Genomic DNA, 115,481 nt, shown 5'->3' with positions numbered 1-115,481 from the left:
AGAGAGTCAATTTGATTTTTTTATATATTTTATATTTTAAAAAATAAAATATTTAATATATATTTAAAAAATAAAAAATGCATTAGACATGTTGTAATGTGGATGCTCTCCTGCTCGGACCTCTTCAAAATTTTTAGCAGCACAGCTGAGAGGACCATGATTGATTTTCATAAATCAAGCTAATAAAATGAACTAAACGGATTATGCATCATGAACATTCATCAGCCATTATTGAAAATGCCACTTCATGTGTGTTGAGCATACTGTCAACATTTATTTTGAGGCATGATTGAACTCTGAGATTTTTAGTTGCATTAATTGTGACCTTTTCATTTGTAGACAAAGTTGATTTGGAATTGTGTTTATTTTAAAGCATAATTCAGATCCATAGACTTCAAGGTTGCGATCATGAAAACATTAAACCTTATGATATAAAATTAATTTATAGTGGTAGTTATCCAATTTTATAATAAACCTTATGATATAAACACTAATCCAATTTTAGAATAAACCTTATAATATAAAAATAATATCTATTTCGATCTATTTTTATATAGAAAATTCATGTGCTTTGGAGTCTTTAATGATTAAATAAATCAAGATTAGTTTTCCTCATTCCTTTTATCGCGCAATAGTAGCAGGCATCGGACTTTAATGAGTGCAATTGAGATTTTCATGTGGATTTTCAAAACCCTGCTGTGTACAAATGAGATTTTTATTTTTTAAGAAATCATTATGTTAAACAATGAACAAAAATAGATTTTCCAACTCTTCAATTTAAATTAAATAAAAATAAAGCAGAATTATAACTAATTTTTTGACATGCTTGTATCAATTCAATTTAGTCATCCAGTTAGAAAAATATTATATATTCTATCACTTAAAATTAATTTTTTTAATATTATTTTATGTACAATAATTTTTATATGTTTATTATGGATTTTCACTGTTTGAAATAGTTTAATCTCCTAAATTATATTAGCGAAAGAGATACAACTTTATACTATACTTACTTCAATATCGATGAAAGATTTCTAAAAAATTTCAAGAATTTTTGATATACGCTCAGTTTAAACTCCCAACTCTTTCTCTATGATTAAAAAAGAATGCTATCAAAATTAAAATAATTTATTAATGGCTAAAATTAAATTTTGATTAGCTAAAGTTATCAATAAATTTATAATTCGAGTCATTTTTACTAAATTTAAAATGATTGACTAAAATTATAGAAAATATATGGGTTTATTTTCTTTTTCTTTCGAGTGCGAGGCATTTCAACATATAATGTTTCGACAGGGAAATGAAATTAGCAGAGTTTACAGAAATTATTTTATAATTTTACATAATTATTAAATAAATATTAGAAAAAAAAACTGAACAGCATGGCTAATTTATCCCGGTTTAGAAAAAAACATTTGCATCCTATTTTGAACTTAGATTGATGATTAGCTCAAGGATGGAATTTAGCTGAGAGTTGAAATCCTCATGTTTGTTAATACCTACTTATGAAAGAAAACGAATTTATTTATTTATTATTTATTTTGAGAAGATGAATTTTTAATAAACTTATAGCATCTGACTATTGAAAGAAATTATCCATCACCACTTAATAATGAGTTTAGAAATCAATAGTTGACATTAATTTATAAGGATACTATTAAAGAGGTCCACAAATGTCAAGTGGAGTTAGACCAAAACAAAAGTGATACAAAGTCCCACTCCCATTAAGAGAAACTACGTAAAAGCAACAATGGCATGTGGGATTAGGTCAACACGTATTTCTTCACTTTTTCTTTTTTATTTAAATCACAGTTTCGTAATTATATACTCACTCCATCCCACTTTGTTAATTCATTTTCACTTTACACACAAATTGGAAAAATTAGTTTCTTTTTTTTTCTAATTAGTGTCATTAAATTTTGATATTTTTTCTTGTAATAATTTTGTTAATACAATAGACAATAATTTTAAATAATAGACTTATCAACTCAACATTATCTCATTTTATTATATTATAAAATTTAAATATTTTTCCATCCAATTCATCTTTTAATTATAGGTGATGATGCTACACATGTTAGTTAATGAAAAATAAATTTAAAAATTACTCAAACTAAAAATTAAAAATATATATTATATTTTAGGACTGATGACATGTGAAATGAAAAAAAAAATAAATTAAACAAGTCATTTTGAGATAAATTTTAAAATATATCCATGTATTTGATATTAATATTTAAAAAATATATTTTAACAGTACTGTAGATTACAAAAATCTAATTATGAGTAATAGATTAAAAACCAAACCAGCTATGTTGTGTGTTCTAACTCACGAGTGATTTATTAACAACATCTCATATGTTTATTTATGAAAGAGTTTGATGATTAATCAATAATATTGAGAAAATAAATAAAAAATTATTTTAAAAGATTCATAACATCGGTGGCCACCCGCTCTAATACCAATAGGATGAATTTATAAAAAAAAAAACTAAATTATGCACGAACATAAAAAAAAAAAAAGAAACAAAGAAGAAACAAAGCAGAATATAACAATTTATAGATTAGAATAAGTTTCAGACGAACGAAACCATGCAGGATTATAGAATATACTATTAATTATTGTAAAAAAATAAATAAAAAGAAAACAGTAGCTTTATTGATCAATAAAGTCATTACGCACACCACTAAACCATCAATTATATGTTATGATTTGATTAATTGATTAATACTTTGTTGACATTAAACTTTTCTTTTTTCTTTAAAAAGAATATTGTAAGAGGTCGCGTGCCAATTGCACGATCCTAACCTGTCTCATTCAATTAAAATTTTTATTACAAAAAGAAAAAATGCTGGTACACCAGTGCACACCTTTGGCACGTGTCAAGAAACCTTGCCAGTGCTAGAGCTTTCTCTTCTTTATTACAAAGTTTTTTTTTTTTATATTATAGAGCAAAGAAAGCAATTACCTATAAAATGACAAAGGCTGCCATGCCAATTCCACTAAGGTCCAATTAATGGAGATCTCCTCCTCCTTCTTCTTCTTCTTCTTCTTCTTCTTTTATTTTTATAAAGGCAATGATGTGTATATAATTCACCTAACTTGCAAAGGCCTCCTTTTTCTTTTGGGTTTAAAAACGTTTCGATTTTGAGGTGCCAAATATGAAGGGCGTCCAAATTTTATTGGTCCAAAGGAAAACCCCCTCCGATGTTGGTGGAGTCGTACGGCTGGACGGCTCCAATTTTTATAAATCAAATGGCCTTAAAAATGTCGAGGACAGAGGCCAATTGCCGTAGGATCATTGTAATGGATCAAAAAGTCACATTGATTTTTCAATTGGATATCATAATATTATTTTTCTTTGACTGCCTATATGCTCGGTTACTGTTGGCTTAGAGACGACAGTTATATGGATAATTTTAGATGTTTGATTCGATCAAATTTGAATATAATAAATAAATTTATATTGTATATCTTTAAAATTGTTATAATATGTAAGTGGATCAATTTTTGTTAATAATTTATCATGAGTAAAAGAAAAAAGTAATGATGTTGAGGAGAAAAATAATAGCGAAGAAGAAGGCAAAACTCATTTGAAATTGATCTCCTAAATGGAAGATTAGAAAGAATTAAAAAGTATAAATGAGGTCAACTTCAATCATTCCTTTTCATTACCTGTAAAATACAAAGAGTAGCATTAAAACAATAAGGAGGAGACTATAAGTTGAACTGTGCGTTGAAATACGTAAATCGATTGGTGCCCACAATCTCTTATGTTTCATAATTAAAATACTCTGAAGATAAAGATTTGGATTAGTTGTGTTTGACAGACCAACAAGGAACCACAATAAATAAATAAATAAATAATAAAACAACAGATGTTGATTACTTTCAATACACTGGTTGATTTTGTAGGTTGAAATGGCAACTATTTGGGCTTAGATCTAAATATGGAATAAAATATATATAAAAATTTCGATGAGAGGGTCTCATCTACTTGCAATAACTTAAGTTTAAAGTTTTATCTTATTATTATTATTAATTATTATTATTAACTTCCCTCTAGACACGATTGAAGAAGAAAAAGTAAATTTCTTTGTCTAATACTAGTGAATAAGAATAAAGGAGCCCAATCTAACTAAACTTAGTTACTAGCATGCAATAAGTTATTTTGAATGAGTATAATAAACAAATTAGATGAAAGAAAAGTGAGCATTTGATATTTCACTTCAAAGGATAAAAATTAAAACTAATTAAACTAAATTATTCTTAATAAATCAATAACAAAATTTTTGTAGTTTTCACATTCTTTTATGATATATATATATAATGGATCAATAAACCATCCCAAATTTTTATATATATATAAAGAATTTCTCAATTTGAATATATCTATAAAAATTTGGGATGGTTTATTGATCCATTATGATATTTAAATATTTATCTACCAATCTAAGCAATTATATATATAAATTTTTGAGACCTAATTTTTTTTGACACGTGTGTTTAATTTTGACACGTAAAATTTTTATTTTGATATATGTACTATTTTTTATACATAGGAATTAAGTTTATGTGTAATATTGTAGTTTCTTCTATTAGTTCATTGATTAATAAGTTACATTCCTAATTAAATACTCGTTCTAATCCTAAAAAAATAATATATTAGTAATAATTTAATTTTTTAATTAGATAATAATTAGTCTAAAAGATAGCATATTAATTATATTTTAATATTATATTACTTAATAAATTAATTTCTATAAAAAATAATATTTTAAATATTATATTCACTAATAAATTAATTTTTAATTATACAACAACTTCTAATTTAAATATCAATTATATTTGATAGTATTAATTTATATAATATTTAGAGTTAATAAATAAATATTCACCTATAATAATTTATTGATAGTATCAATTTAAAAATAAAATCAATAATGTAATAATATGAATAAAATTTTAAATTTTTTTAGTTTTTTATTATTTTTAAAATTGTTATAAATTAATATTAAATATTAAATAATTAATTAAATTATATTTATTTAATTAATTTTATAATTAAAATAATAATAATAATAATAATAGTTATGCAACGCATAAATAAACAACTAGTAGAGTAGCATTATGTTAATTGTTAATGCCAAATATTGGTTGTCAAACCAAGCATAGGTTACCTAATTACTAGTATTATTTTTCAAACCTGACAAATATAGCTAGAAATCATCCATCCGTCCATCTTTTTGCTTGAAAACCTAACAAACCGACAATTCTAATACTTAAAAATGTGCACTTTTCGTTATCATGATTATTTAAAAAAAGCATAGACTTAAAAAAGGGGATTTATCAGGATTAAGATGCAGCCGCCTACCCTATCAAATAGAGTTGGCCCCTTTTCAATTAAAACCCACCATTTCCACGCCAAACCCTTGTTAGTTAAGCATATAATACTTAATTAATTAAGTTTGGTTACATTAATTAACATAAATCATATGGTTTAGAACAATTACATGTTAATAATTCTGTCTGATAAGGAAGATAATCAACAGGGTAGGTGCAGCCAATAGCAATATGAGTAGTGGAGATGGAAAAGAGGTGAAGTATAAAGAATTCCAAAGTGGGATTTTGATGTAGAGAGTCACCCTTTATAACATAACACCCACCAACTAGACCATTTTCCATCAAGTTATTTGCATAGGCCAACCAACAAATTGCATTCAGTATAAGAGGATTTATTCTTAATTAATCTTTTAATTACTGAAACATAACATATAAAGGTAGATATATATGGATACATCATATATATACTCTCTTAGGGAATTATAGATGACCATATGCATTTGAGACCATTTCGATTCCAATGGGACCATTAATCAGGGATTTGTGGCCACATGGTATGCGTGAGTCGTTTTTATCATATGATTAAGAAAATAATATAATTGTGGTTAAGAGGTGGCTTAATTAGTAGGTACAGACTTCTTATCAAATCTAACTGAAAGGAAGTAAGAATAAAAGTAAAGATAGTATCTTATACTTTATACAAATGTTTGGTTGTCATAATGTTTTATTTATTTATTATATTGTTCTTTTTTTTTTCCTGATATAATACTGCATTAGTATATATTAGATAAAACTTTTATGGTGATAAAATATTATTTTAAAATTTTTACCGCGAATGCATATTCAAAATTGGAATTCAAAATCTTAATTAATCTATAAAAAAAAGTTTTATTCTATTATTTTTCTTTAATTAAAAGGCTTACTGTAACAAATGGTATTAAAATTGGCTAACAGATAGTCCAAGGTTTAAAAAAGAAGAAGAAAAAGAAACAAACACATATATGATGTTCAATGAGAAAGAAAACTCAGAAAAATTGTAAAAATAGTTCTTAGACTATACAGAAGCAGCAATGGATAAAGTAATCTGATATTCTAGTTCTTGTTTAGAAACGTTGTCCAGAAAAAAGAAAAGAAAAGGAGTTTAGAAACCAAAGTTGCGGCTTGTTTTTTGTTGTTGAGAAAATACAAGTTTGTCTTCTTGCCTGGCTATATTCTTGACAACAATGAAACACTTAGATCCCCCAGACAAATAAAATTGTACGCACTGCTTGCTTGACTATATGAATTTTTGTCTTCTAATTCCTACAGAATTGACAATGAGATTGGGACGATCATGAGACACTCTGGATCTCTCCTGGTCAAACTGGCTGCCTACACCTCCTCAATTGTTAATTGCTTGTTTGTTTACAGGTTACGTATTGTACGTAAACTAATTAAGTCAACTGGTTTTCTTTGTACCGTTTAACGCTATAATATTAAATATGTATTATTCATTTATATATTCATATATATGAAGAAATGGTAGATTTATCAAATGTGTGAGTTTCTGATGCTAAATAATACGTTCAGATTTTGAGATAATAGAAGATCGAATTTAATCTAGCGACTTCAAAAAGAATTGTGATATACATTTTTATAATTTTACAGTATAAAAAAATGGTGTATACCAATAAATTACACAAGTGAACAAGCGACTTAACATTATTAAGGTACAAAAATTAGAGGAGAGAAGAAACATGAACACATAAAAAGAGACGTGCACGCATATGTAGAGGCAGACAGGGACGCACAGCAACAGATTTGTTCCCTAAGTACATCTCTACATCAATATTTAGTATTCTGCAAAACAAAAAACAAAAGGACCATATCTTCGCTTATTATAGCAAAATGAAAAAAAGGTGTGCAAGGGTGCAACCACTGGTCTCTCTCTTCGATTAGTGCCTTGTGACCAGCCAGAATATTGCAATACAGTTTTCTTCTTTTTTTTTTTCTTTTCATAATTTCTGTATTATATTTCTCTGATTCTGTGTACAGGCGTGACTTGAAATGGCAATGCACTAACGTATACATGGTGCTCTTAGATCGCTCGACAAAGCCTAACGATATTACTCGAATACGTTTCCATGTAATGAATATGTATCATGGCTGGTGCTGTTTCAGGGTGCCCTTGTTGTGCTAGGAAAAATCCCAACTAACACAACTTGCTCTTGCTAGCATCAATCTATAATTAGCAGCTTAAACACACTACTGACACTGATCGATTTTCCTGATTCCTATTACATTTATAGCTTCTTAAAGCAGATTTTTCACTTGGACTTCAAAAACTTTAAACCAAACCCTTCAAAGAAAACCAAATGAGTATCTAAATTACTTATGATTATTACTCACATACGGGTCATTTTCAATAACTGCAGCTGTTTTTCTTTTTTTCCTGATTGACAAGAAAAGAAAGTATCTCATTATAATTTGTTCCTGCAGGTTAGTCACAAATTTATTTTGCTTCTACTAATTTCCTTTTTGTTGCTCTATATATCAATTTAAACCTACCAAGACTGAACTGCAGTTCCACCTTCATCCTCTTTTCTATTCTACATTTTCTGTATTTTAACTCTAAAATTACCATTAAGGTTAATTTTTGTGAATGGTACTTGAAGTTTGGGATATGTTTCAAACTAGACAATATACTTTAATTCTTTTTGCCATTATACTTCTACTTTTGTATGAAAAATTAATCAATCTTTCTAATTATGCTGAAGTGACAACCGATGGAAGAATATTTCAATTATATTTTTTACATTAAAAATCATTCCAAACAGCCCCATCATTTTATAAATAAAACCTTAATGGTACCCAAGTTTTAGGATTTATTTCAAATATGGGCTAATTTTTAATTTTTTAACAAACCGCTTCATTCAAATTGTACCTAAATAGTCAGATCATCTTAATTTTAATGGTACTCAAATAATCACATTATTATCGAACCGTTTCTCTAGACTAAATTGTCACATGTCTATTAATTTTGGCATATGTTCATTCTTGCCTCACACATATACTAAAAATAGATTCTATTCCAGTACTATTTATAATGATCTAATTCTAGATTACATTAGTGATTGTTTGTTAGGTCGTTATAGATCCTGTGGTTTTGTCTCCTTAGTAGACTTAAGAAGTAATATCTTTTAGAATTTTTCTTGATCTAACACATTTTGTTTTGAAATTCTTAACTTCACGATTAGATTACCAAAATATCTTATGTGATTAATTTTAACTCATTAATTACATATGTTTTATCAGCCATTTCTGTTTTCGATGCGGATTCGACCTATTTATGTGTCTCTATATTTTAACATGTTGTATTGTAGAAACCTACCAAAAGTCACTCTTTCTTGCCCTTATTTCAGTGTTCACTCTCAATTATCATCAAACAGCTCTCAATTATCATCAAACAGCTCTCAATTATCATCAAACAGCTTCTCTGGGCTAGACTATTACAACTAACTCTAAGCCTAATATGATTTTTATATTTGTAAATTGTGATTAAAGTTTTTTAAACCATCATTTTGTGAATTATCTTCGCAAATGATTCATTGACTTTGATACCTCTTATGAAATAGACTTAGAATTTATGTATCATCAGTACTTTATTTATCAAAATGATATGATTGCTAAAGGAGTGTCTAATGTGGAGAATATATAATTGGAATGTTCTTTTTCCACTCATTGCTTCAGTAAAAATAGGGAGAATGACATCCATGCGATACACAGGTAGAAATTTGGTAAAAGAAATGGTTTCTATTTTGGATCAGAGCCCAGAACTTAGGTAGAACCATGCAATTTAATGCGTATATATTCGGTTAATTCATCAACGAACTTTCTCCCCATTGCCACCAGAAGAAGATCTACCATAGTAGAAATTGATTCAAGTACTAACAGCATAATTAATGATAGGAAACTACTCTACTTAATCATTTTAAAACTAAGAATTAATCATGAGTCTGCATTTTGCTTCAATATAATATCAAAAAAAAGTTTGACAAGTAGTCACAAAAATCAAGTACTTGCTTTGGTTACGAACCAGTAACATCCACATATCCATGCCCAAAGAAACAAAAATGTGGCATAGTATAAACTTCACGCGAAGAGAGAGAAAAAGGATCCAATAACACAATATACAGTAAAACCAAGCTCATCAGTAATCACAACCCAACACTTAAACCTTCTTTTCTTTTCTTTTTTTGTTATTGGTTTAGGTTTAAATAGAGGGAGGCAATACTCAAACTTGCAATATCATTGAAATTTGAGAGATGCACGGACAGTCATATTAAGTGTACAATTATAATCAATATTGAACTTCCCCACAAGCAGTTAAATTCCTTACTGGCCTCTCTATATAATAATTGCCCACGATATCGAAACCTTAGTGGAAAAACTCAGGTTGCATATTTTATTGTCTCCCATATAATTGATGTATATAACATGTAAACGTACGTCACCACCAATGAATACATGGGTTTATCCCTCTTTCTCCTTAAATTCCCACCTCCACCAACACAAAGAAAGAAAGAAAAAGAAAGGTACTTGCTACTACCCCCATTAGCATTAAGCATTTTCTCTTGATCCACTAGCAGAAATGGCTCAAGAATGTAGTGGGAGCTCTGTGGCTATCTCTTCCTCTACGCCTCCTGCTGTAGGCTGTTGGTGGGATCTTCATCATCATCATGCAAGCTCTCTTTCTCCATGGCACCAACCAAACCCTAGTTCTAATTCTTCTTGTGAAGAGGATGTCTCCATGTCTACATCTTTTACTAATGCTTCCAATCACTCGGGGCTAACTGTTGAGTCGTCTCGCCGACTTGTTGAGCCTGCTGCTTCTTCTCCTAATGAGTTGATAGGAGAACATGCTTCTGATAGTCAACTGTGGAGTCATATTCTATTGTAAGTTTATTCCATGTACGATCTTTGAAAAGATGCTATAAGGATTTCCCTTTTTCGTAGATGCATGAATAAACACATACAAGTTAATATATACACATACAATAACTTATATATAAATACATTAAAAAACATCTATAATCTTTATACCTATCTCCGTATATTATTTGAATAAGACGAGTGGAAAGAAGAATCTTTCACCTCAGGAAATTTAAGAAGAAAAATTTGCTGTTACATGTAGGTTTTTGGTTTTGTATCTCTTAAACTCTCTAATAGTCTTTATTACCTCTTTTATGTTCTGGGTTGTAAATTTTGCTGAAGGTGCAAAGCTAACCTTCGATTAATATACCATGCAGAGGAGTTGGAAGCAATGGAGAGCTGCAAAACAATCAAGATGTTGGAGAAAACTTGCTCGATGCACTATCATCAAGAAGCATTAATTCATCTGGGATATTCGAACCGGCATGTGATTACTTGAAGAAAATAGATCACAATTGGGAATTTACATCATCCTTTAACAACTTTGAAAAGCATATAAATGGTTTTAGTACTGATCATCATCATCAAAGCTTGATTGAAAGTGATCAAAGGGTGACCAAGTTGTCCAACTTGGTAAACAACTGGTCTATTGCTCCTCCTGATCCTGGAGTGGTAAGCAATAATCGCGATTTCGATCCAATGACATGCAGTATATCATTAAGTAGTGTAAATCACTACTCGCCTCAGCCTCAAACATTCAGTGATTCTGCGTCGTGCGGGACAGCAGGAATGGGAAGAAATTCTGGTTTGATTTTATCATGTTACGGATCACATGATCATGTAAAGGTAGAAAATGATCACGAACATCAAAATCATCATCGCCATGTAGAAGCACCAGCAGCAGGTTATGTTCTGAGAAGGTCAACGTTTAATAATAATGGAGCTGGAGTTGGATATCATATTGGTCTGAACAACGGCTCGGTTATGGCAGATAACAGCAAATACTATTATGGAACAACTGAAAATACAAGTGCAAGAACCTTCAATGATGGTTTAACTTTTAATGGTCGACTTAACAAGCCATTGATTGATATTCAAGGCCATAAACCTTGCTTTAAATCCTTGAATTTATCTGATTGTAGAAAGCAAGGACTTCAAACTTCCTCACAGGTAAGCTGATTTCTTAATTACCTTTGCTCTTTACGTTTTTTTTTTTTTATTATCTTTTTATAAGAAAAAATGAATAAAACTTTTAACTTTTGTGTCAAATTTATACCCTTGCTTTTGGATCACCGGATGAAATGAACTTACCTATCATATGATTAAGATGTACAGCTAATATTTTATGAAGACAATGATCTTGGTTTTTCTTTTTGCCATGCATTAAGAGACCTAGCTTCCATCTAATGGCTGATCCAAATTTCAAAACAAAAGCAAGGAAAATTAGTGTTTTTGATATTATAATCTTACCCTTTTGCTCTAAATTAATTATCATATGATTAAATGCTAGTACTAATTAATTTGTCACTTACATGACACGACACTATTGAATCTATCAAATAATTTCTTATTTTTTATAGCGTACATAACTGTCTCGAATTGTCAACTTTGCGGACACATGACCTTTCCACCGATCGGGAATGCCCATCAGAAAGTGATTACAAGCTCATGCATGTTGGTTGCAAAATTGCCAAATTATCTTGTCGTTCTTTCCTCCACTGAATCATATCTAATAATAATAATTCTCTTGGAGCATACTTACAGGTTATAAATTTATCAGAAAACGTTTAGCTAAAACTTAAAATATTTTATGTATATTTATAACTTTGTATGCAGACGGTCAGAGGACAGGGGAATTCAAGTGAAGGAAAGAAGAAAAGATATGAGGACACTTCAGAGACAATCCCGAAAAAGCCTAAGCATGAGAGCTCTACAGCTTCATCTGTAAAGGTATAAATAATATTATATATCTACCAATTGACGAAATGAAAAAAGAAACAAAAGCAAAAATGTATGCCTATCTCCATTGATGGAAACTTCATTTAGTTGATTTATATATATTAAATAGACGCAGGCACCAAAAGTCAAGCTTGGGGACAGAATCACAGCCCTTCAACAAATTGTGTCGCCATTTGGAAAGGTAAAACACTAAACAAAGTGGCCACTGGAGCTATGGCCTTTTCTTCCCAGAAAGAGAAATTAATATTATCATAATCTTTTTGCTTTATTTCTTCATTTTGCAACAAGCTTTTGTTGTGTTGTGTATAATACCTTATCTTTTCTTATTTTGATGGTTTTTGGGTTTTCAGACTGATACAGCCTCTGTGCTATTAGAAGCAATTCAGTATATAAAGTTCTTGCAAGAGCAAGTGCAGGTAATATTCTAATATATATGTAATGGTTGAAATGAAGAAACTAAAAAAGATTTCAATAGTGTAAACAGAGAAGATGATAATGATTATTGTGAAATTGACAATAAGATTAATAGTGGGCTCTCCATCTTTTGATGCTCTTGTTTAAATAATGGAAGCAAAGAGGAGTGGTAGTTGTTAAAACTGCGTTGCAAAAGAACTAGAGAACATGATTTTTTTAAACAAATAAATAAAGCAGCAGGAATAAATAATTGGCATGTATGTATATATGCTTAATAATTGCACAGTAAAGCAAGTCATGGGGTCTAAAGCCCTAAAAGAATTCCATGGAATAGTATAGGTTAAGGATTTAATGTCAATCATTCCGGTCTCTTATAAAATATTTCTCAATTTTAAAGGAAACTAGTTACTAAAATAATACAATAATAATATTTGTTTTTCGATTGAGATTATATACTTTTCCTAGTGTGCTAATTCCCGTTCACTTTAATTGCTTGTAGCTATTGAGTAACCCTTACATGAAGAGCAATTCACACAAGGTAATTAAGCAAGACCTATAATACAATAAGCTGCTGCTAGTGGCAGTAATTGATTAAAGAAAAAGAAAAGCTAATGTAAATAGCAATATTTTATAGAGATGTTTATTTCTTTCTTCCTTGGTGAAATTGATTTCAGGATCCTTGGGGAGGGCTGGATAAGAAAGCACAGGGAGATGCAAAAGTTGATCTGAGGAGCAGGGGTCTTTGTTTGGTTCCAATTTCATGTACTCCTCAGATTTATCATGAGAATACAGGATCAGATTACTGGACACCAACATACAGAGGATGCCTGTATAGATGATGAAATCTAATCAAGTACATATACAATTGTGTTTTTCTTTTTTCTAGTAATGCAACGTGACTTCAATATATGGAAGTGATGATATCAAAGTTTTCTCAAAAATCTTCATGAGGAGTTAAGACTCAGTTGCTCAAGCAATTTGTTGTTGATATGGATGGATGAGTTTAATCACGACCCATATAACACTGCTCTTGCATGTATTATTATTATTATGTTTGACCACTGGTAGCCATTGGCTACGCAAATAGTTATGAATGTGTCTCGCATGCTGCACAAAGTTATAAATCTGACAATATCTTCTTATTTTGTTTACGGATCAAATACCACAAAATGATACCGCATAAAGTTGATATTATAATTTGAAAGAAGAAGAACTGAATTAAGCTGATCCACTAACTTTACCGTCTAATATTGAAGCTAATGGCCACTTTTAGCATCCATTTGAGAGAAAAATAATTGATACTACGAGCTATTACATAAATAAATAGTGTTGTAAACGACTAATTAAATATATAAAAAGTAGAAAAAGAAGTGATTAATGTAACTTAATTATTTATATAATGAATTATTTATGTTTATCATTATCCTCTATTTTATTATCAACGTATTATACTGTATATCAAAATAATGAATTTTCTGAGGTTATAGTGCAAATGCAACTGGGGGAACCAAGGAGTTGTCGTTTAGTCACGAAAGTTGGTGGGGGACTGAACTATCCTGGCCTCTGACTTAATAAATGAACCATCTGTTCTTTATTTATTTTCTTTAAAACATGCAATTCCTTTTTACTGAGAGTGAATAAATGAGATAAAATTTTAAATTTAAGTTTTAAGTATATAATTGTGTTAAAATTCTTAGAAATCATGCATAAATATGTAATGGGTGGGTAAAAGATCAAAGATTTATTAGGCTCATATTTTCAGTAAAAGTTTAGTGCGTCTGATAACAATGGCTATTGTATTTGTATAAGAGGGGGAGTGGACAAGTCAAGAGTTGTGTGAAAATTTTATTTTTAATTCTTCTTTTTTTCTCAGGAGAATCAATAAAATGATGAGCAAATTGTTGAATGGAATGAAATTAATTTGTGGAGGAGCTTCAAAACGCCTTTTGAAGGTGGCCACTCACCCTGCTGCTTTGTCTCAGTGCACGAACCAGCTCTTTGGAGTTCTCTAATTCCATAAGGATAACATTTTCTAGAAGCAATGAGTTGATCATGGGTAGGCAGGACTAAATGGGTACGAGTATGAACAAATTTTAGTCAAAGGAGATAGAGAGAGAAATATATATAAAAAATTGAGGTAGTAGAGCAATAGCCAGAAATGGTGCACTTTTGTAGAAATTGTTTGTGCTCTTTCTAATGAGAGCTGAGGAGACTATCAGCTATGTGAACCTTAGATGACCATATTGCAAGTGGGTGAGAGTATAATAAACCAGTCTCAAACACATATGAAAAAGGTGACTTTTGCAAAAGAGAAAAAAGTAAAAATATTGAAGTTGTATCTTGGGACTAAAAAGAACATCTATGTTCCAGAGGAATTTCCTTACAGTTTTAGAGGTACAATATTTATGCAATTATTTTCACTATAAACCAAAATAAACTCTAAATAATATTTCTTAAGTCTAGTATTAAAAGAAATTTGCATTTATGTAACAATTTGATATTAGTGATTCATTCTTTAGAGTTACTAGCATAGGTATCCTCTTTTTTAAGTCAAAATATTTTTAAGGTTATATTTATCTCGTTTCTCAATGTAATATGTTTATTTATAAATTTATATCAATTTTTTTTTCTTACTATTAAATAATTATATTATATATTTTACCTTTATACCAGTGAGAATGATCGATTAAGTCAAAATAATAATTTGTACAACTACATCTCCATTAAATCATAATTCTTATAGTAATAAACTAAAATCAAAATTATAAAAGAATAAATTTACTATATTATTATTTTATTTTCATAAATTAGACGACTCTATTTTTTTGGGACAATCAACAGTAATTCTTGGGTATTTACCCATCAAGTAGCTTCATGTTTTAGGTTTAAATTAATTATTAATTAGGTGGTATTGATTTATACACAGCTTTCAAGATGCAATGCAATGGATGCGAAGCTATACGATGTATGTGGTTGGTTGGCTTGGCTGACTAAGGTCGGTTCCATATTGAAGTTTTTTTTCTTTTCTTTAAAAATTAATTTCCTTTTTTTTAATTTTAATTACTTAAAATAAATAAACAAATGTGTGTTAGTTTTAAAAGGTAAATAGAAGAAAAGCAATTTATAATTTATTTAAAAAATTGATATTGTGAAGTTAAAAAAATTCTAAATCTATTTTTTAAAACACTAAACAATTTTTTCTAACTGCACCCTAAACGAAGCTGGTAGCGAAACTTCAGGCCCAATTGGACTTATTTTCTGTTATTTTTAGTTTCTATTTTTCAAATTTAAATGTTGAATTAAAAAAAATGAGAAAAATCCTTCTTTATGATTTTTTAAATGTGAGATATTATATTTTATATTTCTTAAAAATAATAGTAATAAAAAAAGATATTTTATCAAATAAATGTATTTTTTAATTTGAAACTGAATAAAGAAAAAGAAAAAGAAAAAGGAAAAGAAACCAGGCAGATAAAATTGATATGTATATAGTTCTATTTTGTTGCTAAAGTTTGCTCGATTCGGTATCCAGTCCGCCGTCTGGACATAACAGAAAAAGGAAAGGGCCCAATTAGCTTTGGGCCCTGGAAAATGAATCATATGCCCAATACAACACAACGAGCTATCGAGTCAAATTCTACCCCGGGTTACTTTTCTTCGGTTTTGACTTTCCTTTTTCTCAAAAGGTACAAATGGCGCTTCTTCTTTAATTCTTCGATTCTGTTGGTGTCTTCACTCCTTAACCCTTCTCTGTCTCTCTGCTCGATAATCCCTAGTACCACTACAGAACCTCAATTCCATCCCGTTTTAGTTTTATTTTTATATGAGTAATAATGGAAGAATGAAGCGCGTATTCGACGAAATCTCTGACGACGAGTGGGACAGCCACTCATTTCAGCCTTCGCGCGTTCTTAAAACAACGTCGCTTCAGAAACACGAGCAGAAGAAATCTGCTCCTCCTTCTATAGAATCCTTCGCATTCAATAAAAGATGCGGAGACACTCTGAACTGCAGTTCCAGCAGCGAAGACGATAGCATCGAGATTACTCCGCCTTTCACTTCAGGAGACAAAATCGAGAATTTAGAGGATGATGACGTGGAACTTGATGATGACGATGCTGCTGCTTTTGAAGAGGGGGTCCCGAGGCAGAGTAATCGTGGCCGTCGATTTGTCGTTGATGATGACGAGGAGGAGGAGGAGGAGCAAGTGGAGAGTGATAGGGATTTTGCTGAGGTGTATGATTTAAATACGACCGACGAGGAAGAGGAGAAGTTGGAGTTAGAAGAAGATGACGTAGTTGGAAAAGCTTTACAAAAGTGCGCCAAAATATCGGCTGACTTGAAAAAGGAATTGTACGGCTCTGCTGCCACCTCCTGCGAACGGTATGCTGAGGTCGACGCTTCTTCAGTAAGGATCGTCACTCAGGTACTTCCTTTTCTTCAGGTTTTTCTCTTTTGTTTCTTTGTTTCGATTATTTTACTCCCTGTTCTCTGTTTTTGAGTGAAATAAGGATAACAAGAAAATGTAATGCGGAATTTTATGTGTTCAAACTCACTTTAGAAAAAGCTTAGCGTTTGATCTTTCTTGCACCACTTTCTCATTATTCTCTGTGAAGTTGTAGAATATCCTTAATTATTTTTTGATAGTTTATAGTAAAAAGTTTTTCTATCTTTTTTTTTTCTTTTTCAATAAAAAGTTCTTCAATCTTGGCGTTTGGGAAGTATAAAAATGCAAGAAATCAACTCAATTGAATTCTATGTGGTGAGGTCAGTTCTCTTGTTTGGGAAGCTTCTAGTTGCTGGAATCCAATTCTTTCAGCTTCTTAAAAAAAGGCATTTAAAAAAAAAAAGGAATCATACAACAAATATTTTGATTTTGCAAGAATACAGATGATCATTCTCAAGGAAAGGAATTTCTGATTCCTTTCATCTATTTAATTATTAACTCTTGTTTGTTCTTATATATCATCTATTTAAATGAATTCGGAATTGACACTTTTTTTACTTTTTTGGATGGTTTAAGCTTTGAGAATGACAAGCTTGAAACATTTTGCAATAGTATTAACCGGATAGTTTCTGATGTATTTTGGTGAAGCTGTATTGGAACTTGTCCTTTGGTCGATAAGTTGACTGCAAATTTCAGACAGAAGTGATAATGAAGGTTTTCTGTATTTTGTTTTCTATTGTTCTTGTTAAGATCGATGAACTCAATTTATCTACATACCTGCATGACTAGTGCACAAATTAATAACTGAATGGTGACCCGTCTTAGATGCTCTATGTTGATTAGGTAGTGAAGATTTAAGTTGACTGACTGAACTAGCCTGAGTTGACTGAAGCGTGTTTGTTGCATGTGTGGTTATATTGCCCACACATGCATGGCTGTATCAGTGGGAAAACAAATGCATGCACATGCAGATGCGTGGCTATGCATTGCCTGTGATCCCATATGGTAAAAGAGCGTGCAATTTTACAACTATGACTTGCTATTTGCTAATTGTCTCTACAGCCAACTTTACGTAAACTTACCTTTCTAATAGTCTAATCTAGAATGGAACTTGTACTTTTTTCTTGCAGAGTGATATTGCTGCAGCATGTACAGTGGTGGATTCAGATTTCCAGCCTGTTCTCAAGCCATACCAGTTAGTTGGTGTGAACTTTCTTCTTCTGCTCAACCGGAAGGGCATTGCAGGAGGTAGTTCTACATTTCATTCTCGTTTTCTCGTATTCATAATATTCTTTCTGAACCCTCCTTTAAATAGTGTTTTTATTGTGTTTCGACCTTGCCTATGAAATAAGATTTTGTTGCTGATCAATTAATGGTATGAGAAAAGGCATGTTGCCAATGCTTCATGTCTGTTCTTTTTATATAAGCTACATTGCTCTTGACATATTTATATAGGTTTTTCTTTCCAGATAATTTGGAAGCCGTGCCAGTGGAAACATATTTGCTTTATGTTTTTGGGTGGATAAAGAAAAGTGACTCTATATTACCTGCATAAGGTGGTTCATGTTTGGGTAATGGATGAAATTTGGGCAAAAAAGAAAAAGGCGGGGGCTGGCTGCTATGAGAATATTAGTTATTTATGAGAATATTAGTTATTCTTTTGATAAAGATTGTAATGTTAGATGTGAGTGAATTTGCAATGCAAGTGAAAACCAAACTACTTATTTTAGGGTGTGTATACTATAGTTTGTTCCCTCACCATGAAGCAAACAGTTAATATTGCTAACACATCAAGCCACTTGAGTTCACATTCTTTTTTCTTTTTGAAACTGCGTTCACATGTCTTTTGAGACTTGATCTGAATGCCTGAAAAATATTGAAGGTGCTACTTTCAAATTCCTTGTTGACCTCTTGTTTGTTGTCCCTTGGGAGAAAAATCTACATTTTTTTGCATGCTCGTAATTGTTCCTAGGAGTCCTTAGTGGTTATTGTAAATGTCTATGAATCATATTGTAAATCTACAGTAATTGATCCACTCTCCCTTAGGATAGTAGTGAGGTGTAAGTACAAAGGCCTCTTGAGATAATTAGTTGAGTAATGAAGAGTGTGAATAGCTACCTCTTTCCCCTAAAATTTTGTATTTTCAAGTTTAAGAACAGGTGGGAGATAATGTATTTTCAGGTTACTTCAGCTTAATGACATTTTCATTTATGATAGAGAAGAAATGTCAAATTAAACTCATTGATACAAATATGAAACCTAAAGTTGTTACATGCAGTTTCAGATAGTTTCCTGTATAATCGATTTATGTGAAAAGACTGGTAATTTTCCTTATCTTTTTATGGCATGAAATTGATATACTGTAGATTCTTATGTTTGGCTTTACATGTAAGATTAGGAGGTTTATATACTTTGGAAGGTCCATTGATGAGGAATGACACATTTGTATCCATGCAGCCATATTGGCGGACGAGATGGGGCTTGGGAAGACTATTCAGGTTTTCGAGATCAATTCGTTTTCGTCTATGCTGAAGATATGGTTACCTTTGAGTTGTCTAAACTGTAATGGTGATCTTGTGTGACAGGCAATTACATATTTAATGTTGCTGAAACACTTGAATGATGATCCTGGTCCGCATTTAATTGTTTGTCCAGCCTCTGTATTGGAAAATTGGGAAAGAGAACTCAAAAAGTGGTGTCCATCATTTTCTGTACTTCAGTATCATGGTGCTGCACGAGCTGCCTATTCAAAAGAGTTGAACTCTTTAGCCAAAGCTGGGTTGCCACTTCCATTTAATGTGCTTCTTGTTTGTTATTCACTCTTTGAGCGTCACAGGTGTGTGTTGCTTTTGTACAGGTCAGTATATGTTATTTTTATTTCACCCTTAGTTTGCTTCTTATTATTGATGGTACAGTGCACAACAGAAAGATGACCGTAAAATTCTGAAACGCTGGCGATGGAGTTGTGTTCTCATGGATGAGGCACATGCTTTAAAGGATAAGAACAGCTATAGGTGGAAAAACCTGATGTCAGTTGCAAGAAATGCAAAGCAGCGTCTGATGCTTACAGGAACGCCCCTACAGAATGATTTGCATGTACAATTACTTGCAGCTTTTCTTTTTTCTTTTTTTTTAAATTTCTATTTAATCTTGAAACATGCATCTATTTAGCTTCATGCTTGAAAGAGGAACGGGGGCCTTTTGCTGCATGTTATGAGCTCTTATGAGGTGCAAAAGCATCACTCTTAAATATAGCTAAATTAGGATGCTGAAAATAACAAACTTTGTTCAGTTCTATTTTTCTCATATACTTAAAGTTTCTGACATTCTGTTAATTCATGGTTAAATACAGCTTTCTGCATCCCCAGTAGTTAAAATTGATTGAAGAAACACTGATAGACTAGTGCTATAACTAGGATAGATATCATTGGCATATATGTTTGAGGATTCAAATTTTAGTTATGAGTTTTCGAGCCTATTCTTACAAGCATTCTAGTTGATTTGTGTAGAATCCTCCTTCTTGTTTGTAGGTTCTGATATTGGTAGTATCATCCATTACATCTATCAAAAAGTTTTGGGTTAAAGATTTTCCAAGAGTACCTAGTAGGTATACTCATAGATATTTTGTTTACTTCCTTAGCTTGCTGTGTAATATAATTATGGATAGTAAATTATCTAGAATTTTCTCCAGGGGACAACCCTTGCTCTACACTTTCTGAAATCTTCTGGTGCATAGGGGGATCTGAGTAGTTAGATCATAGATGAGTGGGAGAGATCTTCTCTTCTTCTTAACAGTATAATTACTACAGTTATCCCAGTTTGTATTCCACTATTCCTAGTATCTCATATTATTTTTAAGGTGTCTAGTTAGGGTGGCTGAGAGAAGTGACAATGTTATGAGATACTTCCTTTGGTTTGGGACAAGGGAGAGGGTAACCTTATTAGTTGAGATGCCAATTCTAACCCTAGGTTGAGGGACAGTTTTAGCTTATGCATCTTCATGTCTAATTGTAACCTAACTAGATACTTCCACAGTATTGTTACTTATGGAAGCGGTCCGAAATTTGTTCATATAGTTCTATTTCTGTTATTATGTTTGGTGATGGTCCTTGTGTTTATTTGGAAGATTTATGAAGATACTGCATTTTCTGCAGCATTCATTTATCTGTATCATGTTTATCCTCCAAATTAGTGCAATTTCAAGTTTCATAATTTGCAAGGAATGAATGCCTCTTTGAAATCTTATTTTGCTAGAAATATAAATGATTGAGAGATAAATAATCTTCTGTTGCTTAACATCCTTAGCTCTCCTCTTTTATCTTGGGTTCAAGTAGGCTATGAGGAAGTATCCTTCTCCTTTCTCTTTATTTGTATTATTAAATGATCTTTTAGCACTGTAGCTTATAATGAATCCATTGTATTCTGAAATTTGTATTATTTCTTAATTCTTGTGGCTAGTAATGCTATACGATATGTTATGCTTTGCTCAAAACTCTACCTGTTAAGGCTTTGTTAAAGTTATGTTTACTTCCTTAGATGTTTCGGATTTGTCACTTTTATCAATGTATGATTTGTATCTTTAGTGCGTACTAACTGCAACTAGTTACTGACGAGAGGCAGTGACCAAGTTGTAACTTGCGAGGCTTACTAGTAGCTTGCATAATAGGCTCAACTGTGTGAATAGGGTAGTTGTATGGCGTTACACAGTGAGATGTGTTATTCATTATCTGTTGTGCCAGAATTCTTTGAGATGCAATTGGAAATAGCTCTTTTGGGACAGTGTCCAAATGATGAATATATATGATTGGTTCTTTTGAAGGCCGATGGCCCAATATTGAGGCTAGTGTCTTGGTTCTTTTCTTTTACCTACATTATGAGGTAGGTTGGCCTTCCTGTCATCCTTTAGACCTTTTCTTTTTGTTCCCCTTTTGGTTAAGATTGTCCTTTCTACTGAACGGAAATGTTGATTTGGTGACTGCTTCTGATTATTGCAACAATCTATATTGAGGCTTGTGAGGCTTGGATATTTTCTTATAGTGTAGTTTGGCCAGTATTTCTTTCCTGTTGCTAGGAATTTTAATTCTTATGGTACTGGCTTTTCTTACTGTGGGAGGCATCTGAATTCATTGCAATAACTCATCTGTGTTTGGGAATGTTGTTTCATTATATGTTCATATTTTGTTGCTTTGTCATTAAATCATTGCAGGAGCTTTGGTCCCTATTGGAGTTTATGATGCCTGATCTTTTTGCAACCGAGGATGTTGACTTGAAAAAGCTACTAAATGCAGAAGATAGAGATTTAATTGTTCGTATGAAGTCCATACTGGGACCATTCATCTTGAGGCGTTTAAAATCTGATGTAATGCAACAACTTGTTCCAAAGATACAGCGGGTATGTTGGGTGCTTGCTTACCTGTAAATTTTTTTTACTGATATGATACAATTTATAATACTCCTCTTTTGGGAACTCACAACCAGATATTGTCTCTTTAACTTATTTTTATACTGTAGAAAAGCTAAACAATGTTTTTATAGGTTGAATATGTTTCAATGGAAAAGCATCAGGAAGTTGCTTATAAAGAAGCAATTGAGGAATATCGCACAGCTTCACGTGATCGTATGGCAAAGCTGAAAGACATCAACTTGAATACCATTTTTGAATTTCTTCCTCGGCGGCAAGTCTCCAATTATTTTGTTCAGTTTCGCAAGGTGCTACTCTTGCTCCTATTGCTTTATTGTTAATTTCTTTCTTTCTTGCTTTCTTCCCCTATTCTTGTCGTTATTCATTTCATGGTTTTCTTTTTATCACTTAAGTGGGATATTTTGTGCTCATTTCAGATAGCAAATCATCCATTATTGGTGAGGCGAATTTACAGTGATGAGGATGTTGTTCGTTTTGCTAAGATTTTACATCCAATCGGTGTTTTTGGCTTTGAATGTACGTTGGACAGAGTTATTGAGGAACTTAAGAGCTATAATGACTTTTCTATTCATCAGGTATTTTCTATCTTTTCTGTGAAGTATTGTTTTATACCAAAATGTGCAAGTGCATGAAGCTTTTTCTTGATCTTTCAGTTCTGAAATGCTAGTAAGATATAATCAGTGACATAGGAAACTAGTCTTAGGAAAAAAGTAAAACTAAAGTCTTCGAAAGGTAAATATTGAAGTTTGAACTACCAGAAAATCATCTATGACCACCCATATCAATGAACAATATATTATCCTGTCTAAACCTGTAGACTTTCTACCCAGTGCACATGAAAGAGATGTCACCAGTTAGCTGTTTTCATGTATGGATTAACTTGTAGCAGCACCAACAAAGTATACTGGATTCCAATATAAATTAGGATGGTTACTCTAATCTAAAGAATCTATGATCACTTCCACAAAAACATTTATGCACAAAACACACATGGTTGAGAGTCTTTGTGATAGTTCAAGTGGAGGCCTAACAACTGAACTTTAACTTTTGGCTAATTGAAGACTAACAACGCGATGCTCTACTTTTGGCGGTAAAGAGGAAGTAAATGGCTGGGTTTATTTCGTAATGGGCCGCTTTGTTCTCTTGTCATATTAGCTATGATTTTTTCTTTGAAAGTTGAAACTACAAAATTCTTGTTTCAGCCTGTGAAGGACAATATACTTTAGGGCTCAAAAATCTATATTTGTTATATTTCCAGCCATATTTTTTAAAGTTTGTTGAGCTACTTTGGTTGAGTTTCAATTCTACAAAAGTAAGCGGGCGGATGATTGAAACCATTTTTGGATAAGGGTAACTGTACAAGTATCACTCTGCTAGAACCAGAAATTGTTAGAATTCTTTTACAAATTACTAGATTAATTTTGTTGCCGACAGAATTTTGTTTTCCATAAGCTTCCAACAATTTCTTGCAGCTTTTACTTAATTATGGTGACAAGGATGCTAAAGGAATTCTTTCCGAAAAGCACATCATGCTATCAGCAAAATGTCGGGTATGGATCATAATCTCACATTATTCTCTGAAATTTTCTGAGCTAAAATATGGGTGTTGAACATAGTATTCATGCTATAGGTTATATTTTCCAATGACACAGGCACTAGCTGAACTTCTTCCTGAGTTGAGGAGGGATGGACATAAGGTTCTAATTTTTAGCCAGTGGACTTCAATGCTAGACATCTTAGAATGGACTTTGGATGTTATTGGACTGACATATAGAAGACTTGATGGAAGGTATTTCTTTCACTTGTTTAACATTCACCATTTGACATCAAGGACGCATGCAACCACTTGAGATCTGTATCTGGATTGCTAATTGCTTGTTAGGATTGATCTTTTTATTTGACTTTTCCTGCTGAGTGCTGTAGCTAGCTGATAAGTGCTATTAGCTAGCCAGACATGCTTATAATTATATGCTCTTCTCTAGTAATGCTAAAAAATTCTCATGTGTGCTAGGTATCCTGTAGCGCAATGGTCAGTTTTGGACTTTCAGGGCTGAGACAGTCATTAAATGCATAAATGCTGAGCATAGGACTGTATTTAAAGTAGCATTCTTCTCTAATTAGATAATAGCTAGATGATTCTCCTCAGAAATTATGTATATATTTTAATGCCTAGTGGCACATATGATGTTTGCATTTTTGAGCTTCCTACTACGTCGTTGTTTGAGAGCTAAGCTTGGTCCAACTGGAAAAGTTGCTACTTTAATGCCTATTGGTCATGGGTTTGAGGTGTAGAAACAACCTCTCCGCAAAAGCAGGGGGAAGGCTCTGTAATATGCGCCCATCCTCCCCCTGTCCTGCAGTAGCCAGGGGTGCACTAGGTGCTCCCTTTCATCATGGCTTCCTTGTTTGTCCTCTCTAGTTCATTCATGGACTTTGTGAAATTCTCTATAATGTGGAAATATAGCTGAACACACAAACCAGTAACTTGAAATAAAGGTAGCAATTTTACTGTCCTGGCAAGTATATGTGCAACTTCAGTCCTGGTGCAACCCACTTTCTGCAGTTGTTGGCTGGTGTAGATCATACAACTTTAACCAAAAGAGTTGAGTCTAGATCATGCATCAGAGAAACTTCACCTGGCAATCATCCTTTTTCTTTTGCGAAAAGAAGGGAAGAATCATGTGAGAGTGGCAGGTGTTGTTCCTCAGAACCTGAGGCAGGTGGGATGGTTAAGCGTGGCGATAATTTTGTCATATGTACACTGGTTGACGTCTCTATCATCTGGTTAATCATTAAGTCCTTGTAACTCATTGCCTTGTCTCCCTTCCTTCCCCTGCAGAGAAAAAGAAGGAAAACACTAATACATTTGTTTTCTGATGCTTCACAAAGTTGTATGATTGCTGTCCTCCTCTCTCTTATGTGGTCACTCAAAAAAATATGCACTGTTTGGATACCTTCCTAAAATAGTAAATTATACACAGTTATTTTTGCTGATTCAATAAATTTGGATGATTTGGAATTATGAATCTTCTGTGATGTCATGGTTTGCATGTCTTTTGAGTTTCTAATTACTGTCTCCCTGTTTTTCTTTTTACCCTTTCATATTTCTTCCCTTTACATGTGTTTCATATTTCTAATTACTGATTTTCCAGAATTTCACATTAGGCTACTGGGACTTATCCTTGGATTTTGCTCTTACATCTTTGATTCCAAGCCAATTTTTTTGTTCATCTTGCTAAATTTCTTGCCTACTGTTATTGGTATTTAAATGTACATCTCTTCCAATGACAGTACTCCAGTGACAGAGAGGCAGACCATAGTTGATGCTTTCAACAATGATACTTCTATATTTGCTTGCTTATTGTCCACTAGAGCTGGGGGGCAGGGTTTGAACTTGACTGGAGCTGATACGGTTGTCATCCATGATATGGATTTCAACCCACAGATTGATCGACAAGCAGAAGATCGATGTCATCGCATTGGCCAAACTAAGCCTGTCACCATTTACAGGTGCTTCATCAGTCATCACTCACCCTAGAGGGGATAACAAGTGCAGGGAGAAAATGAAATAGTGGGGAAAACTAATATGGAAAGAGTCAAAATCTCTTCTCATTGTTTTCCATCTCCCATTTATATAAATTTTAGTGTTGCATATTGTTGTGGTATTTATATGGATTTTATTCTGCTTTACCTTTGCTAGGCTGGTGACCAAGGGTACAGTTGATGAGAATATTTATGAGATTGCAAAACGGAAGCTTACTTTGGATGCTGCTGTTCTTGAGTCTGGAGTGGAGGTAGATGATGCGGGCGACACTTCTGAGAAGACAATGGGGGAGATATTATCATCACTTTTAATGGGCTAATAGTCTCTACTTGTCTGATAGACTTGGCCACTCGGAAATTTCTTTTCCTTTTACTTTGCTTTTTGGTAATATCTATTGTTGTATTAGTTAGGTGTAGTCTAGGCAGAAAGAGGGGAAAGGGGAAAAGAAGCAACAAATGTGAAGAGAAAAAGATCACTTACAATTGATGGTCTTTTTCTATAAGGGTTTAGTTAGCCCTTAAATTCATAGTGGTAAAAGTCGTGAAAAAATCAATTAGACTTGATTGATCAAATATAGATACATGAGAGATTAGGTTAACTTTTTTGTTGGGCTATGTTAAGCACCTGGATTAGAAGATGGTTTTATTTGACAAATTCATTCTCCTAAACATTTGAGCCTACACCTTAGGTTATATCTTACGGGTTAAAGCTTTCTTCTGAGGGAGCTGTCCAGTGTAAGAATAGTGTTTGTGGCTGGGCTTGAAAAAACAGAGAGAAAAAAGAACCCGCTGTAGAGTATATTCATTTTGTCGTTGTTATGCCACGATTTGTTGAAACAACGTTGGGAAAACTTACTAATGAAGTAGCATTTAGACAAGCTGAAGTCAGTAACCCTGAAAAATGTATATTTTTTTGAGCTAGAGATCATCGAGTTGTGTTGAGAAAAACGAAGCAAGTAGATTATGCACATTCTTCTTTGTTATCTATGTTAGAACATGTGATCCTTTAGAGTTCCCAGAATTGCTCAAATTCATTGTAGAGTTGGATCCTGGCCTGGCTCACTTTGGTTCAACTTCATTTGCACATGTACCTGTGATATAGGAACTAATCTGTAGCCACTTAAAGTGAAACCTTGGTTCTTGTATCGCTCGATCACTGCTATGATTAACTTTTATCGAACCAGTTGTTAGATTAAGAGGTTTTATTTATTTATTTAATTTTTCTTTGGTTAGGCTTAAGAGAGTTTTTCATTGACTGGAAATATTGCACGAAAAAACTGCTCAAAGTTTTTAGTTGGTTATATAAATTGCGTTACACCAAAAAAAATAAAAAAGTAACAGGGGGTGAAATTTCGCTTGTCATCGAATTGTACAGTAAAATATTGATCTAATCTTCTATATGGAAGATCCCTGCACCATGTGGATATGTAAGCAAGTATTGGTCAAGGACATTTATCTGTGTACTATATATATATGTATCATGCCTGACGAACTTTCGGCCATGGATGGGGAGTAGTCTATTTCAGAACCTACTCGCTTTCTGTTGCACTTGCACAAGTTATGGCGAACAGCATAGACTTTGTCTTACTCTATGGAGTCAAGAGAGAAGGTTCTTCTATATATGTTGCCACTTCAAAGGTGCATACTGTGGTCGGTACGCAAGGGTCATGTCCAATCCAAGGAGTTGAAAAAGTGATACCAATAAGCTGATTTGTAGGGCATGCCAATGCTAAACACAAAAATCTTTTTATTAACATCTTTTTCAGCTGTGAACAATCAAAGGTTATATATATAGCCAGAAAAAGAAAAAGAAAAAGCCTATTTAGAAAAAGCTGTTAGTTAGTATGTCAATATTGCACATTCTAAAATATTATATGTATATAATTGGTGGATTGCATCACCAATCATCATGATCGTCATCAGGCGCAGCAGAAAGGAATCTTCTGAAATGGGTTATTTTTATGCCCGTGAAATCCTCCCTTCATCTAGCTCAGCTCCTACCATGGGATTGTAGAGGTAGGGAATTTTACCATTGCAGCCTGTACATTATATAACAAGAAGGTCACTTGCTCTTACTGTTTTGCTGCAATAGACGATTAAGGGGTTAAAAGAAGAAAAAGGAACTACTCCCCATTACCCTTGAGAGAGGGGGTTTCTCTCCTGGTGGTTGTATCAGAATGGTCTCCGCTTTTAGCTTCTATCCAAAAAGAAAAGGGTTGAAGTACGTGAAATATTAATATCATCAATGGGACCCCATCACTCTGAAGAGTGAACTATATATGTATACCTCTGTGTCCTTCCTATGTCTCCATCAATTCACATGTATCAACCCGCACATCACATGTTTTTGTGTTTTCTGCCATCTCTCTATCTATCTATCTATCTATATATATATACATATATATACTAGTTACATGTAACAGTATAAACATATATATTATTTGCTTCTTGTAGATGTTCATCTCCCCTCATTGAGATTCTTGTTAACTCAAGCACTCCATGAAGTCGCAATTATTGACTTTGCTTTCGTAATACTCTGTAAAATTATTGCATAAAGTGTATGGACAATATTGCAATCCCTTTGATTAGGGTAATAATAATTCAAATAAAACTTATAATATGTTTCCATGAGGATGTAACAGGTCATTCATCGGAAATTAACTAATTTACAAAGAAATCTAAATCGAACCTTTATTTGATTTGAGTTGTAAGAGTATGATAAGTTATTTATATTATCATCAGTTGGTGACACACGAGTGTACAAATCTACCACTGAAATGCTAGAGACCACTGCAACTTATTACATAGTTTCCATAAATGCAAGATTGATCCTGAACTAACATATGTATGTATTTATATATATGTAATGGAAGTCAACCATTGCTGTCATGACTGAAGTCAAAAAGCTTGAAAGGTGAATGTATTGATCCATGCAACTCCTAACTAGGACAATTATTTATTGAAATCAACTATTAAATCCATCTTTTTTTGTTTCTCTTTTAACTGTTATTTATACTTTCATTGCAACTGCTAAGTACAACAAATGTGGACTACCCATTCATATTGCCAAGCGGTATCCTAATTTTAATAAAACATTATAAAGAAAAAAATTAATGGACCCTGAACAAATCAAAATTGCAAAAAGTTCATTAAACAAATTAAATTTCAGTTGTGCATGGATAATGGGTGGAAATGAACGGATGGAATGTATAGAGTGGGCTAGAGTTATATATATGGAACGAATTGTAAGTATTTCTCACCCATTTATGACCTTGACGTTCATTTCCACTAGTTCAAGAGAAATGTTAGAAGGGAACCTGACACAAGCTGACCCACAACCCAACTTAACTCGTGACCCTGCCCAGCTCAATTATATATGATCCGAACCAGGTCAGCAATTCCCTCTATCCTTATTAGCTATCTTCTTTCTTTTCTTTTCTTTTTCTTTTTCTTTCCCCTCTCCTCCTGAAACTAGTGGATTCAAATGAATGGACAAACCCCAAAAGGGAAAACAAGAAGAAGTTCTTCAAGTTTTGAAGAAGGCCAAGCATTGCCTTTTTCAACATTGAACTTTTGGCCTGGTTGAGAAATTTAATCCAAATTGATTGATGGATTCTCAATAAAATCTATGCTATTTGTATACATTATGAACAATTCTTATACCTGTATGAAGTGAATCGAATGCAACCAATAATGGAAACATTTCTTTATCGGAGGGCTTTTACATTTTAGAATAAGGGATATATTTCAATTACTTAAAATTAGTAAAATGTGTAATTTCTTCATAAGTTTAATGTACAGGTTGAAACATATGCCTAACATAAACAAGAATCCTTAAATTAATTAGACTCTATAATAACAATACATTTAAGAACCTAAACCAGATTAATGAATCTAAGGTAAAAACTAGAACCCTTTTCGGCTTTCTCTTTCTCTCTTGAGCTTTCTTTCTCCAATCTATTATTTACTCTCCCATCTTTTCTTATGGCGACCACACTCATTTTAGCAAAGCAGCAAACCCTCCTTTTTTTATTTATTTTTTCAGTCGACTTTTTTAGCTTTTCTTTAGCAAGATTTATGGTAGATTCATTAATCTTTTTGGTTAGTCTCCACAATCCAACTTAATGTTTTTTTGATGCTCCGTGTTTGCTTGTCAGAAGGAAAGATCACGAAGGACCTTCGACTTATCCAAAATTTAGAGCCCTTTATTGTGGGACTTTGGCGTGTCAGTATTATATTAGAATTGTGGGTTTTTGGTTAAAAAGTTTTACTTAATTTACCTAAGAAGTAAAGTTAAATTTTGAAGACCGTGAGTTTTATTTGTCAAAGTGAGCTTTTAAAATCACTATTTTGCAAAATACTGAATCGTTGTTCCGGTCTAATCAAAGATTAAGTAGCATTACATCCTGTGAACTCAATTTACGTTGCCATTCACCGATTCTTTAAAGAGATTTCATTATGAAATTAATGGATTTTATTTGGACAAACCGGCTGTTTGTTCATAAGTCATGTGTTTTAGTGCATGTTTGGTTCAGGTTTTATAATTAAAAGCTCGTTTTTAGTTAAAAGTTGGAGATTTTAATTTTTTAAGATCAAAAGCTCGCTTTATCATAAGTCTTTTTCTTTTATTTATAACTACATAAAATTATTGATAATAATAATTATAATTAAAATAATATACAAAAATCGTAATTTTCAAAATATTAAAATTACAATTTTCACATATTATATGTAGAACCAATAAATAAAAATATTCATTTTATAATACAGTTTATTGGAAAATCTTTAATTTAAATTGATAAAAATAGTAATTATTATTTTATTTAAGACTATTTAAATATTATGATTTTATTAATAAATTTTTAATAGCATACATAAAGTATTCATCTTATTTTAATATTATGCATCAATAAAATAAAAAATAAAATAATACTCATATATAATAAATATGATGTAATTGTAAATATAAAAATTCAAATAATCTTATTGGTAATTTGATAATCCAAGAGCAACTTCAACCGCTAAAACACTAAGCACTTATTAATTATTTACAACTCTTTATCATTAGTCATTGATCGTGAGCCTCTGACCGGTAGACACCAGCCTTTGCCTTTGGCTGCCACAGCTCAACCAAACTGTCCTGTAAATTTTCTTACTGTTTTCTTTTTTCATGGAAAAAGAAAGAAAGAAAGAAAACAGCATGTTAACGTTACTGTCAATTTATTTGCAAGCAATTGGAGTCGGAAAGTTAAGAAATGCAGGCCAAAACCTAATTCAATTTGGCATCCCCCATTGAAAGGAATTGAAGATTTTTAAGGGCATTAAATGCAAAATGGTTCCCGTGACAAATAATATATATAAATGGGAAATCATATGGATGCATTTAATGCCATGAATACAACGAAAGAGTTAAATTTAATATATACACAACTCTTCTGCTACAGCCATATCTACATACTACGTATATTCCTTCTGTCCTTCTTCCTCAATTCCCTTCTTCATTACCCATCATCTCTATAAATAATATACTATCATGCCAACAACTCTGTTACACAAGTTACAAAATTTTCAATTTAATTTAAAAAACACCTAATGTCACATGTTAAATAAGTGTTTAAGTATCAATAGAAGAATAAATGAAGATGTATATCAAAAGTTAATCATTAAACTTCAAATGTCTAAATATACATTTAGCCCGTTTTTTTATTTACTCTTTATTAATATCACCATTGATCTACACCAGTTAAATGCATTAAGAATAAATTTACAAAAAGTGGTTCTAAAAATATCGAACAAGAAAAAGGAAGTATTTGTTCTTACAAAGTGGATATAATTAAGCATGCTCAAACCACAGCATCTCCGTTTGTACTATTCACCACAAATCCCTAGCATAAACCATCAATCAATGCCTCAACATTTGCTTTTAAGTTATGACTCCCTCTTCCATTCTCATAAATCAAAGATTAATTGTGAAACATATAGAGAACATATCTTTAAATTTGTTTAAGCATAAACTAACTGATGATGTGTATAAAATTGACTCAAGCACCTACTACTATTATTTTTAACTAAAAAGAGAAAGTTGCTTATGGAATAATTTAATTAATGATTTCAATTTATTTTTATGTGGGTAGGTTGATATAATTTTTAAACGCATAGTTAATATAATCTCAAATAAATTTACGGTTTTTTTAAAATGTATTTATCTTTTTCTTAAGAAAGATAGAAAGCTGCTTCAGAATTAAACAATACCAAAAAAGAAAAATGCGTGTAATTGGAAAAGAGAGAAAAAAAAAAAAAATATTGAAAACAAAGGGACAAGGGAAGGAAGGGAGGTTTGTCTTTAATGCTGTCCTTATTGTGGTGCCGGCATGGATTCTTCACTGTCCAGCAGTGGGATCCACTTCTCCTTCCGACAAGAAGAAGAAGAAGAAGAAGAAGAAAATTATTATTTAAATAATATGTTAAGAAAATAAAAATTAAAAAGAAAATCAAGTAAAGAAAAAGAAAATTGCATATGTAATTCTAATTATTAAAAAAAAAGATTATTATTTGTAAAATTTTATGAAAATAGTAAAGATATAAGATACTGTGAAAGGAATAATAAAGGAAAAAGGAAAAATAGGAGAAAGGGTCGTTATCAGTTTTTGTCAATGTCTGAGCCTGGGTCGCAGGGAATCCATACAAACCGCAAAACGCCTCTCCCTTAAGATAAACCCTATGACCCATTATTCTTCGTTATTTATTTATTTTTTTGTTTTGTATTTTTAATCTTTTGACATTATCAATTTTTTTAGTTATAATCTCTGCCTTCTTTTTGCTTGTCTAATCAAAGGCAACATGTGGAAAGGATCTTCCACAGAATATTAAGTTGATATTATGGCCCCAAACCCAATCAGATTTGGTATTTCACCCTTTATATATATATGTATTACCGAGACTTTTAACATATAGAAGAAAAAATTTAATTTCTACATTTGTTTTTTAGTATATAATAATGTAGATTTTATATTTTTAGATTATTCTTTTCTTATTTTAAATTTTTATTTAATATAGTATTTCTAATTAAATAATAATTTCTGATTTTAGAAAAAATTTATCGTGTCTTTAATATTAATTTATATAAGTAGTAAACTACATTTTAGTTAATGATTTTTTTTAAAATTTCATTTTGTCACATATTACTAATTATATTTTTTATTGAATTTTATCATTTATATTTAATTTGATATTAACTCAATTTTATACGTATAAATGTCTTAATATAAAATATTTAAGTTAAAAGCTTACAAATTTAAAAAAATTTATATATATATAATAATATTAATAATTGTATAATGTGCAGATAGACAATTAATATATATGAAAGCTAAAATATAGAAAACTTATACAATATATATTTATATTTGATAAATAAATATAATGTTGATGTGTAAATTTTGGATTTAGTCTAATAATTATATTAATAATATTATAATATAATTCATATATTTTCTCTTTTATTTCTTTATTTTTTTATCAAAAGTTTAATTTTTGGCCATCACTAATCATCTTCTAAATTATTGGTAGTTCTATTTCTAATTGAATTTATATTAATTAATTTTAAAAATAAGTATTAGCATTTTTGGAAGAGTTGTATAGTTTGTCCAATATGAGGATATTAAGTTCTCTTTATGGGCTAGTTTTGAATGTTAAATTCTTTCTTTCTAGAATTAAATTTTATAAATATTCATATTAATTAAAAAATATTTATAAAATTGACATGGCTTAATACTATCCAGTGTATTATAGTTCTTCATTATGATTGAAATTTCTTGAAATAAATTATTTCATATGTAAATTTTATATTTAATATTTATTCTTATTTTATATTAAAATATACTCTTATTGTCAATAAATAATATTCATTTATTTTTCTTCCTAAATAATTTAATATAATTTTTTAATTAAATAATATTTTATTCCTAAAAAATAACACGCAATCAATATTTATCATATTAAATATAATTTTAATCTTAAATAGTATTATATTAATTATTTTTGATATTAACATATAAATATAATTAATATAAATAATAAGAAATTTATTATATTATATAATATCAGTTAAATTTTTAAGTTTAAATTTTAATCGTACTTGTCTAATTTATTATTGACTCGATTTTATATGTATAAATATTATTTCAAATTAAGAATTCAGTTTAAATTCTATAAATTAAAAATATTTATAATTTCAGTAATAACACTAACTAGATAGCTAATAAGGATTAATTCTTAATAAATTCACAAGGAGCTAGCTTAATAATTTTTTCTCTTACAAATGTATTTTCTCCGAGAATTGAACGTAGTTGACACCCAACTGAAAGGCCTCACTTTACTGCTATTTTATCGACGGTGCTAGATATACACGATGTTTTATATATATATATATATATATATATATATATATATATATTTTTTTTTTATTTTCTTGTTTAATCTCAAAATATTCTAAAAAAAACAGAGAATCAATAGCCTATGACTATACTGTAAGAAATAATTAGTCTCTTACATTAGTTTTAAAAGCAAAAATTTACATAGTAAAAAAAAAAAAGAATAGCTGAATCCGAGAAATCTCACTCTAAATAAAACGCTCTTATCATTTGAGCTAGTACTCAAATGTAATTTTTATTTTCATACTATTTTATAGTCTAAGACTCCATAATAATGCTTCAACAAAATATTATTTTCTTAGAAAAATATATTTTTATATGTTTCAATTTTTGTGCATTTTGAGAAATCAATTAAAAGTATTTTTCTAATTAAAGAAATAATAAGTCATTTATATAGAAAAAAAAAATGATGGAATAGGAATTAAGCCATTTTCTACATTTTTTTACAAACTTAATAAGAAAATTTCTGCAAAAGAAATATATATAAATTGACCAACTAATAAGCAATGTTAACAGTTTTTTTTTTTTTTATTGAAAAGAAAGTAATATTTTTCAAAAGATGCTACATAAGAAAACTATAATGTTTTTTAATGATCTTTCATAGACAATCAAAGATCTCTTTTCCTGAAGGAGAAATTCCTGTCTTTCAAAAACAGGTCATTTTCTATGAAATAAACAACAAAAACGGACACATATTAGGCGAGACATCCAATCTGTAATATACGGAGATTGAAGCTTATAAGAGTGATATTGTGGTGGTGGGTCAAAAGGTAAACATTTTAAACTCAATCTTTCATCTTCGTATTACGATTAAAGAATTAATTACTTTTTTTATTGCATAGTACACAGATTGTTAAGCCTCAATAAATAAAATAGAAAAAGAAATTCAGAAGCTCTTATTTGGAAGCATATTGAATAATATCTTCATATATGGGAGGGGATAGGGAGATCCATATTTTTATTTATAAAAAATGAAAAATTAATTAACTTGGTATTTTATGGTCCGTAATGCATTCCCAGCATTATTATCTACAGAAGAAGATGGTGACACCAAACTTGCCCATACGCTTGTGAAAACCTCGTGTCGTCCTGTGACAATGATTCATTTTTTAAAAGGAATTATTTGAGTCTTTTTCATTTATTTTTTCTCATTTCTTAAAGTAGTGATTGGAAAATGTATAATGCGTTTTTGCTGTTTGGCAATCTTAGGAATTTTCAAATTAAACTTTTCCGATAGTTCACTATGCTTATGTTATGTTATGTTCTTTTGTCATTTCATTACCAAACTGTTCACTAAGTTCAAAAAAATATTATCAATTCAGTTATAGAGACAGTGTTACTTAGTACAACAACATGCTTTTCCTTTTGTTTATTTTCTATAGTTCCATTCTTTTTTTCCGAAACACATCGAAATTGAGATCTTCCAAACATAGCTTTAATTTTCAGCATTGGCATTTTTTCATATCATTTAATTTCTAAAATTAGTGTCACGTTTTCTTTAGAAACGATTATAATGAGAAAAATAATTTATAAGTTAGAAGTATTTCTAGAGAGGTTCCTTCAATTATATCTGACATTTAAATATTTACAAGTGTGGCTTCTAAAATTAAAATCAGAATAATGATACTTCATAAATAATAGAAACAAGATTTCGACTCTTAAATCAGTATAAAAATAATAAAACTCAATAGTGATTTTGTTTTTTTATTTTTTTTATTTAGGCGAAGTTGAAATATGAAATATCTCATTAACTCTTAATTTCTAGTGCAATTTAATTAGCACCATTAGACATTTCCAGAAATTTAGCGTTGTTAACTTTCAACTTAATTAATTGCTAATTTTAAGATAAACTTTTAAAAATGAATGACAATACAAATTGACACTAAAATTTGTATTTAATATCATTTTGATCATAAAATTTTAATTTATTTTATTTTAATCATTTAATTATAATTTTAGATCACATAAGTAATTGATACGCTATATTTCTCTTTTTTCTTTTATGAGATGTCATTGTAACGTGTTATTTTTTAATTTTTAAAGTGATTAAATTGAAATTAAATAATTAAAATAAATAAATTAAAATTTATTGACTGTTTATAACAAATAGTAAATTAGAGTAATGAAAGAATTGGTAATATAAGTCAAAGAAATTTTCTGTTTAATTATCTTGAAAAAAATTATAGTTATGATTGATTTTACATAAATTAATAATTTTATAAAAAAAATTGCTAAGTTAATAATTTTTTATAATTACAAAATAATCTTTTTAGACCTTTCTATACATAGAAATGGTTTTTTTATAGTTGGTTTTAATTACGGAAAAATAACTTGACAAGCCTATATATGACTAAATTTATGTAAATAAACAACTTTAATGAAAAAAATTACTAACATAATAAAATGTAATATAGTTTTATCTAATTATGAAAAAGTTGTTCTTACAAAAAATATAATTTTCTAATACTTGTTTCACAAATTGAAATAATTTTTCATCATTTTTTTCTATAAAAATATGACTAAGCTCACATATATTAAAAACTTTATTGTAAGTCAAGGAAAAAAGAATATTTGTATCACAAATAAAACTTCTCTCTTACCCTCTTAACCAAAACAATAACCTTTTTAATACTACTTTGTAAGTAAAATAATTTTTCATAAGATTTTTAATACTATCATAGTTGTTTTAGCTCATTTTTTTAGTAGTTTGTAATTACAGGTCAAAACAATTATATTCATATTTTAATAATATATGTGACTTGTTAATTTTCTGGTACTATGAAATGAAAATGTAAACACTCAGAAAAATGCCTAAACCAATGCATAAAATTGATGTTTTGAAGGAAGTCAAACTGTCAAGTTCATTAGTAATAAAACTTAGTGATTACATAAACCAAGTGTGAATTATTCTATTAAGAAGCAAATGGGCATCCAGAAAAGGTTGAATATGAGTATGTTTTTCTTCACCCCTAATTAGATGGGTTGTCTATTATGCACTATGTAGACATATTTTTATTTTTTGAAATCTGTAGTTATCGTCGTGGAGTGCCGATCGAGAGTAACTGATACCCCTCACCACTCACCACCAACGGAAAACAATTATGTTTTCTTCGGCTTGTAGAGGACGTTAAGAATCACTTGTCCAGATTTGGGCTTTTTTCTTATAATTTATATGGTGTAAGAGGAAGATTCATGTTTGTAATGTGTAAAAGCTGTTGCGTTGCAATCATTCATAACAAAGGGAACTATGAGTAGGTACGTACGTACGTGCATCCATCAGATTAAGATGGCTATAAATACTAACATTGAGAACAATGGCAACCAGCGGAAGCTTTCAAGTTTCTTGCCTGTGACGACTGTCCTAGCTAGACAGTTAAATATTATCTAATTACTTTACTTCTTATTTTCCCTCTCGTTTGCTGTTGGGATTCTTTGGATAATTAGCCTCAGATTAGAGGATACTTGTTGTTCTTTTGTTGAGTTACAGAGGGTAATTGCTGTTCACGAAGCAGATAATTACCATTATGGGCTAGAGTTTAACAAAATTGTGGAAGAAGCTGGTTCATCTAAGTTAGTTACTCAGGTTTTAGGGTGCCTTTGATATACCAAAACTAGTTACTTTTCTTTTTTACTGATATTTGAGATAATTACTTTCAAGTAATAGAAGAAATGAAATCTTTAAATATATGCTTCTTACTTTGCATTAATGGGAACCATTATAGAGAGTTAAACTGTGATTTGATCTCTTTACTTTTGAGACAGACTTCGAGTCGTGAATTAGTAAAGGGAAGTTAACTCTCTACTAACAATAAACTAGGAAGTTCCTATAAGTCCTCTCCTGGACAACAATATTTCAAAGTTCGAACTTAATGTGCTTCAAGAAAATGTTCAGTTAAACAAAATTATATTCATTTGTTTATCCTGTAAACTACAACTATTAAGGAATTAGCAATAGTCGTATTTCATGGAATAATTAAGATATAAAATGCTTAGAAAAAAAATTCTTTTACTCATTGAATAAGAAAAGAATGATATTCATTGTAAAATGTACCTCAAAATTTTATTTTTTTTTGAGCACCAATGAGGATAGAAACTGCCTTGCTGTTTTTATTACTATTATTCATATTTAAAAACTTTTTTATGGACCTAAAAGTTGAAAAAGAAAAAGAGTTATGGTCTGGGTCTTCATATCTCCCACATACTTACAATTGGAAAAGGCCAAACACAAATATAAATTGATAATTTGATGTTCTAAGACTAAGAATTAGCATTGTGCACCATAATGGATGCAAGCCATAGAAATTAGACATCTGAAGAGAGCCCTTTGGACCCAGCTTGTTTCCCTGTTCTAATCACTAGCTTTCTTGACAATTATCAACCATTAATCTTGTTCTGGTGGTTGCACAAGAATCAAATTGACTAGATATGACTGAAGGAGTCCTAATCAACTATATCATAAATTTCTAAATATTTTAGCCCTAAACCCTGAGAAAAATCATGACCATTAGATCAAATATTCCCCTTGGCCCACCATGTAATAGAAAATGGGCCCACATGGCTGTGACCTCCATTTTTCTTTTCAAGATTTTTTTTTCTTTCCAAAAGGGTATTTAGTTCTATTAAAGAAAAGAAAAAAAAAGAAGATGTAGTCTCCTCGTAGAAGTTATCTCTTTTTCTACAATTCAGACAGTGAAATAATATGGTCCCATCACACTATTCAAATATGGCTCGGGCACATGCAATTTTAAAATAAGAAAGGATTTAAAGAGAATTACATGATTAAGCCATTGAAGTGGACAGAGGAAAGGCCACAGCATTTGGCCTTCACTAACCAACAATCAGGTCTCTTTCCTGCTACTGAAATAACATAATGATGAAAAATTGAAATATTATCAACTTGTGGGTGATGGGTAAAAAAGCAAACTAAATGAAGGTTCCTTATTGGGTAAGAACAAAAACCACTCTCAAATCACATTTGCATGGAGGAATTAGACAAAAATTGAGGAAAAAGTGTTTGTTTGAAGCATTCTTCCAGTTTTGATTTTTCTGCATCTTTCTCACTAGCTTCTGTCTCCCTTTTCCTCCCCAGCTCTCTCTCCAAATTAGAAAGTTCCTACCTTCTTTAGTGATCAAGAAGCTGAGTTCTCTCTTCCACAGCCGACTACTTGGAAAGCCCACCTAATAATTAAAGAAACAATATATAACTATGAAAACTATTCAGCAAAGCAAAGGAGGACATTAGCAAATTCATACACAATTTCAATTTAATTGCACCTAAATAATTTGCTTGGTCATTGCAACTCGTCTTTTAAACTTTCCATTGAGATTTGTAGTTTTTTTTTAAATTTAATTTTTATTCTCACCAAAGATCTTAAGAAGCACTACTTCCATTGACCTGATGTATTTTAATTATTCAGTCTCGATTCTGGTCTCAAAATTTGAACTAGCTACTTACAGAAAATAGCAATATTTAGCCACTTCAAATTAACTCCTGGATTAACCATAAATTCAACTACAAATTAACTATCTTTCTTATCGGTAACACGTCATTAACTACCCTCTTATTGGCCATGCCACAAAATATTCTTTCTTCTCTAAGATAGTTTGTTATCAATTTTCATTTTGGGCCTGAACTATTCAATTGCTTCATGGATCCAACGGGAAAAGCACTGTTATATTTAACCTTTCCAGTGATCACTACATATGTTATTAATTATCTTAACTGAAATTTCCCTGAATTGATTATTGCCTGATTCAATTCCTTTGAACTTAATCTACATTTTAGCTTCAGCAACCCTGAAAGACAGCTATTTTAATTGTGTGTTTACTCATCCTGCATATAAATATATATGTTTCGTAGTCAAATTATTTTAAATGTACTTATCTTGCTTTGCCGAATTGCTATTTTTTAGTCTGAACTGTCTATTTCATGAGAAATATATCAGGACTAAATATATGGAGGGAAGCAGCAAGCACATAAAATCAAACATGTTTTCTTTTTTTTCTTTTTTCTTTTTTTCAATATCAAGAAATTGTCCTTTGTGATGCTCGCCTTTCCTGAAAGCGCAGTAAATCAAGGTTCTTTACATACAGTAGCAATATAATCATGAAAATCAGTGAATTTTCTTTTTGGAATTTAATCCAAATGATTGCTTTTGTTTTTATTTTAGGGCTTATGCTCTTATATGGATTTAATTTTTGCTTTTATTTTTCTTAGAAATATATGTTTTACATCAATTAATTAACTGATATAGATAACTTTTTAAAAAGATTATTATATTTTATATATTTATGCAAGAAAAATTATAATAATTTTTTAAAGAACACAGTACTTCAACATAAAAACTTAAAACTTTATTGAATATTTTAAGTTCGAAAATCCAAATTGTGAGGTGCAATTAGTGCTACACTGCTATTGAAGTGAAGATCAAATTCATCATTATTATGAAACTATAAAAGTTTACAATTATTATTAGCTTAAGGGTTCTAAAATGCTATTAGAAATTACAGTCTGAACAAAAAGAAAGATTGCGGACTAGTTTTTATTCAACACTTTATTTTGACAAGTGCATCCATAACCAATAGTAGATATCGATTATACAGATCAGCATTCTCAACCTGTGTGCTGCTAGGATGTGTGTGTCTGAACTTAGGAGTTTCTTTCTTGCATGATGCGCGAGAGATTAATAGGCAGGATTTGAATTAACTGAACTAGATTTAATTATTTACCTCTTATAACTGTGGTCAGAAGGCCTCATAATTACACCTTTGTTGTACTCTAAAAGTGTATTTAGCTGTCTAAAATATTCTACATAAAGATGTTAGACTCTTAGCATGTCTCGATTTAAATAACATTTTGAGTTTTGAGTTTTTTTTTTTGTATTTGTTAAAAATGAAAAATACAAAGGGATCCAAGATGGAAAACTGAACTAGCTTCCATGTATTTATTACCTCATAATTTTAACTGAAAAACAATATTAAACACATTTGTAATTTTCTCGGTATCAGAATAATAATGAATTACACATAATGACAAATACTATAAAATCTTTTCATGCCTTGCAACATTTGGGTAGAAAAATTTATATATTTTTTTATTTATTGAGTTGTCAGATATCATTAGCAAATATGCTTACCTATAGATGTGTTAGAGTAAAAAGAAGCTTACATTGGTACCAATTTTGAAAAAGATATTCTATATATATATATATATTTATTTATTTATATTGAAGTAAATCTACCTACTGTAAATAATCTGTTAAGAGACTAGGGCCACATATGAAAATAGGTATAAAATTTTTAAAAGAAAAGCAGAGAACAGAAAGAGTGACGAAAGGGTGGCTTGTCTTATTGCTAGAAATCAGAGAAGGAAAGAGGGTAAGCCCTACAGTGAGAGGTGGCCCCAACCAAACCATCGCCGCATACGACACATCCGGCTGCCTTAGACCTGTCTATACAGTGACACACTACTAGCGCTAACACACACTCGCTAAGCTTTTCAGTATACAAATTAATATTTACTTTCTAACTTTTCTTTTCTTTTTTCTCTTTTCCTGTTCTGTAGATTTATATGTAACAGAAAAAATGATAAGAAATTATATACACAGGAAAGAATGATTATTATGTGTATGGTGGTCATGTATGTGTTGTCTATATACATGTCAATAAATGATTGAGCAACAATTAAAGACCGATCGAGTTTATTTCTTTTATGTATATATATATATATATTATAAAAACAACAACAACAACAACTTCTACCAGAGAGAAAAAAAAAAAAAGGCGAAGAGAAGCGAAATACGTCTAAAGATTTGCTTGTTTTCTTCTCTTCAATCTCCGGATTGTAGCTGTCCCCTTTTATACTTTTCTCTTGGTTCTTTGCGGGTTTTAACTTAAATCTTTCTTCTTGGTTCCTTCTGGGTTTCTATCTGGATATATAGTCTTCCTAGGACTATATACAAGGCGAGGTAAGGATTTAGATAAAGAAAAGAAAAAGACCAAGATTCATATCTTTTGTTCATTTCTTTATTCACTTCTTTCTGTTGCTTTTCTCAAATTCTGATGTCTCCTTCATGGAATTTGGTTGAATTTTGAATTCTTGATTTTTCTTGTATAGAGTAAAGAGAGATTCTTGAAAAGGATATGGCTGCTGCTTCATCATCTTCTCCTTTTTTCCGAGCTAGAGAGGAAAATCACAACCAGATGATGCAACAAAATTCATCAACAACTACCACTTCATCAACTGCTCCAGCAACAGCACCTCAGAAGAAAAAAAGAAATCAACCTGGAACACCATGCAAGTAGCCAGTTCTTTGTAGCATCCAATATGTGTCAATCCATGTACTTATGTGTATATATACCTAAAAGCAATTTCCCTAATTCTATTCCTCATTGAAACCCTATTTCTAATCTTATTGGGACAATCGAATTAGCATTGATATGGGTTTTATTCATCTTTCAGGATAATTCAAGCACTGACACGGGCTTTTCTTTTTTCAATTTTTTTCTTTGTTGTTCATTTCTTCCTTCTCTTTATTTTTTTCATCGCCATATTTTTTAATATATTTTAGTTTTTGGCATTTTCCATTTGCAGATCCAGATGCAGAGGTGATAGCACTATCTCCCAAGACCCTAATGGCAACAAACAGGTTCATATGTGAAGTATGCAACAAAGGGTTTCAAAGGGAGCAAAACTTACAGCTCCATAGAAGAGGACATAACCTACCTTGGAAGCTAAAGCAGAAGACAACAAAGGAAGTGAAGAGAAAGGTTTATTTGTGCCCTGAGCCCACGTGCGTACACCACGACGCATCTAGGGCTCTCGGTGACCTTACTGGCATCAAGAAACACTATTCAAGAAAACATGGTGAGAAGAAATGGAAGTGTGAGAAATGTTCAAAGAGGTACGCTGTTCAATCTGATTGGAAAGCCCATTCTAAGACTTGTGGCACTCGAGAGTACAGATGTGACTGTGGCACTCTCTTCTCAAGGTAACTAACTGAACCCATCCTCTCTATCACTATTTTCTTCCCATTAATCATAATTCATTCAGTAATAGCTGTAGACAAAAAAAAAAAAAAGAGAAAAGGTTTAAAAAAAAAAGATATTATAGACTGAGAGTTTAGCAAAAAAGAAGTATAAGAGCCATAAAAAACAGCCTGCTATATACTTTTCTTTCTTTTTCTTCTTTTCTTATACGCATAACACAGGACTGCTGGCATGTGAATAATCTGCGTGACTGCTATGGTCTTGTTGAGGTCTCAAGAGAAATGAAAAACGAAAGGAAAATATGCTAATAATAAATCTTTCTTTCTCGGTAACAACGACAATTCATCTGTTTGTTTTCTCTATTCACGTGCTGTTGTTATAACAGCGTCAGGAAGGGGATATTGTCACTGGGTTTGTTCTGATATGAGTTGGATATATGTTATTGGGGTTTTGTTCTCTTATGTGTTGGCTCAGTTCTCTCTGCTACAATTCTTTCCCATGAATAACGTTAGGGTTGTGGGGTTATCATGCTCCCTCTTCCTCTCTCTTTCTTTCAGTTGTGGTAATTGAGTAACTCTTCATGATATCTTACTCGTTCTTCTTGTTTCTAGCCGGAGAAATACGGGGGCTGTAATTTAGAGAGAGAGAGAGAGAGAGAGAATGATTGAGTATAATACTTTGAAAGCATATCTGCAGCACACAGTCTCATTTGATCGGAGAATAGGGTTGATAAGAATGTGGGTTCATTTATTGATAGCTTTCAGCATTATGGAAATATTCCTGCAAAAGAAAGAGGGTTTACATTGAATGAAGCTAGTTTCTGAAATGGAGCTAGCTTCTCAGTTTCTGGGTTTTTCATCGAATTAGTAAATATTTCAGGTGCTCATTTATTGAAGATCCAGTTCTTTAAGTAGTACTTCAACTTTGATTGATTCATTATTTTCTCCTTCTTACTTTTCTTTTCTTTTTTCTTTCTTGAAGTTCTTATCATTTTTCAGCATCTCATATTTATTATGGTCCTCTTTCTTGATTTAACTTGAGAAAGTGGAGTTGTTCCTTACTTCATTCAAGAATTCATGTATAACATATAATAATCCGGTAGTTATTTTCACTTCTCCAAACATCATGTATGCTACCATAATTGCCTTCTTCTGTCGCGGCTATTTATTATTTCTGTTTGTCACTTGGAGAAGTAAAATTTCTGGAATGGATCTATGTTATTTAAGTAATTCCTTTTTATTAGAAAACACTTTCAATTAATTTTCTAGTGGTTCATATTTTTGAATAAAAAGTATTCTCAGTCCTTTTTTTTTATTAACTATAATTATTTCTGACCTTCGTTTTAGGCTATTCTCCTAAACTTCTTGAAAGAATCTATATGCCCTAACCTCTTTTATCAATGAGGAACCATTTTTCTCATGCATTTCTTTTTGGCTCATTCTCATATAATAAGAGTCACTTCTTTTTTATGAGGATCTAACTGACATTCCTTCGTTTTCTCTTTTTGTTTTTCTGTTGTAATTGCTGCAGGCGTGATAGTTTCATTACTCATAGAGCATTCTGTGATGCACTAGCTCAAGAGAGTGCGAGGCATCCTACTGGCTTAAACACCATAGGATCTCATCTCTATGGAAATAATCACATGAGCTTAGGCTTATCTCAAGTTGGTTCCCCAATTTCCTCATTGCAAGATCAGAACCATTCATCTAGTAATCTGTTGCGTCTAGGCAGCGCTGGTGCGGCAAAATTCGAGCACATAATCCCTCCATCTAATTCAACATCCTTGCCAACGATGCCCGCATCTGCCTTCTTCATGTCAGATGCGAACCAAGGTTCATTTTCGAATAAACCTTTACATGGACTAATGCAGCTTCCTGATCTTCAAAGCGCTACCAACAACTCCTCAGCGGCTACGAATCTCTTCAACCTAAGTTTCTTTTCGAATAATAGTCCTGGCAATCGAATAAGTAACAGCGATAATGGCAATTCAAGCACCGCGGCCACCAACTTGGTGAATTCTGGTTTCTTGAGTCCTAATCCATTCAATGGTGGAAATGGAGGCCAAGGATCTACAATTTTCGCGAATAATATGGGTGATCCTGTTGGCTCAGGTATTCCTTCTCTTTATAGCAATTCAATGCAACAAGAGAACATCACTCCCCACATGTCTGCAACTGCTTTGCTCCAAAAAGCTGCTCAAATGGGTTCAACTACAAGCAGCAATAACAATTCTACTTTGCTAAGAGGCCTAGGAAGCTCTTCATCAACCGGTAACAAATCTGATAGGTCGCCTCTTGTGTCTGCCAACTTCGGTAGCAGTTTTGGCAATGCAAAAATAGGAGATCATCACCATCAAGGTCTAGGGACACAAATTGAAAGTGAAAACCAACTCCAAGGATTGATGAATTCTCTTGCTAATGGGGGCTCTTCCATTTTTGGAGGCGGACACGGGCAGGATAACGGCTTTGGTGGGTTTACAAGCAGTGGAATATCATTGGAACAGCCTCATAATAGCACGAGTTTTAGCAATGTAGATGAGGCAAATAAACTGACTTTGGATTTTCTAGGTGTTGGTGGTATGGTAAGAAACATTGGAGGTCAACATGGTATCAATTTAAGTGCCTTGGACACAGAAATAAAGTCAGCACAAGCAAATAAACCATTTTGAAAAAGGCAACAAGAGGATTGCAGAGAAGAAACCAAAGCGGAAGTGGTAGTTTAGGTATGTGCATGCATGTTTGAATATTTAGGAAGGAAATTTCTTTTTCCTTTTTCTTTTTTCACTGAGGCTTTGTTGCTATAACTACTGCCTCAAGGACTAAATTTCTTTTTTCCAATTGCTGTCTTTATATGTGTTTGTGAACGTAGTAGCTTTAGAGGGAATCAATCTAAAACATCCTCTCCCTTTCAAAACCAAGATGATTAATAGTCAGACCTTATTTCTTTAAAAACTCATCGTTCGCCAAACTGAATCTTGACATTCACTTCTAAGTTACATATATTTTGAAAATAAACAATGGTAACAGAGTAATCTCGACCATTACAATCACAAATAAATAAAATCTTCCTGTAAGAAAAGAAATACAAAGAAATTTTACTTTATCTGAAACAAGTGTGATACTACATTGATGCACATACACAAAGAAAACTCGGAGTTGGTTTCAGGTTTTTCTTTTTATGTGAAGTCCACGAGATTGTAAGACACCTGCTGGTTAATAAGTTATCGTTTTGTGAAGACTGTGTCAAGAAAGAAAGAAAGAAATTGTTTTTAAAAGTTGACGTCCCGCAACTCTTTAAAGAATCTTCACTTCCTAACTACTTCCCAACAGAGTCGACAAGTAACAATTCTCTATTTATTCTTTGTCGAGATGCAATATTAATATATTAATTTTTTACTTTGACAGCCGGGTGAGCCAGAAAGAAAAAGTACACACGTAAAATTCTCTTTGATGTTTCTTTATAACGCATAAAAAGAATTTAACTAATTGTTCACCTAATACCCAACCAAAACATTAACAATATTAAACCGCAAAAGTAAGTGCATAATTTCAGGTTCCTTGTTGACATTCTGTAGCTTTTCTTTCAAAAATTTTCAAGCTATCCTCATGTCATATTGACTACGTTCAAGAAACATGCACTACTGTCACGTTGAACGAGACTACGGTTAGTTTTTTGTTTTTATTTTTTAAATAAAATTTACAGGAAAAAAGATAAAAGAAGAAGAAAAGGATAAGTTTTGGTATAGGATTCTTTTGAAAGATTGTATATGGCCATTTTGTTTGGGGACTGAGACTGAGACTGAGACTGACAGTGTGGCCATATATTCTGCGCTGAAAGCAGGAGGAAAAAAAAAAAAAAAAAAAAAAAACTGCACAAGCAGGAATTGTTCGTTATTGTAATTATAGTGAAACTCATGTGGCAGCTTTGTCGTAATTGTTGTCTTTTTTTCCTCTTTATGGAATCATCAGTCCGTGACTATATGAAAGTTTTAAATTTTGAAATTAAATTATTCATATATATTATCCATATATATTGTATGTTGTCCGTCTGACCCATGTTGTAATTCTAATTCATCAAGAAAATAATTAGAGTTAATGTGCGTCGATGGTAACTAAAAAATACAGCTTTTCATCTGCTTAAATAATTTATTTTATAAAAAAATATTTAAGAAAATTACAATTAATTAGTTAACAGGAAAGCAATAAGCAGGTATACCATTGTGAAAGTGAGACGTAATTTCAGTGGTTGTGAGAGTGGGGAGTTGCTCTTTGTAGGTGAGGTCTCAATCTTACAGGAAAAATACACAAAAGTGGACTCTTAGAAGCACTGTAACAAAAGATTCCCTAAGAAGTGAATAATCGTATTAGAGTTTAGAAATGGGTCACGAGTGCGTAAATTCATGTTTCACGTACGTACCCTCAACATATATATATATATATATATATAATCGAAATCTCCATTCTTTCAACAGCTCTCTCCTCAGTCCTGCCAACAACTCCAATTATCCTTTTACAGGAGGAATAACTCTCGGTTGTCTTCTGTTATATTCTTTTAAATTACATGAGATTTAATTACGAACTCTGAACTTCAAATTCCACCAATAATTGTACAGCAAGGAAAGGGCTCTTTATACTTCTTCTATTTTATTTTTTATTTTTTTAAATGATAAAAATATTATTTTAATAATTATTATTGTCATCGAATAGAGATCCATTGGCCATGAATTAATAGTTGCACAAGAACGTAGCTCAATAAGATTTTATATATATATATAGACAGAGAGAGAGAGAATGTCTTTTATTTGTTTAAAAGAAAAAAAAGTTAGTTAATGATTTACGAGATTGTTATTGGATACTAAATAATAGGTTTAGGATTTTTCGATTTATAAATTAATTGGTCTAGAATTCCAGTCTTTTTTTGTTGATCTGCTGTCGCAGGTCCGGCCTTCCCATCCTAGATGGATTCCTCCATTAGCTGGGAATGGGATTGTCAAACTTAATTCAGATGAATTCCGACAAACAAACATGTGTTCTTAAGGGTTATTGTGTCAGTCGGCAGTTAAATATTGATGAGGTCTGAGATGTGGAACTAGATAAATCTATTTTTCTATTATAGAAGTTAAATATGATTATGGTCAATGGTTTATATTCATGTGTCTGGGGCCTATGCAATTGAATCCTGATGATATTTCAGCTTCTGCGAATGTCTATTAGCAGGTTTCCTTTAGTTATGTTTATAGAAGTGGTAATAAAAGTAGCTAATCATTTATTAGTAGGACTCTGTAATTTTTGATGCAATCCCATCAAAGGATATGATATAAATGTATCCAGAAGGTTTAGATTTGAGATAAACAGGTTCAGCTTATAAATCAGTTAATTCATTTATGATATTGAAAACGTGTTGAATCATTTAATTCGTGAATAAGACAAATAAATATGTTTATTTATAATTATAATATATTTAAGTAATTTTTTCACTTATAGAAATTCACTTGAGAGTTATTTTATTTTTAAAAATATTTTTCTAAATTCAAATAATTAATTATATTAAAGAATATATCATTTATTAACAAATCATATAAATAATAAATATTTTTATATTTAAATTTAATATTTTAACATTATTAATTAAATGAAATCATACTAAAATTAATAATTTTTATAACATATACTTATTTCAATACGATACGAGATATCAGCCTTAGTCATGTCTATTGACTCTTAATCTTGATTTTAGAGCAGGTTGTTCTGAAGATGTATTTTGTCAAGTGATGTCTTTTGTTTTAAATAATGTTTTTGTTGAGCCCTAGAGCCCTTCCAATGAAAGCCGATTTTATTTCAAAATAAACTTGTAAATTGTCATATTTTTCCAAATTCAATTCAACTTCTTTTAATTTAATATTAGACATATATCATATGTCTAATATAAATTTTTGTTATATATTAAATTTACTGATATGACATTATTAATAATATAAATTATATTTTAAATATAAAAAAATTATAATTTTAAAAGTAGCAGCTTTATTTTATTCTAGTATTAATTATGAAGTTTTAAATATAATTAAAATAATTTACTAGATTATGCTAAATTATTATTATTTTAAAGTTTTATATATAACAGTATTTGGAATATAAATCTAATTTGAAAATTAAGTACGGTTTTCAATTTTATACCTACAAGATTCTTAAAATTAAAACTACTTACATTAAAATAAGAGAAAACAATTCCATCTATGTTGTCATTTCTGCAAAATATACTCCCTTTTTGAAGTTTTAGCATTTTGGTCTATTACTTTTACATTTTTTATCAAATCTATTAAGCTTATTTAGGCGTGTGTCTTTGATGATATGTCATACATTTATGTTTCTTTTTTTACCAGTATGGAATCCAACTCTGATCAAAATTTTACTATCTATCATATGACCTTTGGCTATTTTAATAAATATACCCTCATCAATCTAAACTTCATTGTTTCATTAATCAAATACAAAAAAAAAAAAAGAGAGAGAGAGAGAGAAAAGGTAGAAAAAATTATCATTTCTATCTTCTCCTCTTTATCAAAATCTTTTAAATCAAACTGTGTTTATGAAAAAATAGATTTTAAAGAGGAAAACAAAAAGAGAGATTTATATTTATAAAAAGAGAAGAATTACATAATAAAATACAAATTCAATCAAAACATATATATGATTCATACAAAATCAATAAGAAATAAGAACCAAAAATTAATAAAACAGCATGGTTTAGCATGATGAGGATATATTTGTGAAATGACCAAAAATTATGATAGATAGGATCGGTTAGGGCTAAATTCCATATTGGTAAAAAAAAAAAAAAAAAAGAGACACCTGTGTATTGCATCATCTAAATGAGTTTGAGCAAATTTAGTAAAAAAATGGAAAAATAATAAATCAAAATGCTAAAATTTATAAGTGATGGTATATTTAAAAAAATAGGTAAAAATCAGTCTTTAAAATAATAACAATAATCATTTATAATCAAAATAATAAAAATAATGATTTATTAACGAAACTTTCGTGGATTATCATTCCTAAGGATTTACACAATGACAGACATAATCAGACATGGCATTCTCTGTTGTGGCCATAGAGATTCCTGTCGCTCACGGTATTCATTCTGTGATAAGAGTTTCTGGCCTATCATTAAATTCAAATCATTGATGAGTACACACAGCAAAAATCTTTTATCTTCTCCTTCAAGAATTTAAATTAATGATGGCAAGAAAATTCATGGATACAATAAAATGTGGATGAGATGGCAAAATACTAGGCAAACATAATACAAAGTACCAAATAATGGAAATGACCTTTTTCTTCTTGTATTCATTCCAGCAGCTTCTGGCTGCCTTAGATATCACGACACATAAACACTGTACAGTCACAAATACATAATTGATGTTTTCTTCAGTTAAATGTCTGGAAAAAAAGTTGTTCTTAAGGACCTATATGTTGGCAATGGGATCCAAGGAAATCTAATAAAGAACATGTTGCATTCCATGGTTTTTTTTTTTCTCTCTTTTAAATATTTTAAAAGTTGCAAAAAATCCAATGAAGGTGTCCTATCTAGCAATGCACATTATCAAGAAATCTTCCTACATTGAAGCCAAAGATTCACGAGGAATATGGAATCTGCTGGACCTCCAAGGGATATGAAAATGATTTCTGCTTAATGCAAAATCGCAAATTGAGAAACTAAGAATCTGTTACATCCAAAATGGGTATATCAAAAGAATGAAACCATATGAAAAGTAATTAAGGATTAGAAAGAAAAGAGGAGACATTTTTTGGGTCTGAAAATGGGAACACTAACATTGTAAAATATACATATATTAGAGTCAAGATTCCGTAGCATATCTAGACAAAGAAAACATGTAATAATTCCATTCCTAACCGGATGTTTTCCTGAAAAATTAATGTAGCTAGCAGAATTTGTTATAAGTTTTCCATGCATATGGACCCTTCATGAAAGACCATGACAAATACTATAGTCTAAAAAGGCATATATTTATGTATAAGACTAGAAGTTCCTGAACCTTTTGTTTTCTATATTACTGTAACGATTAGAAAAAAGAAAGCAAAAATATCAATTCAAAAGCAGACAGGAAAAAGGTTGCAACTAAAGTCACTATCCAAAATATGAAATTGATCAAACCCCTAGGTACAGTTGAGGGGGGAAGCAAGAAGAAGAAGATAAGAAACAGCTTAAACAAAATTCAGCTGTCTGATATTAAAACTTCATGGCAGTTGAGATTGTCTGAGTCGCTGCATGCTGTCTCCGATAGAAAATTAATGCCTTTCATGGAACAAGTAGCAGTCCCTACGATTAAAAAGAAAACACAGATTTGATTAGTAACATGTATAATATCTACCCATGATAGGAGATTATTCTCCAAGCAGGAAAATAAAATGGTCTGTTATTAAATAACTGTGTGTATTTGGGCTGATTATTAAATTGACTTAGCAAGAAAACAACTTTAGAACAAGCTAGTTAGATACTGAATGCAATATTTTCGATGTATATACATAAAATCTCATTAGGTAGTAAAACAGTAGAAAGGGTCTCAATCGTAGTTGTTATTGCATGGAGGTGGGGCTTCTAATGTCCTGTCTTTTGGGAAGTAGTACAAATTTCTGCCATCTGCAATTTGAGCAAAGAAGAAAAAGAGATAAAAGAATGGGAAAACCTATCCCTACATCAACATTCTTGTTCCCTTAGCTCACTCACCTAGTTGTCTAAATAATAATTCCAATGCAATAACAAGAGAAAACTAATGATAAATTACATGAAGAATTATATAATATTATTTTATAGTTATTTTAATTAATTTTATTTTTATTTTATAAATATTTAATTAGTTATTACAATATTGTTGATGTAATGGCTCATTGTATGAATTGGTTTTTTAAGTATAATAATAAAATTAGTTGTGGACTAAAAGCTTATGAAATTAAATTACACTTAGTTATGAAAGATTAAGTCTTCCTAAGAATCAAATAGCTATATGGGAAAAGAAAAGACATCTTGTTTTGAGCATCCTAAGGAGAGCAGTACTCGAATCTATGCCAGATATATATACGCATATGTGTGTTAATAAAAGGTTAAAACAAGAAAAAGGAAAATGAAAACAAAAGGACAAGCAGAGAAACAACAAACACCTATATGTACATGTACTCTTTCAAGACTGTCCCCATTCATAGAAACTATGTCAGAGACACACCAATTAAATATAAAAAAAAAAAAACATTATTAATTCTTTCTCTTTTTTTTTTCAAAACCAAGAACTCCAAATGAACAGTAAAAAGCGTTGAAGTTAGCACATTTACCAATGAAATCAAAACATATTTTTTTGGTTACAGAAATCAAGAATTTCTTTTACTTTTTAATCAATCATATATAATCATTTAAAAAGCCACTTATTTAAGTTTTTTTTTTCTTTTTCACGTACCCGTACTTTTTCTCTCATCTTATCCGCCAGATCATCTATCCTTTTTATTTCTATGACTTCACTGAAAATTCCCACTTCCTCCAAAAGATTGGCTTGTCGGCGCCGCCGCAGCCGCAGCAGCAATATTTCTCTCTGAATCCAAGGAAGAGCCACCCATATCTATGCCTTGTTGCTGCTGCTGCTGCTGTGGTGGCTGTCGCTGTTTCTCTCTTTGTGAGAAACCTCCACTCATACTTCTAACTACTTGTCCAACTCCAAGAAAGTCTCTTGTCAATCTATCAGATCCACCAATACTTGCATTCAAACCTTGATGCATTTTTGCTTCTTCAAGATTGCCACCACTAGTACCATAAGGGTTTTCTTGTCCATGTCCAAAAATTGAAGAATTTCCAGTGGCAGCAAATGAATTCATTAGGTCATGAAGATTGTTCTGATCGTTTTCACTGAAAATCTCACCAAAGTTTGCTGCTGCTGATTTCATTCCAGTTGAAGATGATGAGCTACCAAAGCTTCTTAGCAATGAGGCGCTATAAGTGCTTGAAGTTGAACCCATTTGAGCTGCCTTTTGAAGTAGTGCTGTAGCTGACATATGAGGTACTGTGTTATCTTTTTGAACCGATGATGTAAAGAGAGAAGGTACACCTGAATTCATTTGATGATGATCACCCATTATGTGGTTTGAAAACATAGTTGATCCGTCGCCGCCGCCACTGGCACCATTTTGGTTGCTGAACTGGTTGGACATTAGCAGACTGTTGTTCGAGTTGTTGGCATTATTGCTGTTAGTAATGCTGCTTGTTGTGCTGCTATTGGAAAGAAAGCTGAGGTTGAAAATATTTGACGCAGGAGGATTGGTGTTGGTGGTGTTATGAAGTTCAGCGAATTGCATTAGCCCATGATGAAATGGTTTATTTTGCAACAGCCCTTGTTGAGCTTGGTGTTCATCATGATAATTCTGGTTTGGTTCTTGCATGAAGAAAGCAGGTGAGGGCATGGGCTGTGGTGGTGATGGTCGAAATGACACTGAACCCCCCATTGATGAAGGAAGAAGATGATCAAATTGTCCGGTCCGGCTACCTCCTCCAAGGCGTAAAATGTCACTTGATTGGTCTTGCATTGATGAAATTTGAGTATTCACTTGAGATAAGCCTAAGCTCATGTTGCTACCTCCATACAAGTGACTGCCAATTGTGTTCAAGTTGGTAGGAGGATTTCTAGCACTCTCTTGTGCCAATGCATCGCAAAAGGCTCTATGAGTGATAAAACTGTCACGCCTACAACAACAATCATTAGGGAAGGGAGCAATTAGATCACCGATTTAACATTAAAATTATGGACTTTCGAAATTATTAACCTTGGAAGTTGAAAATCGAAAAGAAAATTGTAAAAATATGACAAAGTATCTACCACTAGGCACATGTGGTGTCTTGTAGAAACTGTATTAATATGATCCCACAACATATATAGTCCAAATAGAGACATGAAAGAAAATGATGATCAACTTGATGGAATGATAGACACGCAATCCATACGAAGATTTTTATGAGTTATTGCAGTCCATTTTTAGCTTACACATCTCCTGTTTGATGTGTCCCATCTTAGGAGAAGGCCCTCTATGTACGTGGTCACAATGACAATGGTTGTGAATTTCTGCTATCTAATTCCACTAGCAAAATTGTTGCCTCCCGGGTTTTGTGTTTTATTTTTTCAGGAGTAAAAAACAAGAGTAAAAGAGAAGAATATGTTATCTTTAACAGAAGAAATAGAGGAATAATATTGAAGAGAACGATAATTGGTTTATAAGAGAAAGAAAGACCAAAGTGGGCAATAAAGAAAGAGGATAAAGAAGGACTTGAAAACGAAGAAGTTCAACTATAATTTGCATAGAGGACAGAAAACATAATAATGGAGGGTAGGTGGGATAAGGAATTTCACCAGAGAATATATTTAAAAAAAAAAAAAATGATTAACCCAATCACCCATGGAATGCCATTTCAAGAACTGGCATCTCAATAAATGCAACTAGAGAATGTATTCAACATCATGAAAAGCAGTCAATCAACAAGTCCATTTCAAGACTTGTACCTTTTCCACTACTAACTTATCTTAAATGCAAGATTGAGGTCGATCGTAGCTAACTAGAGGCTGATGACAGATACATCGATTTCCATTATAGAAATTTTTCCAAAACAAAGAAACTAACTGAAAATTTATCATCACCCCATTTCACCATTTTTGCTTTTCTTGAACACCCTAGTCAATGAATTCAATCAATTTCTCTTACCGTTAGACCACAGCTCTCAAGAACTCCAGCCATGGCGAGAGAAAGAAAGAAAAAGAAAAAGAGTGAGAGAGAGAGAGAGAGAGACAGAGAGACAGAGAGAGAGGGAGTTAAAGAAAGAAGAAGGTTGGTTAGGGCCTACGTTATCATGAAAAGAAGTATCTGCTAGATTACAGAAGGGTTGATCACATCTAGCCAACCCATAAGAGAACAAACATGGTAAACAACACAAACACCAAGTCCTTTAACTTGGCATAGCAACACGTGAATAGGAAAAAGTAAACAACCAAAACCAAAAGGGGCGGTGGTTCCGAGGTGAAAGAAAAGATAAGATGGAAGTGTTTTTTTCTTTTCTTTTCTTTTAATTATTTTCTTTCTTTCCCTCTCACTTCTAAAACTCTCTGTGGCCATGGCAGTTTCCAGAGATTGAGATTTGTTCACGTGGGAGCATGTTTTCTGCGTCTTTCACCATCTCCACTACGAAGTGCAAATAATAATAATAACAATAACAATAATAAATTTGATATTATTAACAAGAGATAAAAAGAATCTCATCACAAAATACCTAAAGAAAAAGGCTAAAAAACTTTCAAGGAGTCTTCAACCCTAAAACAAGCAGGTGAATAGTAGTACTACTAGCTACAACTACTAGTCATATATATATATATACACATACATCTGTCAATAGTACAAAATATAAAGAAGAAGATGATAGATGGAGAAGATAGCATTAATTAGAATCTGGAGAAGAAGTATTATAATTGAATGGATGATCAAGTGAATTACCTTGAGTTGTAATAACCGAAAAACAAAACAAAGATTAGTTACCTTGAGAAGAGAGTGCCACAGTCACATCTGTATTCTCGAGTGCCACAAGTTTTAGAATGAGCTTTCCAATCAGATTGAACAGCATAACGCTTAGAGCATTTCTCACACTTCCATTTCTTTTCACCATGTTTTCTAGAATAATGTTTCTTGATACCAGTAAGATCACCAAGAGCCCTAGAAGGGTCATGGTGGACGCATGTGGGCTCAGGGCACAAATAGACCTTCCTCTTCACTTCTTTTGTAGTCTTCTGCTTTAGCTTCCAAGGCAGGTTATGTCCTCTTCTGTGGAGCTGTAGGTTTTGCTCCCTTTGGAACCCTTTGTTGCATACCTCACATATGAACCTGTTTGTTGCCATTAGGGTCTTGGGAGATAGTGCTATCACCTCTGCGTCTGGATCTGTTATGGAAAATGCCAAACAACAAATTAGTAGAAAACTCTAAACCAACAAAAAAAAAAAAGAATTAACTACATAGGATTGAAAAAAAGTCTCAAATTCGAGAAGAGACCAAAAGCAGAAAGAAGAAAGGATTTTAAAAGCACTACTTACAGACACACACCCATGTCTATTCCACTTGAAAGATTGGAACTTTTTTACAGTTTCTCTTTCAAGAAATAAAAAGAAGAAGAATATGAAGCAAATTGGAAGAAAATTGAATGAAAGCGTTAGCTTATAGATGATAAATAACTTCTCTTTTCTTATCAAAGCTGTATTGATGGATCTTATTTAGATAAAATTGTGGGTGATACTTGCTTGGCATTCCAGGTTGGTTTCTCTTTTTCTTCTGGGCAGCTGGAGCTTGGGCTTGAGCTGAAGATGAAGTTGGTGTTGAGGAATGTTGTTGTTTCATCTGGTTTTGCTCATCATCTCTAATTCCAAAGAAAGGTACTGATGAAGAAGAAGTAGCCATCTTCAATTCTAAACAATTTCTTGTTCTTGCTTTCGAACCTCTTCTGCTCTTGTTTCTCCAATCCCTTCAATTGCCAAATCAATTTATAATCTACAAACCACACAGCCCTACATGCAATTTAAGTTTTTTCAAATCTTTTTAACTCAAAAAGTCCAATAAAAAGAAAAAAAGAAAAAGCTTAATCAAGCTTTAGGATACTGATTAAATGAGAACCTTAAAATGACTGAGAGAGAAAGTAACAAAGAAAGATTATAAAATCAAGAAACAAAAAGGATGATGATGGTGAGATTAAGAAAGAAAAGAAAATAGGATACACCCCATGGGGCATTAGATTCCTCTTCTCTATACTACAGTTTCTTTTGTTTTAAATGCCAGATTTTGAACAAGTGAGGTTACTATGCCTTTCTTCTTTGATTTGGTGTCATGCAGATATGCTAACACATATTACATCAAAACTATTTTTCCTCTCCTTTTTTTTTCCCTTTCTTTTTCATTTTTCTTTTCTTTCAGTGTTTCTGGCTTTAAATGATATTCCTGATAAATGAAATTTAAGCTTAATTGAGAGAGAAATTAAGAGAGAGAGAGAGAGAGAGAGAGAGAGAGAGTAGAGGGTAAGGCCTACAAGTCGGTGGACCCAATCCATAGCCATATAACGACATGGGTATGGTGCGTGAGGGTAGCATGAACAGCTACACCTTCTCTCTCTCTCTCTCTCTCATTTCGTATCTTCTTATTCACTTGCGGACAAACTTTCCTTCATCACTCCTTCTCATTGTGGACCTGACTGTTAAAATATATGTAAGCTGAAACTACATAGTTTTTGAAATTTTGTAAAATCATCCAAGAAAACATTATTTTCTTAATTGAAAAAAGCAAAAAAGAAACCAACAATCAAAATGTTATTCAATCCATACACACTGCTTTGTTTTAGTGCATTGGGAAACTGGGCTCTGAGTTGTAGCAGAAACCCCTGAGAGTTGATTGGGAGAGTACTTTCAGTTGACTCTCTTATCTAAAAAATATAATCAAACTGAGTAAGACCATATACACACATGGCTGGACTAAGCTTTTACAAAGATAGCTTGTCTGATTTAAACACTATACAAATTAATTCTAACCCTAGGTTTTGATATACGCAGCTTCAGATTCATTAAGCTAATTAATCTCTCTTATTGGTGATTGTTGAAGCTCTCAACAGTAATTCTTGAGTTAATAGACGGGCAATTATAGATATGTTAATTACATGTTAATTAAATTATTATTTTCCCTTTAAGGTATATACAGTCACTTGAGTCATTTTTATTTCTATTTCGTAAAAATTTAATAATTCATTATAGCACTTGTTATGCACCGATTTTATTACACTAATCATTTTTCTTACCTGGCATGTCAAGGCAAGAAAATTGGTCAGCAACACAGTTTATTGTGCTTGTTTATCTGGTTGGTTCGGTTACATGCAATGGGGGGCCTGGTAGTCACATCAAGGTAATATATAGAATAACATTTTATATATATATATATTCTTTCTATTTCTGTTTGTGTATATATATATATACACACAAGGGTAGTTATGTCATCCAACATAAAAAAAAGTTGGAAAATCGCAATCAAGATTCAAGACCTAAGAAGCGACCTAATCCAACCACTGAGGATAAACAATTTTCACACTGAATTTTAGGCTCCTGGCTTCAGACTAATTACTTTTGTATATTCACATCCTATTATTTCTACAAAATGACAAGTAAAATTTGACCATAAATCATTAGGAGAGGGTTAGAGAAAATTTACACAAGGGTTTTAAAAGAGGACGAAGATGCTATAAATACATATATACATTATATATATAAGTGAAATTATAGAGCTTCACTTAGTCAAAAGATGATGATATTATAAAGTGAAATCTGTGCTCTGTGTATGATTCTTTTGAAGCCATATATATGATTAAGACTGTTTTAATATCCATTTTTTAAAAGAAAAATCCTTAGATAGACAGTTTCTCATTCCTTGATCCAGCTAATTTATTTTCCTCAAAGAAGAATGTATAGCTGTTAGTATCAAACTTGCCATTCTTTTATAACAGTGACAGGTTAACCATAACATTTACTTCACTGTCATTACTCATGCTGACAATTTGCTGAGGCTGTAATTTTATGGGTGTATTACATTTGTTTAAATACTAAATCAATTAGTTCTGTAGATACCCAATAGATTATTAAATTGCGATGGAAATTCTTGGAGATGCTTTGATTAAATTAATTGGGCTGAAATTATGGTTTAATATTATTTAAAAAAAAATTCAGTACACTGGAAATACAATTACAGGTTTAAGTGATGTACCCTCATCCAACATGTATATATTTTACGAAGATAATATTCCTCGAATCTTATTTGAAATATCAATCAAGACATTCATTCCTCTTTCTAATAGAGACAAACTTTTTTTTTTTAATTTTTTATTTTAAAACAACAAGAGAGGATCTCAATAATTCAAATGTATAGGTAAAAGTATGAACTCTTTTTTCGTGCGGGGGGGACTCAAAACAAGGCATCAAACAGAAAATTAAACTCATCCTACATATATAAAAATCAAAAAATTATTGCTTGGAACACACATATCCACTGATTACATAAGTCTATGTATATCAGTAGGATTGCTGGTGTTTGACAAGAGGGTTTACAGTGAAAAAGAAAGGTCAAGTATATTAAATTATTCAAAACCTTAGATATGGAGGAATTTACTTGTAACTTACATGACAGGTCAAATGGTAATAATCAACCTAAATGGCATGCAGGCCAAGTTGAAATAGCCTATCATAACCGCTTTATTACTCCAATTAAAAAGCTATCCCGTGATTCTTATAACTAACAAGTCTTCAGTTTTTCTTTATCTAGAAACCAAAAGTTTCGAGTTTGTATTAACAAATTATATTAAAGATTAGGAGAAAGTATGTAAGAGAGTAAGAACATAACAAACGACGACGCACAAAGTATAACAGGTTCTGTTAGAACATGGACATGGGCTGAGTTTTTGTTTCCAACAACGGCGGCATCTTTCTTTTCAGGGATACTGCTATTGGCTTCTTTTCCATTTTCTTCCTTTTATAGCTTATCTTATTACCTAAATCAAATTGTTTTTTTTTTTTTTAAGTCAATGGTATCGTATTTTTCCAGTGTCCCCATTCTATTATAAAAAGGCAACACCTATTCTGTGCCTGGAACTTAAGTTACTGGGCTTAGATTGGGCCTCTTTTTATATGCTAATTAAAGGATGCCTACGCTTCATTTGGGTTAGTCTACCATGGTTTTTATACTAGTTGGGTGTTGCTACAAGAGTTGTGTCCGAAATTTTAACATTTTGGGTCAAAGCCGGTAACTATTTTCTTAAAAGAAAAAGGAATTTGAGGCTAAACTGAGTTTGTGCATAGCTTTGTTATGAATGTAAACCTATGATAAGAAGAAAATTAATACATTGGTAGAGAACATAAGTGATAAGCAGAAGAAAAAGAGTACGCACGGGAAACACTCACAGGATTATGAATTCTTATTTGAAAGTTCAGGATTGTATGTACTCCATACTGTTTGGGCAAACAAAAAATATAAATAAATAAACAAAGAAATTGTGACACCAATCCAAAAGCATATTGGGATAAAAAGAAACGACTGCCAAATATCCATCAGTTACACACAAAATAATTAATGAAGATTGAGAGCTTGGAGAAATCATAATTTCAAGAACTCATCCTTAAACCTATTAATTACCACTAATAAGTAAACTAAAATTACCTCAAGTGATGAGCTTCTCATTACCTCTCTCTCATGCATCATTATTTCAAAGATAAAAAAAAAAAAAAAACAAAAACAATTATACAATAATTGAAATGCATCTGAATAGGAGAATTTAAGGTAATTAAAATTTTAAATTGGAACTCTAAATTCATTTTTCTTTCTATGTATTCTTACTTGGATTTCTATATTTTTTTAACAAAATATTACATAAAATACTTAATATTATAAAACAAATTTTATTTGTATTTCTTAAAATATTCAAAATATTTACAAATTTAACTCTTTCTAGATATCTCTCATTCCAATAAATTAAACTGAATTCTTTTTGGTTCCAAATCCCCTTCTAAAAGGAAGGGCCCATAGGATTCCCTTCAATGACATTGGAATGTGAATTTAGGTATAAAAAAATGGGTTGCTAAGAATTTCTGAAAAATAATATAATATATATTCATATACCCGAACTTTAATCAGTTTAATACTTTACCTTCTAATATAATTTTATAAATATCTCAATTTAGTCCTTTTGATATCTTAACGTATCTTTACATATTTTTCATTTAATACAAATTCTGATATATAATTTAATATATATCTCACCTAAAAATTAAAAATATTAAATGAGTATATCCATCTCAAGACAGAGTAGACCCATTAAGTATATATATCCAAATAAAAATAATAAAAATAGAAAAGGATATGAACAGAAATTGTAATTTTTATAATAGCAAAACCTCAAATAACTTAAAAGATATATAGATTTATTTAGAATGTCTTACATCATCAATTTATTTCTAATACAATTATTTAAAACTTTTGTCATCTTTTTTTTTTTAATCCAAGTAGAATATCATAGGGATTTTTTATTTTAACAATACATAAAATTGTGTAACACAAAAAACCTTCATTTTGGAGATTAGGTTTGGGAAATATATTTTCCTATTTTAATAGCTCAATATTAAGATCAAAGAGAATTGAAGCTTGAAGATAAAACATAATAAGCCAAACAAGAGGAGGAAATTGAAATGGTCGATAGAAAATTTTCTTACCTGTTGAAGCAGATATAATTTTTCCCTTCAGATTCAACTGTTTTAAGCCCATTCCATCTTCAAACAAAGATAAAGAAAGTCAATTAAAACAAAATCCCTCATGGTATCGGGCTTAATCTTTGCATATCTTATGCATAAAAAGAAGATTTGCATATTGGATTTACTTCTATGCTTTAAACAAAGTGGATTAATTAATCTTTAACCCTTGAAATTTCTAAAGATAGGACTTAGTTTCCTACCTGGTTTCGTAGGATGAAATGTTGATAATTTTTACAATCTACCATCTCATTCGCTTCAACTCTTTACACGATTTGCTTTCAACTTTGCATATATCCTCCCTTTTCTGATAAATTTTATGAGATTTTTAATTGTGCTTTTAGGGTTGATCGAAAAACTACTGAATAAGCTTGAAATCTAAACCTGCTTGACACAGAGAAATGAGCTCCATATATACTAATAATTTGCAGTGGACCTATATGCCATATATATATAGAAAAGAGTAAATATTTTTTATATTATATAATATTATTTAATTCATTACGGACACGAGACAAACGCCTCTTTGAGAAAAATAAATTTTTCTATTTTTTAAATTAATTATTCAATTTTCTTGTTTAGATTTGGATTTGAGTGAACTGTATCTTCTTTGTGTTAGTTGACTTAAGTCGCACCATTAATGCTGGGGTGGGGCTCAGCCTTCGAACCGTACGTGAGACGAGTTTCTACCTCATATTTGGAATGAGACCGTGGGAGAGTTTAGAGAGATGGGAGACCCAGTGTGCCCGATCGAGGCAGGAATAAGCTTGTGAAGCCTCATACTAGTGTGACAGAGCCCTTCCTCACAAAACTAAAAGGAAACGATTTCTTGTAGATGATCTTTTGGTACATCTGGAAAATATTTGTCAAGCAGTGGAGGAGAACTTTAGATAGGTATCAAAACCTTATGCACACGGATTCTTTTTCCTTCTTAAAGAGGAGGTGGGTCCGAAGATCGAAACCGGAATACTCAAACACAGGAATGAGACTTTTAAAAAAATATATATATATTTTTGGCTTAATCCGCCTTTACTAAAGATCAAGGAGTACACTTGTACTCCGACTAATAAGGGAATTTTTTTTTTGAAATTGATTATTCAATTTTTTTTTTAGATTTGGATGTGTGTATTTATTATTGAAGATTTTTTGTGTGTAAAAGACAATATATATATATAGAGAGAGAGAGAGAGAGAAATTTCAATATTATTCAAATTTAATGTAATTCTTTTAAATGAATATGTGTCTCGGACAAGGACTCTTAGCAGTAATTTTTTATGGAGTAAAAAAATAATGAGCAAATTATAAAGAGTTCATTTTTGACAAAATTTATATTTATGTATCTATAGTTTCAAGCTGAAATAGGTCGTTTTAGATTATTTTTCCTTATGTTAACACATTTTAGTTTCTTTATATTGAATGTGTTATATGGTAGTCCTTAAATCTTTACTTCGGGGGAGATTAGTAATTTGCTTTAAGAGTATTAATTTCTAAAAAAGACTCATTTGTTTCATGAGAAAACTAACACCCTTGCACGTATATATTAAATTGTTATTACCCAATAATAATTTGTTAAATAATTGAAAAAAATAAAAAATATTTGAATTATTATTATTATTTTTTTAAAAAGAACCTTTTGGATTTGAATCCAGATTAAGTAGTATAACTGTCAGGAGGTGGACCTACCATTCATGTGGCTGGAAGATAGTATATACTTTTATGACAATATATTGACCGTCAGATTTGGACTAATTACCACATGATAAATACCTTTCCTTAAATACTGATTAATCTATTCAAAATTTAATTGGTTTAAGTAACCTAATAAACATTTAAAATCTGTTTTTTTTTAATTTCTTAAATACTTTTAATTTTTGATTTAATTCAATAATTGGATTTTATTTAATAATAATATTAAAATATTTATGTATAATACATATAGAGATATTGAATAAAACTACATATTAAAAAGTGTTTAAATATCACAAAAAATATATGTTGAGATATTTATGTAATTAAATCGAAAATTAAAGTATATGTTAAATATGCATTCTGTCTAAAAGAAATATTTATACTTTTATGAATGTTGGAGATACTATGGTAACAAGGAATATAAAATATTAAAAATTATATTGCTAAATATAAATAATTTATAAGTGAAAGAATGTTACTTAAATGGTTTATTGAAGATATTTCAGTATTGATTGGACCGGAGGATGATTTTATTTTTAAGCACTATATGCTACCCCTATATTCTATCCATGCACTTCACTCTCACATTTATCAATTAGAATTCAATCTTTTTTACCTGTCTTATAACTGAATATTAATTGTTTATCTTCGTAATTGTTGTATTTATTTTAATTATAAGCACTTTTTAATTCAAAGATTATAATATGCTCCTTTTTTAAAAATAAATTTATGTATATACAATTTAATTGAAAATAAATTAAATGTATGTAATAAAAAACTATGATTATTATTATTTTAATTATAGATATTTTTTAATTTAAAAAAAATTATAGCTGAATTTTTATTTAAAAAAGCTTACATATAAGAAAATTTAATTAATAAATAAATTAATAAATATAATTAAGAATGTAATAAATAGCATAGTTGACGTGTATTGGCCTTATATATGTATGAATGATTATAATAAAAAGAACACTTTATAATTAATTATTATCTATTAATTTTTAATTAACAAATACTAAAGAAAGAATTTATCAAAAAATTATAAAATTATATATAATCAATCTTATTTATAGATTTATAAATATATAATATGTAATTATAAAAAATTGCCCGTGCAAAAGAACGGCATTATAACTAGTTAGAAGTTACGAGCATACGCCAATCCTATTTAACCAAGAACAGCCACATTTCTGCCTTCATGAAACCCAAACTTAGCTTTAGGCTTATTGTCTGACGTCCAATTAATTCTTTTATAAGAGCTTCTATTATTTTCCCCACCAAAACGAGCTCGTCATGCAAATCATAATACAATAAATTGGGGGGAAAAGGAAGCTCAGAACACTAGTAGCAGCAACTTAAACTAGCGATGATAATGGATGTATTTTTCTAATATCTAATTTTACTCGATTTTAATAGGACGGATTTTTAAAGTATATAATTAAATTTAAGATGGGTATGAGTTTAATTTTTTGATATCTACTGCAGAATCGGATAGGATTCAAAATTATATTTGCGGCAGTGGATATGCCTTTAATATTAATATTTTACTTGTATTTTTTTTTATTTTTAGTTAATTAATTTAGATTTTGTTAATTTCTTACTGTATTTATTTAATATTTTTATTTTATTATAATATATTATTTTCTTAATTTAATTTTGTTAATATTTATACATTAAATGAATTTATTAAGTGGATATCGGTTTTGTTATCCAAATTTTATATAACCACTTTTAGTTTATAGGATTCTTATTATTTGGTTAATAGGCATAAAATATGTTTATAACTATAAAATATAATCAATTTTGGATAAATCTGAAATATGCGAGCTGTATTAATCCGATTTGAGATAGATACAAATGATGAAGTTAAATTTTTTAATAAATTTAAATAACTATATATTTTAAATGAGTTTGATTTTTTTTTTTTTGGAATTGAGAATGAAATAACTTCATTATTCAAAAGAGACAGTTACATCCTCATTTAGGAGAACCTCCAAACCATGAAAGTACCGACAATACAAACTAGAATTAAAACTGTTAGCATTCTTAGCCAATCAATTAGCTAGTTTGTTGGCGTCTCTACTGATATGAGAAACTACAATATTAGTAGAATGACACAAAAAATGGATGATCTCTTCTACTATGGACAAAATTTCTCGGGGGAGTGTCGTTGCTATTGCCCTCGACTACTTTAGTCACCACTTGTGAATCAGATTCAATGACAACAAAAACTCCAATTAGATCATTGCACAAACCTGACAGTCTTCCTAATCCCTTCAACTTCTACCGCAACGCTGATCTACACTGCACTATCTCACTTTTGCAGTTAGAACTTTACTTGAAGCATCTCTACAACCCAAGTATACTTTTATGGCTGGTCATTCCTTTAAATAAAGCATCACAATTCACTTTGAACGTTCATTGAGGAGGGCATCTCCACCCAGGCTTACTAGGCGTTTGAGGATGGCTATAAATAAGCACTCGGATTTACTACGGTCTCTTCCCAATCATCCCTCAACTCTATTAAGCATCTAGCCACCTTCCACACTGTCAGCTTAGGGTTCAAATCTTCCCCCTTAAAACTTAAACACATTCCTTGCCTTTCATACTTCCCAACCGGTCATGGACATCGACTCCATATCTCTGTCAACACTTGCTCTTCCAAGAGCTTTTGCCGGACCAAACTACCAAGATGGGAAATTTGCCGATTGGTTACCGGCAGGGATAAAACCCATATTACTATCAAACCATATAGCCCTTGCATGAGAAAACCCAATTATACAGTGTAAGACAAATTCCTCCTCCTATCCACATGTTTTACATATTGGTGATAACGCACATTTTTCAGTGAATAGATTTTTGGGTTGCGAGGACGTTACTTAAACGCCTCCACACAAAAAGTATACTCCCCTCCCCAAAGGACCTCTTATTAGCCAAGTTTGAGCACCTCTTATTAGGCGGGTACCTTACATTTCCCATTTCTAACTTGGACAACTTCTATAACATAGATTTGTATTTATTTATTAGAACTATTAATAGATCAAAATTTATTTTGTAAAGAAATAAAGTTACCATAAAACTTTCAAAACAAGATATATATTTTATTAGTGATTATTTTAAAGAAATTATTTTATATATTCTTATTAATAAAAAAGCTAACAGACTATAAACTACAGATAAACTATTAAATATAAATAATTTATTTATATTTGGTATAAAGATAAAAAAAAAAAAACACAGTGGGCAGCACTCCAACCTGAAATATCTCTCTCAATTTTTCACATTTTTTTTTCTGCCCTCTCTAATAGCTCGCTCCTCCATGTCCATCCAATGACTCAGATATTACTGTTCAAGCAATAACTCAGATATTATTATATTGTAGCAGTGTAATCCTAATCCAAATGTAGCTCAGTTACTGTATAATGGAGTATCAATCTGTTTTCACTACCTTTCAATCTGTTTCTCGCGTCTCTTTGTCTTGTATATCTTCAAAATCCGCTATCTACAACCATTTCTTCCGTAAGATACATTTCAATAAGCGAGTGAGTTCTATTAGTAATAGCAATAATAATCGCTTTCCTCGAATTGCGGGAAGTTTAGAATATAAAGGAAATGATAGAACAGAATTTAGAGGTGATGATAGTGTGAGATTCTTAAGCGAATCTAAGTTTGTAGAAGTGATTGGAATAGGCAGTAGAATAGATTCTGTTCTTGATTTTTGCTCGGATTCACCTTTTCAATTATCATCGTCGCTGCGATTCTGGTAATTACCTAATTAGTTACTCTTGTTTCGTTATAGTTTTTGAATTATTGACTTATGTGCTAGTAAATAAGCATTTTTCTAAAAAATTTTGCAGGAATATTCATGTTAAAGATTCATTGAACGTGCGATTACAAGAAAGAGGTTTTGAAAAAGGTTTTATTAACATTTTATATGCTTTTTGTTCATAATATTTGATACAATTGACTTGAGCAAAGAAAAAAGAATCATCAAATGGAGATTTTTGATGTAATGTACTGAATAAACAAGATGAACATTGCATTTACAAGCAGATGAGTTAGAAAAGAAGGGCAGCAAGCAGTAACATGAACACATATAGTTTCCTTTGAGATTCTTGAAGAAAACTTGTAAAAGCATTAAGCAGTACGTTGAGAAATTTATGTATGATATGAAGTTGTCCTGAAGAAAATAAGTTGTTTTTCTATATTGATTTATTAGGTCTGGTTAAAGCATGACATTAGGGTTTTTTTTAATGATAATCTGTTGCCTATGGCGTTGTTCTTTTTGGCATCAGTTTTGGTCTTTTACACATCATACACTGAGGTTGTTTCATTAGCAGGCAACCAACAAGAACCAGCAAAGTTTAGAGACCTTCTGTATTGATAGTTGTTTTAGTTTTGTTTTTCATTTTTCTCACTCTATTATTATTATTATTATTTACATTTGCTCTAAAGGAAACCTTCTCGTTCTTTTCAAATTCACTGTTTCCTTGTCTTAGTTGAAAATTTTTTTATTAAAGAAAAAGAAACTAAAAAAAATATCAAAGAAAAAATGAGAACATTCTGGAGTGGAGATGAGAAAACCTGACAAAGCATTTTCTCTAAAATGCATGTGTTGAGCCATGTTTCTTCTTCATCTTAGATTACAGTTTTTTGGCATCTTTAGAAGATTCTTTTATATGTATGACAATTTGGCCTTTTGTGTAGCTGATTGCAGACATGATTGTATAAGTCTTGCATTATTCTATTTTGTCATTGATTTAATAGTGGATATATCTTAAAATCTGTTGTATTTCTCTCTTATTCCTTTAAACCTGGAGAAAAATTCTCTTTGGATTTCTATTCTTATCATCTATTTTTCATGTTTGCAGATGTTATTCCGAGGGTTTTGGAACATTCCCAGTTTCTGCAATCATGTTCAAAGGCTATTATACTTGTTTGTACATTCCTTGCCTATCCATTTCATGCTCGTCTTTTGATAAACATGAAGTAACATTTATTTATTAGAGGAAATGGTGAAGAATAATAATGATGACATCATATTCCATATAGTGAAATTATCATTCAGAAGAAAAATCAATGGAAATTATATGCTTTGCATGGGTATGAATGGTGGTCATTGATATGATGTAGTATTAAATCTGTTTACAGTTCTGTTCTGAATGCTTTTAATTATATTTACTTACAAATTTCAGCTAGTCAAGTGACTAAAACGTCCTGTTTATGTTAATATATGCATGTTGCCTTAGAAAGAAAAACAATTAAAGCACTTGGGTATCTGTATTCTATTTTGTTCAGATTCATTTCATATAACCTAGATCTGAGTCTATGTTTCATACATGTGAGTCTATCTTCCCCTGTCTGGTCTTTGAAGAAAGAAGCATTTGGTGGAAACATGGATTACAAAGATTATATTAAACGTCCTTGTACTGTATCCTATTGGAGATTTTCTATTTGCTATTCCATTGTCCTAATTTCTTTCCTGTCTTTTGCAATTCAATGGCCTGAGTGGCATAATTATGCTCTGACATTCTTTTGCTGCACATGCATGCATGTTTGTGGCTGTCTTAGGTTGCTAGTGCAGGATATGGCTTGGATCATCTTACAGCAATTGATATACTCAAAACTGTAAGATCTACAGATGGGTTTGCTGTTGCTATTTGTCTGAGGCCTTTCAGCTTTGAAGGACAAAGGCGCCAAGATGAGGTAACACTTACTAGGGGAGCTGATCTGACGTGTTTCTTTTCTTTGATAAAATAGGAAAATCCTACTGGAAACATGAGTCCGATTTAACTTTCACAATTGTTCTATTTGGTTTTCAATTAAGTTGAAGATACTATTCTCTAATGCCTGTGTAATTAGTTCCTTGCAATTTTAATCATCAATTCACTTTACAGGTGAAAAATCTGGTAGGAGAAATTCAAGAGTATACAAACTTTTGCATTGGTAAGTGATGTGTTATATATTTAGGTAATTAGGCATTTTGTTTGCTCTCTTCTAAAACTGTCAAACAGATGACAAATGGTTGTTGCTAGTTGTTCCCTGGACTTCTCCAGGATGCCTATTGGGATGCGTTGGTCCTTGCTAGTCACATCATTAGGATGGACCACCCAAGTGGCAAAGAGCAATATGCATCCTCTGTATAGCACCTGGTTGGGTTGGGATTATAGATCAGTGGACCCTCCTGGTAGGAGAGAGAAGGTTGTTCTAGTTCTCTGACTTAACAAGATGGTTGAGGTTATCTACTGGGCACCTGGGGCATCAGGAAACAAAGAGGTTTTCTGGGCTAGACCAGATACCTTGTCTTTGAGATCGTGAGGGTAGCTCTTTCTACCTTGACATTGGAGGGAGATAATTGATAGGTTAAATAACAATTGCTAGAATGAGAACTAATATCTGTTACGTGTACAAGATCTAGAGTTGATTTTTTTGAAAAAGGTAAGAGCCAAGAGAAAATTTGAAAGAAGGTTGTAGCCTAAAAGCCTATTTTGAAAGCTAATCCTTAAGGTTGTCATTATCATTGTTCCAGTTGGGATTAACTTGTGTTGCTAGTTTGCCAAAGTTCATGAGTTTTTATTTAATAACTGTTTAAGTTTTAATCATCTTTTGCTTTTCCATCAATATCAAAATTTTCCCATCAGTCTACTTTGTAATGCTACTAGACTCATAGGCTAAAAGCGGCTGTGTGTATTCAATAATACAGATATTGACACTGATACACTACTCAAAAAGGATTTGGTCACCCTAGACGAGGCTTTGAAGACTGCAAATACTGCTGTTTTGTTGGCCATGAATGCTGTCTCGATTCTCATCTCAGTATGTATGTCTCTTCTACTTTTTGGCTGTCAAAAATTCCTGCTGTACTTTAACTTGGCTATTGCTGATATTTTCAGGAGATGCACCTGAAACTATTTGCTGCACTGCATAATAATGTGAAGGAACTGACAATTTCAGAAGTTTTGAAAGTAAGGGTTGATGACCATCCCATCAATGCAAGTTAGTGATTTTAGTTATTTTAATTTTTTTCTTGTTTTTCTCCATTCAGAATTGTACTTGTGATTTCTGGTTTAGCTATTATTCAGCTAATTATTAAATCTTAAAAGTAAATTATTGAATTTGAATTTGACGGATGTGTGGATGCACTTGCACTTAGTTTGGATGGAGGGATGGGAGTGGACAAGTACAAGAACATGGGCATGGGATATCACATAATCTTTTGTTCGGGAGTTTAATGAGGTGGGAAAAGAAAGGATAAGAAGGCATTAGTGATCCCTTAAACCCCACTCTTTTATTCCCTCAATTTTGAGGGAATAAGAGTTATCCCTCCATCAAAGTCAAAAAGTACTTTTTTTAATATGTCTATCGTACCCTTGATGCTAATAATTCTTTTCCATTGTTCTAAGTTCCAAACCTAGGAAACTCCTTAGCCTTTCATTTCTTTTCTTTCCTATCTCTTGGAATGACAATTATCCACTCCTTTTCTATCCTGCTAAAAGATCCCAAAACATGAGTATAATATTCCATGTTCCTAGCTTATTATATTTTGTTTCTATTCCTTCCTCCTTTCTGCTTAACCTTTATTGGCTAATCAATCATGCACAGATTCTGGAAAGCCACAAAGAAGCGAAAATTGGATTTGGAGCTGGTAACAGCGTTAAAAGTTCGATTTTAGAAGCTCTATATGACTGCCCTTTTATCGGAGCTGGTCTAGAGGTATGATTAAAGTTCATTTCAGTGGAGACACGTGAAGTTCTGACTTGACTGGTTTAACAAATGCAAACTGCATATTGTTTATCCTAGAAAACTATGGCTTTCTTCTTGTTTCCTTGCTGATAGACATTTTAAAAATAACTTTTCTTATCTCAAGTCATTGTTTCTAGGATTAAATTATCATTCTTTCTTGTGGCATATATATACTCCAAGATTTCGTCCTATCCCTAATTTTTTTTTCTATTTGTTTATTGTTTACAGAACTCAAATGGCATCATTATATGCAATATTGCAAGTTCAGATTTTATTGAAAATAGAGATGTAGATTCCTCTTTGCTTACTTTTCATCAAACTGCAAAATACATGGGGGAAATTATTATTTCTTCAGCTCATGAGCCTAATCTGGATAGCAACATGATTGTAACAACTATTATTATGCTGAGGTAAGAATCTTTATTGATAAGATGCTAAGAGATTGGCCCTTATTTCTCAGTTGGTATCGGTTAGATGATTTCATATCCTTTGATATGCTCTGCTGTATCCCTAAAGTGTTTTATTGGCAATCATTATTTATTCGATTTTATTCAGGTTATCAATTTGTTTCCAATTTTACTAATAATCTCAACCTAGTATTGACATGTGAAAATAAATCCTAATCTCACAACATTGAGAACTTTTTTAGGCAGTCTTTTTCTTCTAGATGCAGTTACACAATGATTATGAAAGTATAATAATGGCTGGTTTGTGCAATGTGACGCAGGTGCATACACTTTACCAGTAATGCTATTTTGAGTACTAAGTTCGTCCTAGTTTATTGTAGTCAACAATATAGTCATGTGACTAGCATGCAAAGTTAGATGAATGCTTTTGATTAAATAGGGTTAAGGCTGAGAATTATTATCTGATCCAGCTCTAGTATAGATATTCTTTTATGACTATATTTCCTACAATTATTTCTCAACACAATTAAAGTTAGAGCTTTACTCTAAAACCTCATGTTCTTCTGAGGTTCAAGTCTCAATCTAGCCGTCTTTGATATAGAATTCTGACCTTACAACTACTGCCAGATCTCAATACTTTTTGTTGCTATTGTTATTATTGTTTCATTATTTATTCTTAGGTGTTTGGTATTTGATTTAGTTGTGGCACTTCCTGGCTGCATCAAGTGCTTACTGATGCTGACAAGAACTCTCATCCTCATTTCCAGTGACTTAAATATGCTTAACTTCTCTCTAATGTTGCGTTGTAAATCTTAATGTAATTACCAGCTGCAGAGAAATACAAACTCATCAGAGAAGTAGCTTGCTGTCCAGACTGGCCCAGCATTTCCCCTTTGTTTCTAAACTTTTGAGGAGGCAACATCAAAAATCAAATGATAATGAAGGAGTCAATGAACCCAAACATGCACAACTTTCGACAGAGACAAATTTACCAGAACTGACTGCAATGGAAAGTAGAAATTCTGCAGAAGAAATAGCTGAAGGTACAGACAAACACTCTGAGGAATGTAAAACACAACCAAGCAGAAATTACTATGATCTCTACAGTTCAAGGTAGATCTGGTTGTTTCTACCTCTTAGCTTTCTTTTCCATTTTTTTGTCTGCCACACATAATGCACCATTTTTTCCAAGTTTTGAATTTTGTTTTTTTGCTATGTTGTGAGTTACAGTAATGAAGCTAAAGAAAATGAGTTGGTCTCATTAGATGCTAGGACCAGTTCTTACAATGAAATTACTGAAGGTAGCACAAAAGGTTAATCTCAGTTATAGTTGATTCATTTCTCTTCACTTTTGCCCGTCAAAGCACCTGGCACTGGCAGTGGGTTTGCATTATGGTTTATTATCTAATCATGTTTACATGATTTTCTGCAGAAACTCCTGCTCTTCAGAGGGAGCCACTCATTAGTTGGAACTTGGGACCGGGATACCAGATTGCACAAGAGTGGGCCAGAGAAAGGGCTGGCGATACTTCAATACTTGATACTCTAAGCATCTTCCGCCTCCCAGTCGGTGTAAGGTCTCCAGAAGAGTCTAAGGAGGGTCTGAATTTCTTACATGCTGCGGATTTCCAAGAGCCAAAAACTGTGGGAGTTGTTAAAGAACAAAAGCATGTTAGTTCCAGTATCTCTTCTTGGGGTGCATTAAGTGATGCAGGTTTTGTATTAGTAAGGGATTTTTATAATAATGCTTCTACAATGTTAAAGAGTAGGAATGCTGATGCACCCAAAAAGCAAGGAGTTCTCTCTGTTCGTGCTGCATCTATGCTGGTAATCTACTAATTCCTGTTTTTTTGGGTTGCATGCGAAGCCCTTAGATCGATTAAGTTTGGTGACTTGACTTCAATATTAAGCTGCAAAGTCACTATTCTATTAGTTGGATGACAAAAATTTCTACTCCACTGTTGTTATAATAAGATTAATATATCCTTCTTCTGAGTATTATACTTGAATTAATTAAGATGTTATGCTTATGGTTTTCTTTAGAAGGGTGCATGAGGATTGGCGAGCTCGTTTACAATAGCATAGGCTTTCATTCACTTTTTCTTTTCTTTTGATTGCAATTGGTTGCTTATCCTTATTTTTGATGTGGCCATTTTTTCCCTGTTAGTATAAGCCTTTTATTCTCATGCTCAAATCTTTGAATCTTTCTTCAGAGAATAAAAATCTCTTAGATGCATCAGGCCAGCGATCTAGGACAGATTTATGTTAAGCTGTTCTACATGTAATCTCGGGGAAAAATAAAGGTTTGAAACTGATATTTTTGATCTGATGTAGGAAAGAAACAAAGAAATGATAGAAAAATCTCAAAGAAAAGGGAGTCACACCTCAGGGTGTAAGGCTTCACATCCGGGGTCAAATCGGGTTGCAGAATTCTAAATAGCAAAAACTGCCGTTAATTTATTAAGCAAAACTTTGAAAAAAACTACTAGAACAAAAGGTATTTATAGGAATAGAGTAATTCTAAAACCATGAGGAATAGGACTCAAAACTTGTCGTAAAGACTCCTACACTGAGTTTCCAGCAAAGGTGAATTCACAACATTACCCCTACTCCCTAAATGTGATTTCCACGCCTTGTGTCCTTCGTTGGGGTGTGCCCTTAAGATCACAAAGAGAGGGAATAATCAACCACCAACTTCCTGTAGGAAGGACAATTGTTAAGTCGTGGATACTCTTACTGTCCCATCCAAAAAAAATAAATAAATGAATGAGAAGAAAACCATTGGACCTTTAGAGGCAATTGTAAACCCGAGATTTATACTTTCCTTCCTGCTGCGCTATAAGTGAACTTAATCCATCTTTTTAGCATTCCATAACTTCTATTCTGATTCTCTAGCTTCATACAGGAAGCTGAGCGAGACTTCCCAAAAAAGTGGAATCCTGTTACAGAGATGCAGTATAGAGGAGGGGTCTACAGGGGGCGGTGCCAAGGTGGTCTTCCTGAAGGAAAGGTACAAACTTTGGGATGATGTTTAATTTGCTAGTGGTTAAAATAATAAACCTAATCAATTTATGTAGGGCCAACTTATCCTTGAAGATGGAAGCATATATGATGGGATGTGGCGTTATGGTAAGAGATATGGTCCAGGTGCATTCTACTTCAGCAATGGAGATGTGTTCCAGGGATCATGGAGGGATGACATGATGCATGGCAAGGTTTGTTACCTTTTACTTGTTAACTTGAGTGACAGCATTCACAATAGCATGGGCCAATTCGATTAACTTCATCATTGAAATCAGCACTACATATAAATTATTGTACATATATCCCTTTTCCTTTCTGGACAGAAAGTGGATATCGTGACTATAAGTCTAAAAAGGCAAAAATAAAGGAAGGAATTCAAGTTTAGAGTGGAATACTTCAACCCAGCTAAAAAAAAAACAAACTGAGATCAAACAAACCTGATGTAAATCAACTGAAACAGAGGGTTAGTTCAAGAGTTATGGAAGCCTACAAACAGAATAAGCATCAATGTTTGATGAAAATGTTTCTTAGAATGATCACTATAAGACATTGAGCGCCAAAGCATTACTCCTGCTAAGCTAGAAGCACAGTAATTTTCTACAGAACCAGAGAGAGTAGGAAGATTCCTCAAGCTAAGAGGTGATCCAACAACCAGATCCATTCCTGATGCTAAAGACCTTGAGCTATCCTTTTAGTTTATTGTTGTCTTTAAGAAATTACTCTTGTTTTTGCTCAGTACAACCTAATTTTGGACTTTTTCTATAGTCTTGAAGACTCAGATGAAAGATCAAATTACTTTCACTGCAAGAAAATTAGAAGACTGGCAAAAGACCCATTAAAAGTCTTGAAAGACTCCAAAATTGAAGTTTCTAAGGCTAGAAACTATAGGAGACTATGAAACTTAATACACAAGAGAATAGGAAAGAGGGGCATCACCAGCCTATAACCTGAGAGAGCTTCTTGGAGAGTGAGAGAGAGAAAGGGTGTTTTCAATAACTTTACAAATCAAAATAAATACATGGGATTCTTTTGGGACATGAGATTATAATTTTCTTGATACACTATGCTCAATAGAGTGGTAATTGTTAACGTGGTAGACATAGATTTCTATATGTACTGTGATTTTTTTTTTTGTAGAGTTAATTCAATAGCGAGTAGCTTTACTCTTGAACAAACATACATGTATACATATTTGAGAAAAAAACATCTGTATGTATTAAACCATTTTCATGTATAATTGTAATGTGCGCTATCGGGCGCCTTGTGGCTTTGTATGTTTTCCACAAGTATTAGTTTTTACTGTTAAGTGCAATTTTTTTCCTCAAGTCTCCTGCTCGATCAGTTTGAAGGGAACTTTTGTTATTGTCAAGGAATAAATGATTTTTATTTTATAAACTCTAGATGGTTAGATTTCTGTTATCATGTAGGGTTGGTTTTATTTCCACACTGGAGATCGATGGTTTGCGAATTTTTGGAAGGGAAAGGCTAATGGTGAAAGCCGCTTCTATTCAAAGTCCGGTAAAGTGTTTTTCGGCCATTTCCGAGATGGATGGCGACATGGTCACTTTCTTTGTATTGATGTGGATGGAGAAAGGTCAGTAGTCATTATGGATGCCTCTCTTTTCCTTCCAAATGTAGATTTTAGGGAGAGAGAGAGAGAAGAGGGAGAAGATAAAGGAACCACTAATCGACCTTAAAAAAACAATTAATTGCCAAGGTGTTCACTTCTATTTGATGTGGGACCATAGGTTCTTATGTTACAGTTTTGGCATGCATATATTGGTTTCAATTACTGATTTCAGATTTAACACAACACTTGCTGTTAAAATAATTATTCTATTTGGTTACACACCATGCAGCTCCAGTTACGTGATATATTATTCAATCAATTCTTCATTTTACAGGTGTGTTGAGATATGGGATGAGGGTGTTCTTATGAGCCGGAAGAAACTCCACTCAGATACTGATTCTGGATAAGTATTATCTAATTTTAATTTATTTTTTCACTTGTTTGTATATCCTTCAATTATTTTACTTTTGACTTTGTTTTATGTACAGTAGAGCATATTGAAAGTTTTGAACATGCACTTTTAGAATTCTTGTTCTGTGAATCTCGCGCTTGAGTGTTACTTTCCTTCTTTATCCGCTAAAGGGTCTTGACCCTTATGCTTTGTTTTGTTTCTGAGGGAAGTAAAAGGGAAGTGAAACGGTCTAATGTCCTCTGTTTGGGTATATGAATGAGGAAAGAAAATCTCCTATGCAGAGAGAGAGAGAGAAATTTCCAGTCCCAAGTGTAATTAGTAAAAGTTACGACACTTTCCGACCCAATGAACAACCAACTGGATTGAGGATATTATCAACCAAGGGATTGCATTTGGTTGAAACCTCACAATCTCAATCAAATTAAATATTCATGTCACTGGTGGTATTGAATCAGCCACAATGGATTATGAAGCTTTCCGGAAACAACTCTTCTCACAGCTGCAGCGTAGGAAAGAGGAATGGAAGCATATACAACATGTGAGTGCTTTTTTCTTCTTGGATAAAAATGGACCTCGTCAATCTCTCAAGAATCTGAGGAGTCTTTTGCCATTGGAAATAAGAAAGTCCTCAAGCCGCATAGCAAAAAGCTGCTCCTCAGTGAGAACATAATTCTCATAATAAACTTTTTTTATTAAGAAACTCCTGAAGATCTCACACTCATCAGTCGTGTGCAAATCTGTTAAGTGCCATCTACAGAAGCCTTCTAGTCCATTTAAATACATAGGGAAACCCCTCAGCACAGCAGAACTGACCATGTCATTGAACAGATGAATTGCAGTAGTCGTTTTCCAAGATCCATCTGCCTGCACATAAGTACATAATATTATTCTTAACCTTAATTAAATGCAGACTAGCCTGACGAAGAAAATGGTTACTCTATTCTATGATTTCATCGCATCATATTCCTACGATTCCATAAAAAAGAATAACTTCTGATTCTCTTAGATCCCAAAGAATTGCTTAAGAAGTTTGTCCACTAGATCAAGACAAGTTGTATACAAGAACACTAAGAAATGTCCTAGACAGAGAGAGGAGGCATCTTACCAGACTTAACAACGTTGATTTATGGTTCCGGATGTATTCTCTTGATCTTAAATCAGCCTGAATTTAATAATTAACATTAACTAATTAACTGGATAAAATAACCCCTAGGATGGGTAAAAAATAAAAGAGATACAAATATGAACCCAAAAAGATCAATATCAGGAATTTATGACACATGGGATATCGGAGCTTCAGAAAACAATACTGAATGAATTACTTTAATAAGAAAAAAAATTCCAGAAGACTTGTAGAACACCATATCTATACAATCTGATTCTGAAAACTTTCAAATGGCACTAGGGTTTCACTTTCACCTGTCGTACAGGCTCTGGCAAATGATACTTGCGAGTCATTTTCGCCAAGTTGATGGCAGTATCTAGTGATATCCGGTGACCAATCGAAATATATATAGGATCATAGGATCCCCTTGTAGCTCTCATTGCCTGTTAAAGATAAACAGAAAGAATGATTTGAAAAACACCTTAGCAGAAGAGCATTTCCACTGCATAAAAAGACAACACTGCCACATCTCTTACTGCTCCCCATGTGCAACCGGAGTTCCCTATCAGTTTGGCAAAATCTTCACCACTTCTTCCTCTGGCTCGAAGAAGTTCTCCCACTTCTTCTTCATTAAGACCATCCACATAATGCAGCTGAAATTAAAATCAGAAAATCTTATCACAAGCAAATCCCTAAATACAGAAGAGCAAATTTAGGGAATAAGTCATAAGGAGAGTAGAAGAAAATAAAAAACGGTGGAATTCTTTTAAATCCCAAATGAGCATAAATTCAATGTGATAATTAGAATATTACTTATAGTTATACCATCAACTGAAAAACATGATAAGAAATTACAAGAAATTGGCACTTATAAGAACATAATTACTAGTAGAAACCGAACTTACATTCTTTCCAACCCCAATGGTGGGAATATTAGCCATAACGCCCAGATGACAAGCCAGGCCAAAACCTACATAATAATGGTTTTATAGTTTAACGGATATATCTCAACAAAGGAAATACAGAAATTTTCTAGAAAGCAAGAGAAATAGAGTGACAACTTTAATCTCTTATTGGTTTCCTTCCTTGTAAACGATTTGCGGATATTGCAAATTAATGTACGAATAATTTACATTCTGACATGAAATAATTCGACTATAAATTAGAAAAAGTAATCTAACTTTTAAAAATGAAATGATGATCATGAAATGAATACATTCCATGTAGATGTAGCAAGAAGATTTACCTCGAGGATGAAGCTTTCCATTGCCATCTACCATTATCACCTGTCAGCAAAGATAATCAGATAGTGGAAAATGACAGTCTAACATAGTGAAAAGCAAATAATAACAATAGAAGTGGTTATTTAAACCATAAAGTAGACATGCCTGTGGGTAGTAAGGATTTTGACTGTTCTTCATCTTCTCAATAAGTGGTAGAAGTATTGGAACCTAAAATCAGAAAAAGAGCATAAGACACAGAGAATGAGCAATCAACACATCTACTCCTCAACAATTTACAACAAATTAAAGCCAGTGGAAAGTGTATGGAAAATAGCGTAGAAAGGTAAAGGAGCTGGCAATTTTTGTCAATATAAATATAAAAATGGCGGAAACCTCTCTGAAGGCGAGAAAGCCAGCGATATAAGGGACACGAAGACGGACAAGAGAGTAATCCTGGTAAACAAGTTGGAGAGTTTGGAGATCCAAAACAACAAGTGACCCACAAGCAACAGACGGATCTTCTTTCAAGAAACTGACATCAACACCACCCACATACTTCAACAACACTTTATGACCATCTTTGATGCTTGATGATGATGTGGGTAGTTTCCATTCGAAATCATCCTCCTCGATCAGTCTCCTTTTAAGCGAATACTGAGACCTGCAACAAATAACCGCATCAACAAATGAATCCACGATCAAGAATTGTGAAAGATTACAGGGGTTGAGACAGAACTATACTCTAGCCAACTGGGCATCTTTGATGTTGATGATGATGAAGATGATGCTTCTCTTCCACGGTACATCTTTTACCATAAGCTAGAAATAAGAAGTGCCTGCAGTTTCTGATCTTTGCTCTTTCTACAAATTGGAGAACGGTTTTGAGGTTGAAAGAGAGCTTTACCTTTCTGTTAAGTAATCTCATGTCCCTTGACTACGTAGGTGTTGTCTGCGAAAATACCAGGATACTACAACAACTTTTCTTTTGCTTTAGTACATATATCTTGAGTTATATAGTCCATATTTATTTAGTATTTTAGTTGAACTTGTTCATAGTATATTAGTGCCATTGTGGCCTGTAGAGAGAGAACAAGCAAAATATAAGTGCAAAAAGCTAACCCTCTCTCTTTCTTTAATTAGTCTTTACATATTCCAAAAGTAAGAGGCAACTGTTAGAAATAAGTGTAAATTTATGGGAAACTACAAAAAGCAGAATTAAAACAGTTTTATGCCTCTACGATGTCCCGATGCTCCTCTATCTTGGCGCCAATTCCCGTAACTGATACCTGCTGCATACAACAGAGTGAGGTGCCGTTTTATCTTACCGTACATCGTTATTAAATGGGAAGTTTTTTGAGGTAGTGGGATATCAAAACCAAGATGGAAATGTTCAATAACGGGTGGTTGGCGCCTTTTTGTCAAGAAATTTCTACATCCTTGCATGATTTAATCTTCCATCAATGAGGATAACATTGAGGATATTTTCATTGGCATGAAAATGTAGAAGGCGGTGCACGCAATTATCTAGTCAGAGTAGTTGTGTCAACAATTCGTCTCCCATATATGTTTAATACAAGCATCAACATGCACTATAAATATAAGTTAAAAAAAAATTTCAAGAAGCTAAAATGCATAAAATATCTTATAATTTACAAATTTTTGAAGGACAAATGCGCAATGACCACACAGAGCAAAATGAACAGCAAACACAGTATTGTTTTGCCAGGAATTCTCTTCTTTGAACTCTCTTTCTTTCTCTCTCCAGTGCACATACCAGCAATTAAATTCAAACCAACGTCTAACCCTGTATAGATCATCATCAATGAAAGGTCCCAAGAACATTAAGAAACTGGGCATGTGTTAAAACAAACAGATAATGTTACCTATTCAATCATGCAAGTCCTTTCGTACCCAGGCATACTCACAACTGTTTCCCCATTGGCACTGCAGCACAAACCAAAGCCAAACGCAGTTTTAGAGATCCTCATGTGAAAATTGTGAGAATTGAATTAATGCTTTGTTTTCTTTCTTTTCTTTCACTTTTCTTTTTCTTTTAATAGGAGGCAAACGTAAATTCTTACCCTCCCTCTTCCTCTGCTATGCACTATCCCTCTTCCTCTGCTATGCACTATCCCTCCTCCTCTGCCCCTACCTCTACTGTAATCTCTCCCATCAGACTGTCGTCTGCTATCCTGGTTATCTTGCCATCTCTGTCCTTCCCCTCCATTTTCTACTTGTCCTCTATCTTGCCACCTACCTCTTCCTGGCCCCCTTCTCCCTTGGCCCCTACCTCTTCCTTGGAATGTTCCTTGCCCTATTTCAGCTGAGCCATTTTGCACTTGGCTAGTGTTCTCTCTCTATAAAAACACACAAAAATTAGTAGTTGAGTACATTAGCTATTGTTAGAAGTTGTATTTATTCACTTGGTTACTGTGCTATATATAAGTAGATTGAACACTCTTTTTCTTTTGAGCTAGCTTTTGCGAATGAGTTCTACCCAAGCCCATTTATTATGGTATCAGAGCCGACATTTTGTCTGCGATGATAGGTTTGGACCTAGCCCGTTTGCATGTCACGCTAAGCGTGAGGGGAGTGTTAGAAGTTGTATTTATCCCACATCGCTTGGTCAATGTGCTATATATAAGTGGATTGAGCACCCTCTTCCTTTGAGTTAGCTTTTGAGAACGAATTCTACCCAAACCCATTTATTAGCTATAATGGATGTATGTTGCAGTGAATTTGAGAAAAGCAATCTTGTAATTGATTGAAAATATATGATTCAATTTCCCTTAGCAAGTCCAAGATGAGCCACAAATGCATCGGCATTTTTACGCTCATATGAAGCGGGTTAGTTGTACATCTACAACTAACAATCAGTTGCATGTCAAAATATTGGGGAGTGAGGAGGCATGCCCATTGATAGCCTACATGTCAATGTAAAGCCTATGGTGTTTTATGAATGAAAAACAATAGTGTCATCTCAAAACCATAAAACGCTAAAAGAAGGTGACATGGAAGACATGTTCCCAATTCATGATAAGCTGCTCAAAACTTGTTCTCAGGAAGTAACCCATGAGTTGAATTAAGTTGTAATCAGCTTCTATAGAATTTAAGCAATCAATTTCCCAAAGACATCTATATATTCTAGTTCATCATAATAAACCGGAAGCCTCATTAGTTAGAACTCACCAATTCATTAAAGGGAGGATGGCCAGTGATAGTTTCCCAAGATGCACCTGGTTCCTGCATAAGGAGCAATAAAGTTAATAACAGTTACATTTAGATCATCAAAACGAGGAAAAGGATCACTATCAACTTCCATCATATCGTGCGAAAAGGAAATTGTAGGCCTTTCATTTCAATTTCATCCAGAATAATATTTCTGAAAAGTGTAGAATTCTCATTGCACATGTAAAAGTATTATTCCTCTATAAATATCCTTCTGTTTTCTATCTAATTTCGGTTATAATCTTACATAATCCTTCAATATATAGTCTTCATTCACTAATAGCAAACGAAATATTTGATCAGCATAAGATTAAAGGAAACTGAAGGCCTTTCCCTTCAATTTCATCCAAAATAGTATTTCTGAGAAGTGTAGAATCCTCCACGCACATGTAAAAGTACTATGCCACTATAAATATCCTTCCCTTTCTTATCTAATTTCAGTTATAATCTTACGTACTCCTTCAATTTATAGTTTCATTCACTAACAGCCAACAAAATATTTGATCAGCATAAGATTAAACGAATTGTTTCTCTCTTCATCCGAGAGGCATGTGTCTGTCCCAGGAACATCCTTCTCAACAAAATCATCAAATTTCTTTTATAAAATTGGTACATTTATGTCTACTTTTGCTAGCATATGTCATAGTTCGGCATCTATTGAGAACAAATATGAAGAGGTCTATGTTTAGAACCTTTCCTTAAGCCTAGTCTCAGGTCTGGCAGCTCTTTCAGATAAGTGGGTAATTAAGTACCATAAGATCCTTCTTTCAAACTTCTACCAATCTGAAAACCCAGGTCATTCTGCACTATCATTACAGACTCTGGTATTGATCCATTCCCCTGCCATTTAACTTCAGCTCTCTCAAGTTTAATTATAGACCATCAGCAGCTTCTTAAGTTACTTCTACCCAGAACCAGGCAATCATAAAAACACCAGGACCGATGTCAGTGCAAAATGAAGAGGTAAACCAAAAGAGTAATGATAGATGACCCTGTAGTTCAAGAGCCTTAAAGGAAAATTTAGAAATAAGCATTGTGACTTCAGCAATGCCAGAGATGTTAAATTGGATAGAATGGAAGTGCCTCAATGATATCATTTTTGGTACATTGGCCTCTAATACAAATCAAGGAGCATGTTGAGTATATCCTCCATAATCAAGTAGGATGACTAAAATGGACGACTGTTAATATATTGAAGCAAACTTTAAATATTATTACACACTGATGTCAATCAAGTGTTCTGATTAACATAGAATTTAGGCAGAGTAAAATTATAAACCGACCTTACCAGATTCAAGCAATTAAATTGTTTCAATATTTCTTGAGGCCTCTGTACATAACTCCTTGATTTTTTATCAGCCTGCTTTTAAAACAAAACAGTACAAACAAGAATCAAGCATCATAATTCCCCAACATGATAAGCAAGTGGCAGGTCAAGTTTATGAATGACTAGCTACATGAAAAAGGAAGTATGACAGGCACTTTTATCATATTGTGTCCTATCTTGCAACTTTAATGAAAAAATACCCATCATAAGGGCCTTACCAGAATAAGAACTCAGTCAACCACCTATGAAAACTGAGGTCTGTGCATTACAATATTTTGGATGCAAGAAAAGATTTCAGAAATCTGACAGTCACAATAATCTAAATGATCAACTATCAATGGAGGAAAGTCATGTTTTACATCGTCTAAATAATCAACTACCCATGAAAATTTCCTATTCATTAACCACTGCATACATTTCCCTAACCAAAATACCAGTGCCAAGTACACTTTTGACTCGCTAGGTAAGAAACAAACCTCCAAAAAGGAATTTGAGAAAAAGGGCAAATGCCACAATAGAATGTTAACTGCTTCACAATCAAATGAAAAAAGGAACACGACGTTGTTTTGTTCACAGAAACAAGAAGCAGATGGAGGAGAGAGTCAAGGATGTATCAGAGATTTCCGAAACAGAAGGATGTCCGACTTTTGACTTAACAACTATTTTATTTCATTGTTCAATATTTAACCAATTACTAGAAGCTATATATCAATATAGGACTTACTGGTATTTCTAAAAGAACCAGTATCATTTATCCAGTCAATAAGTAACAACCAAAAAGATCCCGCGGGCAGTAAAACTACTCTAAAGATAGTGAGAGCAGAATGCAATCTCAGTTCATATACTGTCTCTACATCCTGATATAAATTCTAAGCATTCTAAAGAAAAGCAACCGACAAGTGATTGGATTTGAAAGCTTGCAAGTTTCACCTGCCGAATAGGTTCTGGCACACGATATTTGCAACTCATTTTAACAATTTTGATGGCAGTGTCAAGTGATACACGGTGACCAATTGAAATGAATATAGGTTTCACTGAGCCCTCAGTTGACCTCATTGCCTGTTAAAGAGAAAAAAGATAGAGAAAAAAAAAGGTCTATATAAAGAAGAATGTAGGAAGCATAACTAGAACTTTCAATGACTTTAAGCGCCAAAATTGTGAAAGTATAGTACTTTCAATCTCTTGCATAGTTTGATGTATCCATATACATAAAACTTTTTGCTTAAAGAATCAGCAAAATATGATAATTTCCTACCGCTCCATATATCCGCCCAGAGCGTCCTGTCAAAGTAATAAAACTTTCACCACTACTTTCTTCAGCTTGAAGACATTTTGTAACCCCCTTTTTAGTAAGACCATCTACACAATGCAGCTGAAAATATATTCAAATTGAAAATTTGTCAAGACTAAGTTCTTGAAACTGAAAAGCAAATTTAGGAAATCAGTTGAGACAGAGAAAGGGCAGTTGAATTGTTTTGGAATGCTAAATCATCAGACAATAACTCAATAGTTAAACAGATATATTGACAATAGTGGCATCAAATAAAACATGAAGAGGAAGATAGAGTAAGGAACTTGGTCTTCTACTAGGAGAAATAGATTATTCTAATCAGAACTCACTTTCTTTCCAATCCCAATGGTGGGAAGATTTTCGAGAACTCCTAGATGACAAGCCAAGCCAAAGCCTACATAAGAAGGTTTTATGGTTTATTGATATTCTCCACCAAAGAAAGATAATATAACCATCTAGGCTAATCACAGTTTATTCATGCCTCCTTTCACGACTAATTGCAGTGTGTCAATGCTTAGTTGAAAATTGGATACTTCATGAAGATTAATTGAAAAGAGACTTACCTCGCGGATGAAGTACACCGTTGCCATCAACCATTACTAACTGTTGAATCAAATAAACGGCCTCATTTTAGAAAAAGTTTCAGATTTTCTATGATATTGAAGCAATAAGAAAAGGAGCCAGTATGAGACATCAGGGAGAAATAGCACTGGTAATGAATAAAAAAGTCACCTGTGGGTAATGCGGGTTATTATCATTTTTCATCTTTTCAAGTAGCTGTACAAGTACTGGAGCCTGAATAAGCAGAAAGTACCAGGATACATCAAAAACTGGATCACTGTCAGGACTCAGAAATTTACATTTAAATTCAGCATCTTTCCATGAAGTTGAATAACTAAAACAAAAGAAATTGCATGCAGATCATATGAAATAGAGTAGAGGATATCAAGATAAAAGAAGAACAGAAACTAGGAACCTCTCGAAAGGCAAGAAAACCAGCAATATAAGGAACATCAAGCTTGACATAAGCAGAATCGTGGTACAAAACTTTGCCAGTGAAAAAATCCAAAACAACAAGTGTCCCACAAGCAATTGATTGATCTTCTTTCAAACAACTCACGTCAACACCACCAACATACTTCAAGACCTGTTCTTTATCATCTTCTGCTTCAGAAGACGACGATGCGGGTAGCTTCCACGGAACATCGTCCTCCAAGATCAATTTTTGCTCAAGTGAATATTGAATTCTACAGAATTAGCCAAGTGAATAGTAGTAGTTACAGCGAATTGAATCAGATATATCAGCAAATAGAGGGAATACAATGAAATTTCATCGTTATATTATATACTCTTTCCATCTCCGCAAAATGTCCAAAGTTGATGTTGATGTTGATGATGAAGATGATGCTTCTCCTCCTGATCCGTACATTGTCCTTCTCCCAAGTAAAGTATTAATCAGTGTTCAGTACCCATTTAACTCAAAGCTGAGACCATTTCGATATTCAACTTCCTGTAATTGGAGCTTTTTTTTTCTTTTGTTGGATTAAGGGAAAGGATTTTCTGGCAAAAGAAAAGGAAAAAGTGGAAATCTCTTTTCTTTTCTTTTTTACTTTGCTATTTAATTATTGGGTTAGGCAAAGGGCTGCTTTCTTTCCTGCAATTTCTCTTCATTTTTATCTAATTGTTCTATTGTCAAATACGAGGGAAATACTAACTATAAGTATCAACTGAATTTTAAAAATAAAAAATAAAAAAACCTATTATGTATCAACTACAAATACCAGCTAATGTCAAAACATAGTAATATTTCTCAACAAAATTTCTTCTCTTATATTGCGAATAAGTTTATTTTGATGTATTATAAAGTATGATCCTTTTTTTTTTTTAATGTCTTAAAGTTACAGTATACTGCTTGTCACTTGCAGAATTTGTATATTTTGCTTCGGAGAAAAAAGAAAAGGAGACGAGGAGTTCTATCTGGTTTGGTTTGAACTTTCAGATTTTTTGAGTCAATTTTTCTTTCAATTGATATTTGTGATGTCATTTACAGGTTGAAGCCAAAGCCAGTGGTCCCATGGATACCGCAAGTTGTTTCGTATGCCTGGCACCTTCGGATCGATGACGATCAAACATGAATGATTGTTTTAGAAAAGATATCAAACTAGTCCAGAATTAACAATAGACCATATATACAGCTACCTCTGAGTTTAAATAAAAAATTAGAGGACTATACCAATATCATATATTCTATTTTATATGTGTACCCTTACTAATTGGAAAAGATACAAGTATAAACAATATCGCCTTGTTGCTTCTTTTTTTTTTTTTTTTTTAACTGTGTTCTTCCACGTCAAGAAGGTCAAAAAGAAGCACCAGAATTACTCCAAAGTCTTACTTCCCCTGTTTCCTGCTCAATATTAGACTTGTGACTGGTTAATCTAAATAAAAAATTTGACTCGGCGCCTCTTCGTGAACTTCTACTTCCACGCAATATCTGCAAATGTAACGCAAACAAAATATACTCTTTTAAGGTTCCAGCTTAAACAACAAAGGGCCATTTGAGGATTAGCTTTTGCTAAAGTTGCCATCGTACCGTGGTAAAGGCCCTTAAAGGATGGCAACTAACCCCGAATGCTACAACGAGTTGACAATTCCAATACCGAAACCAATTCTTTCTCGGGATCTCAGAAGATTTCTCAGAAAATGAAAATCAAGAAAGAGTTCGAAGCCCCTCCCTATTCAATTCATATTTCCCCTACATCCCTAGATAGGCCAGAAAAAATAACACTCCAAAAATCATTCTTTTTATTCTATATCCCTATAGATAGATCGGAAAAATCACAGGGATTTTTAGTGTGTCACGAATGAAAATCTGAAGAGGTTATACTAGGTATCGACATGCTTCAGTACTTGTAGCTTGTGTAGGACGATTAGGTGTTTAAAAAGTGGAAAGTTCATGGATCACTGTTATGGAACTGGTTGTGTGAAATTGAGTTTTCTGGGACACAGGCCGTGGCCAACTTCCATTCTTAGGGAGTGGGCAGAAGTATTTGTGGCGAGTAGGGTTCTTCTATGGCAGAGAGTAAGGGGGCAATGTTTCCTTGTGAAGACATGTATGGTTTGACTGGAATCCAGTGTCTAAAGGGCGTCGAGCATTCAGTTGGCAACCTCAAACATGCAGACTGCAGTTATTCCTTAGAAATTAAGATCTAGCTCTCTTTTGTTCCTTTGCCTTCCCACCTTTCCCCATCTATAATGCACCCCTACCATGCTTCCATTATACATACTTCTGGCATTTTCAATGAATTTACTGCTAATCCAGGAGTCTATACATTCATAAATACATGCATGAACAGACACAAGGAAAGACATCATCAATCAAAACCTACCTTTTCATTTTGCTTGTGTGCGTTGTACTAAATGTCAATCTCCCGGTTCAAAACTCGTTTGTGGAGAACCATAATGACGGAGAGAATCAAGGCTGGAAAGCAATTATTAGAAGAGGAAAAAAAAAAAATCAGAATACCAGTAAAAGTTGAATTGAATTGAGCACAAATGAGCTTCAGACAGGCAAGGTAAAGATGTCCACTTCACCTGCAGTTTTGTGGGACCCTCCATGACACAACAGATGATCTTTTCAAACTTGGTGGTAAAGATAAAAATCGCTTCCAATCCTGAAGCATAATTCTAAGATCATGAAGCTTGCTTTCCAATCCATAACAGCAATTTGCATGCATTGTACAAACTAAATTCAAATCTTTGCTAGGTTCACAAAGTCCGCCAAAGAATGCAGTGTCCAAGAATCTCATCTTCAAGCCAAGATCCTCAATAAAAGAAGCATTCTTAATTTTATTAAGGACATCCTGGTCGTGAATTCCAGGATAAGTCTCACGTGAAGAGTACCAGAATTTGTAAAATTCAATTGACCGATTATTGGACCTCACATAGTTAAACCCTCCATTGGGTTTGTTATGTATATTGATGGAGCTGCCCGTGAAATGATCGCATGCAATCTGGAAATCTGCATCTGAATAAAACCGTGGAAATGGATCCCTGAACCACATTATATCAGCATCCTGAAGGAACCAAATGGTATTAAATATACTGACAGAATAATTTGAAAAGGCTAAACTAGATTTGAATAAGATGCATTTGGTATTCTATACAGCTATCAGCACACTATACAAAGATTGCAGTGAACAATAAAGGAACTACCGCAATGCTGTTAAATACCCATCCCTATGGAACACACATGTAATATGCAATCCATGATGTAAAGATCATTAGTTGCTAAACCTGCTATCTCTAGTGAGTTTGATTCATATGCAACCATTTGCAAATAGCCTAAGGGCCAAAATTTTCAATGAATATGAGTATCCAACAAACAGTTTGTTATCATATTAGTTGCATTGTAATTCATTTAACTCTTTGAACTGAAATGAAGATATTTGGATGTGAAAATGAATGGATAGAAAGTATATTCATCATCTTCAAAAAAATAAAAGGGAAGCATATTCATCAATGCAAATATAACAATCATTTGCCGGTAAAATATCTATAAAAGGTGTAATTCAAATCCAACTTCATTAACCTAATCAAGTAAAAATAGGTATGAACTTTAATCAAACTTTTAAACTAAAATTTGCAACCAAATCCCTTCATTTGAGAATCCTTCCACAGCATCAATTAAATATATCCAAGAGAGAATAAAGTAAAGAGATTACCGTAAAAACAAAATTATACCCCATCTCAAGAACAGAACGCAAGAAGTCAATCCTTCTCCACATCATCTTCAAATAAGCAGGGGTCATAAAGTAAGCTTCGTTACTAAAATCAATCCCGTCAGTGAGAAGAGCAAAGCAATGATCATGCACTTGTATACAACGTGCATTCGCCTTTTGATCTAATGCAATAATCACCAAGTGATTTAAAAGCTTACGAGTATGTTCTCCTAATCTAAAACTCGCCAGAAACAAATCAATAACTGAATTTGGAGCTGCCCATGCTTCATTTAGAGTTGTCAATATAACAGTCTTATCTTTCATTGCTGCTTCTTTCAAAACCTTTTCAAGCTTTTGCTCATTACTTACCTACATTAAATCAAACAAGACACTATCCATGTAAAAGAGAACCAGAAAAGAAAAATAAAAACGAAAGAAATTATCATCAACGAAAGCATTTGCTAAAGTGCGTTAAAGCAAATAAATACAATTTGATCAGGCGTTTGGATGTCGCGCACCTCATCATTTCTTATGTAAAATCAAACATAAGTCGAACATAGAAAATATCTTAAGAAAACAGAAACCAAAGGAAACAAGTATACACGGTGTGCGCGAAGAATGATTTTGACGAGGATTTTGTTATTATGCGCTAATCATTTCTTAGGCTAAAATGCGCTAAGATTAATTTCACTTCATTAAAGTAAAAGTTTCTAGAGAAGGAAGAGAAAAAGAATCATTCAACAGCTAATGTGCGGCGGAGCAAGTGAAGCTATTTTGAGCGAGCGCAAAGCTATCGTGCGCCTCATCACTTAATAAGCTAAAATGCGCCGTATTAATCATTAATAATGAGAACGGAATCCAATTTCACTTTCACTAAATCATTTCATCTATTTCCTTTTCTTTTCTACCTACTAATTAGCCAAACAAAGAAAGAAGTGTAAGCGTAAGTGTACTTACTATCCTAAGAGAATTAATTCTTATACTAAAATGCGCCAGGCTTGATAATGAATGATCAGATAATTCTAATCGGATAATCATTTCTTTCAAAAAAAAAAAGAAAAGAAATCAGCTATATATATATATATAGCTGTCGATTAGCTCAAACAAGAAAGAGAAGTGTTAAAAACAGAAAAAGAGAAAGAAGTGTACTTACAGGAAGAGAATCGGTATCAACAGCAGAAGGAAAAATGTAAGGTAAAGAAGCGGATGGAAAAGAGAGGAAACGAGGAGAATCAGAAGCTCCATAGAGAAGCAAACAACAAAGTGACATAAAACCAAATACAAGTACGCCTCGAGGAACTGTAGATTCCGGCCACATCATCGTATTAAAGACGGCGATTCTCGAGGGGAGGGGCAGCTGCCTGGTGGTGGAGGTGGAGGGCGGTGAAATGTGTGATCGTCTCCTGTTGGTGAATAATAATGAGGGAGACATTTGACAGCATGGCTTATTTTCTTTCAGAGAGAGGGAAATTTTTGAAAGATGGGGTTGATTGATGGAGCGGAGAAATATGAATTTTGGGGAAGAGTTACGATCTATGAGCGTTTAATTGGAATTTCGAAAAATGGGTTTTGAGTTGCAGTGGCACTACTGGTCACCGGTCACTGGTGAGGCCACCATAATTTTATGAGAGACAGAGAAGACAAGCTTGATGTGTCTTTTTTACTATTGTTATTATCATTATTATTAAAAAATGAGTTAAAGCAGCTGAATTTTGTAGTTTACTTGTTTGATCTTGTTTCATATTTTAGACGATGTCTAATTATTAAAGAAGATTTTGATTTTTTACGTTTTTAATAAATTTATATAATTTTTATAAAATTATATCAATATTTATAATTTTTATAAATATATTATTTGATAAAAAATTAATAATTTTATTGACATAGCACCGTAGACTATTAAAATAATTAAAAAAATTGAGTCAATAATTTTATTTTTGCTAACTCGCCAATTAAATAAAACACTAGTTTTGTTTTAACTGTTTCAATCATCGTCACCAAACATTTACCACCATCACAGCCACCATTTCATTCAACAAAAACTATCAGTATCGGTCACCACAACCGCCATTACCACCACAAGGAGAGGCACACGTCTTAAACTACTTCACCAAATCTGGAAAGCACTTCCTTTAGCTCCTCTGCAGTAATTCGTTTGTGAAGCTCTGAAAATGTAATCAGATTGAGAAATGGATCAAAACTAGATTTCATAAAATTTCGATTTTGTCATATTATTTCTAACATTTCTTACATATTGTAACAAAAGGAATTCATCGACATTAACAAAATCAAATTGATAAATTTGGTTCTTATCTATCAAATTGTTGAAAATAGCCACAACAATCCACAAGCAACTGTTGTGGATGCTGACCAAGTAGTATTCCACTCGCGCAGTAATGGTGGTTGTGGCCATACACTTTGGTTATTATTAGCTGCAGGCTCTGTGATAGGTCTAAACTATAGATAGTTATGTATATTTTAGAGTTTAATATTATATTTTTTATATATATTATATGGTAAAAATATGTTATCTCATTTAAGTTTAATTATCTACTTTCATATAATATTAGCCAAAAGAAGAAAATATAGAGCCAGATATTAAAAAATGGACTTACATAAGATTATTGCTGTCAAAGACCCAAGATTAAGACGTGTTGACTACTATTTGCTAGGCTGGCCGAATATTACAAGGCTCAATGGAGTATTTTAATTATTTTGTATTGTTATTAGGATTTATATTAAAAGTTATTCATAGGATAATATTTGGTGGAGATAAAAAAACTTATAGTCTTATCTATTATATACTTATACTGGATATATTTATTTTTAGGAAGACTTATTTAAATGAGGACTTTACTCTATATATATCACTACAAACCTAGTTCTAAGAGGAAGATAAGAGGTTTTTCCTATCTACTCTCTGCTACATCTTTCATCTACATCTGTCCACCATAATTTTCTTTACAGTTCTTCCATAAACATTTTAGTTTTAGTTTTCATTGTTCTTTTAAGATTTAAGAAGTTTTTCAAGCAGTGGAGAGTGAGGACCAATCATCTTCATACCTTTAAGAAATTTTAGATCTAGAAAGAGCTTTTATTTTCAGTCTTGTTTTATGTCTTTTTATTTAATGCCATGATCATTGAGTTAAGTATGTTATGCTAGTTTTCATAAGTGTTTAGTTTAGTATTTTTATTTTTGTATGAACCTATTCATTTAGTGAGTGATTTCTTTACCTTCGTATCCTTATTAATTTTAATTGTTATTGTTAGATAACCATCATATTAATTTAATAATAGTAATTATTATGAAAACATTTAGATTGAATGTATTAGAGACACCATCTTGGCTTCAATCTATGTCGGTAGAATAAACTTTAGTTACATCATTAATTTGAGTGGCTAGAAAAAAAGACACATCACCGACTCATTCATTAAATTTTGGCTTAAAGTGAAGCAAAGTAATTACTAAGTAATTAGCTAAAATAAATACTGTCTTTAGTATATAGTTTAAATCATAAGCATTTACATTGCATATTTATTTATAGTTTATTCAATTTCTTTTATGAATATCATACTTTCTCGAATACTGGTTTAGATTGTTTAGATTTATTTGTATTGTTTTGTATTGATAATTAGTTTATATAATAAGTGACATCATAATTCATTGAGAGGTCGACCTCAGAGTGTTTTACCATTTTTATTATAAGAACGTTTCGTGCATTTGTAAGCACTAACTTAGACATATCATTTTATAATTTTTTAGATTTTTGAAAATTATTGATTAATGGGTAAAATTTTGAATTAATTTTTATCTCAATAATCAAAAGTGATTGTTGATGATCGCAAGGGTTTTAAGAGATTAGATTAAGGATCTGGATTAGAATTGGAGTGGAATTTGTAGAAGAAGGAGACGACGATCTAAGGATTTGAAAGAATTGAGGTTTAAAGTTTCTTCTTCAATAATGCCAAACATTTAAAGTGAGAATTGGAAGCGGTAAGATAGGGAAAAAAGACGAGAAATAAGAGGGAGAGAAAGAAGACGAAGGAAACTGATCAGATTATTGGGACTTTTGAAAGGTGATGGCAATAGTGAAAGAGAGGGAATCGTTGTTTTTTTAATAATAACAACGAAGAAAAAGTATAACCAAATGGTGAGTTTTGATATGATAAGCATTCTTTTGCTAACTTTTTTTTTTTTTTACTAGTCTCCCGTGCCACATCTGCAAAAGCCACCACATAATTTTGTTGAATAGTATGAAAAAAATTTATAAATATTGGTATAGTTTTGTACATTTTAAAAAAATTAGATAAATTTATTAAAAATATGAAAAGTCAAAATTTATTTGATAATTAGACTTTTAAACGGGGTCTTATTCTATAATTTTCAGTTTTCATCTACAACAAACACACCTACGTGTGTTGTGTTTAGGGTGTATAATTGTTAACCATTTAGTAACCTAGCAACAATGTTAATTTGACTCAACCAAAAAAACCAACTCCAATAGTGAACAAATAATTATTTTTTGTACCGCGTGTTAATCAATGAAGTTCATAAATTTCTTATAAGAATATAATTTTGAATTTAATAGCTGATCAAATTAAGTGGATGATTGAATAATAATAATAAATTTTAAAAAATAAAACTTTTTATTTTTACTGTTTCACATGAAATAATAAGGGATAAATATAAAAAATATATTGTCATTTTATTAGTTTATAATTTCATGTATATATTTTTGTGAGACAAGAGAAGTATGTGGTTATAAATTATAAAAAAATATATATTTCATTATTAAAAAATTTCAATTTGTAAAAATTTAACCATCTTTAAACTAATCGGCCGTCGTTATCATGTTATTATTTATATTTAATAACGTGAGTTTAGAATTTAACAATTCTTAATTTTACTATTTGATCATTAAATTGATTTCATCAAAATTAACAAACAACCAGAACAACCACAAGAAATCATTTATCAGCCCTTTGGCACCTTCTCTCACCTTTACCCAAAAAACTCAGAAACCCAGCAAAAGAAAACCTCTCCTCCTCTAGCCTCTAAAGACAAACTTCCAAAACAATCCCTCATCAGTCCGTATGATTCAGAATCCTCTTCAAATACGTCAGAGATGGCGGACATCACTGAGATTCTCATGGATACTTCTGCTACTGATCCCAGTCCAGAAATAGTGGAACCTGAGGATAAGGATGCACAGTCATTCTTTGCTTCCACTTGAGCTCCAAACCCAAGGTCAAAACCAGCTAGCACGGGACCTTGGTTCACTTTTGATGACCTACCCCCATCGAAATGGAAGGACAAGCTTTCCGAATTCTTGGCATGGATTGATCTTCAGATGACCCTTGAAGGGGCCACACTCAAAAAGGTCCTTGCCGAATTTGTCACAAGATTTACCGGAAGCTTAAGAGATTGGTTTCGATCTCGACTGAGTACGGGCTTCAATTTGTCGCACTGCCAACTCCATCAGCAGCAGTAACAATCCTCCATAACCAGTTCTTTGGGAGTTATGACCTTGTCATAAGACAGCAGAAACAAGAGTTCTTTGATCGAAAATGTTGTTCATTAAAAATGAAGGATCTGGAAAAGCACTATTCGGCTATGTCCAAACTCTACTATGTCATTGGAGAACATGATGGTGACGATACACTAAAGTATACCTTCATCACCTCTCTGCCGGATGAAATACAACCTGAGGTCAACAATATGATTGCGGCAACAAAGAGACCAGTCACCTCTATTACACTTGGCGAAATCTGGCAATTCACACTCTCTTCCATTAAAAGACTGTGTCATCAACAAGAGTTATTCAAAAGGTTATCTCAAAGGGACTTGATGGTCCAAAAGGCTTGCAACAAGAACCACCTCAAGATTAAGTGCAAAGCCGCCAACTGCGTCTGTTCAAATCATAAGAAGAAGTATGGACATCATTTCCAGAAATACACGCGCAGCAACAAGGAGTTCAGGAAAAAGAACCCAAAGAGATTCAAATACTTCCGTAAGAAATGGAATCAAGGGTACAAGTTTGGCAGATGTTTCATCTGCAAAAGAAAGGGACACTATGCAAAAAATTGTCCTAGGAATCCAGAAAAGTCAGCAAAGATGATTCAACAAGTCAGCATGTCTTTATCTCTTTCAGACTCTTTTGAAGCAGAGATAGAATCTCTACTTTCAGAGCAAGAGGATCTTACCCCAGAAAGCTTATTTGGGTTAGAAATGGAGTTCTCAGACTCCACAGAATCCTCACAAGAATCTTCTTCAGACTCAGACGATAGTGAGATACCAATCTTGATGATTGGTCTGCACGAAGAAAGTCAGGAGAATATTCTGAAAGATGTAATACAATATCCTCTCTCTCCAACCCTACTGCCTTCCTTCTTTGTTTCTTCTCCACCTCCTGAAACTCTTCAATTTACTACAAAACCCCCTTCAGTTCCATATATTCCAATACAGATCCTACCTTCAAAATACTCCAAGCCTGTACCAGTAATAGCTTTCTTTGACACTGGAGCACAAAGAAGCATGATGAACCCAATGGTTCTCCCATCAGAGTATTGGAAGCCCCATGATCAGTTCTTTAGGGCAGCCAATGGTCAAACCTTCAAAACCACTCTGATCACAAGACAGAAGATCGGAATACAGTTCTTTCCTGATTGCGTTGTATGGACGCACATCATTGGTTCGGATCTTCCAAATAAGGATATCTTGATAGGGTTTGATGTTTATCATCAAGCTCAAAAGCTCCAAATTCTTCCAACTGGCATAAAGTTCAAGAGACAGTTTCGGCCATACACTAAAACTTCAAATCTGTTTTCTGTGACAGATACAATTCTACCATTCCTACCATACACAGAAAAATTCCTTCAGTTCTGTCCAGAATCTCATTCATATTTTCAACACCCTCTTCCTCTGTGGAAAAATCCACAATTCTATATCAGCCTTCCCTTCAAACTTAATGAAGACATTAACCCTACTAAAGCCACACACATAGGAATGTCGCCTACAGACCTAGCCCTTGCTCGATCTGAATGCTTGACACTGTTACAGCAAGGCCTAATTGAACCCACTACTTCACAATGGGCTTGCCAAGCCTTTTATGTGGAAAAAAGGTCTGAAAGGATTCGGGGAGAAAAGAGGCTTGTCATAGACTATAAGCCCTTAAACTATTTCCTTTAAGAAAACAAATTTCCTCTTCCTCGGATCTCAAATCTCAAAGTCCATATCCAAAAAGCCCAATACTATTCCAAATTTGACCTAAATGCGGGCTTTTGACAACTCGGTATCCAACCCACAGAGAGATACAAGATCGCATTTTGTATCCCTAATGCCCAATACCGTTGGATCGTTATGCCCTTTGGGCTCAAGACGGCCCCATCTCAATTCCAGAAGACCATGATTGAGATTTTTGGGCCTATCCTTTACTCTTCTTTGATCTACATCGATGACATCCTACTATTCTCGGAAGCGAGAGGACCACCACTTCCTTGCCATCATCCGGAAATATGGCATTATCTTTGTCGGAAAGAAAGCCAACGAGAAATTGAATTTCTCGGTATGCATTTCAAGAATGGCCAGTACACATATGGTCCCCACCTGACAAAGGAACTTGATGATTTTCCAGAAAAGAATTTATCAGTGAAACAAATTCAACAGTTCCTTAGAATCCTAAACTATGTTCGAGAGGCCATTCCACACCTGTCTAGTTACACGTGCCACCTCTCAAAGATGCTCAAGAAGAACCCTCCTCCATGGGGAGCGGAACAAACAACAGCTGTCAAAAAACTAAAAGAGCTGGCTCACAATCCGCCACCTCTCACAATCCTGTCAATAGGAGAACTTATTCTCCAAACAGATGTATCTGATTATGCATGGGGGGCCATCCTCTTAGAAAAGCTCCACGACAAGGAACAATTATGTGGATATGCATCGGGTCAGTTTTCCTCTTCAGAAAAACATTATCACACGACCTACAAGGAAATTTTGGCAGTCAAGTACGGGATAAAAAAGTTTGAATTCTTCTTGATTGGACAACACTTCCTGGTTCGGATGGACAACTCCTCCTTCCCAAAGATTCTTGAATCCAACCAGAAGACCTTGCTTGAGCCCTAACTACTGCGATTAAAGTCATGGTTCAGCAGGTATGATTTTAAGGTTGAGCATATAAAAGGGATAAGAAACCTAATCCCGGATTTCTTATCCAGACTTTCCAAACCTCAGAATCAGCCTATAGTCCTTCTCACCTCTACCATAAATCTTCCCATAATTTTTATGGCTTCTTCATCTTCCAGAATCAACCTGCAACCTCCTTCACCACCAGATCTTCCCAACAACCTCACAACCAAACAAGTCACTGACTTTGCCCGGAACATGATGTTCCATTATTTGGCAACTTTTCAACAAACCTTCTCACTCCCAATACAACCCAACTTCTTCTTTCTAGACTACCCTTGTTGTCTGATTTATCACTTATCTCCTGAACATCCAAAGCATGAAAGTGAGTTATGGTTCGTATGGTGCCTATCTACAGTCTGTCATCATGCTATAGAAGTGCCCATTATGAATCTTTTACACTTCTTCAACAATGAAGCAAACTCGGGGTCATATCCATGGAGATTCCTTACCTGGTTCAAAACTCCATATCAATGGACAAGAGATCTTCTTAAACTTATCCATGAGCATCGGTTATTCTCAGACAACATTTCCAAAGCTTCGGAATACCATGCTATTTTCATATTACAGGCCCTATCTCCGTGACCGGAAAACACATATGCAACCCGAATATCTGTTACCATTGGAGAACACTTAATAGTCCTCTACATCTTGCTTCGCCAAAGAATCACATAAGACCTAAAATAGGCCTGCAATACGGGGAAATGAATCAAGGATGACTAATGTCTCAACACCATTAGTATGCACATTCAATGGACATCAATCAACTGGACAATCCATTGAACATTTCTGTTTCTCTGATCTTCCGACCCCACTGGATGACCCTACCTTAACTAGGGCACAGCAAGAAGCTCCCATGCAAGACTCCCAGCTAATGGATGATGATCAATATGATGATATTTTCTAAGCATGTGGAGCTGTCATATTTTCTAAGCATGTGAAGCTGTCGGCCACTCCTATTACTTTAAGTGAATTATTGTATATTGTCCTATTAGGCATGTGAGTGAATGATGAGTCGTCCTTATTGTCTTGAAAGTGGAGTGTATTATTAGGCATATGAATGTATTATTGTATGTTGTCCTATTAGGTATGTGAGTGGAGTGAATTATTGTATATTGTCCTATTAGGCATGTGAGTGAAGGATGAGTCGTCCTTATTGTCTTGTAAGTGGAGGATGAGTGGGATTCCCACTTAGCCTCCTTTTGTATTCTTGTTGAGACTCTCCTCCCTATATAAGGAGAAGTCATTTTGAATAAAAAGCAGGCAAGTTTCCATTAAGCAATTTCTTACTCTCTCATGGCCTTCTAAACTCTTCCCTCTCTTCCTCGATCCAATGGCAATGAACTAATAGTTCTTCGATCTGCTTCCGGTATGATCCAGCCAGGCTTCGAAATGCGAAAGACCCCCATGGCGAGGTGCCTCTTTGTGGTCGAGGATATTCACATGCAGTTCTATGACTATACCATGAACAAAAATAATTAAATTTTTATGAATTAAAATTTTATAATAATAAAATATATATTTTTATCACAATTTAATCAATAATTTTACTTATCTGAAAAAAAATATATATATATTTAAAGTTACAGACCGGTAAACCACGTTGTCTCAAATAACAGTTCAATATATAAAAGTTATTATGCGATAAAAGTAAATCTCATTTAACTAAAACATAGTCTTGCCCAAATGAAATAGGTTTGACACCTTTACGGATGAAACCTTTAGATTATGAAACTGGGCTATTAATTATCAATATCCCAAACCATCTTCAATTCGGAGAAAAGGGCTTTGAAAGGTCGATCTCTGTAAGCTAAACAAGCGAGACAAAACTGAAAAATGGCCGAAGACGAACGCAAGAAATTGGAAAGTGTACCAAAATCTGAACGAGAAGAGGCTGTTAAAGAGAAAGAAAAAGAATCAATGAAGCCATGGGAGCAGCATGCAGCAATAATAAGCATACCTCGTTTCGATTACAACGCACCTTCTGCTCTTCTTCATAATTCTCATTCTGGCTTCCTCATTACCTGCTCTATCAGTTACTTTCCCTTTCCTTTCTTTTCTCTTTATTTATTTTAATTCTATTCACAGGTTTGATTTACATTCCTTATTGTTATCAGAGAGGGAAAAGAGTGCCACCAAAGAAGTCATGTCGATTCTTGAAAAGGTTTAAACTTCTCTTTTTTCTTTACTTTCCTTTTTATTTGTTGTTTTATTTCTATTTCCTTTAGTTTCCAGTACTAGTTATTTACTGCGTTTCTTGCTCACACTTTGCATATGCCTCCATCCAGTACACTTTTGCTTAGCTACTTTGATTATTGTATTACTTTTACTTTCCATTACATTTCCTTGAATTAAAGCTTGAAATCGATTTGCCTGTAGTAATGGTCTCACTTGTATCCTTTTTTCTAGTTTCACTTCTTTGGCACAATGTGTGAATTTGATTAGGTTTAGTTTTCCGTGAAACATTAACGTATCGCATAGTGGAAACGTGTTAGGAGATACTGATACTTTGATTGTGAATTCTTTTGCAGTATATTGGGTCCTATACTAAAGATAGTTCAAATGGAAGCCAAGGCATCAAGAGAAGGAAAACATTGATGGGTGGAACATGTGCTCAAGGCATGGAAAGCAAGGATGTAAGTGAGGATCCAGGTACTAATTGTCTAACCAACAAAATGGGAATTATGATATCTTTGTGAAGTACACTGCTTCATAGCTCTTATTTTTCCTGATCATAGATCAGGTTTCAGAAGAGACACATACTGTAGAAGAAACAGGTTTTACTCTTTCCTTGGTCAAGTTAACAAGGAGTGGGTTGCTTCTCCTAAACTTTGTTGGAGAAAATTCTCCTGATGCTACAGAAATTGTATCAAACATTTTTCAACGTATTGAATCTGGGAGTCTAAAGTCACCCCTGTAAGTTGTCAGAAAAACTGGTTGCTAGTTATCGCCTTTTTTTACTTAAAAATACAGCTTTAGGTATATCTCTTTTACTGTGGACCTATTGCTTCTTTGGATATTTCATCTTTGGTCACTTATCTTTAATTGAAAAATGTTAAAAAATGCTATATCCTCAATCTGTTTTGCTTTTCTACTTTTATGTGGCATGTTTGTTTGTTTTACCTGCCAACTTTCCGCACCCATTTTATAGCTGGAGCTATTTGGCATCCAATCAATGTAGATTTTCCTTTTATTCTTTCTCCCTTAGATCTATGTCATTGTGATAGGTTCATGCTTGTCCTTGTTGGGTTTGGATGAGTTTAACATGCCGGTGATGTAGTCTGGGGCCAGCAACCTGTTTATGAGTTCTTTTATGGTGTTTGTGAAAAATGTTTAGCAACAAACAAGTTTTATAGGAAGGGATTTAGGTTAGGAGGTGGAACCAGAAGACGGAATTAATTCGAGCATTAAAAGAAAGAATTTGATGGCTATTAGTTACTGTAACAGGGAAGCTGCTAAAAAGAAATGAGGGAGACAAGAGGGAGACCATGCTAGGTACACAATAAACTCATATTTCCATTACATAATGGTTAACAAGACACCCAAGAGGCATTTCTAGAAGTCAAAAGATAATTCTAACTCCTGTTTGGATTAGTAATCCGAAGTGATAGCCCACGGTAAATGTGAAGAAGAATGAAACAAACCCTTTATAAAACGAACCTCCTAATTGAAAAATCAGAAAAGAAAGATAAAGAGTACCTGTAAGTTGTAATATTACAAGAAAAATCTACACTTTTTAAATTTCTTGTTTTGGATTGCATCATTTGAAATTGCCAGATATTTGCTAATGTATATTGATTTTCTCAATTTAATCTCCATTGCATGTATTGTCATTTTATAACATTTGCTATATCTAATTTGAACTGGAAATTTATTAATGCAGCTGGTGCCATCGCATTTTCCCTATCCAAGCTACTTGTTGTTTGGATGAGAAGGAACTGCGAACAGTTGTATCAAAGCTTGTTCTGAGATTCATAAATGACAAAGCAAACAAGTTTGAACGGCCCATAAAGGTAGCATGCCCTATAAAATAAATGAAGAACTGTTAAACACTGCATTCCAATGCACTTGCACATTTATTAATAAAAAAGTTACACTCTTCCTCTTTGTTCACAAGAAGAGGTGGGAAAAGTAATAAACTGTTTCACTGACATTCTCTTTGTTCTGCTCATTAGGCAGCTTATTTTAGCTAATTAGAGGGGCAAGAGATATGGGGGTGGAATGTAGGATAGGATGGGGGTCAGAGGAAGGATTTAAGAGATATGTAAAACCTTTACTTCTATCCATAATTTATCTTACTACTTACTATGTGTGAAAATTCTGATCTACATTTGTACGAAGTTAAACAACAAATTGGAGTTTATTTAATTTTCATGTGCATCTCTCTTCCTTGACCAGGCGGAACTTCGGATTCATTATTGTGGGAATTAAGGAAAAAAGAAAAGAAATGAGGCTACCATTAGTTGGCTGACTGTATACATTGACTTTAATGTAACCTTCTGATCTGCAGTATGCAGTTGGATATAACAGGAGAGGTATTGAAGAGACACAGGCAAAGAATGTGAAAGATACTTCAAAGGACTCCGCTCTGTGTTCTTTGTTGGACAGGAACAAATGCTTTGATGTTGTGGCCTCAGCAGTTAAAGATGTTATATCAGATTCAGCTGTTGATCTTAAATCTCCCGAGGCAAGAATGTTAACTAGTTCCTGCATGTTGAAATTTGTATATGCTTTTTCCTGCCTGGTTTTCTGCATGAATATTCTGACTGTATTAATCTGTCTATCAGCTTTCCATTCTCGTTGAGTTGTTGCCTCTTTCTGGAGTGCCAAACGGGTCATTGGTTGCTGCTGTCTCTGTTCTTCCTCAAAACCTCGTTAGTGTAAAGCCAAGACTCTGCATTAAGCCTCTGGTTTCTGATGCCAATGCGAAGAAAGGAAGAAGATGAAGGTGATTCTGCTTTACGTTTAACATTTGTCACTATCAAGAATCATGGACTGAGTGTTTATGAAGCTAAGCCTGTCTATTTCTTGATTGCCTCTGAATCACATGTAATTTACCTGCATGTATGTGAGAGGATAGTCCAATTATTGGTGCACTTTTTGCTGTTAGAATACTCTTTTTTGCAGAGAAATCATAAAGTTATACTTTATGCCTTGTGCATCTGAACTGTAAGCTTTAAAGTCACTGTAAAACATCTCTTGTTTTATTAAACTAAGGAAATACGCAAGCCCTGTTTTATTAATAATAATAGTTTTTGGTTGAAATGGAAAAAATTTAAACCTTTCCCCTTTTAATCTGCTGTATAGGTTCTCTCAGAAACACATCAGGACCAGTTTCAATTGAATTTAGTGTGGATAAATGAATTTAAAATTTAGAAAGAAAAAAGATATAATATTTTGGGTGATTTATGCTGTAACCTTGTATCATGATTGGAAAGAAGATGACTAAGCCTCATTAAGTGGTACATTATGTAATTAATTAGTTTAAATCAGAAGAATGATATACCACTGTTTCTTTTTATCTTTTCAGAATGTAAATGACACGACTAATCTCAACTTCTAATTTTTGTTTATTGATAAAAATTATGTACTTGCTTTATTTAATTATGTACCAAATAAACTAACACTCATGCAAAGAAAAATTCTTTTTTGACTTAACTAACTTGCACATTTGTTATTTATTGATAAAAATTCTTAACTTGCTCTCAGGGGAAAAAGAAAAAATAAAGAAAAGAAGTTCATTTACAAAATATTTCTAAGAAAATTAAAATATATTTGCATATTACTAAATCCTATTTTGGTAAACTGTCACATGATTGTATATATTATTTGTTTACTTGTTCATCTTACTTCAGGTTTTTTTACCATACATCATAAATTTGTCCATCTCTGCTGAGAAGTTTAATTAATTATTCATATTAGATTCTGTTTGAGTTTTTATATAATATTTTTAATGAGATCATTTGATTTGTGTGATTTTATTTTTTCTAAAAAAGTTTATAATTTATTATATAACACAAACTTATTAGACTATGTATGCATATCAAATTAAGAATTGACAGTAATTCATATAATATTGAAATATAATAAGAAATCTAATATTAGTGAAAGAATTATTTACATTTTAAATTGAGTTGCAAAACTATATGGCCATATAAAATATAATAATAATACTGAAGAAAAAAAAAATTACATGCATTTAATTAGTGCTTGTGCTTTCCAATTGATATTGAAGATATTCCAATTACAGCTGTCTTTTGGATTTTCTGCCTTTTCTCTAACTTATAAGTAGTAGGCTAAATAAAAGAAAAAAAGAAGTATTTACCATAATAAATATAATTTATTTAAGTCAGTCATCACCAATAAAAGTTAAAATTTAAATTGAGGTCATTTATATTGTTTATATTTTAAAAACATTAAAAATGAAATGCAAATATAATTTGGTGGAGCTTCTCACATCAATTTTCAAACCCTTAGAGAAGAATGGCCAATTTAAATGTAGACAAGAAGGAAATTTAGTAATTTGTTCAAACAAAATTTAATCCATGCACATTGGAGGGCAACCAGGAGTGCTGGAAAAAGGAAAAAGAAAAAGAAAAGTGCTTGCAACTCTGCCATAAAGCATCTCAAAAGTGGTGTTACAGTCAAGCTAAGAACTACAATTTCCTTGAATTACACTCAAACTACCCTAATAGACATGGAAAAAAGCAATAATCAAGGACACACCTAACTGCTCACATTTCCACACTAAGAACTACATTAATCTAAGCGATATTATCTATGTTTAGGCTCAATGGTGGATTGGAAAAACTATACTGAATGGGACTAGGGAATGGCTAAAGATCAGAAAAACAAAATAGACTAAGAAACATTCTAAAAGCACAAAAAGATTATTCAAGAAACGGACGAGGGCTTCTCTTTCTTCTTTTTTTTTTTTTTTTACATTTGATTTTAGACACCGCAAAGAGCAATAGATAAATCTAAATTAATATTTCGTTTTGCTGAAGAAGAGCCGGAACAGTCTTTGAATGTAGTCCGAGCGTATGATGAGAAGGCCTCACTAATCTCACTCGCAGAAGATGCATTACTTCTTTGTGATGAAGGATGCTGTAAGGATAGCGATAACAATAACTCGCAGCCATTCGCTTCTTCATCTTCTGCTCTTCCACTTCCAGTAGCCTCCTCTAGTTTGCTCATTCGTGCAGCAGCTGGTTTGCAACTTTCATACTTTACCTTGGGAATCTGTAGTACAAGATTAACAAAAATTCACTAGTAAAAATTCAATTTCTCACAATAATAATAGCATCCATTAAATTAAAATGTCTAATACATTTCAGAAATTAAATGCACTTATGCTTGTATTATCAGTGAGCAATAATGAAGCTAAAGTTCATCTTAGATGTCAGGTCCTTGGCAGCATAATCTATAAAATGCCTTAAGCCAAAGATACTTTGTGGAATAACCAACCTACGTAATAATGTTAACCCTAGAGCTAAAACACATAGGCTAACTAAAGCGACAAGCTTGAGGTGCTGAAGAGCCGGCATTCCTGTTTATATTGCAATTTTTGTGAATGAACACCCAACAAGTCTTGATTTTGTCAATTTAACATTCAAGAATATACCAAAAGACCAACAAATATATGCTCACTGATCATCTAAACCTGGTTGAAAAAAATGCAACAAGAAAACCGATATTGGTTTAAAGGGCTGACGATGGAGTTTCTATCATTGGGATAAATTATTTTTAGTCTATTATCCATAACTGAATGGAAGAGTACCTAGATGTGCAGCTATAAAGTAAGATGATGCAGTCCAGTAACTCAATATAATAGAGTACCAGTAGAACTGCAGGTTCTGAGGTACTGTGTACTCCCTATACAATAAATAAGTATTTTGAATTTCCATTCTGTCTGTCTTCCACATCAGAGGTCCCCCATTCACAATAGCTATATTGGACCACAGGGTATAAGAATTTCTACCTACACATTCACTCATTTTCTAGAAGGAACAGTGGCCTAAGGAAACCTTGCAAGTAGTTGTGAATGCAACTAAAATAAATGAGCCTTCAACTTTAGCAAGATGTATGGCACAAGGGTTTTATTTATTATATGGGCAGGTATTTGGAATTTGGAAGAGAAACAAAAGAACACAGCAAGCTCTGAGCCTGTTAATTAGAAAGTATTATTTTAAACACAAATTAATTAATGTGCTCAGACACGTTGCAAAGCACCTAATCAACATGAAGTTAGACAAGAATTAATTAAAAGTTGAAAAGCCAAACCCAAAGTTTTCTTTCAAAAAATAATACTAAAAGTGGAAAAATCTAGCCTCAGCTGCACTGATTGGCAAAAGGAAAGATGCTATAGTATGAAGAAACAATGAAAATAAAATTGTGAACCAAAAGAAATGTTGATAAAAAGAAAGATAAAACTAAAAAAAGCAAAGTAGGCTTGGTAACTGGCCTAACAAAAAAAAAAAGATCTCCCATTTACAAAAATTACCAAGTCCTAACAAGTCCTTGCAGTAGCAGGAGATTCCAGTAAACCACAGAACAGTTTTACCTAAACTAAAGCTGAAAAATGGAAACACTTTTTCTTCTGTTTCAGAAATGAGAACACTTTGCAAGGCATAGAAGTGACACAGGTTGACCTGAAAAAAGTATGGATATTCCACAGACACCATTGGTCACAAGAGTAATTAACTGGAAACTAGAAAGAGGCCACCATACATAACTTTGGTTGAAACTTGAAAAGGTGATACCAAAAACCAACATTACACTCAACCTATAAAAAGGCTGTCTAAGAGAAAAAGATGGAGAGAGAGAAAGAAAGAAAGGTGGGTTTTTATAGTGTACCTTGAGGAAATCAGATTCTTCCACTGCATATTTGAAAGAGTTGAGGTTGCAAAGATCATGTGGCAGAGAGAAGGGCGTGAATTGGGGCTTAGAATGGGTCTGTTCCCATCTGAAACCACCACCATTACCTTCTTTTATTCCCATATAATCATCAAGAGCGTACGGATTGGTGACTGCTTCACATATTCCTTGGCTGCATTGCAGGTTTGTATCAGAGATTGAACTCTTGGTCTCGATTCTTGCTCTGCAAAGTATATAAAAGAAAGGGAGAAAGATCAAAACAAAGAGAACAAGAAAAATAAAAGCGAAAAAGTGAAGAGCTGAAAGGAAAAGATCATGCAACAGTGCAAATCTTTTTTTGTTTGTTTCTAGACTAGGACTATCCATGCACCTTTTTTTTCTATTTAGTGTTTGGAAAGTCTAAACCATTAAACTTGTAACCAAAAAACAAAACAAGAGCTAAACTGACCTTTTTGAAGGGACAGTACTGTATATGAAATGAGAATCCGATTCTGCAAGGGGTCTTACTTCATCAATACACTCATCATGCTCATCAAAATATTGTCTTCTTTGATGAGTAGAGCTCTTATCTGTCATATACATATAAAAGAGAGACAAACGCACATAAATACACAAGCATAGGCATACAAAAAAGATGTCGAGTTTGATAAGAAGTAATAGGCCCTTTATGGGTACTCCACTTTGTAGATGTGCCTTTTGATAGAAGTTAAAAGGTGGAGTAAAGGCAAACGGGTCAAATGGCATTAAAAATTGTTCACTGCATTGATATAAAGATAGAGAATGAGAGAGAGGGAGGGAGAACATCAAGAATAGCTGGAGTGCAATTGAAGTTTATGGGTTTCATAAGAAATGCTAATATTAGAAGATCTGAAAAGGATACAAGTTTATTCTGTTCTCAACTCTTTTGGCATAAAAACTCTTTAGCAGAAATGAAAGATAATAAATGAAGTGATACATTACACCTTTCCAAATGATATGTTTACATGTGAAATTCAAAATCTTTGATTCTGAACTGAGGATGAGAACCATTAGGGGAAAGAATATTACGAAGTCTGCCATTAATGCATATTTATACACAGACAACGATGGATGATAAATAACCTGATCAAGAATTGAAACATACAGTGCTTCATATCTTTGTTAATATATATACGCATGCATTTGCAAAGACATTAAGAAGTGAGAAGAAAATTCATTGAATACCTTGTTTACCCAGATCACTCCTCATGCTTCTATACATCTGGTGAAAAACAAACAGGAAAGTGCCCGTGTAAGCAAACTGATAAAAAAAAGGATGTTTGTTTGAAAATATACAGAAAGGGCTGGAAATTCGAACAAGAGTCGTGAACAAAATAAAGAAAAATATAGTGCTAAGGAACAAAGAAGGGACAACCTGGAGATGGCTCTTCACATGTGAAATGGTGAGTCCTTTCACATCCATCAACTGAAGAACCAGTTTTGGCGTAGCTTCTAAAAAGAAATCAAGAAAAGAAGCACATAATCACCATACGAGATAGAGAAACAAAGAAAAGCTAGTAGAAGAAGAGACAAAAAGGAATTTATTAATCCTTACTGTCTTGACCACCAAGCCTTTCAATAGCATGAACAAAACAGTGATGAAGCTCAGGAGTCCATCTCAAGCGAGGAACTTTTGATCTTACATATTGTCTTACAGTCCCACTTCTTCCACAACTACCCATATGTGTCAAACGCCCTACAAAATACCAACTGGGTATCTCAAAAGAATCCTTCCTTTCCTCGTCCAAACAACGTTTCACCAACTGGGTACTCTTTAAAGACCCTTCCTTTATACACCCGTAAAAGAAAAACGCAACTTTGATTATGCTTGCCAAGAAAAAGACGTGTTTTTTCGGTTGATCAAAACTTTTATACAGAGGAAGCCAAGAAAAGGAAGACAATAGGAGTGCACAAAGCAGGGAAAGATAATTCTTCTGAGAAGCAGAGAGAGAGCGCAGGGAGGAGAGAGAGAGAGAGAGAGAGAGAGAGAGGAGGAGAAAAAGATCACGAGAAAAGGAAGAGACGTAGCTGTAAATTCCTTAAGGAAGGACTGATAATACCTGCCTGCTGCCTTCTGCTTAACTTCTGTTTCTATACTCCTCTCTTCCTTTCTTTCTTCCTTTTGCTGTTTGCTTCCACAGAGAGAGAGAGAGAGTTTTTATAGTATAATAAATAAATGAAAAAGAAAAGAGAAGAGAATTCTGATATAAAATCACGAGTTTCTGATCTGCTGAGAGCTGAATGCTGGCTTTGGCTTGGCTCTCTCTACAACTTCACCGAAGAAAATGATTACCCCTATAAGCCACACACCATAACATGCTCTAAAATATACCACACCACCAACCAACTGCTTTGCTTTGACCTTTGTTTCCTCTCTCTCTCTCTCTCTCTCTCTCTCTCTTACATAAAATCCTATAATACGCCAACGTCGTCATGATCACAAAATGCCCATGAAACCTCTTCATTTTTTTTAAAGAAAGAGAACCCTTTTTTTTTTATTTGAATTTCCTTTTTTCTTTTTCCAAATTCTAACACGGTGTTCTTTCGGGACACCCTATCCTGTTGACTGTACTATAGTCTATGTCCAGGGGGCACTCCCTTTTCTTTTCTTTAATGGATAAAATCAAAACTATTGCAGCAAATTGAAGGACCTAAAGTCATTCTATTTACTATTTAACTATTCTCCTTTCTTCTGTTTTTACCCTTTTCTTTTTATTTATGAGAAGCTTGAAAGGCAGACACATTCGTATACAAAACAAAAGAATTTCTACTGCGAAAAACTTGAATTCAGAATTTATTTATTTAGGTATATACATCCTTGTCACTTAAATTAAGTTTTCTTACAAAAATAACACTTTTTTAATATAAAGATGAAATAAGCAAGCATATAAAAATTATATTTCTATGAAAATACCCACAAACTTATTCAATAAAACAAAATAAAATAACGACATGTGATTAGAGTTGATTCTTTAATATATATAGAAATTTCTGTACCGACCATCAAGTCAATTTTAATAGAAAAAAACAAAATCCTAGTCCAAACCTAACTATTTCATGGAATAGACAAGACATGCATGCCCCTTAGTTCATGAACAGTCCAATAATTTAATAGATGATTGCATTCACAAGTCATGGCCACTCCATAATTTGATTAATTTTCTTTCTAATAACATGAAGATAATTTCATTAATAAAACAAAGGTTTACATGAACGTAAAAGGATACAGATAAGCACCATTCACATCTATTGGATTTGGAGCCAGTTTGAAATTCCACGACAGGTGCCGCCAACCATATCGATTAAAGGACCATAAAGTGTCCAAGAGCAAACATATATCGTAATTAATTTAAAAAATGACATTTTTATATAAAACTGTTTTATACTTTTTAAATGACTAACATAATTTTATTATCTAAGAAAATATAGTCCATAAATCTTACATAATGAGTGGTTTAATGCATGTGGTATAATTTTTTAATTTTTATTCATAAATGTCAAATGAACCGAAACTCTTTATATGTATTTGCTATAAAAACAAAAAAAAATCATAAAACTTTACTCTTAAAATAAGTATTTTTCCTACTTGAATTACAACTAAAGTCTACATTACTTTTTTTATTTTGTCATAAACATTCCTTGACAAACTTTGATGCAAAGATGCATGGGGACGCATTCTTTTTGGTATGTTAGGTCCATAGGAGATTATTAGAAATGAAAATAATAATAATAATAATAATTCTCAATATAGATTTTATTATCATTGAAAATTCAAATTTGATGTGACGCCGATAAGCTTTTCTATCAAGTTTTACGACTTTATTTCCAGCGAAATAACTCGTCCTTCAGAAATGCCTTTCCAATATATATATATCATCTTATTACACCAAGGCAATTGATCTTATGAATGAATTGATTGAATCAATTCTAGTTGCTTGATTTAGTTAACATTTTATGTATAAGACCGTAATATATAATTTTCGGATATATAAACAAGAGTCATGAGAGAATGAAATCCTTAAAGCTTTAGTTTTTTTAAAAAACTTAGATATAAAATCAACATTTTATTTATTTATTTTCAGTTTATCACATATGAGCATATAAATTCTTAGCAATGCATTTGTTACGGGTATAAAAAATTTCGTCATTCTAATCTTTTTTTATATTAATGTGCAAAGTAAAATCATAATACAAAACCATTTCATTATTTTCTTACCCCGTTACCTATTATTGCTCATCACATGAAAAGAAGGCCATATATCAGATTTGGAACCTAAACGTCCCCATATCCAATATTTTTTTTTAAAGATTACTTTCTTTTTGTTAGTTAGAATTGAAAATAATTTTTAAATTTATTTTAATTTTTGAATCTACTTTTTATATATATTTACAATTTATTTAAAAACATTTAATTAATTTTTTTAAAAAAATTATCATCTCTTTTATATATTTTTGAATCATTAAATATAAATTAAGCAACCATATTAATTATAGGAAAAGTTTATTTAATTGAAGGTGGGGCACACACGTATCTGATAATTGAGAAACAGGGTTCACGTCAAGCGTTTTGAAAGTCAACTATTTTGGCATTAGAAAAAAAAAAAAATAGACACGAAAGCTAAAAGTAATTAATAAAGCTAAATCCTTCATTTCTTATCGAGACCGTCTATTTTGAGACCAAAAGAACCGGCACGTATATCATGAAGAATCGACGGCCAGATGATGAGAAAGAGGAGCACGTCAGTTGAAGGTAAGCCGCATATGGAAATTTGGAATTCTGAAATTTCTATTATTTGGCATCAAATCACATCAATCACGTTTTTAATTCTTTTTCCTTTTTTTTTTTTCATATTTTTCTTTAAATTAAAATCTTAATGGGTGGTATTACATAATAATTAGGAGTGGTAAAAGAAATCCGATTACTAGCTATAGTGAAACGAAAACAGATGAAACCAATTTAGAGAAAGTAGTCCAATAAATACATGTATTCAGTTTAAATTCTTAATTTTAGAAAATCGATGATCAATTTATCTAAAAAATATTTAAATATGTAAATTTACACGCGTTTATTATATGTATTAATCAGAGAATTTTATATAAAACTAATATAACAAATAATAATAATAATACATTTATGTGCATGTATTGATAACAATAATAATAAATATAAAAATAAGAAGCAGCAAATATCGGATTATATTAACCTCTAATCATAAGAATAATTACTTTTGTTACATTCATAAAAATAATAATTATGAATCAGGTGGCTGCATGTTTTTGTCAAGAAAAGAGTTATTGATTTGTTAGACCCGTAGGCTACGTTAGGCGAATATGGGCGAAAGCAGATGGCATAGAGACGGTGGCCGACTATTGAAATACTTCCCATGTTTAATGCATTTCCATTCCTTCCTTCATTCTCACACTGCATTATACAAAATACTAAAAATAAAAAATATTACTAATCATATTATCAGTAATTGACGCATAGCTGCCTCTATTTACTTTTAAATAATACAAGTTGAATTCCATCAATAACCATTAGCAGAAATTCTTATTAAGTTTATTTGATCTTCAGTTGGAACACAATCACGACGGTGATTCAATTAAATAATAGAATTATTATTTCCAGGCTAAGATAGAATGTATTATGTATTCAGCCAAAGCAAGTAGATTCCCACAGTTGGGCAAAACATGGATAAACTAATACCACCTATTTTTTGACTAATAATTTCCTACTTTACGTTTCAAAATTATTTAAGTTAAGTAAGAGTTTATTTAGTTGATGTTGACGTTATCTTATTTCCACCATAAGATTATTGAGAACCAATCTGTCATTCTCTAATTTAGTGACACAGAATCAATATCAAACCACTTCAGAAATTTAAAAGGGAAAATGGATACATAATTTAAAAGACTTAATTATGAATTATGTGATTTATTAAATTTTATGCACACACTTATGGTTTTACTTTCCTGAAAAAATATTTTAATTTTTTCAATGGACTTTACGTTTATACACATTTACAAAATATAATGGACATATAGCTCATATCACTTTTTCAATGCAGGCCTGCATATTTTGAGAATAAGGCATGCATGGCAGTCGATAAATATAGTGACAGAGAAAAGTGCAATGCATAATTTATTAAGTTAAACAATAGAAATTAAATAGGTCATGAACATGAGATATGAATATATGTTTTAGTTTTTCGATTATTTATGAACATGAAACATGGATAAGGAAGTCGTGTATTATAAGAATATTGAATTATGTTTCTATAGGGACGGGTAATATAGATATTGAATTATACCTTTTATGAAAATACTAAAGAGAATGAAGATATTAAAATTAATATTTAAATAATTAGACGTGCCAAATAATATTTATATCCCAATTAAACCGATTTTTTTTTTTATCATCCACTTCATCTCCTGCCAATAAACAAATTATCAATATAAATACAAAAAGAAAAATGACATAACACTCGAGAATAAAACAAAAAGATTATACAAGAATTTAAAGTTCTTTCCATGGTAGAAATCAAAAGTAAATCAGAACACTAGGTTAGAAATCCCTTCCTCGAGCTCCTTCTTTAGCCAGTATATATACTTGCTATAATATCACCTTCTCTGAAAATGTGGGTTAAAGACAAAATCATGCTAAGTTTATTTTGTTCAGTGTGAATATATAGGTCCAGACATCATATTAGTATATCACGACAATCTTAAAAAAAGCAATTGATTTAGCAGTGAGAAATCCCAGGAAACTTCATTATTATATATATATATATAAGTTGATAATTCTGTAAGTAATAGATTGATTGCATTTAGATTCAGATGATGAAATTGTCTCCAAGATTTTAGGCAGTGAAAGGGACTTAACAATAGGTTTAGAAGTATTGGGTCATTGAAGCAAGACCATTATATTGACTCAGCTTAACCTTTCTCAGAATTAGGGTTTCAAAATATTTATTCGGTAAAAAGAAAAAAAAAAATGGTTTGATGACAAACAATAAATTCATGCAGTACATAGTCAATCATGAATAAATGGTATACATTAATTGAAATGAATACTGCTCTGCTTCTCTTCTATTTGAATATATCAAAAAATTTAGAAGCTATCGTCACAAACATGAATGGTTAGGTGCATTGCTTTTGAATGGATCAGTTTTAATTGTTCTCTCACTGGCTACTCTATTCATCTGATTACCACCACCACCACAACAACAATAATAATTACAATAGAATGGACCCTTTTTTTATTATACTGAAAGTCGTCTACACATATTACAAACTTTAATCAGTTAAAAGAAAAAATTTAAAAAATACTTGATACATACCAATTAGTCCCATTTTATATTAATGTTTGACTTGCTTTTAGCTAAGCCTATTTACAATGTGTTTTTTTCTTTTCTATAATAAATATATATATATATATATATATATATATTTTTTTTCTTATTAAAAATAGAGGAGAAGATAGAATTAGAAGAAACCTTTTTTGTTTATAACTTTTAAAAAATTTCGATTTAGTTTCTTTTAAAAATAATATTAAAAAAATTCTTTTTATATTTAACTCTCCTTTAAAGTGAATTTCTGGCTCCGTCTTCGATTGAAACCGGCGGCTACCTAAGGCCACATACAAAATAACATTATTCAAGTTTTTCAGTTCTATATAAAATAAAATAAAAAATCAGAATAAATAAACATTATGTTTATTCTTCTATAAATGAAAATTTAGGAACTTAATAAAAGAATAATTATTCTTATTATTATAAATTCAAAGCAAATATGAAATAGTAAGCTAGACTTATTCTCATGCAAATTGAACAGCTTATCCCCGTACAAACTCTAAAAAATTGAAACAATGACCTAAATTCACCTGTCGCTAAAATTAATTGAGTTGATTATTAAACATGGTATTTAATATTGATGAATTTTAAAATATGTATAAAGTATTTACAAAATTAGAAATATCATTAATGAAAATATATAGATGAAATATTTTAAGGACACAAAGACTTTATAAATCCTAAAGAAAATCTATATGATCTATGCGTGGAACGAATGAAATTTAACTTATAAAGATAATCTGAATCTAAAATTATTTTGAACCTAAATACTAACTTTCTGTTGATAAATGGGAAAAGATAATATATACTTCGCTCATAGGACTTGTATAAAGTATTCTTTTTCATGATCAAATGGGATAACCTAACCTTATGTTTGGAAGTTTTGCAGGGACAAAGAAAATAATGTTTTTTTTTTTTTTCTTTCTTTCTTATGTTTGGATAAAGAACAGAAAACAAATAATGTTTTTCCTTGTTTAAAAAGTAAAACATAAGAGAAAAAAGAATTGTTATGCATCGATTAAGGAGACAATAATATACTTTATACATATTTTAAAATTCATCAATATTAAATACCATGTTTAATAATCAACTGTATTAATAAAAGGTTAAAGTATTTATGCCTGCAGCCATATAAGTGAAATTTTAAAAAGTTTAGGGAAAGTAAGATTATGTAATATAAATAAAATAAAATATTGTAAATCTAACTTCAAACGAATTCACTAATCATTTGACTGCTGTATGGATTTTAAAAAATAAAAGGAAAAAAACTTATAGATGAAAAGATAAAAAAAAAATGGTCAGTGAAGTGGCAAAGAGGATGGCAATAAAAATAATAAGAATTAAGAGTTTTTATTATATTTTGATAAAATGATTATAAAAGAAGAAAAAAATAGAGGAGAGGAAGAAGTGCAAAATTGTGCGAGTAGGGAGAAGACAAAAGCGCATTTACTAGAATAGCAGTGTAGGGTCAAAGAATATCCATTTTTTCTGTCG

The 115,481-nt window shown here is 32.3% G+C and overlaps 10 protein-coding genes and 2 long non-coding RNA genes across 26 annotated transcripts; 6 read left to right on the top strand and 6 right to left on the bottom strand.

Annotated features, from left to right (window-relative positions):
* The first annotated feature begins 9,839 nt into the window (after positions 1–9,839).
* LOC8283302 (transcription factor bHLH111) lies at positions 9,840–13,647 on the top strand. Its single transcript, XM_048373633.1, has 7 exons — positions 9,840–10,279; positions 10,633–11,425; positions 12,092–12,205; positions 12,324–12,395; positions 12,565–12,630; positions 13,128–13,166; positions 13,303–13,647. Exons 1-7 carry the CDS (start codon positions 9,975–9,977, stop codon positions 13,465–13,467), a joined length of 1,554 nt encoding a protein of 517 aa, XP_048229590.1. The 5' UTR covers positions 9,840–9,974; the 3' UTR covers positions 13,468–13,647.
* A 2,605-nt stretch (positions 13,648–16,252) lies between these two features.
* On the top strand, positions 16,253–27,279 carry LOC8283303 (protein CHROMATIN REMODELING 19). The gene is made up of 12 exons (XM_015721010.3): positions 16,253–17,054; positions 18,206–18,323; positions 19,533–19,573; positions 19,661–19,911; positions 19,991–20,171; positions 22,282–22,467; positions 22,611–22,784; positions 22,914–23,072; positions 23,970–24,047; positions 24,150–24,286; positions 25,789–26,007; positions 26,198–27,279. The coding sequence occupies exons 1-12, from the start codon at positions 16,452–16,454 to the stop codon at positions 26,358–26,360; spliced, it is 2,310 nt and encodes a 769-aa protein (XP_015576496.2). The 5' UTR covers positions 16,253–16,451; the 3' UTR covers positions 26,361–27,279.
* A 14,900-nt stretch (positions 27,280–42,179) lies between these two features.
* LOC8283305 (protein indeterminate-domain 5, chloroplastic) lies at positions 42,180–46,377 on the top strand. 2 transcript variants are annotated; one of them, XM_015721008.2, is made up of 4 exons: positions 42,180–42,439; positions 42,589–42,768; positions 43,066–43,462; positions 44,991–46,377. In XM_015721008.2, the coding sequence occupies exons 2-4, from the start codon at positions 42,615–42,617 to the stop codon at positions 46,126–46,128; spliced, it is 1,689 nt and encodes a 562-aa protein (XP_015576494.2). In that variant the 5' UTR covers positions 42,180–42,439; positions 42,589–42,614; the 3' UTR covers positions 46,129–46,377. The 2 variants fall into 2 exon arrangements, with proteins under 2 accessions (XP_015576494.2, XP_048230240.1); XM_048374283.1 differs by lacking the exons at positions 42,180–42,439; positions 42,589–42,768 and adding an exon at positions 42,794–42,812.
* Positions 46,378–51,468: 5,091 nt separating this feature from the next.
* On the bottom strand, positions 51,469–57,517 carry LOC8283306 (protein indeterminate-domain 5, chloroplastic). Of its 3 annotated transcripts, none has more exons than XM_048373992.1 (4): positions 56,725–57,517; positions 56,039–56,435; positions 52,936–54,203; positions 51,469–51,800 (listed from the first exon to the last, which is right to left on the bottom strand). In XM_048373992.1, exons 1-3 carry the CDS (start codon positions 56,945–56,947, stop codon positions 52,988–52,990), a joined length of 1,836 nt encoding a protein of 611 aa, XP_048229949.1. In that variant the 5' UTR covers positions 56,948–57,517; the 3' UTR covers positions 51,469–51,800; positions 52,936–52,987. The 3 variants fall into 3 exon arrangements, with proteins under 3 accessions (XP_048229949.1, XP_048229948.1, XP_002521878.1); XM_048373991.1 differs by having other exon boundaries at positions 52,930–54,203; positions 56,725–57,515; XM_002521832.4 differs by having other exon boundaries at positions 52,930–54,203; positions 56,791–57,510.
* Positions 57,518–59,610: 2,093 nt separating this feature from the next.
* LOC107261468 lies at positions 59,611–62,213 on the bottom strand. Its single transcript, XR_001535406.2, has 3 exons — positions 62,019–62,213; positions 61,780–61,836; positions 59,611–60,522 (listed from the first exon to the last, which is right to left on the bottom strand). It is a non-coding gene; the product is annotated as an uncharacterized LOC107261468 (long non-coding RNA).
* A 4,364-nt stretch (positions 62,214–66,577) lies between these two features.
* LOC8283307 (protein ACCUMULATION AND REPLICATION OF CHLOROPLASTS 3, chloroplastic) lies at positions 66,578–76,777 on the top strand. Of its 7 annotated transcripts, XM_015720984.3 has the most exons (17): positions 66,631–67,270; positions 67,365–67,423; positions 68,379–68,443; positions 69,079–69,213; positions 69,405–69,453; positions 70,211–70,323; positions 70,401–70,472; positions 71,110–71,220; positions 71,479–71,660; positions 72,486–72,770; positions 72,888–72,970; positions 73,090–73,328; positions 73,422–73,484; positions 74,563–74,667; positions 74,735–74,872; positions 76,109–76,275; positions 76,586–76,777. In XM_015720984.3, the coding sequence occupies exons 1-17, from the start codon at positions 66,930–66,932 to the stop codon at positions 76,656–76,658; spliced, it is 2,280 nt and encodes a 759-aa protein (XP_015576470.2). In that variant the 5' UTR covers positions 66,631–66,929; the 3' UTR covers positions 76,659–76,777. The 7 variants fall into 7 exon arrangements, with proteins under 7 accessions (XP_025013608.2, XP_015576469.2, XP_015576468.2 ...); XM_015720983.3 differs by having other exon boundaries at positions 66,629–67,270; positions 67,365–67,411; positions 73,090–73,484; XM_015720982.3 differs by having other exon boundaries at positions 66,630–67,270; positions 72,888–72,958; positions 73,090–73,484.
* Positions 76,778–77,009: 232 nt separating this feature from the next.
* LOC8283308 (endonuclease V) lies at positions 77,010–80,094 on the bottom strand. Of its 2 annotated transcripts, XM_015720992.3 has the most exons (9): positions 79,733–80,094; positions 79,385–79,652; positions 79,157–79,219; positions 79,015–79,054; positions 78,674–78,738; positions 78,305–78,421; positions 78,083–78,211; positions 77,769–77,825; positions 77,010–77,527 (listed from the first exon to the last, which is right to left on the bottom strand). In XM_015720992.3, the coding sequence occupies exons 1-9, from the start codon at positions 79,795–79,797 to the stop codon at positions 77,240–77,242; spliced, it is 1,092 nt and encodes a 363-aa protein (XP_015576478.1). In that variant the 5' UTR covers positions 79,798–80,094; the 3' UTR covers positions 77,010–77,239. The 2 variants fall into 2 exon arrangements, with proteins under 2 accessions (XP_015576478.1, XP_015576479.1); XM_015720993.3 differs by lacking the exon at positions 77,769–77,825 and having other exon boundaries at positions 79,733–79,939.
* On the bottom strand, positions 80,093–86,880 carry LOC8283309 (endonuclease V). Of its 4 annotated transcripts, none has more exons than XM_015720988.3 (12): positions 86,187–86,880; positions 85,814–86,084; positions 85,570–85,632; positions 85,401–85,440; positions 85,167–85,231; positions 84,802–84,918; positions 84,477–84,605; positions 83,508–83,579; positions 82,181–82,234; positions 81,073–81,348; positions 80,875–80,935; positions 80,093–80,277 (listed from the first exon to the last, which is right to left on the bottom strand). In XM_015720988.3, the coding sequence occupies exons 1-11, from the start codon at positions 86,264–86,266 to the stop codon at positions 80,879–80,881; spliced, it is 1,224 nt and encodes a 407-aa protein (XP_015576474.2). In that variant the 5' UTR covers positions 86,267–86,880; the 3' UTR covers positions 80,093–80,277; positions 80,875–80,878. The 4 variants fall into 4 exon arrangements, with proteins under 4 accessions (XP_015576474.2, XP_015576473.2, XP_015576475.2 ...); XM_015720987.3 differs by lacking the exon at positions 80,093–80,277 and adding an exon at positions 80,434–80,795; XM_015720989.3 differs by lacking the exons at positions 80,093–80,277; positions 83,508–83,579 and adding an exon at positions 80,434–80,795.
* Positions 85,601–91,282, bottom strand: LOC8283310 (uncharacterized protein At4g15970). Of its 2 annotated transcripts, none has more exons than XM_048374997.1 (5): positions 90,712–91,282; positions 89,562–89,927; positions 88,432–88,913; positions 88,227–88,318; positions 85,601–85,632 (listed from the first exon to the last, which is right to left on the bottom strand). In XM_048374997.1, exons 1-4 carry the CDS (start codon positions 90,988–90,990, stop codon positions 88,261–88,263), a joined length of 1,185 nt encoding a protein of 394 aa, XP_048230954.1. In that variant the 5' UTR covers positions 90,991–91,282; the 3' UTR covers positions 85,601–85,632; positions 88,227–88,260. The 2 variants fall into 2 exon arrangements, with proteins under 2 accessions (XP_048230954.1, XP_002521882.1); XM_002521836.4 differs by lacking the exon at positions 85,601–85,632 and adding an exon at positions 87,000–87,331.
* Positions 86,145–87,092, top strand: LOC125370196. The gene is made up of 2 exons (XR_007216135.1): positions 86,145–86,280; positions 86,888–87,092. It is a non-coding gene; the product is annotated as an uncharacterized LOC125370196 (long non-coding RNA).
* An 8,121-nt stretch (positions 91,283–99,403) lies between the features above and the next one.
* Positions 99,404–102,895, top strand: LOC8283311. The gene is made up of 7 exons (XM_002521837.4): positions 99,404–99,775; positions 99,858–99,904; positions 100,272–100,392; positions 100,479–100,656; positions 101,624–101,753; positions 102,251–102,427; positions 102,528–102,895. Exons 1-7 carry the CDS (start codon positions 99,577–99,579, stop codon positions 102,684–102,686), a joined length of 1,011 nt encoding a protein of 336 aa, XP_002521883.1. The 5' UTR covers positions 99,404–99,576; the 3' UTR covers positions 102,687–102,895.
* Positions 102,896–104,328: 1,433 nt separating this feature from the next.
* LOC8283312 (myb family transcription factor MOF1) lies at positions 104,329–109,340 on the bottom strand. The gene is made up of 6 exons (XM_002521838.4): positions 108,191–109,340; positions 108,011–108,087; positions 107,821–107,857; positions 107,066–107,186; positions 106,597–106,840; positions 104,329–104,982 (listed from the first exon to the last, which is right to left on the bottom strand). Exons 1-6 carry the CDS (start codon positions 108,315–108,317, stop codon positions 104,692–104,694), a joined length of 897 nt encoding a protein of 298 aa, XP_002521884.2. The 5' UTR covers positions 108,318–109,340; the 3' UTR covers positions 104,329–104,691.
* Positions 109,341–115,481: the final 6,141 nt, after the last annotated feature.

This window comes from Ricinus communis, chromosome 5, assembly GCF_019578655.1.
Source record: "Ricinus communis isolate WT05 ecotype wild-type chromosome 5, ASM1957865v1, whole genome shotgun sequence".
NCBI classification, from domain to species: domain Eukaryota; kingdom Viridiplantae; phylum Streptophyta; class Magnoliopsida; order Malpighiales; family Euphorbiaceae; genus Ricinus; species Ricinus communis.
This window is presented reverse-complemented; position numbering and strand designations above follow the sequence as displayed.

Coding starts and splice junctions, on each gene's coding strand:
- LOC8283302 (XM_048373633.1), top strand. CDS start 9,975: ATGGCTCAAGAATGTAGTGGGAGCTCTGTGGCTATCTCTTCCTCTACG. Junction 12,206..12,323: donor CTACAGCTTCATCTGTAAAG/GTATAAATAATA, acceptor TATATTAAATAG/ACGCAGGCACCAAAAGTCAA. Junction 12,396..12,564: donor TTGTGTCGCCATTTGGAAAG/GTAAAACACTAA, acceptor TTGGGTTTTCAG/ACTGATACAGCCTCTGTGCT.
- LOC8283310 (XM_048374997.1), bottom strand. CDS start 90,990: ATGTCTCCCTCATTATTATTCACCAACAGGAGACGATCACACATTTCA. Junction 89,928..90,711: donor TTGATACCGATTCTCTTCCT/GTAAGTACACTT, acceptor GATTTAATGTAG/GTAAGTAATGAGCAAAAGCT. Junction 88,914..89,561: donor GGTATAATTTTGTTTTTACG/GTAATCTCTTTA, acceptor TGGTTCCTTCAG/GATGCTGATATAATGTGGTT.
- LOC8283312 (XM_002521838.4), bottom strand. CDS start 108,317: ATGGGTAGTTGTGGAAGAAGTGGGACTGTAAGACAATATGTAAGATCA. Junction 108,088..108,190: donor AAGGCTTGGTGGTCAAGACA/GTAAGGATTAAT, acceptor ATTTCTTTTTAG/AAGCTACGCCAAAACTGGTT. Junction 106,841..107,065: donor AGTACTGTCCCTTCAAAAAG/GTCAGTTTAGCT, acceptor TATACTTTGCAG/AGCAAGAATCGAGACCAAGA.
- LOC8283307 (XM_015720981.3), top strand. CDS start 66,930: ATGGAGTATCAATCTGTTTTCACTACCTTTCAATCTGTTTCTCGCGTC. Junction 70,324..70,400: donor CTGTCTCGATTCTCATCTCA/GTATGTATGTCT, acceptor TGATATTTTCAG/GAGATGCACCTGAAACTATT. Junction 71,661..72,485: donor ACAACTATTATTATGCTGAG/GTAAGAATCTTT, acceptor TGTAATTACCAG/CTGCAGAGAAATACAAACTC.
- LOC8283303 (XM_015721010.3), top strand. CDS start 16,452: ATGAGTAATAATGGAAGAATGAAGCGCGTATTCGACGAAATCTCTGAC. Junction 22,785..22,913: donor ATTTTGTTCAGTTTCGCAAG/GTGCTACTCTTG, acceptor TGCTCATTTCAG/ATAGCAAATCATCCATTATT. Junction 24,048..24,149: donor TGCTATCAGCAAAATGTCGG/GTATGGATCATA, acceptor CCAATGACACAG/GCACTAGCTGAACTTCTTCC.
- LOC8283311 (XM_002521837.4), top strand. CDS start 99,577: ATGGCCGAAGACGAACGCAAGAAATTGGAAAGTGTACCAAAATCTGAA. Junction 99,905..100,271: donor TCATGTCGATTCTTGAAAAG/GTTTAAACTTCT, acceptor ATTCTTTTGCAG/TATATTGGGTCCTATACTAA. Junction 102,428..102,527: donor TTGATCTTAAATCTCCCGAG/GCAAGAATGTTA, acceptor TCTGTCTATCAG/CTTTCCATTCTCGTTGAGTT.
- LOC8283308 (XM_015720992.3), bottom strand. CDS start 79,797: ATGTACCGTGGAAGAGAAGCATCATCTTCATCATCATCAACATCAAAG. Junction 79,653..79,732: donor AAGATGCCCAGTTGGCTAGA/GTATAGTTCTGT, acceptor TATTTGTTGCAG/GTCTCAGTATTCGCTTAAAA. Junction 78,422..78,673: donor CCATTGGGGTTGGAAAGAAT/GTAAGTTCGGTT, acceptor TTTTAATTTCAG/CTGCATTATGTGGATGGTCT.
- LOC8283306 (XM_048373992.1), bottom strand. CDS start 56,947: ATGGCTACTTCTTCTTCATCAGTACCTTTCTTTGGAATTAGAGATGAT. Junction 56,436..56,724: donor CTTTGATAAGAAAAGAGAAG/TTATTTATCATC, acceptor TTTCCATAACAG/ATCCAGACGCAGAGGTGATA. Junction 54,204..56,038: donor TGTGGCACTCTCTTCTCAAG/GTAACTAATCTT, acceptor TTGTTGTTGTAG/GCGTGACAGTTTTATCACTC.
- LOC8283309 (XM_015720988.3), bottom strand. CDS start 86,266: ATGTACGGATCAGGAGGAGAAGCATCATCTTCATCATCAACATCAACA. Junction 85,441..85,569: donor ATAACCCGCATTACCCACAG/GTGACTTTTTTA, acceptor TTGATTCAACAG/TTAGTAATGGTTGATGGCAA. Junction 82,235..83,507: donor AATTTAATTGCTTGAATCTG/GTAAGGTCGGTT, acceptor CTCCTTATGCAG/GAACCAGGTGCATCTTGGGA.
- LOC8283305 (XM_015721008.2), top strand. CDS start 42,615: ATGGCTGCTGCTTCATCATCTTCTCCTTTTTTCCGAGCTAGAGAGGAA. Junction 42,769..43,065: donor AAATCAACCTGGAACACCAT/GCAAGTAGCCAG, acceptor TTCCATTTGCAG/ATCCAGATGCAGAGGTGATA. Junction 43,463..44,990: donor TGTGGCACTCTCTTCTCAAG/GTAACTAACTGA, acceptor TAATTGCTGCAG/GCGTGATAGTTTCATTACTC.